General features: G+C 33.3%; 1 protein-coding gene and 1 long non-coding RNA gene across 2 annotated transcripts; one reads left to right on the forward strand and one right to left on the reverse strand.

Annotated features, from left to right (window-relative positions):
- Positions 1 to 711: 711 nt before the first annotated feature.
- On the forward strand, positions 712 to 73,363 carry LOC146993813 (ribosomal protein S6 kinase beta-2-like). Its single transcript, XM_085826548.1, has 13 exons — positions 712 to 809; positions 2,811 to 2,925; positions 3,295 to 3,363; positions 16,593 to 16,664; positions 45,711 to 45,844; positions 50,760 to 50,860; positions 51,088 to 51,178; positions 51,672 to 51,762; positions 56,079 to 56,120; positions 56,753 to 56,818; positions 66,734 to 66,874; positions 72,001 to 72,114; positions 72,200 to 73,363. The coding sequence occupies exons 3-13, from the start codon at positions 3,346 to 3,348 to the stop codon at positions 72,383 to 72,385; spliced, it is 1,056 nt and encodes a 351-aa protein (XP_085682674.1). The 5' UTR covers positions 712 to 809; positions 2,811 to 2,925; positions 3,295 to 3,345; the 3' UTR covers positions 72,386 to 73,363.
- On the reverse strand, positions 17,593 to 20,579 carry LOC146993814 (uncharacterized). Its single transcript, XR_015043902.1, has 2 exons — positions 19,442 to 20,579; positions 17,593 to 17,848 (listed from the first exon to the last, which is right to left on the reverse strand). It is a non-coding gene; the product is annotated as an uncharacterized LOC146993814 (long non-coding RNA).
- Positions 73,364 to 144,179: the final 70,816 nt, after the last annotated feature.

The following is a 144,179-nucleotide window of genomic DNA, read 5'->3' on the forward strand; positions in this document are numbered from 1 at the left end:
ACAACAATTTTTGTAGCAAAATCATGAAGTTTCTCTTTTTTTTTTTTTTTTTTTTTTTTTTTTTTTTAACTCAGTTTTAATATATATGCTGATAAGATTTGCATGCAAAATTTCTGCAGGAATTTCATTGCAAAATCATAAAAGGAAAAATTGCTTTGAATTTTGTCTTAAAGCAATCACCATATCTCATCACAATTAAAAAAAAAAAAAAAAAAAAAAAACTCGTTTGTTGGTTTACTGATCGATTTTTCCTTTAAATATAATGTAGAATATATATGCATGCAATTAATAAAATTTGCAATTATAAATCACCATTCCTTTTCGTTTAATAAAAAATCAAGAAACTTTACCAAGGTGGTTGTGTTATCCCCTTTCGTGTTTGTTCTGTTGTAAATTTTGAGTAACTGGAGATATTAATATATTTTGTAGATTCATGGCCTGGATACTTGTAATAATGTTTGCAGATCAGGCTAAATTTTAGCAGCATCTAAACACTATAGCAAGCAAAATTTTAGCCTATATACTGCAATGCACTTGCCAAAATGATTTTCATGGTTTAAAGAATATGATTTGAGAGAAATGGTGAAATCATAAAAACTTTTTTTTTGAAATTGCCCATGGTGTTCATTAATTGCAGTTGACTTTGCTTAGTAGAAAAATATAGGGGGAATAATATTACTAATCATTTTTAGTTTTAAAAACATAATTTCTTGCAAATTTATCTATTTATTAAGCAAAATGTAACCTTGGTTTTTCTTTTTTTATTTTAAGGGAATTTATAGAAATGTTGAAGAAAGTGAAACTGTAGGGTAAGTAAACATAATATTCTTTTCATATTGAAGTAAATTAATTCTGGATAAACATTGCTATATATATTAATATATAACTTAATTAATATACATAACCAAACTGCAGCTGTCAGTCCTCTTAACTGCAGCCTGTGAACCACATGACGCTCTTTAGCCCTTAATTGCAACATCCTTCATTCACCTCAACTGCAATATAGCAAGCAAAAATTTTATTTTTGAAGTACACTTGTATTTTGAAACAAAAATTGTGTAAGGATATGCTTTTTTTTATTAATTACAAGAATAATTTAATTTTATTAATATAGCTTAAACTATTTTACTAGTAAAAAAAAAAGGGAATATTTTTATGTGAGTTGCAATAGTAGTTATGTTTAGTTTTAAAGCAAATAATGATCACAGAGCCAAATGTGAAAGTCATTTAAAACATAATGCATTTTAATGCTTTCCCCTCTGGGGTATTGTTATCAAGCTATTGGTACAGTAATTAAATCAGCATGTTTCCCAACCAACAATGACACAAAGTTGAAAACTTAAAATAATCTCATAAAAACAGTTGGCTAATCTTTGGAATATGGTAACAGGTAGTTTGATGACATTTTGGTAAGGCGATAAAGGTTACTAGCTAGGACTTTAGCAGTGTACATGGATAAAGCCAAGAGTGTGTGCAATGCCATTTTTGTGCAATTCTGGGATGGCTTTTTAAGTGAAAATAGGTCGACGTGTACATGGATACCATGTATGTGCAATTCTTGAAAACGCGGCAAGCAGTGACTCTGCACTTTCTCCCAATTTCGCACCTTATCTTCGTCATGATTAAGCACTTTTGTTCCATAAAAGTTCTAGCATAAGCATAATTCGGCTAGCAGGTTGGTAAAAAAAAAATGTTGAGTTAAAAAAAAAAAAAAACTTTACTTTGTGAAAACAAAATGGCGTCAAAAAAAAAAAAAAAAACTAGCAGGTTGCTGTAGCAGGGTTGGTTGCCAAAAAATCGCCAAGTTACCATAATCCGAAGATTAACCAAACAGTTTAAGTAATCTGTGTCTTTATCAGTCTAATCCTTATAGGCCGAAAAGTTCATAAAATTTGTTTTCTTTTCAGTTAGACAATTAACCACCATCAAGTAGATAAAAATTTCAATTCGGAATGGACTTTCAAAGCCAAAATCTAGTATTAATCCATTTAAGATTAATTAAATTTATAAACTACAGAGATGATCTTCCCAGAAAATTTAAAGTAAAAACTTATTTTAATTTGAAAACTGTTGTAACATACTAAGTTACTATTCAGATAAAGATACATTATAAAAAAAATTAATTAAATCAATTATTGCTGATTTCATGAAAAAAAAGGCTGACTTTTCAAAGTGTATTAGCTTTTTTTGATAAAATCACCAACAGTTAAGGAAATTTGAATCGTGTTTCGTCTTCCCAATCTAGTTGAGTGTAAATTCGATTTAAGGATCTAAATGAAGCTTTTAGATCAATTTAATTCCCAAGCAGATTAGAAAAATACCTTGACACAATTCTGGTGCCTAAAAAAATACTGTAAAAATATTGGTAAAACATCTGGATTTAAAAGAATATGCAATAAATCAAAAAATAAAAAGTAACTTCAAAATATAAACCTAAATAAACGTATTTATAAAAATGTTTTACAATAAAGGGAAATATAGGAGTTTCATTTTTAGATTGTGACTAGGAAGTTTGGTTTTAAGTTTTTCCTTTAAAAATCTTAACTGTAATGTAGATTAGCTCTCTCTTTACTTTTATTTTTGTCTCATATTATGTATTTTGTCTCATTTATATATTTTGTCATCATTATATTGTATGAAGAGTCATGCACATAATAAAAGAATTATTATATAAAGATATATTTATAAATTTATACTTTGCAGTTACTTTATTTAAAACTGTTGTCTTGGATGTGACGAAAATATATTTTATCAATCGGATGTTACAAATCAAAGCAGACAATAATTATTTTTCTGTTTTCTGTAAATAGAATTGATTCAGTTTCATCAGGTAGTTCTTCTGATGTGGTACATAATGAGCCTAGCCGAACAGGTGTTAAGGATTTCAAAATTCTGTCATTTTTAGGGAAAGGAGGCTTTGATAAAGTAAGTGTTGCTTTTTCAATTTTTATTTTTCATTTAAGAAAGTAACTAAATATTTGTTTACATTTTTGCACTTAAGATATGCAATTCTATATTTTACTCATTTAACCGTAAAGTTATCTGTTCTCTTAATTGATTTTTAATAATTTGATATGCTTTAAAGTAATCAATTAAAAAGAATTTGAGAAGTTTTCTGTAATTTTATTTGTATGTATTGACAATATTTAGTTATTGCAGTTAGTTTGATTTGTGAATTGTATATCGGTTTTTTAATTTGATATTTTAAACGTATACAAATCTGATTTACAAAAGGGCATTTCTGTAGCTATGTATCTGTTTAATATTAATTCTAACTGATATAGGGAATTTCAGGTTTTTCTGGTTCGAAAAATAGCTGGTCAGAACTCCGAAAAAGTATTTGCTATGAAGATTGTGGATAAGGTATACTTGTTTCTGTTTGCTTTACTTAATTTTTTTGTGAATAAGGTATACTTGTTTCTGTTTGCTTTACTTAAATTTTTTGTGAATAAGGTATACCTGTTTCTGTTTGCTTTACTTAATTTTAACATGTTCTCTTCTGTAATCTTTTGTGTAAAGTCGAAGAATATAATTTTTCTATTTATACTAATGTGATACAGTATTATGAAATTGGCAAGGAAAACATTTAAAGAATTTTTTTTATAATGTTTTATTATTATTAAATTCTTTATCTTATTCTTTATCATAATTTTAATCAAGAATATTCTGCAATTTATAATGCCCAATATAATATGTACCCAAAAAATGATGCAAAATATTAAAGTTAATATTTTTAAAATATGAAACTTATTTACATGCAAACATGAAATATTTTCTAATATCAAATTTAGTTAGTATAAGTTTTGTTTATAAAATGGTTATCACAAACTATTGTGAGATACAATAATAATTTTGCTTCCATTGTTCTGTTTTGCATTTCTCAAACTTATTCTCAACACTTTTTATACCAGCATCCTCTGAGTACAACCACATCATTCTTCACAGATTCTGTATATACTTCTCAACAGAAAGAATACTATTGGCAGTAGTACTATTGCTCATATTTGTTGTTTAAAACCTAGTCGTAAAAAATAACTATTTGAAATAATGGTATGAAATCATCTAAGCTCAAATTACTTTCAGCAGACCATGTACCTTTCCTTATCTATTATATCTTTCCTTTCACACAATCTTATTTCATTCTTTTCCTTTCTATGTTGGCCATTCTTACTTATTTGTGATAAATTCCTTAATTTTGCATTATCCAGTAACTATTTTGCATCAGTAGATACATTCTGCAGAAATTTGGAATTAAATTTAGAATGAGCCATGGATTGCAAATTATAAACATATAGCAAAAAAATTCCCATATACCAATTAAAAAATTATGGAAAGGCTAAAGGAACATGTGAACAAACCAAATTCTTGCACAGCACAGCTCATCAACAGCTGGATGGATGAAAGCTGCAAACACTGGTAATCAAATTGGATTCACTGTGTTGGTTTCATAAGCATTTTAAGTTTTCCCTGTGTTTAACATGAATACAAGCAAGTTTGCTTTAAAATTGCTTGCTGATGATTTATTTGAATTGACCATTGAAGATTTACATATTTCTTAGAAATTCATAGATTTTTGCTTCCTAGAAGTTTTGCTCAAGCTTCTTAATTTTGCTCATCTTCTCCCTTACTGCCATTCTCAGAGTACAGCAACATTTTAGGAGAATATGGAATTCAAGTCATAGATCTCACTACAGAATTATCATAAATTTGTGCTGGGAATGATGCAGATCAGTCAATTATCCTAGAATGAAAGTTTCTAGGTGCCTAATTGATTATTTTATAAAACTTTCAAAACATGTTATCATTAAGAATGCTGTATATGTACATTGAAGAAAAGAGCTTTTTGGACTTTATTATTCACCTTATGGTCATGCTTCAACTTACTGTGACTTCATAGGTCATCTTTGAATTGAAAAATTCTTCAAGGATAGGGATAAAAGACATGGATAAGGCACTCAAAAAAATCATAAAAATATTCGCCAATATTAGAACAATCTAAATTTAAGGAAAGTCGCATATGAATGCAAAGCGTTCAGTTGTGCCCAGTACCTCTAGGAATGATAGCAAATGTCTAGAGCATTTCTTTGGAGAAATGAGAAATTAAAAAAATGAAAAGATTGATAATGGTTGAATGTTGAGGCCATTTTTCTGTAGTTCTTGTAGCACAGAAGATTTGCAGACTCATAATTAATGACTTAAATTCCAATAAAATGTATAACAAAATGAAAATATGCTAATGACATCAACACAAATATCTGTGCTTTTAAAGTATCTCTAGAAAAAGAAAACCACGCATGTCAAATCTAGTGATCATAGTAACCAAATAAAAGATCCAGTCTTTCTGATCTACTATGAGCCATAAATAGCATCAAGGTAATATCTGATGTTACTGTTCAATCATGTTGGAACCACATTCATAGGTGAACAGCTGGAGGAATGTAGGAAATAATTTCCTGCAAAAATCATGTAGGAAGTGGATACTGTCATGCAGCTGTTCAGTAAACTAAGTAAAACGTACAGTTCTACTAATTAGTTATGTGCCATACCAGCCAAAACATTAATGGAGAATTTTTCCTGGTAGGCATGGGATCTGATACCATGGGATTATCATGTACCCAAGGATAAGAATTGTGGTTGTTAAACGTGCTTGAACATACAAACATAACCTCATCAGCGACAGTTAAAATTTCCTGTAGGTACCATCAGGCAGAGCTGACTTCCAGAGGATAATCATCCAGTTTCAATGTCTGTATTCTCCAGACACTGGCTGGCTCACATCCAGGACATTTACAACAGCTTTTGTGCTTTTTTTTTCCCTTATTATGTGCTCCGTCCTTAGGCACTATATGAAAAGGTAGGGATGCCCCTTGGAGGTCTTTTTAAGGGAAACTGGCTCATATCCGTGTTACACATGAGGAAAACCACGAAAACACTTATGCAGCCAGCCCGTTCGCCAGGACTTAAACCTTGAACGAACAGATTTTGTGCTTGCAGCAGAATTATCCTCAAAGGTACACTGTCCTCCCCCCGAAAAAAAAAAGAACAGTTCTATGTCTTTTATATCTCCCGTTCTACTGGGCCGATTGACAAAATTCAAATTGCGTTTTTCATGTCTCGAAAGCGCGACTTAGGATATATATTAGATTTATATACAGCATTGTTCTAACATAGGTATTTTGACACAAAAGCGGACTTTTTCTGAAATAACATACCAATTTTTTTTTCCATACTTCGATTCTACGACTCAAATTATGGCTAGATATTAAATTTTGTAAACTTTGGTGAGGAATTTACGGAGAAATTTAAAAATTTATCTTGGTAGATTTTTTTTTCATTTGCGCCAAGAATAATTCACTTGGCAAACTTCTTAACATGTGCAACCAATTTTCCTTTCCCTTCCATTATGCCGGAGCTGGAATTCACTTGGCAAACTTCTTAACATGTGCAACCAATTTTCCTTTCCCTTCCATTATGCCAGAGCTGGAAAAAAGGCACCTCGTGCCTACCTATTTACATTGTGCGTGAGCAGAAAAAAAGTCCATTTCTACTTCCAAATAATTTTGGCAAAGTGTCTAAACTGCATTTGATGTTATGCCAAATTTCAAAATGGGCCAATATATAAATTAACGTATATCTTTGGAAATTTTGGAATAAAAACTGCAATTTTTTTGCAGGTATGCTTAAAAATACGTCTACTTTAAAATGATTGTAAAATTTTTATAGATTATAATTCAAAAATTTTTTTGAAAAATTTATAAAAATTATTTAAACATAAATCATAAAAAATAGGTGAATTTTATTTGGAATGAACCTAAATTTTGAAATGTGGAAGGAGGAATCAAACAAGTTTAATAAAAAAAGAGAGATTAATAAATATATACCAAACTAAATTAACATTGAGGAGCTAAAATTTTGAGAGCTAATTTTTTAAAAACTGCTCATGTATAAAATTATGACGCAGGGTTCGAACGGTTCTTAAAAGTCCTTAGATTTTTTGGAATCGATTTTCGGTCCTTAATTTTGGCCAAAATCAGCAGAAGGTCCTTAATTTTAATCATCTGAAATTTCTGTCTTTTTTTACAATTGCCATTTGGAGTGTGTATTAGCATTTTGGTGGAATATTTTTGGCAATTCACTGGCGCATATATGATTATCTTTTGAATGGGTTTATGGGTTTTAATTTGTGTCTATTTCTAATATAATTGATGGGATACTAGAGTTTCTAAGCAAGAAGTGAGATATAAGCATTTCGAAATTCATTTTTTCCAATAAAGAGCTCTTAAACAACTTTTCGATTTTGAAGATGGGAATTCTTTTATTAAACTGTTCTAAATTTGGCGACTTATGAACATTTTGGCGATTTTAAGATCAGTTTCTATAGAAAATTTTTAATTCCGAGATCTGAGAATTTTTGGACGATTTTTTTTCAAAACGTCCTAACATTGATAAATTTCATTTAATTAAAATATTGTTCATAAAATATTGAAATTATTTTTAAAAAATAACATTAAAATAAAACATTTTTAATTTTTGCTGTCATATTATAAAATTTCATTTTGGCAACTTATTATACAATATTTTGAATAATATAATAAATATAAAGAAGGTATAATGCTATAAAGCACAATTTACGAAATGGCTCTTAGCAAAAGCAAAATTAGCTATGTAATTAGTTAAAAATATCTTCTTTTTAATTTTTTCATAGTAAAAGTTTTTCCCATGTAATTGTCTCAGAATATTCAAAATTCTCAGAATATGTATCAGTTTTCTCTATAAAATTAATTTTACACTTTTTCCCTCCCTTTTTTTCCAAAATTCTGGCTTTTTGATTTTACTGAATTGGTAGGGATAATTTTTCTTTAGTATTTTAGACACTGCAGCTTGGAAAGTTTAGAAGGATTTGAAGGCAATATTTATAGACTCACGATTCTGGAAGATTCGAGAAATATGTGATAAAATGAAAAATGTCTCCAACACGTAATGGATTTATTTTATTGAAAGTTTGCAATGAATTTCTTACTTTTTGGAGAACGTCTGGAAGAACAATGAATATTTGAATGTTTTACTCCTGATACTAGAATCATTTTCTTAACATGTTTATCTTCCCTTTATTTTCTCTAGTTTTCACTAGACACAAGCATGGAAAATATCAAAAATGCTTCTAATCTTGTCACATGGGCAGGCAAATTATAGAAAGGGATTTTTTTTTATTAATAAAGAAATTGAAAACTTGCAATTTAAAAGATTCATCTAATATGTTTTAATGCATCATACACAGAGCTGGCACTAAGCATTTTCCCACTCAATGCAATCTCTGTGGAGCCTAAATTCTGCTTCCAATGCCTGCTCTAAATTCTAAAAATTTTGCCATTTCAAGATTTTGTTGTTCGGTGTGACACTAAATTCTAAAAATTCTGCCACAACAGCTCTGTAACCGGCCTTTACCATATATATTTCTTCTGAATTTTCATATTACTAAAGAAATAAAATTAGCCTTTTTATATACATTCTAAATGCATTTCATGTTTTTTAGAATAACAGAAATCTTTAATTAAATCCAAAAATTCTAAAATGAAAAGGAAATGTGTTGAAGAAAGAAAATAATAAAGACAAAAAAAAAATTATTCTTCAAAGAAAATGTGCAGTTATTATTATGTAAATCACCCAATTGTTTATGATTTCAGCCTTTATTATAATTTCCCATTTCTATTTCCTCATATGATAGAGATACTGAGCCAGATTAAATTAAAATTAAATTGTATAATCTTTGACCACTAGTCCACACTTTTAGTTTGAATTTCACTGTTCTTCTTTAATTACGAGGGCCATCAAGGAAGTAGATTACGTTTCCGTCTGTGTCCGCTAGGGGCGGGGCTAGCGCGGCCATCTTGGGGTCAGAGCGTTGCGCAGCTCAGTCTGCATCTAGCCGTGCTAGTGAGAGGTTCGTGCTGTGCTCCGTTCAGATACTGTGACGGTTTGAAATGTCTGCGTTAATTGAAAATCCCGCGAGGTGCGCTCAGTAATAAGGTTTCTGACTGCAAAAAACTGTAAACCGATAGAAATCTATCGGCAGCTTCGTGAAGTGTATGGGGACAACATTATCACTGAAGGTGGAGTGCGTCAGTGGGTCATAAGATTTCAAAATGGCCGAACCAATGTTCACGACGAAGATCGAAGTGGGAGACCCAGCATAGTGACCGCCGAACTTCTCGAAAAAGTCGATGCTAAAGTCCGTGAAAATCGAAATTTCACAATAACGGAACTTTCTTTGAGTTTTCCACAAATTTCGCGAAGTTTGTTGCACGAAATCATCAGCGAAAAGTTTTGATGACGACGCACAGCTGCAAGAAGAGGTAACGAAGTGGTTGAAGGCGCAGGCGGCCGAATTTTTCGACGAAGGAATTTCCAAGCTCGTACATCGCTACGATAAATGCCTTAATTTGTATGGTGACTATGTAGAAAAGTAGTATTTGAGTGTGGCTTTCATCTGTATATAATAAAATGTTTCCTATACTTTGTTTATTTTTTTATTCCAAAACGTAATCTACTTTCTGGATAGCCCTCGTACATCACCATGAGCTGTAAATGATTTTGTTAGCATCAGAACATGCCTTTGTATTCTAAGTTCTTTTCATATAAGAGGCTTATTTAAACCTTTGTCTGATATTTTAGTTATTTTAAGACATAGCGATAGTTTGCTTCACATCAGTTGGGGGGTTTCGACTATTTAACTTTTACCAAATCAAGTAAACCCTCATAGGTACATTGTGGAGAGGGTGACAAGTTAGGACATAAAGCAGTTAGGTTGACGCAGAAACTAGCTAGAGCATTATTTTGCATTTTTAGACAAATCTCTAATTGTTAGAAAAGATGCTTAAAGAGAAGGAAATCAATATAAACTAGCCAAAATGTTTGGGAAGGCTTCAAATTAAAATGACGGATAAATATTTCGTTGAGTGTTGTTGTTACAAAACATAAATGTTTTGTAGTTTTTAATGTGTAATTATCCTAATATCGTTTAAGAATCAATGTTATAAATTACATGTATTTTAAACTGTGAAATTTGATTAGATTTTGATTTTAATAGGGCTTTTTAACAAATATTGTTAAAAAATAAAATTTTATTGTGGCCATGTAAATCCATAATGACTAAGTTTGTCTAATTACCTAATTTAATTATTTATAACTAACTGCTTACCCTTAAAAATTATCTCTATGTATTAAAGCAAGTTATTGCCTTTCATTAATACTCACTGTAGTCACAAGATAAAACACAAAAACGTAAAAATTCAAGTAAAACTTATTCTTTGCATCTAGTGAGACTTAAAATAATGCAAAACAACTTATCACCTCTGGTGCTTTAATGGCTTATTGGAACCTTAAAGTATATTAACTGGGTTATAACCCCTGAAACTCTACACGAAGCTACAACACTAACTGCATCAAACAGAGCCGAACTAACTTTCAACACTTGTGAACCTACATCAGGCTATTCAGATTTGTTCTAATGAGAAGGTCTCTCTCTAGACAAGCAGCAGCAGTAACAACATTCAGTCTTTTGTTCTGAATCATGCTGATTATGATCTTACTTCTCATTTTAACCTATGCTGTTTGACATAAAATCTACCTGCTATTTACTGAACTTCTAGACTGAAAAAGTACGTGACAAAGTGAGACATTTAAAAAAATCAACATAAAGCTAACTGTGAGTAAAACGTAAATGTCACTTATCTTCTTTCAAGTATGTCCATCTGTTGTAAGTGTAAAATATTTAATGCTACTTGATAAATTGCATAAAGTTTATTTTATTCTCAAACTTATTAATAATTATGTTAATTAATTCATGTTTAGTAATAATGCAGACTACTTAGAGACCTATTTTATTTTTAGGACGGTATTACAAAAGTGAAATTCAGGCATAGATAATATTTTTAATTGAATTTATTCAGTTCCCATTTGCTCATAGGTCCTTAATTTTTTTCATTAATGGTCCTTAAAAGTACTTAATTTTCATGTGCAGAAATGTGTACGAACCCTGTATGAGCTTGTAGTTCTCCGTGACCTGTGGTTGTTCGCAGGAGTTCTGTCCTCATTTATTCGAGGGGCCCGCAGGTGGCACTAGGCATCCTGTGTAGTACGGGCAGGTAACTATTAATGGCCAATAAATTCTCCAGGCCTATAGAGCCACAGCCCAGTTCAAAACTCCAGGCCCAGATCAGCCATGGGCGAGAGAGTTCAAATTAAAGTCTGTTGCCTGTAAGAATGAAACAGGTGGTAGGAGAGTGAATTACCAAATGCTCTTGTTGGAGTTGAAATTTGGCTGACTGGTCCATCTCCTGCCTAATATAGAAGTCTTAAACTGAGGTTGGGTCCAGTTATGCGGCCACCTGAGCTCACGATGCTGGCTATTAATAAAACTATTTTCATTAAAACTAGTGGCAAGGATTCATATGCACCTGTTGTTGGTAGCAGCCTGACTTTAATTCAGTTCCACCCCCAATTTTGAGATAAAGTACCTGTCGGGAAGGGGTACAAGGGTCTCTGACACCTCTTGCTCTATCATCAACCTCTCGAGAGGATTTTCTGCTTACCACATATTTAAAGGGGTACAGACAATATACCATTACAAACATTCATGCCTTCTCCGGGATTCAAACCTGAGCCCTTCAATATGGCAGTCAGAGTCACTAACCACTATTCTGGTTGGGTGGCTAAAGTGACATCATTTTGGTGACTTCGAAATATTTTGATTCTGAAAAATAAACAAGATAATAAATGCTATAAAGCACAGTTTCCAAAATATATTTCAGGAAAAAAAAATGCCTCTGTAATTATTTAAAAATTGATATCTTTTTTTTTTTTTTTTTAAATATTTTACATGCTAAGAGATTTTTCTCTTGTCAGAGGCATAGCTATTTTTTTCAGTGACTTTGCCGCCCTTTCTGTGTGCCAAGAATGAAACATGTTTAATTCTAAAATTTTATAACATCAATTTGGCACCCCTGGATTGCTGCACCCGGGGATAGATGTTCCTCCTTGCTCCACCCTAACTACGCCACTTCTCTGGTAATTGTTTCAGAATATTTAAATGTGTACCAGTTTTCTCTCGAAAATTCTCTTTACTGTTCTCTTTTCTGATTTCTTTTTTTTTTTTTTTTTTTTCAAAAATCTTCTAGTTTTTTTATTTTACAGAGTTGGTAGGGATAATTTTTCTTTTGGATTTTAGACTTGCACCTCAGAAGGTCTAAAGTCAAGATTTGTAGGTTTTAATTTTGAAGGCAAGATTTATAGATGCACAATTTCCAGAAAATTGTGATGAAATGAAAAGTATCTTAATGGTATTAACATATAATGGATGTGTTTTATAGGAAATTTATGATAAATTACATATTTTTAGGAAAATTGTTGGAAGAAAAGTGAAAAGAAAATTATTTGCATTTTCTCGTTTTGATCCCAGAAGGCTTTCTCTTAATATGTTTATCTTCCCTTTATTTTCTTATCTTTACAATTGACACAAAAATCAAAGCAATTAAAGAAAGTAAAGAAATTTAAAAATGACAATTAGTTACAAGATCCATTATTCATCATGTCTCTCAGTGCCTGCCCTAAATTCTAAAAATTTTGCGACTTTGGCTTCGGTGCTAATCTTGGCCTTATATCAGTGTATGTTTGTTTTCCATATTCATATTGTAAAGAAATAAAACTAGCAGTTTTCTCGATACATTCTAAGTACAATCAGTTCTTTAGAATAATAACAATCCTTAAGTTTGAAAATTCTAAAATGAAGAGGAAATTCATTGAAAAAGAAATTGGTTTTATAAAGAAGGAGAAAATTATTTTTCAAAGGTACATTGTTGAAATATTAACAAATTAGGAGATGAAGCAAAGACTACTGGGAACATTGATTTGTTTATTGAAAGAAATAAACTTAGAAAAGATGCTAAAGAGAAGGAAATCTATGTAAATTAGCTAAAATACTGGATTATGGTCAAATTAAAAAGATGCATAAACATTTTGTTGTTTTTCTTGCTAATGTCATTTTAGAATCAGTTTCATAAATTATAACTGCTCTTAAATGCTTAGTGCTTTTCTAATGGACATTTTTTAGAAATAAAAAATATATAATTGTAACAATGTAAATTTTTTATTACTAAGAATATCTAACTACGTAATTTGATTATTTGCAACTAACTGCTCACACTTAGAAATTATATCTACATGCTAAGATGAGTTATCTCCTTTCCTTAATCCTTATTATGTATGCAAAATACAACACAAAAATGTAAAAATTAACACAAAAATTTATTTCTTGCAGCTAATGAGACCTTAAAATAATACAAAACAACCTATCGTCTCTGATACTACAGTGGCTTATTAGAACTTTATATTAAATACTGTATATTAACTGGGTTACAATTTCAGCAAATATACACAAAGCTATGACATTTACTGGGTCAAAGGGCAACTAACTTTCAGCACATATCAATATTAGGCATTCACATCTGTTCTGATCTGCGGCTCTCTGTCTTTAAGCAAGCAAGTGTGGTGGCACCAAGAAACCTGCTGTTTTGAGTCATGCTGATTATTATTTTACTTAACGCTTTAACTTATAATATTTGACATATACCTGTAGATTGAGCAAATATGTGATGACATAAGGCAAAAAAGAAATAATTGATGTTAATCTAACTATTAGAAAACATTAAACAAAGAGCCACTAATTTTCTGTAAAATATGTAGGCTTATTATAAGTGCAAAATGTTAATCTTTCAATAAATTTTTTAATTTAATTCTAATTACTTCAAAAAACATGAAAAATTAATTTTGTTATTGAATTTGTTTTACATTAAACACAATCTAAGTTAAATATTAGATTATTTTTAATAATCTAATATTTAACTTACATTATGTTTAATAATAATGCATCCTACTTACAGATTTATTTTATTCTTACAAATTGCATAAGCAAAGTTCAGGTGTAGGTTATTGCTTTAGTTTATTCAGTTCTTATTTGCTTGATAGGTCCTTGAAATTTTTTTGTTGATGGACCTTAAAATTACTTAATTTCTAGATGTTCCTACGTTCCGCATATCTATGAACTCCATCTGCATTATTTTCCCCTGCACACATGGAATAGCTCACATTCTTGTAGAGCACTCAAATGCACTTATTCACTCAAATGTTTTCTAATTTAGCTGCTGTCAACTCATGACTAGGTTTGTGTCATTGTTTGATTAGCTGTTCTGTTTCCATTTGCAAGCCTATAGATATAGAACTTGTTTTGCAAACTCTGCAATCATGTAGTCAAGCATTCTGCTTGAAATCTGCACTGAGAAGGATGATTTGTGCTGTGACGATTATGTGCATAGAGATGATAGAGGCATGTTGAGAATCTTCTCAACATCCCATCTTCTATCTTTATGTGCCATTTTGGCAACAATGTGAGTTTCCAATCAGCATATTTGCATTGAAACAAATATGCATAAGTAAAGATTATTAGACATTAAGCAAGCTAAGTAAAGTCATTAGCTAAAGATAGTGACTACTTAGAAGAGCCTGATTTCATGTTAAAATGTAAAAATTGTCTAATTAGCTTTAGGCATTCTCCCTGGTTAAGAGTTTTAGAGCATTCTGTGATCATGGTCTGTTTGGTACATTTTTGCAGATGAATTAGTTACGCTTCTTTAATTTTCTTGTAGTTAAGCCCTTTGATTCCTTATGGCTGGAGATAAAATCAGAAATATTAAGGAATTGTTGGTTGATATTACACCTTCCCTGAACTGGAGCTCTTTTGTGAAAGACACATTTGTAATTTACAGAGATCTTCTGTAGCTGGTAATGGAAGTTGCTATTTTTGTAATATCTGGTAATGTTATTGGGTAAATTATTACCTTTATTGGAGAAGTCAAACATGAATGCTGATTCTTGTCATTTGACTTCTCCAATAATCATTATTCGGCATGTTTTTACAAGCTGAGTTATTACCTGCTAATAAGTTCACTTTCTTTGGCATTGAGATTGTTATTTGTGTAGGAAATGCATATGAAAATTCTTATATTTTAATGCATTGCTGTTAAATTAAACTAATGCAACAGACTGAGTATAAATAACATGTTGTGTTTGAGATTTATAAGATTATGGGTGACACTTAACACTGTGTGTTGTAATGTTTACATTCCATATGCTTATAATATAAACAATATTATACATAAAACAATGGCTGATATTTTGTATATTTTGTTTGAATGTCTACTTTCATATATTGTTTCACGAAAATATAGTAAATTTAAATAATTTTCTTGTGCCATTGCTGCAAGGAATGATATTTGAATTTAACAAATATTCTCTATTCGTATAAAACTAATATAAATTAAGAAATTTTAATTGAAAAATAAAAAATTAATTATTGCTGCGAACTAATTTACAATACCATTTAAATTCTAAGAGCATGTGTAAATTAAGTGCACATATTTAAAACCATGAAAAAATATATAATTCCAAATATTAATCTCAAAATTTTTTTTACAGAATTTTTAAGACCAAATTAATTTGCATAAGTGAATAATTGTTCATTTAAAAATTAGGAAGTAAAATGACTAGGAATTAAATTATTAATTAAATGTCAATATAATTAAGAGTAGAAAACCAAATTTTTTAGAAAACCAAAGTAATTTAGAAACTCTTGCCTATTGAAAACTTCTCCTACATGAATATTTTAATTAAATAATTAAATTTAATTAAAATATTAATTAAATATTTAATTATTAATTTAAATTAAAATAATAATTAAATGTCAATATAATTAAGAGTAGAAAACCAAATTCCAGTAGAAACCAAAAATAGTTAAGAGTAGAAAACGAATATTTTAATTAAATAATTAAATTTAATTGACATTTAATTAAAATATTAATTAAATGTCAATATAATTAAGAGTAGAAAACCAAAGTAATTTAGAAACTTGCCTATTGAAAACTTTCCCTACAGGAATATTTTAATTTCTAGTTATTTTACTTGCTAAATTTCTCAAAATTCCTACTAATTTAAATTTGTTTTTTAATAATTGACAACATTTGATATTTTTTTTTTTTTTTTTTTTTAATTTTACTGTACCCTAGCCTATATGGATGACAAAACACAAATTGAGTAATTGAAGAGTTAGGTTTGGAGCCAACTATCCCTAAGTCTGTCTCCTGCCTGCTCAACAATTATTCACTTATGCAAATTAATTTGGTCTTAAAAATTCCTTAAAAAATATTTGAGATTAATTTTTTGGAATTGTCTATTTTTTCATGGTTTTAGATACATGCACTTAATTTACATATGCTCTTAGAATTTAAATGATACTGTAAATTAGTTTGCAGTAATAATACATTTTTTTATTTTTGAAATTAATTTATATTAGCTTTATAGAAATAGAGAATATTTGTTAAATTACTTTCATATATTTATGCATTTTTCACTGCCTGTTTTCTGTTATATGTAGTTGCTAATGTTTAATGTTCTTTATGAATATATTGAATTTTTCACATGAAAAATCATTGAAACTAAAAACCAATGTAAATTTTTTAACATTTTATTCTTTGATTATTTAGGCTAAAATTATGAGAAAGAACACTGATATTGCCCACTCGAGAACTGAGTGCAGTATATTGCGGAGAGTCCATGTAAATACAAAAATTTATAGTTTTCTTTGTATTAAATAGATGTATATGTATATTTTTCTCTTTTAAATTTTTTTACTGAGTTAATTCCTTTGTTTTCATGTTAAAGATTTAATTTTTTACTAATTTAGTTTTCTTTCTTGCTGTGCTATTTTACTTTGTATACATTACCTGACAGAGAAAATGCAATACCAAGTCTGGTTGTACAATTTGCAAACTGCAAAGAATATGCAAATGAATGATTAATGGAAATGTTCTGAAATGCAATTTTATCACATGATAAATTAAGTCAGACTCTTTCATCTTCTTTTCATTTTCAAACGAATAGCCAGTTTTAAAAACAGAAAAAATATAAAGTTGTTCTTTTTGGAAGAAAGAGAGAGAAGACAACTTTGCCTTCATTCAGCTTAAATGTAATTTATTTAATTTTTCCTATCTCATTTTAGCTTGAACAAAAGTCTTTCAACATAGCTAAAATTAAAAGTTAAAATACTGTCTATGATGAATGCATAGTTACTGCCAACTGCAGACACTGCATTGCCTGATATGGTGAGCTTGAATGGAAAATTGAAAACAGTTTTATTCATTTTCATAATAGTAATGAAACTGTGTTTTGTTTAGAACTGGGAAAAAAAAAAATAATATTTACGTCAGAGCTAATGTCTATGCCAAAGATGAGATGTTTATTGAAGCAAAAACCTTTTTTCGAATACTTTTTGATTCTTTACTTCTTTAAACTGTTTCATCAGTTTTTATAAAACAGCAGGAATGCTAGAAATGAAAAATTTTTAAGGTTCAAGGTTCCAATTTTTTTAAATTGGAAAATTTTTATAAAGGGCTTAAATTTTTACTATAAAATTAATTCTCAGGTAAAGATGGATTCTCAGGTAAAGATATGGTAAAGATGCATAGGCAGGCTTAGGAAAAAAGCTCTCTCATCACTTATTTATTTAAATATTGAAAAACAAATATTGTAACACTTTTTTACTTAATGCTACATGTTTCAAATCCATATTTTTTAAATTATTTCAACATATTTGATAAAACATTTTACAGCTCAAAGCATTTCAAAATTTAAAAAAAAAATAATCATCTTCTTTTGTTTCAATCATGTTTCTTAAGCTGTTTGAGTCCAATAGTCAGTAAAATTCTTGTCAAGAAATGCCAAGTAGTCATTTACTTTAATACTGAAATACAGTGAAGTTGCATGATACTATTTGCTTTAATTAAAATACTACCTAACAGATGGGCACTTCTTATGATAACAAAAGCAATAATTAGCATAACAATTGATTTTTTAGCAAAGATTATTGTCTTAATAACAAATTTTCAACATGTTGGCCATCATTCACCAACAATACTTATATAGTCGAGGGAAAGTGTTATGAACAGCACTGTACAGCATATTTGTAGGTATGGTGAGAAATTGCCATCAGTTGTTGTCTTGTAGTATCCCTAATGAGGTCAAACGATCACAGTAGACATGTAATTTCAGGTAACCTCACGATGTGGGCAAGGAATCGTTCACATGCGTAGCAATGTGGGGTGAAGTGCCATCCTGCACAAAAGTCATACCCTCCAACAGGTCTTTATTAGCCAGGCTAGAGATAATGCGATTCTGCAACATATCAGTGTACCTCTCATCCATCGCACTGCCAGTTTGAGTAGCAGAACAATGCATTTTCTTGAAGAAAAAGTGGTCCAATAATAATTGATATGATAAATCTGCAACACACCATGACCAACACCCGTACGCAAGAATAGAAAAGTGACAAAATCATAAAGGGAATGATACTCTCTTTTACTACAACTCATTTTATACACAATTCTCAATGCGGTGTCACTGTCATTTTGCTGCCCAGTGTTGTATGCTAGCTTTTTTTTTTTTTTTTTTGTATTTTTTCTTTCAGTAAAACTCAATGCCAATTCAAGCATGTGTGTCAGTTTTTATGTCTTTACCTTCATTATTTCATAAATTATTGAATTTTCAAATGTTAATAGACCTATTGGCCATCCAATGCATATAAATACATAAAGAAACTTAATAAGAGGCAAAAATAAAAAACAAATTTTTTATACCCGTCCTGCATTATAGCTGCAGGATTGAAGTAAAATAAACTTCTAAGCATCTAAAGTAAAATTTTGCATTTTTTGTTTTTGAATTTGTGTACTACATTGATTCTTTTTTAAATTTTGAATTGTTTAGATTTTGTGTTAAACCTCTTATACAAGGATGCAATGATTAATATTGCTAAAGAATTGCCTTGCTTTGACTCCAGTTTACTTTTACATTAGATGCTTTATAGTATATATATACACATATGTATATATATATATGTTTATAGTATATATATACACATATGTATATACAGAGAGAGAACACATGTTTGGGAAATGACGATAAAAGTAACTAGAACAAATTATATTACTTATATACAGTCTGTAAAATTATGAAAAAAGGAATGAGGAAAAGAATAGGTATCAATAAAATTTAGCTCATAGACTTTGGCACATTCCAAACACACATTCAGTTGTGCTTTGTGATCAAATGTAATGCCGTATTTTAATATAAAATCTGTAATATAATACAGTACAAAGTCCATAATCGGGACTCACGGTGATTCCAGGTTAGGGGTTACTCTAGATTATAGATCATCAATTTAAATCTGGTAAGATGGAATGCAGAAATTATACAATTAAAAATATGAAACCGTAATTTATGAAATAACGAGCAATTATGATCTAAAGGGTATCAAAATTTGCAACAAAAAAAAACTTACTATTTATTTGTTTACTTTAGTAAACATTTCTATCATTTAGTAAACATTTGTAAGTTGTTTAAGTTGCTTCGTTTTTTTGTGCTGGTACTTTCCTCTTCAATTCTATGAATAGATATAATTTCTTGTTCAGTTACAAAGTTCCACTGTTCAAGTCCTGTAAAGGCCCATCCACACTCGAAACGTAGCTGACGAACGCGCTTTTACATTAACAGTCAAGTCGTCATTCTAGTACTTGGTATTTACTGCTAAGAGTATTAACCAATAATTATCCGGCCTCAGATATTAGCATTTAATTTTTTGAATAGAGGTGCGTAAGCACCGTGCCCTCGGGCAAAAGAAACATAGGTGGCAAAGCAGGGTAAATTAAGGTGAGATAACTATTAAAGTATAAATAATAATTTGCATACAGAGTAGCTGCATGGAGCTTAATTCGGTGCAGTAGAGAGCAGAGCTGGAGCAAATCGCATGTATCCGTTACCGAGTAACGGGTACATCGGTTGACTCGAAGTACCTATTCGGTACTCACAAATTCATTTCGTTACTCGCATCTGTTCGTTACTCACATCTGTCGTACGATGCAGTTTGTTCGAGTACAAATGATGCGGTTTCTATGCGAATACGAATGATGCGGTTGCTGTTCTAATACGAATGATACGGTTGCGTATGCGCTCATATTATATTTATTATATTGCGTATGCGCTCACAATGCGCTCATATTTTTCATAGATAATTTTGAATTTTTTTGGGCATCGGGCAAACTCTTGTTTACATTATGTGTTTTAGTTGAAATACTATTTAGTTGTTGATATTTAAGAAAATGAGCACTTTTGATAGCGTGAAGCGTTATTTTGTATTTGCTTTTTACTATTGCTATTTATGTTTGTAATTTGAAAATTTAGATGATTCTTCTTCTTTTTTTTTTTTTTTTTTTCCTTGAGCGTGCCATAGTCAGATTTTATTGATTTGAAATATTTATATACTGCACTTAGGTATTGTTTATATAAGAATATGTAGGTTAATATAGGTTCTTTACTTCCTTGTATCAAATAAAATGGTAGTAATTATTGTAATTGAGAAAACTTTTGGGTATCATATTTAACGGAAATATCCGTTTTTGACGATTACGGAAACCATGTGAATTATTTTTTGGGCTGACGCCTGTACGTACGAACACAATGGAGGACTCTCTCTCTCTCTCTCTTTTTTTTTTTCCAAAAAAACTTATTGTTAAATGTAATCCCATTTACTCTAAGCTGATACTTATGACTAATGATTATGACTCTAAGTTGATACTTGAAAGGGATTTTTTTTTCGTGATGTGTAAGTACGTATGTATGCATTTTACATAACTCAAAAACGGTTAGTTATAGAACGTTGAAATTTTGTATATGGGTCCGTTATAACATCTAGATGTGCACCTCCCTTTTTATTGCAATCGGTAATACTACCAAACGTAAAATGTATATATATATCAAATAAATTATAATTAAATGTAAAATATATACACACACACACACACACACACACATATATATATATATATATATAATAAATGCCAAGTAAGGCGAAAAAAAAAGCTTTGGCTTTTATTTTATTTAATTATCACTAAATAAGTTACTTGACTTTTATTTTCGCAATCATCGGCTGTAGTCAGGAATTTAAATAATTTTTAAAATTAGAAGTGCTGGAGCTCTATGGAAGGCCATCAGGAAAGATGATTAAATAAATAAATAAAAACAAAAAATAAATAAAATAACTATTATAATAATAAAATAATTAACTACTAGAATATTAAATGATTATTATTATAATTCAATAAAAATTTAATTAATTCTTAAATTAATGCTGAATAACTAAGTAATGAGATAAAATACCAGACATCGTCTTGTTTGGGGGCTATGGCTAAAATTGCAATTTAAGAACTAAGCCGAGCATTAGCTAAATTTAGGCTTTTGAAGAGCAAATAATGTACTGTTTACCAGAGTATAGATAGAAATTTGGTTATGTAGCCCATTCTTCTAAAACGACGTTTCGTATCTGCCTTCCACCACCAATTCCTTTTTTTTTTTTTTTATTTTTTATTTTATTTTTTTTTTTTTTTTAGTTTCGGTTTATTCGGTTACAGCAAAGCACACTAGGGCTACTGCCTACGGGGAGGGAGGCCTTCGTGTAGGATTTTTTAAAGGGAACTGACTCATACGCAAGTTACACACGGGAATAACAATGAAAACGCCCATGCAGCTAGCCGTTAGCCTGGAATTGAACCCCGGACCGAACTATCAGTGCTCAGCGACTTTACCGCTCCAGCTCTGGTGGGCTCTTTTTTTTCTTTTCATTCGCTGTTTGAAAAACGGGTGCTCACTTTACGATAAAGTAAGCACCTGTTTACTTCAATTAAATCGGTTAGACGATATGACTCTTCCTACTTTAATCTCACTTAGCTTTTGATTTCTAATCTTGATTCAATGTTTTTTGTAAACAAAGTATTCTGATTAGAATACTAGATTTCAAACATGTTCAAAAGGTGTGTATCTGAATATAATTAGGTTTTTATAACATAGGGCACATTTTATTAGTTTCCCATAGTTCTAAAGCAATTGAACCACAGCATCGCTGTTTTGAAAGAAAGTAAAAATGTGAGAAATGTATAATGAACATTAATATACAGGCTTTATTAAAAGTAGTCAGCCTTTTAAAACGTGACCGTCTATGCTTTTAGAGGATTTTTGGAGCTCTGTGCATTTGCTCTGGCATCTTAAAAAAGTGATGTTCAATATCAACGTATGTTTATGTTCTCAAAAATACAGGTCTCTTTTAGAAAGCGACCTCTTAGAAGTCGTCAATAAATGATTCAGTATAGTTATTTTCTAATAGACCATAGAATAAATTTATTTTAACGTCAATTTAAAAATGGCTGCTTGTACTAAGAGTTAAGAGAAATAAGACTCTAATTTTTCTTTCGCAATTAGCTATCATGCCAGCTGAATTGTTTTCTGCATAACCTTTTTGTGTATAATTGAAATATCTAGCTATCCATTCAACAAATATACAACAAATGTAAGACAAATCACTAAAAAAATTTTAATTTGGAACATTAATGATAATTTTTTGCTATACATAAAATATTATTAATGAATGATGAATTTATATCATATTATATATAAATCAAAATTTAAACTCCTATTCCTTTACAATAAATTGAAGAAAAGCTATAAAGTGAATTAATTTTTAAAACCAAAACGAAAATAAAAAAAAATTTTTTTCATATACGTAGAATCTAAAAATGACGAATACTGAATTTTACGACTCATGTGTGTATGGGTGTATTTAATTATGGCAAGGATCACTATGGCTATCTGCCTAAGGGGTGATGGCTTCGTGGAGGACTTTCTAAGGGAAACTGGCTCGTATACACGTTACAAATGAGGAAAACCACGAAAACACCCATGTAGCCGGACCGTTCGCGGGATTCGGACCTCGGACCGAACTATTAGTGTTCAGCGACTTTACCGCTCGGCCGCTGGTGGGCCGTTTTACGACTCATATAATAATAAATGCATATTCATATTGTAATAGAAATTTTGTTAGAAGTCTAGCACATGTATAGTTATTTGTGATCTTTTAAAACTGTCGTAACATGATGCATATTTATCATTATCGTGAACCAAAACAGTATGCTTTACATCCTTACAAATATACGTGATAGATTTTAATATTTATATCTGCATATACTTACGTTTCCCAAAGACACGAAAGCAAGTCAAACAGATTTTTGTTGTATTAAGCAGACTTAAGTTCTCTGTTAGCTAGTGTAACATAATTTCGGATGTTAGTGTAACATAATTTCGGATTCTATGAGCCTTCCAGAATTATTAGCAAAATAGTGGAAACGTCTTTACAAAGTGTTTTTATAGGCAAGCAGCAGATGTACACTGAGCAGTGATCAACTGATATATTTCTTAAATGATTTGGTTTAGTTGATTATGACAAAACACACTGGGGCTATGTGCCTAAAAGGAAAAATGCCTTCGTAGAGCACTTTCTTAGGAACGCTGGCTCGTATGGTACGTGGTAAGCTGGCTTGTAAGCTAGTACGGGAAAAAAACCACGAAACGCTTATGAAGCCAACCCGTTTGCCTGAGATCGAACTCAAGTCGGAACTACCAGTGTTCAGAGATTTTACAGCTCGACCGCTAGTGGGCCATTTCTTAAATGAATAAAGGTATACTCATAGCATTATGAAATAACACTGATTGAAATATTTAGTGCTTTACTATTATCTCTAATAAAGTAACATAAAACTTTCCTTACCTTTTATAGATTTCTAAATTTCTTTTAAGTTCGTATTCGTACTTAACCTATACATTTGCGAATGTTTTTATCGATTTTATTGTTAAGTGTAAAAAGCAAGTTGACATTTATAATATAGCATTCCTTGTCTCAACAAATAACAGTCTCAACAAGGAGTTTTTGGAGAGAGGATGAATCGGGGAAATTTCACCCTTTCGTCATTAGCGGTTCTGATGAAGGGAATGGGGGAAGCAGCAAACGAAGTAACGAATAACGGACAAATAACGAAAGCTAATCTTTAATGCGGTCTCCCAGTTTCTGTATTTGCATTTGGGAAAGTTTTATGGTCATTATGAAAAAGTGAAAATTTGATATGGATTCCGCATGACTTCCTTCTACGACTAATTAAATTATGCTTATTTTTACTGCACTTCATTTAAACTTATTTCCTCGAATTATTCTAACTCAATTAAGCGATACCCGAAGGCAAGTTACACATGGTATCAAACATTGCAGATCTTGAAACTAAATTTCCCGGTCAATCTTTGCCCTACGGGACTCAAACTTCTTGTATTTTTATTTTTTCCTAACAAGTATAAAACTTTGCCAGATATAAATATAGAAACCAGAAGACGACATTAAAAGTTAGATTTCATAATTTGTCCAAAAATTTTTTTTAATTTGACATATTTTCGTCATTTAAAATACTTCTGTATTTTTGTTGCACCGTATTTAAACTTGCTTCCTCGAGTTATTGACATTAAATTACATTAATTCCATTATCTATCGGAAAATAATTATAGCAAGTCATCTATTTACGACATCTCTAAGAGGTCACCTTTTATGACATCTCTATTTTTGGGAACATAAACAAACATTGGTAATGAACATCATCTTTGTAAGACCACCACATGTAAAATCCTCTAAAAGCATGAATGGTTGCATTTAATGAGGACCCATTACTTTTAATAAGGAATGTAACATTAATCTTAATTATACATGTTTTTGATGTGTGTGCCAAAATAGTGATAACGTACTTCTGTTGCTTTAGAAATGTGTGATATTAAAAAAATGCATACTATACAACAAAAATGTTATTATATTCAGATACGCACCTTTTGAACACGTCTGAAATTCATTATTCTGCTCAACATAATTTGTCTGCATAAAATATTAAATAATATTAAAAAAACAAAAGCTAAGTCGAAGTAGAAACAGTCATCTTTTCTAAACCATTTTAATTGAAGTAAACAGACGTTCGCCTTATCGTAAAGTAAACACATATTTTTCAAACATCGAATGAAACGGGAAAGAGAGAATTGGTGGGTAAAGGCAGCGAACGAAATAACTCTTTTTCGAGCTGGGGATGAAATGAGAAAGGACGAAACGATACTAAGCCAATAAGACAAGATCTGGTATTTTACTTTATTATTTAATTAGTCATCATAAATTTAAAAATTATTTTAATTTTATTTGTTTTTACATTTTTATTAAATTGTACTTATAAGTATTTTATATTTCAGTTGCTAATTATTATGTTACTTTAATTATTCATTATTTTAATCACTATTTTTTATTATTTTAATTATTAAGTTTTTCAATAAGTAATTTTTTTATTATTTTAATTACTAATTCATGTTATTATTGTAATATTTATTTCTTTTCTTTCTTTATTTTTTATTTTATATTTTCCTGTTTTCCTGACTGCCTACCGTACACCCTTCTGACTTTAGAAACTAAGCCCTGACAGCAATAGAAAAATTAATAATGAATCCAGTGTACCAAAAAATAATAGCCAAAATAAAGTGAATTATTTCTACCCAAAAATGCGACGCAAAACTCCCTATCGCAGCACTACCCAGTTCCAGTGGGGTAGAATAGCTCACGTGATTCAATGCAATACGACGTTTCAAGGCCCTTTTTAGGGCCGTAGACCGATAAAAAAGAGTCAGGATACGGATACCGATCGATTTTACCGAAAGTAACGAGTAACGATACGATAGTAATGAGTACTGGTTCACCGAGTAACGAATACATACGGGTACACAATTTCTCGTTACTTCTTTTTCATTCATTCATTACAAATTAAGCCGAAATATTGCATTTGATGCAACGTGTCCGGCTCATGACAAGTACGCCCAAAGGGCACATGACATAAAAGTGTCTGGACCGAGTGATAGGAGGCAATAGGAATTGAAATAAAGAGGGAGTGACCACATGACGCCACAAGCAGAGAATCGAACTTAAAGCCCAAGAACAGGAGAGGCAGCAATGTGTGGAGTGTCAGGGTTAAAGTTCTTCCTGATAGGTATGCTACGAAAAAACATGATATATTAGCAAAATACAATTTTATTACATAAGATAAATACAATAAGAGCATATACAATACAAAATACAAAAGAATACGAGTTATAATACGAAAATTTATGTACAATATATACAAAAAAGATGAAGTTGCATGAAAGACTGTTTAAGTAGGAAAATTAGTGTCCCTGGTAAGGAAAGCCGCTAATGGTCTGACTTTGATATCTTCAGGAAACACGGTGTAGTCGAAAACTTTAAAGTAATTCATGTACGAGCAATTTCTCGCCTTATCAAAAAAATTTCCGATTTGCATTATGGAGGAAATTCTGGATATTCTCTATTTTTAAATCTCTGTGTAGAGTTTCATTGGAAACATAAAAATGAGCATTCGTGATTTGCCTTAAAAATTTGTTTTGAGTGATCTGTAATTTCTTGATTTCATTTTTCGTATAAGTCGCCCAGGCTGGAGACGCGTAAGAAAAGATAGGCCGAATAATGGCAGTATAAATATGTCTTTTTCTTCGTAGGTCAAGTTTTGAATTTTTTCCGATTAATGGAATAAGATCTCTGATAGCCGCAACTGTTTTGCCTCTTACTTTTTGGATGTGGTCTTTCCATGTGAGTTTATTGTTTAATACAACACCAAGGTATGTAGCTTTGTTCACAAGCGGAACTTCGACATTAAAGATTTTAAGTTTGTTTACAAATGGACTTCTAGAGTGCCTTTTTCCTATAATTATAATCTGGGATTTTTGTGCATTGATGGCTATGCGCCATTTCGTGCACCATTGCTCAATTTCTGGAATTTTATCCTGCAATTTATAAATGGCAAGTTCTTGATTGTGAGACTTGTATGCAAGCGCCGTGTCATCGGCGTAACATCCTAAATAAAAATTAGGATGTGTGCATATTTTAGGGAAATCAGTAACATAAAATATAAAAAGAATTGGTCCCAAAATTGATCCTTGAGCTACACCAGCATTGAGTCTTCTGGGATCAGAGTTGTCGTTACCAATATTGACAAAGAATTTTCTGTGTTTAATAAAAGAATAAATGAGTAATATCAGATCTCTGTCAAAATCCAAGGATATAAGCTTGAGAATAAGCCCCTCATGCCAGACGCAGTCGAAAGCTTTCGCCACATCTAGCATGAGTAAGGCGACACTCTGATGTTTGAAAAGTGCAGAACCGATGTATTCACATAGTCGGACAAGCTGCTTGGTCGTAGACAATTTCTTACAAAAGCCAAACTGTTCAGGAGGTATCTTATCCATGTAAGGCTCGATTCTCTTACAGATAACACGTTCGTAGATTTTGCCCAGACCGGGCAGTAAGCTAATTGGTCTGTAACCCTCCGGGGAGGTAGCATTTTTACCAGGCTTGGGTAATAAAATTACTTTAGCAGTTTTCCATTTATCGGGAAAATAATTATTTTCAAGACAGGCATTGAAAATGCTGACATATTTCGTGATAACATTAATAGGCAAGTTTTTGATGGCGACGTTGGTGATGTTATCAAAACCGGGAGCTTTTCTATTCTTCATTCTTTTGATAATCTCCTTAACTTCATTAGGTGAAGTATAATTAGTCTTGTTTTTGGGTCCCGGGCCATTAATCCAGTCTTGAATAAAATATCTAGTGTCATATGAAAATAAAGGGTCGCTTGGATCTTGGTTAGGAACAAATTGTTTTTCTAAAAAGTCAGCCATTACATTGGCTTTGTCTTTGTTAGTGACGGCTATAATATTATCACCGTAAATTGGTTTATTGTTCGGCTTTTTGCCTCGAAGATTCCTTGCAAAAGACCAGAATGCATTATTTGGTTCATTGAATGTTTCAATTTTTGCGTTCCAAGACTCATCTCTGTGTTTATAAATACTTTTCTTTATTTCTCAGTTCAGTTTATTTAACTCTTTTTTGATTCTAGGATCCCAGGCAATATGCCATCTTTTGCGCAGTTTGTTTCTTTGTGAAATCAGGTTTCTAATGTTACTAGGCAATCTAGCACTGTACTTATCAGCAGGAATTTTCTTAGTAGCCCTGTTATATGCACTAAGTATGCTATTATTGAGAACATCAATTGCATAGTCAATATCAAATTTTGTTTTAAGTTGCTTAATAGCCGGAGGGTTTTCAATGAGAAAATTATAATATTTATTCCAGTCCGTAGTGATTTTAAATCTTTCGTCAGTGTTTTTATTTGTACCAAGCGTAGCTAAAACCGGCACATGATCTGAAGTTAATTCAACTTTCACATCAAGATAAATCGGGATTGAAGTGGTGGTAAGAAGAACATCCAGGATGTCTCCTTTTCGAGGGTCATCAGGAAGATAGAAATATTCAGTAGGAGCATAAAAATAAACAGGATAATTATTAATAAATTCTAGTAAAAGTTCTCCATTTCTGTTGGTGCGTCTGCAACCCCACTCTACATTCTTCGCGTTGAGATCGCCAGCTAAGATGATATGTTCTGAATTAGGCAGCAATTGAGCGAGTTTATGCTCATCAATAGGAATGTGTGGAGGGTTATACAATGCAATGAAATAAATTATGCCATAATTTGGTAATAAAACAGAAGCTGTAACAGCTTCGTAGCCGTTTCCTCTATCTTCGCTAATCAGGCATGATTGCAAGGAGTGCTTAACGTACGTTACTTCTACAGCACTAGCAGAGATACATGGGAGTAGTTAAAGTCACGTGATCAGAAGTCTTGATTCTGATTTGTGGGATGTGAATTGCAAAAGCATTCGATAAAGCATTTTTTAAAGATTGTTCAGGAGTCTATGAGGCTAATAAACAGGTACTTCAGATAAAATACATTCATCTTCATAGAAAATTAAATGCAAAGTAAGAAGACACACTATAGAATAACAGGCGAATTTCATTCTTCATAGAGGGGCGTGTCCTCACGTGACACTAAGCTGTAGGATTGAAATGACACACGAACATCGAAAGAGTAGTTTTTAGTGTAAAAAGCACATAATTCAGAATGAAAAATATTATTTAGCAAAGTCCAACGGCTAAGTAAATCAAAGTCCTGGCTTTGAAGAAAGTCCGTCTTTGAAGTAAAAAAACAGAACGCGGCGTGCTAGTGTGGTCACCCTCCCAAGTACTGACCGTCGATGCTGCTGCTTCGAAACAATCATATGATGCAATGCAAAAAATCTTGATTAAAATGAAGAAGAGAAAATTAAAATTTATATACAATATGTACAATCCCGATTTAGAATTATGGTGGATCGTTCGCGGTCTTTTCACCGTATTTTCTTACGTAGGGTCGTAATTTACAAGTGATTTTATGTTTTCATGTTGTGAATTTGCTATACTTTCGAAGAAGTTATGTGCAGATCTCAGGATAGCATCCTGAAATTCTGGTATGTTGAGATCTTCGTAGAGTTGATTATTTCGAATGAACCATGGGGCGTTTGTCATGGCCCGAAGGATTTTGTTTTGGAGAACGCTGAGTTTTTTCCTAGTTGTTTTGTTTGCCGTAGCCCAAGCAGAAGAATCGGTCTAATTAAAGTAAGGAAAAGAGTCCTTTTCGTGTTGAGATTAAGTTTTGATTTCCTTCCAATAATCGGATAGATAGCCATAAAGGCGGCATTGGCTTTATTGCAGATATAGTCTATGTGATCTTTGAAATTTAATTTGCTGTCTATATAGACGCCCAGATACTTGTAGCTATTTGCTTGAGGAATCGGGTTATGAAGGTTCACCGTTTGATATTGTGCCTGCTTCCGATCTGTCTCTGGAGTACGTCCGTTCAACGTGGTTTGCCTGTGCGAACACGTGCATTGCTTATCTGACTGCATCAGCATTTTTTAATGCTATTTATGGTTTGTATGATTTGTGAAATGCTGATACGCTTTCACTAATTTATTATTTTCGATTATTTTTGGCCTTTTGAGTTTTAATTATGAAATTTAATACCGCGTGTCTTGCCAAATAGCCTAATTGCTGGTTACTTGTTTTTTGCCATATTACGATAAATTTCGCTTTACTGCGCGATTTAAATTAATCAGATAAATTTTCTCTGTTCTGCGCGAATTTTTTGGATTTTATAACGCACGTAGTTACCTCCAAGATTTCACTTCAGGTGACTGTCAGGGGCCTCGTGTGTTTTCCGCCTACACATCCTTCTGTGGAGAAGGCTGTCGAGCCAGGGCTCCATTCCGGGGTGTAGGACTACTGCCTTATGGGCGCTGGATTTCTGGATTTCTCTGCGTTTTGCTTTGGCTTAGCGCAACCATGGAGAGGCTCGTAGAAAGTTACAAATTACAAATACATGAGTTGGAACAACTCAAATTGGATAAAGGTGAACTCACAGAAATTGAAACAAAATTCTTAAATTTTTTGTTAAGCTCACTTGAAATTGTCAATGCACTACTTACTCAAAGTAAAACTGACTCAGTTTTAAGTCAAGATAAGACACAACCTCAAACTCCAACCACAAGTAAAAATTAGGAAGAAAATGAGAGGGCACGTAGCCCAATTAGTATTCATGATAACACAATTGTTACTGATGATGAAAAAACATTAGATAAAGATTCTAGCTCTGACGAAGACTATCCACAACGTTTTGGAGACAAAACAGTCCGAACAAGAAATCCCAGACAGGGTTTTAAAAAGATTAAATTAGATAATTTCACGCAAATCATTTCACCAGTTATTACTCAGAAAGATAACAATGGTACGATCGTACCGCAGGAAAATTCAAAGAATACTAGTCAAGAATCAGTCATTGAACAACACACTATCTCTGATAACATTGAAATGGATACTTCTAATGCTGATGATCAGCAAAATTCCACAAATGATAACAACACACAGGTCAAAACACCTAAAAAGAAAAAACTCCCTCCGATAATTCTCAAAGAAACCAAATTCAAATATAAAGCGTTAACAGGATTATTCCATCAACACAAATATAAATTCATCGGACAGAATATTAAGGATGGTGTTAAAATTATTACTTCTGATCCTGACAGTTATAAGGGAATTGTTAGGATCTTAAAAGAGATGAAAGTGGAGCATCATTCGTACATTTTGCCAGAGGATAAAAATTTCAAGGTAGTAATTAATGGACTACTTCTCACGACTGAAATTGAGGAAATTAAGGAAAGTTTAACTGAATTAAATTATCAAATAATTGAAATAAAGCAAATGTCACGACGTAGAGGCAGTGAAGTTCAGAAACTTCCACTTTTCCTTGTTACCCTACCTAAAAATGAAAACTCTAAACAAATATATCATGAACGCTATTTATGCGACCTCAGAGTCAAAATTGTTGAATACAGAGGCCGACAGGGACCATTGCAATGTTTTCGATGCCAGGGTTTTGGCCACACTCAGGCGGGTTGTAACTATGAACCGAAATGTGTCAGGTGTAGTAAAAATCATTATGTAAAAGACTGTCCGGACAAAAATAAGAAAGATGTTCCTTTAGTTTGTGTAAATTGCGGTGGCAACCACACATCTAGTTTCAAAGGATGTGAAAAATTTCCAAAAAATAAAACTGAAAAGCCTAAAACTTTTTCTAACAGAATAGTTGAAGGTAAATCTTTCGCAGCTGCTCTTTCGACTGGTATCTACACAGATACAATTACTGAGGCCAAAAAAGTTTTCACTGATCTCGCTGAACTGGTTTCAGCAATAAAATCCGCTGGTTTTTTCCAGCTCACACAACAAGTTAAGGACTTGAACAGAAATCATCATGAAAGCAATCAACCCAACAATACTGATAATGGGCCCGCGCAGAATTAATAGAGCTCCTATCCAAATCATGATTTGGAATGCTCATAGCATCTTAAATAGAATCCAGGAATTTCATAATTTCTTACTAACCTACGATATTGATGTTGCTCTTGTCACCGAAACGTTTGCGACACCTTGTGTGAATATTAAGATCGCAAATTACAACTGTTACAGGTGTGACAGACTGAGTCATCGCGGTGGAGGGGCCGCTATTTACGTTAAGCACTCCTTACAATCATGCCTGATTAGCGAAGATAGAGGAAACGGCTACGAAGCTGTTACAGCTTCTGTTTTATTACCAAATTATGGCATAATTTATTTCATTGCATTGTATAACCCTCCACACATTCCTATTGATGAGCATAAACTCGCTCAATTGCTGCCTAATTCAGAACATATCATCTTAGCTGGCGATCTCAACGCGAAGAATGTAGAGTGGGGTTGCAGACGCACCAACAGAAATGGAGAACTTTTACTAGAATTTATTAATAATTATCCTGTTTATTTTTATGCTCCTACTGAATATTTCTATCTTCCTGATGACCCTCGAAAAGGAGACATCCTGGATGTTCTTCTTACCACCACTTCAATCCCGATTTATCTTGATGTGAAAGTTGAATTAACTTCAGATCATGTGCCGGTTTTAGCTACGCTTGGTACAAATAAAAACACTGACGAAAGATTTAAAATCACTACGGACTGGAATAAATATTATAATTTTCTCATTGAAAACCCTCCGGCTATTAAGCAACTTAAAACAAAATTTGATATTGACTATGCAATTGATGTTCTCAATAATAGCATACTTAGTGCATATAACAGGGCTACTAAGAAAATTCCTGCTGATAAGTACAGTGCTAGATTGCCTAGTAACATTAGAAACCTGATTTCACAAAGAAACAAACTGCGCAAAAGATGGCATATTGCCTGGGATCCTAGAATCAAAAAAGAGTTAAATAAACTGAACTGAGAAATAAAGAAAAGTATTTATAAACACAGAGATGAGTCTTGGAACGCAAAAATTGAAACATTCAATGAACCGAATAATGCATTCTGGTCTTTTGCAAGGAATCTTCGAGGCAAAAAGCCGAACAATAAACCAATTTACGGTGATAATATTATAGCCGTCACTAACAAAGACAAAGCCAATGTAATGGCTGACTTTTTAGAAAAACAATTTGTTCCTAACCAAGATCCAAGCGACCCTTTATTTTCATATGACACTAGATATTTTATTCAAGACTGGATTAATGGCCCGGGACCCAAAAACAAGACTAATTATACTTCACCTAATGAAGTTAAGGAGATTGTCAAAAGAATGAAAAATAGAAAAGCTCCCGGTTTTGATAACATCACCAACGTCGCCATCAAAAACTTGCCTATTAATGTTATCACGAAATATGTCAGCATTTTAAATGCCTGTCTTGAAAATAATTATTTCCCAGATAAATGGAAAACTGCTAAAGTAATTTTATTACCCAAGCCTGGTAAAAATGCTACCTCCCCGGAGGGTTACAGACCAATTAGCTTACTGCCCGGTCTGGGCAAAATCTACGAACGAGTTATCTATAAGAGAATCGAGCCTTACATGGATAAGATACCTCCTGAACAGTTTGGCTTTTGTAAGAAATTGTCTACGACCAAGCAGCTTGTCCGACTATGTGAATACATCGGTTCTGCACTTTTCAAACATCAGAGTGTCGCCTTACTCATGCTAGATGTGGCGAAAGCTTTCGACTGCGTCTGGCATGAGGGGCTTATTCTCAAGCTTATATCCTTGGATTTTGACAGAGATCTGATATTACTCATTTATTCTTTTATTAAACACAGAAAATTCTTTGTCAATATTGGTAACGACAACTCTGATCCCAGAAGACTCAATGCTGGTGTAGCTCAAGGATCAATTTTGGGACCAATTCTTTTTATATTTTATGTTACTGATTTCCCTAAAATATGCACACATCCTAATTTTTATTTAGGATGTTACGCCGATGACACGGCGCTTGCATACAAGTCTCACAATCAAGAACTTGCCATTTATAAATTGCAGGATAAAATTCCAGAAATTGAGCAATGGTGCACGAAATGGCGCATAGCCATCAATGCACAAAAATCCCAGATTATAATTATAGGAAAAAGGCGCTCTAGAAGTCCATTTGTAAACAAACTTAAAATCTTTAATGTCGAAGTTCCGCTTGTGAACAAAGCTACATACCTTGGTGTTGTATTAAACAATAAACTCACATGGAAAGACCATATCCAAAAAGTAAGAGGCAAAACAGTTGCGGCTATCAGAGATCTTATTCCATTAATCGGAAAAAATTCAAAACTTGACCTACGAAGAAAAAGACATATTTATACTGCCATTATTCGGCCTATCTTTTCTTACGCGTCTCCAGCCTGGGCGACTTATACGAAAAATGAAATCAAGAAATTACAGATCACTCAAAACAAATTTTTAAGGCAAATCACGAATGCTCATTTTTATGTTTCCAATGAAACTCTACACAAAGATTTAAAAATAGAGAATATCCAGAATTTCCTCCATAATGCAAATCGGAAATTTTTTTGATAAGGCGAGAAATTGCTCGTACATGAATTACTTTAAAGTTTTCGACTACACCGTGTTTCCTGAAGATATCAAAGTCAGACCATTAGCGGCCTTCCTTACCAGGGACACTAATTTTCCTACTTAAACAGTCTTTCATGCAACTTCATCTTTTTTGTATATATTGTACATAAATTTTCGTATTATAACTCGTATTCTTTTGTATTTTGTATTGTATATGCTCTTATTGTATTTATCTTATGTAATAAAATTGTATTTTGCTAATATATCATGTTTTTTCGTAGCATACCTATCAGGAAGAACTTTAACCCTGACACTCCACACATTGCTGCCTCTCCTGGTCTTGGGCTTTAAGTTCGATTCTCTGCTTGTGGCGTCATGTAGTCACCCCCTCTTTTTTCATTTCCTATTGCCTTCTATCACTCGGTCCAGACGCTTTTTATGTCATGTGCCCTATGGGCGTACTTGTCATGAGCCGGACACGTTGCATCACATGCAATATTTCGGTATAATTTGTAATGAATGAATGAATGAATGAATCGGGTTATTGTCCATTTTTATATTCAGATTGATGGGATAGTTTTTCTTATAACGGCGGTATAAGACAATGCAGCATTTGGATGGATTAAGGTTAATCTTCCAGAATTTGCACCAGTTGGAGATACATTGAACATGGGAATCAAGTTTGTCTATGGCATATTGTGGGTTTATGGAATTAGAAAGAATGACTGTATCGTCGGCGTATTTGAGAATCTTGGCTGAAATGGGATTAGGCATATCATATGCATAAATATTAAAGTTAGTTGGTGAGAGAACAGATCCTTGTGGAAGTCCCCTGTAGATATTTTTGATATTAGAGAGAGCATCTCCACATCTTACTTGAAACGTTCTGTCATCTAAGTAGGAGATAATGATTTTAATGAGATTTATAGGAACTTGCAGTTTGGAAAGCTTATAGATAAGGCCAGCATGCCACACTCGATCGGAAGCTTTCTCGAAATCAAGGTAGCATGCTGCCACAGTATTTTTCTTTTGAAATTCGACGGCAACATATTCAATTAAGTTGAGAATCTGATGCGAAGTAGAATGACCTTTTTTGAAACCGAATTGCTGGTTGTCTATTTGATTTAAATTATTTGTGTGATCATTAAGTCTTCTCAGGATAATCCTTTCGAAGATTTTGCTTATGGCAGGGAGTAGACTAATTGGCCTATAACTTGTTACTTCTTTTGGATTTTCCCCAGGTTTTAGTAGCATAATTACAAGAGAGTGTTTCCAAATTTTTGGAAAATAGGAGAGTCGAATACAGGCGTTGAAAATATTACAAAGCAAAGTGATGCAGTTAAAAGGAAGAGCTTGAATTGCTTCATTATTAATATTGTCGAAGCCCCGCGCTTTTTTCTTTTTAAGTTTTTTGATGATTCCTATGATTTCATCAATGGAGGTGAAATTAATAAAGATCCTGGTACGTTGAAGTTTAATTTCTTCAGCTTTATTATTAATGGTGTAGTCTTGAGGAGTATCTTCCGTATGTTGTTCAAAGATTTTACTAAGGTTATCTGCCATAACTTCGGCTATTTCTGCTTCCGAATATGCCATATTTCCTTAGTAATTAATGGGATATCTATAATTAGAATTTTTATTACGGAGAGAGTTTGCGATTTTCCAAACTGTATTAGGTTGGATGTCAATATTTTCAAGAAGTGAATCCCATTTTTCAGATCTGTGGTTTTTGATTTCTTGGGAAATCCTGCGGGTAAGATAATTGACTTCTCTTTTATCGCGAGGGTCTCTAGAGAGATGCCAAAATTTCCTTTTTCTATTTCTTAGCTTGATAAGGTATATTATATTTTGTGGAAGGTTGAAATAGCTATTATTTCTTTGAATATAGGCAGCAGAGTTCATTGCATGCTGGATATTGTCAGTCAGGTCTTCGATGCAGTTATCAATTTCTTCTGAGGTATTCATAATATTGCTATTTGAGATATTTATGAGCTTGTTTTTAAAAATATTCCAATTAATATTAAATCTAGGCTTTATGAGAGGTGGGTAAAATCCATAGAAGTCGAAATTAATAGGCAGATGGTCCGAAGAGAGCTCCTCAGTCACTTCAAGATAAGGAGTAGATTGAATATTTTTGAGGATGAGGATATCAAGGATATCCGCACGACCATCAAAGTGATATCTCGTAGGTAAATCAGGAGCTATAATCCGGATGTCATGGTTGAGAGCATAATTTTTAAGCGTAGAACCATTGCGATTATTTACATTACAGTTCCAGCTGCGATCTTTGGAGTTCAGGTCACCCGCTATGAGAGTGGGGTACCTAAAATCTGTCAGTCGGTCCAGATCTGCAGGGAGGAGGTTGTTGCTTGGTGAATTATAAGCCGAGATGAATAGGTATGGTTCGTTAAAGCCAGAATAAACAAGTGCAGCTGTGTTTTCAATATTTTGCATACTGATTTTAAGAGGAGTGAATTTAATATGGTTTTTTATGATGATGGCAGTGCCTCCTAAGATGTTATTAGGGCGATCAGTCCTGATGGTTTTATAGCCTTCCAAATTGAAGCGAGTTTTATTATTTAGGTGCGTTTCATTTATTAGCATGATATCAATTTTATGACTATTAAGGTAAGAGTGGATTTCATCTTTTTGTCTGTTGACACCGTTGGCGTTGAAAATAGCAACTTTTAGAAAACTATTTGTAGTTGATATAAGGTTATGGTTAAACTGATTGGACTTAAAAGTCATAAACTAGGTTCATGAAGTAATCCATAGCGGCCATGCCGACTCTAATTTTTCTATTAGTGATTTTGCTGCTTTGAATTTAGTGAAATAATTTTTTGCTTGTTGCATTTGAATTTTTATCCAAGAAAAGAAACTTGGAGCTTCCTGATTTTCATTGTTGGAGCTATTGTTATTGCTATTGCTTGAACTATTGTTATTATTATTAGGAATGGGTGAGATTTGTGGTTTCTCCGGTAATTTGGGGAATTCATTCTCATTTAGTTGGAATGTATGCAGATTATTCCTTTTTTCTTTTTCGGCCTTTTCGGCAGCTATCTTTTTCTTTATATTGTCTGGATTTTTAACACAACCACGGTAGGAAGAGACATGTTCTTGTCCGCAAAGGACGCAGGTAGGCTTTTCTGTTTCTTTATTTTGTTTGCAGAGGTATGTCTCATGCATTTGTGCGCATTTTAAGCATCTAGGTGTGTAATGACACAGATCCCGTGTGTGTCCGTAGCGTTGGCATTTGTGACATTGCACGGGACCTGGCCGTGCTTTGTATCTCGCCATTTGGATGTTGAGTCCTCTAAGTTTCTGTATATCAAAGATTTTCTTGCCTTCTTCGCATCTTTTCACATCTACGAGGAAAACCGGGAGTTTGACTAACTCTCCGTTTCTAACAGACGTGATTTGTCTTATTTTTTCAATGGGGATATTCATATCAAGAATTTCTTTCTTTAAAATTTCAATATCTGTGTTTGCCGGTAGTCGTTTTATGACTGCTTTTATTGGTCGTTTTGAATTGAGTTTGAAAGTATGAAAAGGAATTGCTTTTTCCTTTAGATATTCAGTTATTATTCTATAATGATCTGGGGTGAAGACACGAATGGTGAGCCTTCCTCCTTTTAGGTCTCCTGTGTAGTTTTTGATAAGAATTCAGATTTTATTCTATCCCAATTTCCAGTGAAATCTGCTAGGACAATTGGTGGGATATGTCCTGCCGTCTTTTTTGGCGCATCATTTGTGTTGTCTTCTTCCATGTTAGTTTCTAGATTGAGAATTTCAAATTTGTTTTCCTGAGGGGGGGGGGGTAAACAACTTCAGGTTTAGTTAGCTTTTGGGTTTTTCTCGGTGACGTGAAACCTTCACTGTCAATTTCCATTTTCTTTTTACGATTTTTTCCGCTAAGGGTGCGTTTATGTCTGTTCACGTCGTCGTCCTTCTTGGATTTTGACGGGGTTTTAAGAAAGTTTGCTTGATTAGATGTTTCGTTTGGTTGTTTAGCAGAGCCGTTCTCTGATTTAGTATTTTTTAACTCATCCATGGGTGTTTCATTTATGTAGGTAAGATATTCTATTTGTTCGTGGAGCTGGTTAATTCGGGGGTCAGCTTTAGGAATATTCGCATTAGTTAAACTTTCATCCTCTAGAACTAAAGAATTGATTCTTAATGTGAGATTGTCATAATCTATTTCACCGCAGTTACTCCCACGTATCTGCTCTAAGTATCTGTGCAGTTTGTTCTCCTCAATATTGCTCATCTCGGGCAGCTATTAATCTAACCAATGGCTCGGTAATGCATGCTCTAGATCAACAAGAGAGAAAAGAAAACTTACCAGACATTCAGCGTGAGCAGGTAATCCAAAAGTAATCCAAAATTGGTAATCCGATACAAGAGCGATCCCGAAAGAAAGCAGAGCGCAGAGAAATCCGACGACTGAATGACTGACATTACCAGCGGAAAAGCGTCCAAACGAGTATGCTTGCGAAGAGTACGTTTAACCAATAGAATTATTTTGTGCAAAAATCACATGGCGCTGTAATATAGCGTCAACGGAGCTGTATCTTGTTACTTCGCTGTGCTTCTATATGTTTGCAGCAAGTTGCCCAAATCAGATGGTTTTTTGATAGCTGAAACTTTACTTCATTAAGCAGAGGCAAAACCACAAAAAAAAAAAAAAAAAAAAAAATAACGAGAATGGTTCCGAAAGATTTATTTAGAGTGACCTGTTCAAAGAGATTTTTTTTATTTTTTTTTCTTTACTGTCTCGTTTGCGAAATGAATATCCAGAATTATTAAATTTCTACTATTAGCTCACACTCTCGGTATATCTTGTTCAAATTTTCAGTCGTTAATAAAATACTTTTTTTCCATCCACTCAAGTTCAAATACAATTTTTTAAACTTGTAGTGGATGACACTTGATGTTATACAGCTTTTTCACATATTAAATTTTTTTAAATTTTTAATTAAAAAAATTCTGTTTGCATTTTTATTTTATTTATTTATTTGTATTTTTTAAATTTTTCTTTGTCGACCTAAGTAGGAATTGACTTTTTTTTTTTTTTTTTTTTTTTTTTGTTGTTGTTTTTTTGTTGTCAAAAGTCGTTAATCCGTACTCGTTGGGACTTCGGCGATTCCTTATTATCGATTTTTCCGATTTATATTTCATCAGTTTAAATCTGGTAAGATGGCATGCAGAAATTATAAAATTAAAAATATGAAACCGTAATTTATGAAATAAAGAACAATTATGATCTAAAGGGTACCAAAATTTACAAAAAAAAGCTTAATATTTATTTGTTTAATTTATTAAACATTTCTTTCAATGTAAGTTGTTTAAGTTGCTTCGTTTTTTATGTGATAATACATTCTCTTTAATTCTAAAAACAGACATAATTTCTTGTTCAGTTACAAAGTTCTGCTGTTCAAGTCCTATAATTGCTGTGTCTACCGACTAATTTGTCAATCGAAATTTTTTTGTTTTCAATAACCTCTGTCACTTTCTTCGCTATCGGAAGTGAATTATAATGATGACGAGTTTGATTTAAATCATATCAAAGACGGAGTACATCGAGATGAAGTACTACATTTAGTAAGGAATTTTTAATTCCTTACTAAATAAAATAAAAATAAGCCAAATAAAATAAAAACATCTTCCCTGAAGATAAAGATAGTGCTGACAGATCAACTTCCAATTCATTGCGTGCCACGGCGTTAAAGATAAACAAATGTTAAAGTTTAGATAAACAAAGGATATGCCTTTATCCATTTTTTGTAGCAATTCCACTTTTTGTTTAATGAACTTCGAAACATACTTTCGCTTTGTAGATCCTTTACATATTAATAAATATATATCAGAAATTCTATTTGACATAATCGAAAGTTCAAGCTTACTTTTATAAAATTGCTCTAACAGTCTGCAAAAAATAATAAGCCGGATCCAATTCGAAGATTAAGGAACTACACAATCTTCATCATTAACTGAAATAGATAATTAGATAATTTTAACTTAGCTTATACCGTCCGTTATACATTAAACGCGCACTCGTAAACGTATTTTGCGCACGCGCACAAGCATATTCGCAGCCGTAAAGGTCTTACGCGCATGCATCAACGCGACGCATGCGCAAAAAGTTTGTAGCTTTAAGGTCCGGATTATAGATCATTCTGAATTATGGGTGTCCGAATTAACAACTTTTGACTGTACTTGTTTTTTAAGTACTTCAGGATGATTATCGACCAGTTTGACAGACTTACAGATTTTATATTGTATGAAAATTAGGATTTATAAAATTGGTTTGGAATACAGCATATAAAGAGAATTAAACTACTTAATTCTCTTTATATACACCATCCACCATATAATAAAACCATCTTCATATTTTTTAAACTCCGCTTCCCTTGGTATTTTGTTTTTCTTTTTATTTATTTTTAAATTTAGAATGAGGTTCAAACTTTGGACAGTTTATGAGAAATTATGTGCATGATAAAATATGCAATAAAGTAAATATAAAGAGATAATTTATAGATGATATATGATAAAGAGATGCAGATATATTATTACATAAGGGTTTCTATTTGTAATGCACATTTTAAAACTAAATTAAAAACAATAATAATAATGAATAAAATAAGAAATGAAAACAATAATAATAATAAGTGAAATAAGAATATAATGATTCATTATTAAATATAAGAAACACGTTTCCAAATGAGAAAAGCTAACTGATTTACATCCTGTCTACGAGTGAGGTTCGAACTCGCCACCTTTCCATTTGCCAAGCAGCACGCTGACCACTCAGCTATCTGTGATAGCAGCGTTTGTGAAAAATAATGTAACAAGTAGAAGTCACTGCAAGGTAATTTAATTAATCTTCAATAAATGATTGCTGTATGACACAAGTTGTAACTTTCCTCCAAAATTTTGTAATTGTATTTTATTGAATACTCTTTCACAGTCAACTGCTTTATTTTAGAAGTTGTTATATTGCTGAAGTTAGTTTTTGGTGTATTTAATATTGGGATATTTATAGAGCTTTTTATTACACATGATATGGCCAATATTTATAATAATTAAGGAGAATTTTGTAAGGCAAAAACTTTGATTTTGTAGAAACTGTAATTTATTTAGGTTCCTATTACTTACGGTGTTATAAACAGGTGAAGCATATGTGTATACTGGTTGGATCATTGCTTTATCAGTATGCAGTTTTTCCCTTTAACGAGAATTTGAAATTTATACCAATATGTATGGTTTGAGAAATCTGAAGATGGTGTGAACAATGCTGGTTATTTTATTGCTGTATACAATTATGATATTTCTAAGCAAAAACACATCTCTGTGTGGTTCTGATGCCATATTCCATCCATCCATCCATGTTGCTATGGCCGGTGTGCAGCTAGTGGATGCCGCTTTACCGGCTCCTGATGAGTGGTGGCACCTGAAATCAGTCGTTCTTACAGTTAGGTGGTGGTAACTAAAGGTCAAGAGAAAAGGGGGTGACCCTGCGTCACAGAATGAGAACCAGACTTATTGGAGAACGCGGTGGTGGGGAAGCATTATCTATTCCTGATAATTTCCTACAAATGTGCAAGATTAAGGAGAAATACATAATATAAAACATTTGACTGAATCAATAAAGTAGTGAATAAACATAAATACTTGCGTAAAGTAATTCTGGGATATACGAGTATAAGTATACTGAGTCTTGCGGTGGGGCTATTGATATAATCCTGAACAAAGTACCTTACATCATATGTGAAGGTAGGGTCTGAAGGAGACTCATTCGGGATAAATTGATTTTCAAAGTGCTCCGCCATAAGAGTAGCTTTGTCTTTGTTAGTAATTGCAATCTTGTCATCTTTTTTGATGGGCTTATTACAGGTGGGAGTAATTCTGAGGCGCTTGGCAAAGCGCCAGAATTCATTTCCGGGTTCATTGAATTTTTGGATTTTATTTTGCCATAGCTCAGTCTTGTAGTTAGTAATATTTTTCTTGATTAATCGGCTAATTTTATTAAGTTCGGATTTAATTTGAGGGTCCCAGGACCGGTTCCAGCGTTTCCTGAGCTTATTTCTTTCTTTAATTAGTGTTCTAATACTATGGGGGAGAATCTCCTGGAATTTGTTGGCTGGAATCTTCTGTGTGGCAGAGTTGTAGGCTTCCTTGATACTGTTAGTGAGCATATCAATGGCAACTTCGATGTCATAAGTAGTTTTGAGGCTATTGAGTTTAGGTGGGTTATTTTCAAGAATTTCATAGAATTGTTTCCAGTCAGTTTTATTGATGGATTTTTCATTAGCAATTTTGTTGGTGCCAAGGGTAGCAATAACAGGAATATGATCAGAGGTGAGGTCTATAGTAGAATCAATAAAGATAGGTATGGAAATATTGGTGAGGAGAATGTCGAGAATATCTCCTTCTCTCACATTCTCAGGGAGGTCTGGAGTGTATAAATAAACAGGATAGTTAGTAATGAAATTTTTGAGCGTATTGCTATTGCTGTTGGTCCGCCGGCAGGCCCATTCAGTATTTTTCGCATTGAGGTCTCCAGCCAGAATATTATTATCATTAGTACAAAGGATGTTCTTCAGAATTTCTTGAGAGGGTTATGTGGTGGATTATAAAGAGAACTGAAGTAGATGATGCCGTATGAAGGCAGTAAAACAGAAACCGTAACTAATTCGGGATTATTAGATCTATCTTTCTTTATGAGGCAGGATTGTATAGAGCTTTTGACAAAAATGGCAGCCCCTCCACCTTTGTGGCTAAGCCTGTCACACCGGTAGTTTGGAATATTTATTCTTTTGCTGGGATTTGCATGCGTTTCAGTAATTAATGCAATATCAATATCTTTAGTTAGAAGAAAATTTTGAAGTTCCGGAATTTTATTGTGGATGTTATTAGCATTCCAGATCATAACTTGTATGGGTGCTTTAATAATAGAGTTAAGACCCATTATTTAGATTGGTATTAGTTTTCTTCTCCTCATTGGTAGTATTTATCTGCTTGATTTGTTGTGTGATTTGCAGGAATCCTGCGCTTTTGATGATGGCAACTAATTCAGCAAGGTCAGAGAAAATCTTTTTTGCTTCGCTGATAGTTTCGTTGTAAGTACCAGAAGCTAGTGTTTGCGCATAAGACTTACCTTCGATGATTCGGCTTTGGTATGTTTTCTGCTTTTCCTGTTTAGGTTTGGGGAACTTTACACACCCTTTGAAACTAGAAGTATGGTTCTGGCCGCAGTTAGCACAGAGCAGGGGTTTATCCTTATTGTTTTTGTCAGGGCAGTCTCTAGATTCGTGCGAGCCTGCACATCTGACGCAACGGGGTTGGTAGTTACATCCAATCTGTGTATGGTTAAAGCCCTGACATTTAAAACATTGTAAGGGACCTTGTCTACCTCTGTACTCCTCAACGTTAATTCTGAGTCTGCATAAGTATTTAGTTTGGTAAATCTCCTTGGAGGCTTCGTCTTTAGGTAGAGTTATTAAAAATAAGGGAAGTTTAGTAACTTCACCATTCCTTCTTTTAGTTAGCTGCTTGATTTCTTCAGGTTTGAAATTTAGTTCCTCGAGTTCTTCCTTGATCTCTTCAGTCTCCGTACTCCTAAGGAGTCCTTTGATTACAACTTTAAGTTTTCTATCCTGGGGGAGAATGTAGGAGTGGTGTTCCACCCCCAGGTCTTTAAGAATTTTAACCATAGCCCTATAGGTGTCAGGGTCTGTGGTAGTAATTTTAATTCCAGCAGGAATACTATTACCTATAAATTTGAAGTGCTTTTGATTAAAAATATTCCTAATTTTACTATATGAGAATTTGTTTTCTCGAAGTATGATTGGAGGGAGTTTATTTGATTTGTCTTCCTGATTTTTGTTGTTAGAATTGGTCGAAGTATTATCAAGATTGATAGTAGCATCTTCCTGATTGGAAGTGTCCATGATCGGATTATCCGCTTGTTCTCTGATGGTTTCAGTAATAGATTGTTTGGCATTGCCGTTAGTATTTTTTGTTCCTTGGTTTTTATTATCAATTTGCTGTGAAGAATTTGTATGCTTCATGCTAAGTTTTAGTTTCTTTGCAGCAAGGTGCGAATTACGAATTCTAACAGTTTGGTCGCCTCTGCGCTTACATGTTATATCTTCGTCCGAAGATATATCTTTGTCTAAAGTTATTTCATCATCGGTGTTATTTGACGAATTATCGTGTAGCTTGATAGGGCTACGGCCTCTATCGTTATCTGAAAGAGAATTATTATCAATATGTGCATCAGGATTATGATGTGTGTTAATGTGCTCTTGGCATTTTTTAAGATTCTCCTCATTGAGAATCTTAATCATGCCCAGTGAGCTAATTAGAAAGGAATGAAATTTCTCCTCAAAATCGATAAAAGATCCATTGAGTTGCTTAGATTTTTCTAATTCTCTGATTTGTATGTTGAAAAACTCTATAAGTTTTTCAATTGTCTGGTTCGCATCCATTTCGACGCCTTGAATCCATAAAATCCTGCGCCCCAGCAAGAAAAAGAGCCTGCGCCCCGGAACCGGACCCGCACGACGGCGTTCCGGCAGACGGATGAGCAGGTGGAAATCTATCAGGCCCCTGACTCACTCCTAACTAAGTGAGCTTGGGGGTAACTAGATAGATTAACAACCAAATCAAATAAAAAACGCGCCGCAGATACGCTGTCAAGGATAAGCAGTGGCATAAAAAGTCACAACAATTATAGGCATAATCCGGCAAGACGCGGTGGCTACTGAGCATTCAGGATGCCATATTGAAATGGGTAAACAAGAAGGTTTTCTGATTATGACACGTGATAAGAACTCAGTCGGCTATTGGCTGTTTGTTCACGTTACGGACGTAAAAGCTGAACAGGAGCGAACTCAGTTTTACGTCTTCTCCGTCACGTGAATTTACATCAGCGTCAAAAAAGTTGCATCAACTACGCTACGAGCGTACTCGTGTGGATGGGCCTTAATTGCTCTGTCGTGAATGCCGACTAACTTGTCAATCGAAATTTTTCCGTTTTCAATAACATTCTCTGTTACTTTCTTCGCTATCGGAAGCGCGCATGGGTGAACGCTTTACTGGCTTTACATGCATGCGTAGCGGAAGTGTGCATCAAACGCGCATGCATAAGTTTGTGGCTTTGAGGTCCGGATTATAGATCATTCAGGATAATGGACGTCCGCATTAGAGACTTTGTACTGTATAAAAATAATATAAAATAATGATGTATATAAAAATAATGATTGCGTTGCATGTTACAACTGGTTAAAATATTCAGTTTGTATGTTTGCATATGTAATTCATGGACTTCCCCCCTTCTCATTACAGCATCCATTTATAGTGGAACTTCATTATGCTTTTCAAACACAGCAGAAATTATATTTGATCTTAGAATTTTTAAATGGTGGAGAACTGTTCTCTCTTCTTGAAAAGGAAAACATTCTTCTTGAGAATCATGCTTGGTAAGCTTAAATGTTATGCTAGTAAATGCTATTTTAGAAGGAAAATGAAGATCTTAAATTTTAAATATTTCTATTTTATTTATAGTTCATCTGCTTGAAATTGGAATTACCATTTATTGGGTTGCTTTGAATGTATCTGAATAGAGGTTTTTAATAAATCACCAATTACATTATGTATATTCTGTGAATTATATTTTTTGAATTCAGAAATATGAATACATGACAGGGACTTAGGCTTGGATAATCAGGAGTTCAATGAAAGTGGCATTTGGATATGTTATATATCTGAAAGACTGATTAATTCCTTACTGTATGCCTATATTTTTTGCTGCTTAATGAAAGCTATGTAAAGCCAAATTTGGTTATATATGTGCTAATTTTTTTTTTTAGAAATTTTTAATTTTCAGAAATAAAATATATGATAATAATAAAAAAAAACTCTTAATGTATTTTTAAAATTTTTGTGTTACAGTAAATATATGCAACAATTATACAGGATAAAAATGTTTAATTTTTCATATAATCATAACATGTTTATATTATATGTTAAATGTTTGGTACTTTTCCATTATGCACCGGCCACGCTTTTTGGCACCTGTGACAGAGGAAGCCGAACGCGCTATTGAGACCCAGTGATAGCACCATCCGAGGACCAAACCATTTATATAAATGCTTAATTTAACACATTTAATTGTGTACAGTACAAAGTCCAATATCCGGACTCGGGACTTCGGTGATTCAGGATTTGGGATTTTTTCGGATATTAGATTATCAATTTAAATCTAGTAATTAACTAGTAACTAACCTGGCATGCAGAAATTATTCAATTAAAAATACGAAATCATGATTTATGAAATAAAGAGTGTTTATGATCCTGAGCAGGTGTTCTCAACTGCTGGTGGTATGCAAGAGAAAAATAGGTGCTACACAAAGAAGCAAAGTATTTTTAACTATTAAATTCAAAAATTAAAACCCCAACATCCTGATTGAGTTGTTTTCTAACACTTCTAAATTTATGCGATCTGAACTTTATACAAGAGTGGTGGCAGTAGTAGTATTTTGTAGTAGTGGTACTAAAGGTTTTCAGTTTTTGTTTAGATGGTATGCATTACTTAAAATATTGAGAACCGCTGATCTAGAGTGTATCCAAATTTAGCAAAAAAAAAAAAAAAAAAAAAAAAAAAAAGGCTTCATATTTATTTGTTTACTTTATTAAACATTTCTTTCAATATAAGTTGTTTAAATTGCTTCGTTTTTTATGCTAATTCTTTTTCTTTAATTCTGTAAACAGACATAATTTCTTGCTGAGTTACAAAGTTCCACTGTTCAAGTCCTGTAATTACTGTGCCAGAATTCCAACTAACTGGTCAATCGATATTTTTTCATTTTCAATAACCTCTCTGTCACTTTCTTCACTATCGATAGAGGTATTTTCTGGATCTAGAACCATATTACAGATTTAATTACATGCAGTCCATTAATTAATTGATGATTGGGGCTTTGTCATCAAACTTCTATTGGCATCAAACTCCTGTTATATCATCTTCATCTATTATCACTTCTCCACATTTCTCTACAAAATCCGTTAATTGGAAAACTTCCTCTTTGGTTTGCGATATCCAAAAACCTTCAAATTCACGACTATCATATTCATCATCTTCACCATGATATATGGTAGCTGGCCATAAATCATGCCACGCATTTTTTAAAAGTATCTGGAGACACATCCTTCCACAATCTTGCGATGCTCCACATAGCAGATTTTATGCTAAAATGTTTCAAAAATTCTTGAATAGTCTTGCCATTGTTCAAGAAATTTAACATGGATTTACAAAATGCTACTTTATATTTGCATTTCAATGCAAGCACTATTCAGATATCCATAGACTGAATGACAGACCTACAGTTTAAAGGAAAGAATAATACAGATACATTATCTTTCACTAAAACTTTTAGTGAAGTGCGAGCCGAACAGTTGTCTACAATCAGGAAAATTTTTGCGTCATCAAGTAAATCAATCAAATTCAAATGTTTCCGAACTTCGGGTATAAAATCATTTTCAAGCCAATCATTCATTTAATGCTTGTGTCATGCATGCTGTTTTATTTGCACGATTTATAAAGGGGAAAGTCGTTGCTCCTTCAAATGCTCGAGGTCACGTATTCTTTTCTGATTACGAAAAGTTTGCACTTGTGCTTTCCTGCAGTATTCTGGAGATAATTTTTCACTAGTAAGGAGTTCAGTGAATTCATCTGCATGTAGCTCAGCAGCTTCAGTATCAGCTGAAGCTTTTTCACCTGAAATTTTTAATTGTCTTATACCACGTTGATTTTTAAATTTGGTTAACCAACCTGTTGAATAAGTGCACTCAGTTTTAAGTTCATTTCTTCATGGAGAATTTGGCTTGAGCCATTAGCATTGGATCCGTCAATGGCAGGCCTTTGCTGTGACGCTGTCTGACCCATTCAATTGTCATGTTGTCATGATCGTAACTTTTAGCATAATGAACAATTTTTCTGTTATTCATTGCGAGTGAGGTGTCGGAATCCACAAAAAATTCAAAAAGTTCTTTCTTCTTAGGTCTTATACAGTTGATTTTCCAGTGCCATACTCCTCGCATAATTTTGAGACGGATATGCCTTTATCCACATTTTGCAGCAATTTCACTTTTTGTTTAATGGACATCGAAACATGCGTTTGCTTTGTAGAACCTTTTGAAGCTCCAGAATTAGAAACTCTTTTTGACATAATCAAAAGTTCGAGCTTTAATTTTCATAAAATTGCTGTAACAATAACAGTCTTCAAAAAATAATAAACTGGATCAAATTAGAAAATTAAGTAGTAGTGCAGTCTGCTACATTAACTGAAATTCTTTAGAATCAGTAAAGATAATTTTAGCCTAGCTTAATAGCATTCGCTGTACGTTATTGGCCATGTATAAGATTGGCAATAAAAGACAAGTTGTTATGCTAAACTTTATCTTGCATCTATAGAGTACTGAATTAAGCCTGAAGAGTATTAGTTTAGTTATTTATTATACCTACGGCTGTTTCTTGCACATGCTTAAGGCTAATCCGAGTCCTGAATAAATAAACTCCCACATATACTTAAGGCTTATGTAGGGCCGCCACTAGATACCAGCGGATGCAGTCTCTGCGGGTCCTAAATTCTGCTACAAATTGCCTCCCTAAGTTCTAAATTTTTACCACCCCTAAACTTTGGATCCCAGTCCTTTGCCTAAATTATAGAAAAATTTTCATCCCTTAATTTTGCCACTCTGTGCTTCTCCAAATCCCCAAAATTTTGTCTTGCCTAAATTCTGCCACCCAGTGTGGCCATATGAGCTCTGATGCTGGCTCTGGATTTGTGTGAATAACATATCAGTTATTCTTAATTCAAATAGCACTAAATGTAATGTTTTGGCCTATGAGTTTCATTAACAAAATCTATTTTTAGCATATGAAAATAAATTTTTCTTGAATTTTTCATCAACATTTCTCAGCACATTTAATTGTAATCTATATATCTTCGTCAAGGGTAATGTCAGCATAAATGGTTGCTATACTCTTATTATTCAATTATTAATATATATATATAAATAAAGTTTAGACATCACTGCATGAGTCATTATTCAAATTATCATGTATTGATAAACATGCGTTGATGAAAGTAAAGTATAATAAATAATGATTCTAAAATACTAATAGGTATAAAAACAAAAATCTATGTAGAATGCTTTTTGGTTTGAGATGTATATCAAGTAAATACACAGCTACATAGCCAAATTATTGATCTCACAAATTTATGCTTAAAGTTGTTCCGCTAATAATGGGGAATTTATTGCCCCATTCAATAATGGGGAAGTTTTTTAGTGCCTAAGTGAAATTAAGAATCAGAACTCTCCATGTTTTATTATAAGAGAAAAAATCAAATGCGCATTGGTTAAAGGATAAGGGGAAAAAAATGTGACTTTGAGCTCTGGATTTTGGATCATTTCAGATAGTGGTTGCCCGGATCTCGGACTTTGTGTTGTATTTACAATTTTAAAAAAACGTCAAAATGTTTGCCTGGTGCATAACAGCAAAGTACCAAATATTGAGTAAATTTTTTTCAGATATAGAAATTCATATTTTAAATTTATGTATGAGTTCTGAATGATGCCAAGAAACCTCATATGTGATAATGGCACGAAATATGTTAGATGAAGATTAAAAATTATATTTAAATTACACTAAATGGTGTGCAGGATTTGTGTATAAGCTACACAAGCTATATCTTAGAACCCCTGCTTTCTTGCCCCCCTCAAAAAAATTTATAGGTATTCGAAAATCATTTTTTACACTGACATATAATATCTGAATTCATAAAGAGCCTCATATCTCAACTAGGTTAGGGCCTTATCAAGTCTAAATCTGGAATTGCTAAAGGTACATTGCTGAAAGAGAAATCAAGTGATCTTGAAATGATCACTGCCTGTATACTTTTTCCCCCCTTCAAAGAAATAACACAGAAAGAATGGGATATGATTTCTGTAAAATAGCTATTCTGATTCTAAGTGCACTTTTTATTGCAAAATTAAAGGAAATATGGGAACTCCATAAAATATTATATGTATGTGGGAAGGATAGTATTGTCATGAATTAAAAAATTCTTAAATTTCTAGCTAGGAATGATTATTTACTTTTTAATTTCTTTTGCTTTTTAACTGTTTTTTATGTGTGTGTGAAATAATGCAATGAAAAATTATACGTTTTTTTTTTTTTTTTTTTGTTTTGAAATTAACATAGATTTCTTCTATATATCTTATAAATTATACTAGAAATGTTATAGCCTGTTAATTACTTAAATGCATTTGACATGTGAATAACAATAAATCATCTTTTTGTGTAATGAAACTTAAAATATATATTTGCAGTTTTTATTTGAGTGAAATATTACTAGCTCTGGGATATTTACATAAGGAAGGTATTATCTATCGTGATTTAAAACCAGAAAATGTGCTGTTAGATGCTAAGGGTAAATATCTTTTCATTCCTGTTAACAAATTTTAAAAGTAACATCAGATACCTTATAATGCATGGAATTATTTTTGTTTGTTAAATAAGTCATTTTTGATTTGCATTAATTTTGCTTTTAATTAATTAATTATTAGTATTATTTTTTTACTACATTAATTTTACTTGAATTTTCTGAACTGATAATGTGAAAAAAAATTGCTTCATAATTTATTTTATATCTCAAAGGTCATGTAAAATTGACTGACTTTAACTTAGCCAAAGAATTTATGGATGCTGGTTCAGTAACTAAGACTTTTTGTGGAACGGTTGATTTTATGTAAGTACTTGGTTCTGGATATATTTTTTTTAAATTCCTATTTTATTGAATGCCTTTTCAGTGTTTCAAAAAAAGTTTTGAAATTGGGAGTTGCTTTGTTAAATAAATGATAAATTAGTTCAGAAGAAGGTTTTTAAATGTTTTAATAAATTTAAAGTTCATCAATATGATAAGTAAATTATCAGACTCATAATGAAAAACTATCATTTTGCTTTACCTGAATAGACTGCCCTTCAATTAAATTAAAATTCATTCTCATAATTTTAACAGAATAAAGCTTTAATATTTAATTAAATCTGGAAATGGTTTTGCCTCATTTTTATTAAAAATCAAAATAACTTATTAAAAAGTTTTGGAGCAGCAAAGTTCTGTTTATGCTTACTGCAAGTACATTATTCTTTACTTCAGCTGTGGTGCTGTTTTTTGTTAATTGTAAAAAAAAAAGCCACATTTACATTTTCCTTTTAACTGACTTGTATTTTCTTCATCCCAGGGCTCCTGAAATATTAACTCGAAGTGGCCATGGATTAGCAGCTGATTGGTGGAGTTTTGGTGCAGTCATGTATAATATGTTGACTGGTTCAGTAAGTTTGAGTCTGAGATATATTGGTTTTAGTGTAATATTAATTTCTGATGCAATAAAACATCATTTATATGAAAAATTTTCATCCAATTATATTTATAAAATTATAGGATAATCTAGAAAGGGCCATTAAGTTATTAGGAAATTTATATCTCAGATTATTTAGTGGGTATTAATGCTGTCATGATAGAAGGCGCAGTTCCTTTTACTATATAATGCAAATTCACTGAAATAAAATTTTTTAAAAGGTTATTGATTTTTGGATTATCCTGTTGTGTACAAGTTTTTATTTTAGCAGTTGTGCTTTTTTTATTGTAACTGATTGACATTCCTTCATTATGTAATTTACATATAACTGATAAATTCCTTAGCAAAACTATTAAGATAATACAGAGTGATTTTAAGTGATTCACTGGGTTTTAAAAATATCTTACCATGAAACAATGAATGATAAATGCAAATAAGCATTAAGGATCCACAATTTTTTTTTTCATATCTTCACAAATTTTCAGTAATTTTCAATGTAACCTTCTCTGGTCACATGACACAGATCTATGTGGCATTTAAGTTTGGTCCATGCCTAAACTACTAATATCCATAAATGTATTGGTCATACAGTGATCAATGAAGTTTCCAGCGGGGGGTATATAAACAGATCTTTAACATACCTCCCAAAGGAAGAAATCACACAGAGTGGGGGTTTATAGAGACCATGGGCAACAGCATTAAATAATCTTCTGCACATTGCCCAGTCCAGCAATGTGGGAGTTCTTCATTGAGGTAGTATGCAGATTGTAAAATTTAGATGTAAATTTGTCTATTTAATGTTTATTTTTGTGTATTATTCACTACTCTATGCGCAAATTTCTTGAAATACAATGTTTTAAAACCTGAGGAATTATTCATTATCACCCTGTAATAATAAATAACATTAGACTGTATGAAAAACTGTGAATTCATTAATGGTATTTTTGATTGCAAATTTTGCAAAATTTTGGTAAAGTCTATGCACAGGATAAATATTGATCACAGTTACAGAATGATTCACGTTTGAGTGACAGAAATCAGTAGGTCTTGAGAAAGAACGCATGGGGGCTGAGTATCAATTCTTCTTTGATTTTAGGGGACTTATATTTTCTTCCATTTTGGTTGATATGCCACAACGAATACTGTTTGCTGCAAGTAGTCAAACATTGAGAAGATTGATATAAAATGCTATCTCAAGGCATTGTTTCTTGCAGGAAAATGCAAAGCTTATACCTTAATTAAAGTCCTTTAATTTAGCCTATCCGTTTTAAGCTGCATTCAACTAGTCCGTTGGGGCGAAAAGTGGCAATACGGGAAGAAACGCTTTCTGCGTATGTCAGTTCACACCAGCGCAGCAACTTTCGCTTTAAAAGTTGCCATATGCTTGTACTAGATAGCGCTTCATATTGAAAACTTGGGGGAAAAGGGGGGAATTTTTGTGTGGTATTTTGACTTTTTACGATTACATTTTAAAATTAAAATGGATTTAATTTCAGCTCAATTAAAATTTATTTTACTTAACTTATTACTTACCTTACATTGTGTAAGAGAAGCAGAATGCAGTGTTTATATTAATATGTAAGAGACGACTGCAGCAAGGAGATGCAAATAATTTAATTGAAGAAATGCGCTTGAATGAAACAAAATTTCTGTTAGTTACTTTCGCATGACACCTCACTGATTTGATGAATTTCTAGCCCTCACTGAACTATTTATCCAAAAGCAGAACACTAATTTTTGTCAAAATATCACAGAAAAGAATCATTTGGAAGATAGGAATAGGATATCCCAGAAAAGGATCGTTGTATATATCAAACGCTGAATATATCTAATTTAATTAATTTATTAATTTTGTTGAATGATAGTTTAAAAAATCTAATTGCATGATTCTATTTTGGAGAGTAAATTTTTCATGGGTAGAATACCATAAATGTTTTTGCATGATGTATGTTTCCTTAAACTTCCCTCAATTGGTTTAAATAATGCAATAAAAAAAGTATATTTTGTTTAAATATATGTAGGATTTACAGCATTACTAAATTAAATATCACACTTAAAAAAAGTGGTTATTTTTAACACCTTGTACAATTTTAAGATCATTTTTGTTATATAATGTTTATTGAATTTTTATGCTGCTTATTTCATTCCTTGTATTTAAATTCTTTTTTTTTTTTTTTTCTTAATAGCATCCACATTTGAAAACATGTTGATTCTTTTCTGTTAATGGGACACCACTTAGCATCAAACATAAATCTTGATGTGAAATATAAGTAATGTAACTAATAATAGCAACCCTAAAAGTACAAAAAACTTTATGAAATGTATAGTTATTTTATTCAATACAAAATCTGAGATCTGGACTCATTGCGACTCTGGCAGTTCCAGATTTTAGATCATCAATTTAAATCTAGTAAGATGATATGTAGATATTTTAAAATTAAAAGTACAAAATGATAAAATATTTAAGAGCTTAAAAAAGTCAAAATTTGTCCCCCCCCCAAAAAAAAGGGCTCTATATTTATTGATTTGCTTTGTTAAACATTTTTTTCAATGTAAGTTGTTTAAGCATCTTCATTTTTTTCTGATACTTTCTCTTTAATTTTATAAATAGACATAAATTCTTGTTCAATTACAACGCTCTATTGATCAAGGTAATCAATAATTCCCACTAAATTGTTAGTTTAAATGTTTCAGAAACCTCTGTCACATTCTTCATTATTGGTAGCAATGTTTCCTAAATTTAGAACCCTATTATGAATTTCGCTGTTCTTTAGTTGATCAATTATTAGAGCATTGTTATCGCAATAGAATAATTTTTTTTGTATCATTTTCATTTGTTGCAAATTTTACACATTTCTTCACATTAAATTGAAAATTTTGCTTTTTGTTTGCGATGTCTTAAAATCGTCAAATTCACAGTTACCATCATAAGGCTCAGCTAGCACTCGCTGTACACTATTGGGAATGTATCACGAGACTGGGGACTAAAGACATGTTGCTCGGCTAAATTTTGTATTGTGTATATCACACGCTGAGCAAGTTAAACCAGAATTATATTAGTTTAGTTATTTATTATACTTATATTTATATTCTGCACATACTTTTAAGGCCAAGTCCTGAATAAATAAATTTCCAGATATATTTAAAGCTTATTGGAACAAAAAAATCAGTTATCATTAATTCAAATAACACTAACTGTAATCTTTTGGTTTTATATAAATATCTTTTAAAAGATCTATTTTTTGCATATGGAGAAAATTTCTGTTGAATTTCTTCTTGTCAGTGTATTCAATGCTTCATAGCACAATTGTCTGAAATGTATAATTATTGCCAAGCATGTCAACATAAATGACTACCATTCTGTTTGGTATTCAATTATTAGTATTTGAGGGGAAAAAATTATTTTAGACTTTGTTGCATGAATCATTTCTCAGGCTGCCATGAGTTTATAGTCATGATGATGAATGCAAAAAATAATTTTAAAAAATTCTCCAGGTTTGTGCCAGGCTTATAAGTTATTCAGTATGTGTAAAATCAGTGATGAGTTTTGGTAGAATGTCTTGATTTGAGATGCATGCCAAGCAAAAGGGCTGCTACAGAGCCAAATTATTGATCTTACAGATTTGCGTTAATAAATGATATTATTTTTTCAACAAGGAGGAGTTTTGTTTAGTGCTAAAGGGAAATTTAGGATTAGAACTCTCCACATGCTTTTTTATGAAAAAAAAAAAAAAAAGTGTTATGCATGCATCAAGCATTAAGCATATGCTAAAATGAGATTATCTCTCAGAACTTAATTCTCACTTTTCCCAACAACAAACAAACAAACAAACAAACACAAATTGCTTAATGTCTGGAGGTTTGGATATTAGACCCTTCCGGAAATTGTGCATCCAGATTTTGGACTTTGCATTGTGTGTAATGAATATAGTTTAATGGGTGCTGTACCATGGCTGTGCATAATTCTTTGACTTTTCTTTTGAGTAAAAACAGATCACTGTATACACAAGGTGAATAAAACTGTTGCTTAAAAAAATATCAGAGAATTGCAGAAATTTGGTGAAGAACGGCTATTTGCATTTTAATACAAAAGCAGCTGAAAATCTAGCATGGAAAAATTACTGGATTGATGTTCATTCTTTCCTCTTGTTTTCAATGACTTTATTGCTAATGTGATGTAAATAGGCTACCAACATTTGGAACATTGACACATATTTGACAACTGGCTTCCCATTAACAGAAAAGCACAGAAATGTTACATTAGCAATAATTGTGCTGATTTTTTTCTAGCCACCCTACACAGCTAAGAATCAGAAGGCAAAAGTTGAGAAGGTAAGATTTTAATTTTAAAATATTTGTTCTGTAAAACATTTACCATGTTCCAGGAATCTCTATGTTTAAATTTCTGAGGGAGAAGAAAAGCATTCTTAGGAGTAGTGAAAAATATAATTTAGGTTTATAAATATGTTTTATGTAATATTGCCTATATTATTACTTTAGAAAGGTCAGTAGAAATCACAAAAATGTAGTACTTTATTTCATATAGAATGTCCATTTCTTTATCTAATGCAAAGTCAGTTTCTTTGCGTCTAATTAGCATTTTAATCTTTCTTTGGAAATAATTTCGAAAATTCCTGTCAGATTAATTATTTCTTTTGTTATATAAATGCTTTACAAAAAACAACAATAACAAAAAAATTGTTTTTGAACATGTATGTACTATTAAAACAACAAAACTTTTAATGCTTATTTTTCAAAAAGGTTTTTAAAAATGTTATTAAATCTAAGATAAATATGGCTAAATTAAATAAAATAGCGGTTTTTAAACTTGGTTTTAATTACACATGAACTAGAAGAATGATAACAAATATGTGTATGATATTTATGTTTCAGTTCTTCATTGTGTAAATGCGTTCATATGTTTCCTCAATATTTTTTAATGAAATACTTTTAAATTTTTGCAGATTTTAAATAAAAAATTGAGGTTTCCACGTTATGTTACAGAAGTTGCTAAAGATTTGATGAGAAAGGTAAAAAGTTTTTGAAATTTTTATAATTTACTTATTATAATGAAAGGTTTCTTTCTTTAACTGTAAGTTTTCTCGTTTTAAGAAGAGATTTGGAGGAAAGCTGTTATCACTTTCATTAGTAAGATACATACACTGACCAGCTGAAACATTATCACTGCCTTAACATTAAAACTGAGTGCACTGTGAGCACACATTTGCCCGAGTAATGTAGTTGACATGTGAAAAAGTGGGAATGTTATTTAATGGATGCTGGAGATATTGATGCATTATTCTGTTAACTACATGCAATGAAAAAGATGCTGATTTAAGTGACTTTGATAAATAGCCCAATTGTGATCACCCAAAAGCTAGAAAAGGTTATCTCTCAAATAGCACTGCTCTTTGATGTTTGCTTGCTGCAATTAATGTCGATGAAAAGTGGAAGGAGTCTGATGAAACATTCGTAAATTTTGATGCTATGGATGTTCATGCCAGATCAGTAAATACAGATGCCAGAGACTGCTATTTTATGATGTAAAATAAATTATTACTGGACTGAATATAATGCAGATCCAAGTACAAGTATATCTGAGCACACAGTTCATTGAACTCTGTTGGATATGGACTTGCACAGTTAATACTGTTCTCCTGTGTCTTTGTTAACCCAATATTACCAACATTTATGATAACAACCAGCCTGTGAACATCATGATTGGACCATTTGACAGTGGAAAAGAGTTGGCTCTCAGATGAATCATGATATTTTTACACCACTTAAATGGTTGTGTCAGGGTATGCAATCTTCCAGGTGAATAGTTGATCAACATGTGTATCACAGGGCATAAACAAGTTGGTGATAGGGATATTATACTTTAGGAGATATTTTGAAGGGTATTCCTAGGCTTGATAGATGTGTAAAACATGCCATGATAACTGTATACTACATGGAGAGATATGCCTCTCATGGCAGCTGTTCTTTTCCCCTAGAAATAAACTTTTTATACCAAAAAATATTTTTTTTTTTGTCACAGGGCTGGAACTGGAGTAATTTAAGGAACATGCTGATGAATTTCAGTTGATGTCCTGACCTCCTAACTTGCCAACTATTAATCTTGTTGAGCACATCCTGCTAGCTTAAAGCTCTCCAACCATCATCTCATAATATACGAGATTTGTGGGAAAAATCAGATTTGCATTTGCAGCTCTTATACAGATTGTTGAACTGTCCTTGGTTACTTCCTTCCAAAAACTTGCTAAGAAATCCATGGCACAATGGGTTGCAGCTGTTTTAAATGTCAAAAATGAAGCAAAACTGTCTTAGCAGGGAGATAATAATGTTTTGGCTGATTAGAATATACTACTACTAGAACATTTTGAATAAAATATCTTATTTTTATCATCATGTTTATGGAACTGTGTTGATGGTAAAAACAAATAGATTCAATTCTAACAATAGTTCTCTTTATTATTATTTATTTGTGTATTATCCCCCTGTTCATCTAAAATTTAAACCTCGTAGAGTTCTTTGTTGAGCAAAATTTTAAGAAGTTGAATCTGACTGACGAATGAGCCACATGCAACTCTTCAGCCTTTTAAATGTGGCTCATGTTGTAACAAGTTCTGGTTTTATTCTTTAAGTATCTTTCCAACTGTATATTCAGTTATATGTATAGTATAATTTTAAATCATTTCAAACTGTATGCCACTTTTGCTACTCACTATCACTATAACGGGGGGGGGGAATCGCAGTCAACCATCTCAAAAACAAGCACCTATTGTTTCAAATGATTTTGGTCTTTTTTTTTAAGGTGATTATCTTAGTAAGGTGATGTTCAAGTGCTAATGTTTGTCTCTGTTTAAAAAAAAAAAAAATAATGGTTACTTTTGAAGGTGGTTACTATAAAAGAGCTTCCATTAATATAGCAATAAAAGCAATATGCTATATGCATAAAAGAGTACATCATTAATATAGCAATATGCTATATTACTGATGTACCTCAGTGTTCACTGAATGGATGAATGAATATATTTAGTTGTAGCATTTGTTATAAGCAAATGTCTTTCATGATTCCTTTTACATTTAGTGAATTAACTAAATGATTCAGGTTAGCTTTTATCTCTTTATGTTGGTTCTCATTTTTGTTATATATATGTAATATTAAAAGCACAAAGGAAAAACGGAACACTGTCGATGCGTGATTAGACCCATATTGAAGAAGAATTTTGATTGCGTAGTATTTAGAGAACTTGGCAGTCGAGGCAGTTTTAATTCCGTTTTTATTTCCAATTGATATTTGTGGACACAATCACTTGGCACTCTAGTCGTGCCTTTCCACAGAAGATTTACATTTTTGATATTGTTGGGATAGAAAGCAAGCCAGCGAAATCACATCTTAGCACAGTAGCGAGCAAAAGCTGAAGTGCGTAGTTATGAAAGATGGAAGCACGCGAAGAGAAAAGTTTTGGTTTACAACGACAGTTTCAGTTCTTAATTATAGAGTGATCTAGAAATGACACAATGCAGAGAAGTTATTACGATTTTAGAATAGAGAGGAAGAATTAATGTTTATAGTTATATTATAATTCTGATTCATATATTTTTATCTTACATATTCCCCCCTTCAAAAAGAAAAAGGCGTAGCGACAGAGAAGCCTTTTTAAAGAGAAAGATTTAAAGCACTAGCAAATGTTTTAAAAAAAAAAAAAAAAAACACATAAGTCATCAAATTTTTGTTCTGTAAAGTATAATTTATCTGTAAAGTATAATTTTTTTAAAATAAATTTTTAACTTTTAGAGTCCTATTGAATTTTTCAGCATTTCAGTCCAAAAGTCTTTTTGTTTGAGAATTCACATAATCATAATTCTTCAGGGAAGGTTCTTGTTATTACAGAATATCACAAAATAAACTTTTACATAATCATTACTTATAATTAAATGTAATGCACATAAATATTCATGATATTAATTTTCATATTGATAAATTACATTTTAATACCATATAATAATAGGAGTAAGCTTCAGAAATTATGGCTTCACCGTTATCATCTTTCATTTACAATTCCCGATTTTACCAAACTGGAAGCCTCGCAATACTTCTAAACAAACATATCCATCAATAGGGCTGTCCTCTTGAGCTAACCAGTGTGTTCTATGCACTGGTGGCCCAGGGTGCCTAGACAGTTACTTGAAAAAGCCTCCGTTCCTTGCATTAAGGTAACTGGCCTTTGAGAACTGCATTAATACATTCCATAATAAAAAATATAATAATAATAATAATATAAAAAATTTACATGCATTCATAAAATGAGACCCTCCAACATTATCTTGCATGAAGAGGGTAAAAGGAACAACTGTACAGAGATAATTACAGGCCTCTGTTGAAGGAACCAGTACACCCTCATCATACTATACTTAACACACAATAACCCATAAATTTTAACATGCATTTACCATAATTTCATATTACTTATCTGTATTAATTTCACTTATTTTTAACATCTTTATTTTTAGAATAATTATAAAATTCGTATTCAAAATTCTCAACAAATTTTCAAAAACATAAAAACTTATCTTAATATACTTCCCTATGAATAATTTAAATAGCTTAAAATTAGTTACTTAATTTGCTCACACATAATTATGAAAAATTAGAAAAATTAATGAACAAGAATTTTAGATTTTCTCAAAACAAATTGCAGAAATTTTAACCAATGTTGAAATGAAAACTATAGAATTTGCAGCACATTAAATAATTTAGTTCCTGAGCTAGGCTCACACGAATGTAATAATTTTTGAGCTGTTGAAAAAGCAGAAGTGCAAATAATTTTCTGTCGCACATACTTGCAAACACTAACTCAGATCGACCTTGAACCCGCTGTAATGCTGAATTCCTAAACGGTAATTCACTGATGATTTAAAGCACTTTTTTTCTAAATATTGTAGAGATCGGCGAAGCAAATTAAATATTCCTTTTTACTAGGCATTCGAACTTCTCAAATTATCGAGAGATCACTTTCAATCTGTAAACACTACGCGTGATTATTTTTTTTTTGAAGCACTTGCACCACAGCAGAAGAATGATCTGTTATTTTTTAAACACTGAAAAAACAAATTCGATGATTCACTTCTTTCACATTATCTTGGATTTATCCCAAAACGATGATTTGAAGAGCTGAATTAAATTTTCCATTGAGGTTTCAGGCTGCAGGAAACTAACCTTACCGGCTTAATTGTCATATTAAAAGCACAAGGAAAGGAAATGACGGAACACTGTAGATGCATGATTAGACCCATATTGAAGAAGAATTTTGATTGCGTAGTATTTAGAGAACTTGGCAGTCAAGGCAGTTTTAATTCCAATTGATATTTGTGGCCACAATCACTCGGCACTCTAGTCGTGCCTTTCCACAGAAGATTTACATTTTTGATATTGTTGGGATAGAAAGCAAGCCAGCGAAATCACATCTTAGCACAGTAGCAAGCAAAAGCTGAAGTGCGTAGTTATGAAAGATGGAAGCACGCGAAGAGAAAAGTTTTGGTTTCCAACGACAGTTTCAGTTCTTAATTATAGAGTGATCTAGAAATGACACAATGCAGAGAAGTTATTATGATTTTAGAATAGAGAGGAAGAATTAATGTTTATAGTTATATTATAATTCTGATTCATATACTTTTATCTTACATATATATATATATATATACACTGAAGTGACAAAAGTGATGGGATAGCAATATGCAAATATACAGATGGCAGTAGTATCGCATAGAAAATGTATAAATGTGAAGTGCTTTGGCAGGGCTTTCATTTGTGTTCAAGTTATTCATGTGAAGAGGCTTTGATGTGATTATGGGCGCATGACGAGAATTAACAGACTTTGAACGCGGAATGGTAGTTGGAGCTAGATGCATGGGTCATTCCATTTCGGATATCGTTAGAGAATTCAACATTCCGAGATCCACAGTGTCAAGAGTGTGCCGAGAGTATCTAATTTCAGGCATAACATCCCACCATGGACAGCACAGTGTCCGACCACCTGCACTTAACGACCGAGACCAGCAACATCTGCGTAGAGTTGTTAATGTTAACAGACAAGCAGCACTGCGTCAAATAACCGCAGAAATCAATGTGGGACGTACGAGGGACGTGTCCGATAGGATACTGCGGCGAAATTTGTCTTCCTTGGGCTATGCCCAAGTGCCTTTACTCGAGTCTTACTCGACTCGAGTGCCTTTACTACTGACAGCACGACATCGCCTGTAGCGACTCTCGTGGGCTTGTGAGCATATCGGTTGGTCCCTAAACGAATGGAAAACCGTGGCTTGGTCAGATGAGTCATGATTTCAGTTGGTAAGAGCTGATGGTAGGGTTCAAGTGTGGCGCAGACTCCACGAAGCCATGGACCCAAGTTGTCAACAAGGCACTGTTCAAGCTGGTGGTAGTTGCATAATGGTCTGGGCTGTTTTTACATGGCATGGACTCGGTCCTCTGGTGCAACTGAACCAATCATTGACTGGAAATGGATACCTTCAGCTACTTGGAGATCACTTACAGCCATTCATGGACTTCACGTACTCAAACAACGATGGGATTTTTATGGATGACAGTTCGCCATGTCACCGGGCTACAATTGTTCGCGATAGGTTAGAAGAACATTCTGGTCAATTCCAGCGAATGATATGGCCACCTAGATCGCCCGACATGAATCCCATCGAACATTTATGGGACATTATCGAGAGGTCAGTTCGTGCCCAAAACCCTGCACCGTCAACACTTTCACAATTATGGGCATCTATATAGGCAGCATGGCTCAATATTCCTGCAGGGGACTTCCAAGGACTTGTTGAGTCCATGCCACATTAAGTTGCTGCACTTCGCTGGGCAAAAGGAGGACCCACAAAATATTAGGAGGTATCCCATGACTTTTGTCACTTCAGTGTATATATATAATGTTGTATGATCTTAAATTCACTTAGTGCGAAATCAAGTTATTCTACTACTTGCGCAATAGCTGCAAAGTAAGTTAATAATAATTTATTTACTAAAGAAATATTGATTATATTATCTCCTAAGATTAATTTTAGTAGAATTATCTAAAAAGAGTGAATCCATAGTTAGTAAGTTTAATTTCAAAAATTGTTTTAAAGTAACTTGAATGTAAATTGTTAAAATCATGTTCATGGTTAGACTAGTTCAACTTTTGCAGTCTGGAATTTACACTAATATTATGGTCGAGGATTTACGTTAATATATTGAGTTTGGACTTTTTCTTTATTCTGCTATTGCCAGCTTCCTTCCTTTTGCTCTGTGGGCCTTCCTGAAATCAAAATTCCTAAATCAAAAGAATTAGCAAATGTTGAGGTCAACAAAGTATCTGTATTTTCAGATGAAATTATCAGCCAGCTTTGGAAAGTGATTAAGTGTTTGCTCAGAGGCATGCTTTTGATAGTTATGTCCACTTGGAGATGATTGAATTTGTCTTTCTGAATGTATTAATTGCCACTCAAATTGCAAATTGCTTAGTGATGCAGATTGCTATATCGACGAGCCTGGGTTCAAATCCTGTGCAAGGCGTGGATATTTGTCAGCGCATATTATATGTGTGGCAATGGAACACTCAAAATACACTACAAGCTCAAAGCCCTCATGAAAGACTGATTTTAGGGAAACAGGGAATGAAGATCCTCGAACTACCCTTAGGAAATTCTCCCTCAAAATTTGGAGACCTGTACCTGTCTCACTTCTACCTGTACCTGGTTGTACTAATCATTTGACAATGTCTGTCGTTATTTCAGGGTTGCTACACTACCTGGAAAAAGTCAGGGAAAAAATCAGGAACTTTAAATATTTTAGTCAAAATCTGGAAATGTCGGGGAATTTCATACTGCGATCCCCAAAAAAGTGATTTTCGTGTCAATCACTTTTTTGGGGACACATCAGGACACGATATCTTTCTTGGCATACCATGTATCACATGTGCATCATTCGGACAGCTGGCGTGTAGCCAATTTTCATAGAGCCAATCAGATTGTCTTTAAGAAAGACAAAGCGAGTTTCCAGTATCTTTGATTTCCAGTAACTTCGAAAATCCAGAGATTCCCATGTGCAGTGCATGTTGAATGTAAAAGTAAATTCACTTCCCCCCAATTCTCGTATATAAAACAAAATCCTTATTTGTCATTTTGCAGAAAAATAAAATAAAAAAATCATCGGTCATCTAGGCTAACCGTTTACTATATACATGTGTGATATTTTGGTAGTCATGAAGCTTGGCATCAGAGTTCAGACATGGCTTTTTAAAGAGTGGTAATGGATATCCAAAGACGACTCAATTGATTTAGCTTCTAATTATCCATTTTTATTTAATCCAATTAGCAAATCATTTTCCTTTTATATGAAACTCTCTAAATTCCATATCTATAGTGATTTTAACTAAGTATGATTGAATTTAAACTTTATGCATCATCACTAATTCTAACAAAGGAAGGAAAGATGGATAGGGCAGTGCAGAGTCTTGTAGCAGCAATATTAGGAAGCAGTCTGTCATACTCAGTATTTATAGTAGTGATTATGTAATAGGCTAGCAAATTCTAGAAGGTACTGGTCTAAAGAAAAGATGCTGAATTGCAGAAAGTTAATTAAAGGTTGCTGGTTCCCAAAGAGCAAAGCCATCATATTTTTTATATTTTACACACATATATATATATTCACTGAAATACCATCGATTTTTGTAACTCAGTTTTTAATCTTTAAGTAATTAACTTTATAATAATGCCCTTTGTACCATTTAATGTGACTTCTTCCCTCTAAATTTATTTATTATTAGTTAGTAATACTTTTAAATTTCGGGCAATTTTCTCTTGCATACTTGTGAAACTAATTTCACCAGTAATATGACATGCCATCACGAAATTTAGTTCACATTTTTACTTCCTTGTACGAAGTAAAAAGGAAGTATTGTAATCGCGAAAAGTTTCAGGCAGCATATTTCAACGAAAATATCCATTTTGACCGCTATCGAATGCAATTTAACGATGTTTTTGCGTCATATCTGTACGTAAGGACAGAATAAAATACTCTTTTCCTTCAAAAAAATTATAAAACTCCTTTAAAATTAATTCTGAAGAGAATTTTTCGTGGCGTCCGTACGAACGTATTTCGCATAACTCAAAAACGAGTAGCCTCAGAACGTTGAAATTTTGTATATAGTACTGCTATAACATGTAGATATGCACCTCGTATTTTGGTTGCAATCAGCAGCACCAAACGTATATAAATATATTTTTATATATATCCACTCTATTACCCGGCTCGGTAATCTCAGTTTCTTTACTCTTATATGTTTGTAAATTGTACATTTTTTGCTTTAAAAATGATTGAATTATGTTGTTCTTATCTTCCGGTTAAGGTTTTTATGCCTTTCGTAATTCTTTAAGCAATATTTGTACAATTATCAACAATTTTAAAGCTGTTTAAGACCGGTTAAGTTTTAAACAACACGGTGGACATATTTGTTTACATTTGAAACAGCAGAATTGTAGATTTGTTGCCAATCTAGAAAGACTAAGCTTCGCAACAACAAAAATAACGCCTTCATTTATTATTGCGAATTAAATCATGCTTAATCTTTTCTGGAATTTTTTCGAGGAAATAAGTGTTTAAGATTTACTTCGTAATTTTTAATACAGATATTTTGAGTTTTTATGTATTTTTCCCTTGTCGCGAAGTGAGAACTAAATTAATTGAATGAGAAATACTAAATCGTCTGTGAAAAACTGTTTTTTTTTTCTCTCTGTTTTGTTTGCTTAATTTCTTTCATACATTGTTCTAGCTTTATTATAGTATTTGAATAGAACACGTGGCAACAATAAGATAATTCTTCAAATGATATAAATTTTGTGCATTCAGAGTGTCGTTATAGTAAACAAATATAGTGAATTTTAAAGAGTGCATTTATTCTATTGTGGTTTATGCGCTGTCGACGAAGTAGATTTAATTCAATCCAATCAATTTAAATGAAATTGAAGAAAAAAATGCGTATAATTTAATATTCCGTACAAGGAAGTCATGTGGTGTACACATCAGATTTTTTTTACTTAAGATGCTGGTAAATAAATATAAAATACTTGAATGTATTTAAAAATAACATTAAATAGATTTTTTTTCCTTTAGCTGCAAAATGTCTGCAGTAAAGACATTTTTAAATCCCGATGGGTAGATTATAATCTCAATCCTCTGAGGATTAGACAACTCCTATTTAGGGATTATGTATATAAGTCTAAAAGTATATATATTAAGTAACTGGCAAATGTTTGCGTTTTCAAGTGGTACCATAAATAATTTGCCCTCAGCACAGCCAATGCATATTACGTGGATAGCCTGGAAAAGTCAAGAAATTTCATTCTTTTGTTTCAGTGGCAACCCTGTTATTTGTATTTGATCAAACAATGTAATTCAGATGCGGATTAATAAAAGAATATTGTACAGTGTGATAAGTTTAGATTTATTAGGAGCCATTTCATTGAAGTCTGAAACTGAAATTAATATTTTTATTGATGATTGAATATTCATGAAGTTTGTTTTGAAAATAAGCAGCTAATGCCACAAAGAACATCATATTTAGAATATATTTTCATTTTATAATCTGCTTTTTTATTAATCATTACTGCCTCAATAAAATTGGTCCTTGTTCAGTCAACATTTATTAATTAATTTGTTTTGCATGACAAATTTTAAAAGGTTCAACTTATATAATAAAACAAGTGTATTATACATGCTGTAATGACTAAATTTTGCTGTTAATTTTACATATGTTGATTAATTATAGTGTCAGATGTATTTACCCAGAAAAAAATATTACAGAATGTTAAAAATATTCCCTTTCATCATAATGATAAAAGTTATTTTAAACTTTTGTATTTCTGTATTATATTTTTAGCTGCTTAAGCATCCATATATGAAGAGACTTGGGAGTGGTCCTGAAGATGCTGAAGAGATCAAACGCCATCAGTTCTTCAGCCATGTAAATTGGGATGATGTTCTTGCCAAAAGAGTGCAACCTCCCTTTGAACGACCAGTGGTAAGCTTTGCTTAAATCTATAAGACCTGCATATTCTAAAATATACAGGCTCTTTTCTAATTAGCCGGACACATATTGGGGTGGGAGAACGACAATGGTGAGAATAAATTTTCACTAGTGTTGCAGTCCTATGAAAATGGTGCAATAGTGTAAACAAACACCAAATAAAATTAGGTTTTCATGATGGCCATTGCTATCTAAAACAACATATACAAATGGCCATAATCATATCATCATAATAATAATCAGTCATAAATAATACCACATTACAAAATAACACTGAGAAACGATAAGTCATCAATTGGCCGAATTTATGTAAAGATGCAATTCCCCCGCTCCCGCCAAAATTCTGGAAAACATAAAAATTGTTTATCTTTTTAAATACAGATTATTTGTTGGTGTTTTGTGCTGGTAAATTATGTTATCAAGGGTCATTTATACAAAAGTAACAGTTACAAAAAGATCTAAAGGATTTATAAATCTGAGTTTGCCAAATTATATGCCAAACTAACCATACCTGGCATTTTATTGTTTGTGACCAGCTAGCAAGAAAATACATATACACAGTGTTACTTTTTGATAATACATCATTACAGTAAAAGCTCGACTATCTGGAAAGCACGGAAAATGCCGAAATTTGGATATGGGAAAATTCCGAATAATTTAGCACACGAAAATTACTATTCGAAGTAGAAAAGCCAAATAAACAGGGGAGAAAAAAGAAGGATTCCTATAAAATTATAAAGAGTCATTTTATTTGTTATCAACTTAAATATCAAATTTCTACATTTAGATTATGTGAGATTTTGAAAGAAAGGGATTTCAGACATAAACATCAAAGTAAAAACATCATATTCAATTACAATACTCCATCAACTGTGAAATTTAGCAGAGATCTCACCAAACTAGTCATTCCAGCAGAAGTTTGAAGGAACAGATAACTCTTTATTTAGTTAATCAACATATGCAAGTTATAGACATAACATATAAAAAGCTTAAATTGCTTGCCATAATTTTTCACCACATTACACAGCCAGTGCTTATCCATTTAAGTCACATTTTTCTTGATGCCAGGATCCCATAAACTTGAAAATACTCAACTACATACTATTCTGTTGAAGAAAAGTCCCAAGTGTTAGTTATTTTTTTCAAAATGCACTTGAAAAACTCATAAATAGCAGTTAGCTTATATCATTTTATACAAAAATTAAACTGACTTATCAAGAATTACTCAGGCTTATGATACAGACAATGCGTTACATCAAATAACATTAACGGTGCTAAATGGCTCTGTTCGGCAACAGTTTTCATTTGATTCAAATCGTTGTCCTATGTGCACTTTATAACAAAGTTACAAGTATCTTTTTTTCTTTGTGCCTAATTTTATGTAGGCATCCAGAAAGTAAGTTTCCCTATTTAAAAAAAAATAGAACTCTCACTTTCAGGAACATATTTATTGGCAACAAGTACAGCAATGTTTCAGCTATTTTCAACAAAGTCACCACCAGAATTTAGACAGTTGTCTTATCATAGGATCAACTTTTGTATCCCTCTGTTGCAGAACTCTGTAGTCTGTGATTGGAACCAGTGTGTGACAGATGTCTGCAGCTCTTCGTTGTTGCCAAAATGCTGACCATAGGACAGGAATTTCTTGAGGTGCAAGAAAATGTGAAAATTGCTGGGAGCAAGATCAGGGCTGTATGGTGGATGATTAAACAACTCCCAGCAAAATTCCATAAAAACAGCTGCTGTGCGTCGAGCTCTGTATGTGGACGAGCAATGTAATGGAGGAGCACAACACCTGCAGTAAGCATTCCACGCCTCTTGTTTTGAATGGCACGTCGCAATTTGCGCAGTGTTTCATAGTAACGGTCAGCATTTACTGTTTCACCATGTGGAAGGAACTCAATGAGCAGAATATCCTACCTGTCCCAGAACACTGTGCACATCACTTTCTGTTCTGACAGCATCTGTTTGAATTTCCTCCTGACTGGAGATCCACTGTGCCGCCAGTGCATTGACTGCTGCTTGGTTTCTGGGGTGAAATGCGAAATTCAAGTCTCATCGCCCGTGACGATCTTGTTGAAATGTCTAGGAACTTGTTGCCGTCATCATGATACCGTTGCAGAAATGTCAGTGCTTCTCCTAAGTGTTCAATTTTGTGTTCAAGTGTCAGGTTTTTTGGCACCCACCTGGCACATAATTGTTTGAACAGCAGGTGCTTAGCTACAATCTCGTGCAACAAGGATCATGATATCTGCAGAAAATGGCTGCTCAGCTCCGTAACCGGGAAGTGACAATTCTCCATCACGCACTGCCGCTCAAGCTCAACAAGATCATCATTGATGAGGGACGGTCGCCCACTGCGTTCTTCATCATAGGCACTTCGACGATTTTCCAAAAACTGTCTACACCAGTTACACACCATCTGCTTACTCATAATGTTCGGCCCATAGACCTCACAGAGCTGGCGATGAATTGTAATTGGTGTAATGCTTTGTGCATTCAAGAACTTTATCACCAACTGAGCCTCTCAGGTGGTGGGAGAAGGAATAAGAGCTTCCATTTCGGACCACTGCTACCATGCTACGGCATGAGGTGGGACCTATCCGACCGACTGGCATTTGATTGATACGTCATAGATCTGTTACGCATGCACAGTTAACACAGCTAATTACGTTTACTTTAAAGGGGAAAACATCAGGAAACTTACTTTCTGGATGTGCCTCATATATTGAAAAGATGTTTATAAAATTCGAAATACAGTACAAAGTCCGTAATCCGGACTCATCAGGACTTCGGCGATTCCGGATTAGGGGTTTTTCCGGATTATAGATCATCAATTTAAATCTGGTAAGGTGGCATGCAGAAATTATACAGTTAAAAATATGAAACCGTAATTTATGAAATAAAGAGCAATTATGATCTAAAGGGTATCAAAATTTACAAAAAAAAAAAAAAAAAAAAGCTTAATATTTATTTGTTTATTTCATTTCTTTCAATGTAAGTTGTTTAAGTTGCTTCATTTTTTTGTGCTAGTACTTTCTCTTTAGTTCTATAAACAGACATAATTTCTTGTTCAGTTACAAAATTCCACTGTTTCAAGTCCTGTAATTGCTGTGTCGAGAATTCTGACTAACTTGTCAATTGAAATTTTTTCATTTTCAGTAACCTCTCTGTCACTTTCTTCACTATCGGAAGCACGCATGCGTAGTGGATGTGCGCATTAAACACGCGTGCGTAAATGCATTACGTAAGTTTGTGGCTTTGAGGTCTGGATTATAGATCATTCCAGATAATGGACGTCTGAATTACGGACTTTATACTGTACAGAGTGCATAATTTTGATATCAGTGTACATTTTCAGTTTCCCAAATTCCTTTATTTATACTTCATTGCAGATTTTCATACATATTGCTGTGTAGAATCATTATATAGGACCTCTTTAGTAGCTGCATTATTAGTCAATGGCGAGAATTAATTATATAGAGTAGACCATTTATTATCTTAAGTCTAGCTATGAAGTTTTCTTATAATGAATATGGAAGTTATATTGTTTCTTTTGTTCAAATTTATTTCTAGAATCAAGAGTAAATATATATTTTCCTTACATGCATTTTGTTATGTAAGTGATAGTGTCTGATCTTTTTTAATTTAAGGCTGTTGATCGCAAAAAAATGACATTACCTCTCATTTTAGTGTAAAAGGAAAAAAATTTAAAAAGGAAAAAAATTTACATTACCTCTCATTTTAGTGTAACTGAAGAGAAGGTGGGTGTTTATTACAATCTGAGTGTACAAGAAAATACTGTTGAGCATCTGGTAATATCACAGTAATGTGACAACATTTGAGAAAATAAGGCCAAAGTAATCACTTGATCACTACTCTCAAAGAAAGTTTAAAAGCTTTAAATTTTAACGTCAAAGATTTATTAGTGTTTTGACATCATTTACTGCATTTTCATGCACCCCTACAAAAAAGATTTAATAAGAAAACTAGATTTTAAATTTTATTAAAACTTAAATAAAAATACTTGAAGCGTATTTGTGTTTAGGAGGCGAAATTAAATTTAAAAAAGGCTTATTTCACTTCTTTATTCAGTTATGGCAAATTCTTGAAATTCGAGAAAAACATTGCTTATGAATGTTATAATTTATCATGAATTTTGCTGTAACTTCTAAACAAGAGCCAAGCTTAGAAATAAAATGCATATTCATACTCAGGCGAGATTATGTACAAAGAATTTATTTCATCTCTGTAGCAGGAAAGAAGGGGATTTGTAGATCAGTGATATTAATCTTTATTTTATTTCATTTTTATTTCTTTAAATGATCTGTTTATTGTGTACTGGTTTATAATCCCATTTAGCTATGCAACATTAATAATTATTTTAGGAAAAAATTTGAGTGATTTCACTCAACTATTTTGTCATCTTATTCTTAGTGCGTAATGAATAGAACAGTAAAACACACCTACAGTCCAAGTCTACAGTTTAACATTCAGTTTGATTAGATTAACATGCCATATTTTTTCTGTTATGTATTTCTTCTTCTTCTGTGATTGACAAGCTCTATAAATTTCATTTTGTGCAATATGAAATAAATGTTCATAATATAAAAGCACGTTTTAAAATTTTTCTAAATTTTTAAAATTTTTTTTAAGTGTTTTGTATTTAAGTGTAACACTTTTTTAAAGTTTTATGCTACTTATTTCATTACTATCTACTTTCTTCAGGCAATTCTTTCTCTGAAAAAAATTTTGTTGGCAATTTTTTCTATATTTTCCCTATATGGGATTTATCATTTAAAGGTGGTTGCCATGATAAAAGTTTGATGAATTTTTTGAATTGCAGATTTATATTCTTTGCTATAGGTGATTTAATTGAAAATGAAATATTAAGTAATAAAATTAGTGTTGACAGTAATCTGCATAATTGATTTGTTTCTATTTTTTACAAAAGTCTTTGGTCATCTAAAAGTATAGGTTTATAAAATGGTTTTGGGTTAATAAAGATGGAATGTTTATCGTATTGAGGTAAATGAATCTTATAATCTTATTGAGAATGACTTTCTTTGAATGTATTTATTATTATTATCATAATTCAGATTTTAATTTTTTCCATTTAGCTGAGTGATGATGATGTGTCACAATTTGATAAATTTACAAACATGGCTGCAGATGTCCCAGACATAGCTACAGATGACTGTTCTCTAACTGACAGTCAAAAACATGTATTTTCTGTAAGTAATTGTTTTACGATTTGCACATAATATTTGTAGGCAATCAAGATTTTTGTAAATTAATTTCAGATTTTTGTATTTTCAGGGTTTTTCCTTTTCACGGCACTCATTTTCAGATGACAGGCAAAATGAACCTAATTTTTCATCATTAGTTTTAGAGAACAAGTACAGTATACTTGATTTATCAGTGGCATCTTCATCTAAGAGAAAACACGAGTCATCTTCAAGGCACTGCAAACTGCCACGATATTGTTCAGTTCAGTGCTTTTAATATTATGTAGCTGTAAATCTCTTATTATCAGAGACTTTTACTGTGTTTACTGTTTTTAAAACTGTAATTAATTCTCTTATCTGTAAATCAACATCAATATATCTGCCTGCCTTAAACTTGTTATCCATGCCATTTTCAACTCTATATTAATTTTTGCAAGGTAAAACAAAAAGGAATTGTGTGAATGAACCAATAATAATAATATATTTGCTAAACCGTTAATATATTAATAACACTTTATATTAGTTACTTTTAATTATTTATTCATAAATACAGTATTGCATAGCTGTCAATTCTCGCAATATTTCAACTCATCTCCCGGTCTCCCAGTACATCACAGAATCTCCTGGTTTTTAACTTTTAGTTTTAGCAATGAAAATATTTTTCAACAACACAATTAAATGGTGCTAATGAAATTAATTTGTGCAAGTAAAATATGCACAGTTTTAAGTTTAATTTTGAAATGATTCGAAATTTTCATAATTTTAGTTTCATTCTCCAGCCTTGGTGATCTACAACAAAATTTTTGCATTAAATTTGATTTGATCCAAACTGTCTTAATTTATTGTAAACATGTGTAGAATCTTATATGAAGATTCAATCAAATGTTTAATCAGTAACTATTTCTGTTTAATTTTGTTTAACATAAATATAAATTATATTAATAAAAATATCTATACAATAGCTTCAACCAAAAAAAAAAAAGCTTTAAATATGACCAATTACAGCCAGACTGGTTACAACAGAGTCTGCTGTATGATAAAGGCAGAGTGTAATGCTCCAAGATGTTTTATATTTTTGTACTATGTAAACAACTCAGGAATTTTTTATACATTTCTGTGATCAATAATATTGCTTATTTCTGTGATAATCCATTTTTGTCCTGTGATAATCTATTTTTGTATATTTCTGTGATCACCTGTCCCTTGAAATATAACAATGTGCTTTTATATTAATAAACTTTTCTTTTCTTTAAAATGTTTCTATTTTTTAAGATTTTAATAAATAAATGTTTTTAATGTAAAGCCATATGTGGTTAAATGAGTTTTAATAATGTAAATTTTGATCTTCAGTGTAAAGGAACAACATGCTGTGAAACACATCTTTCCCATATCTCATTAATAATCATTGATGGATAAAGTAGTTTATAGTCTTAAACACTTGCAGTGAGAGAGCAAGCAAACATCATTAAATTTCAACCTACAACAGTCATCGGATTTTTTACCCCTCTATATGTATTCTGTAGTTTTAAAATAAGCATCTGAAGATCACATTTACCATCCTCACATTCACACATAACATGCTGTCATCATCCATCTGCTGAAATACATTTCCCACTGCATAAAAGAGAATAGTTCAAATTATCCTTTATCCAAAACCTCTCTGAACTGAAATAAAATGTAAAGAGTAAATTAAGAGACTTGAATTCTTTCAGTGCCAAATATTACCTACATTAAGATAAGAGCTAACTAGGTGAAAATATTACCTAATTTTAATGTAACGAAGTGTAATACACTGGTATCCAAAATTAAAATTACAAACACATTTTGGCAATAGTTCAAAATAGGTAGAACTAATAGTTTTAAACGGATATGATATATAATTTGAAGAGCATTAAATGTAATACAAGTACATAATGATTGTTAAAAGGTTAAAAAGTTTTTTAAGAAGTGAAAGTAATCAATTTTTAAGTTTATGAAATTTGTTTACAGAATTGTGTTTGGAAATTAAAATCACAATTTTTAAGATTATGTATTAAGATGAAGAATCACTGGCAGGCTTGATGTTGGTCTGTCTCAATTGAAGGATGCTTGATAGTTATATGTGTCTCAAATTGTTGGCCAACTCTCAAATAGAGGTCACTCAATAGTTATAAGTGTCTTGAATAGTTGGCCAGTCTCAGGCTTCTTGATAGTTAAGAGTGTCTTTACTGATGGTATTCAGGTTATGGTATCAGTTCTAAACTATTCTTACTATCACTAGAGGGCATGTTAAAGAGCCACAACTCCTACAGAGAATTGAATTATAAAGATATAATGGTCACAGAGTTTTCTTAGAAACTTGCGGCTGTGCCTCAAATAATAGTATCCAGAGAGATTGTATTCAAATACCTAGCAGAGCGGTACCTTTAAACATAGTGTCCAGCAGTATGTCTTCCCCTTAAGCGATTGTATAAAACAGCCCATCTTTTCTCATACCATTCTTAGCCACAGCTAGATTGTCCTCTACTGTGAAGGGTCAAGGTTTGATACACAGAGTGATTCTCAATTAATCTTTGTCTAGTGAGAGCTGGGACCTGCAATCAACAAATGAATGTATCCTTTCATTTGGAAACTAGACTCTCCCTTTCTGGACTAAGAGAAGTTATATTATGTGTTTAAATTTGTGATGTAAAAATATTCATTCATGTATTAAGAAAAGCAAAAATAATTTTATTTCTTACATATGTAAGTTTCTTTTGCTTTTGTTTTCTGCACATTTTAAAAGAACCTGAAATTCACTAAGTGGGGATAGAGAGATTAAAAAAAAACTTTTTTCTTTTTAGTGTTTCTGTTTTGGGCAATTAAATGTTAAAAACAAGTATAGCATTGGAAACAAAAACGTAAAATGTAATACATTTGTGTACCTCTCCAGCTGAAGTTAGTTTTTGGAATAAAACGAACATTTTTGGGAATACCTTTTCAGCAATATTGTTGTATTGATAATTTTGGGAAAAAGATATTGCATATTTATTTATTATTATACTTTAAGCTAGTGAGCCAGTGACCAATTAGTGGAGTTGGGAGAAAATATATGATGAAAGCTAAAAGTACTGTCATTTAACTGTATGAATATTTACTACCATATCCACCAAAAAAATTCTATGCTCTAAAAATTTTAGATTGCCTTAAAAAAGATTTTTCATTTAAATTTTTTTTTTAAATTACAGTGTTTGTCTTCATAATCAGATTTCAATTTAAAAACTTGAATTCATTTTAAACCAAGTATTACAAGACCTAATAACTTCAGAATTAAATTTCCAAAAATTCAAGGTGCAAAATAAAATCATTTATTGAAAGCATGCTATTGAAAATTGTTATGACAAATAGTACAAATAAGGTACAATATTACTCTGTCATGGAGACGTGCATTTATTTAATAAAAAAAATTACAGCATAATCATTTAATTGTAGCTGTGCTCTTTTTTTTCTTATTGGATTGCTTGTGTATCATATTTGTAATAAATATTCCTTCCATATGGATGTAGTATAACAATTTCTATATTCCCATTATTCTAGTGAATGTATTGTATGCTTAAGTGATGCAACTAAAAATTAAAAATAAATAAATATTCCCATTATTTGAAACTTATATAGTAAGAATACCTTCAATAATGTCTTTAGATGTTAATTAGCTGTGCAATTTTTCTTTTCTTTCTTTCTTTCTTTCTTTTTTTTTTTTTAACTAGATTAGCTAGTTTACAAGCCTACAATAAATACTTTCCACAAGTGAGGTGATAATATTTTCTGTTTTGCCAGAAATGAAATTTGCATAGAGAAAACAATAACATTTTCTTTTGAATCTTGAAAGAGTAGAATATGTTTAGCAACTAATAAAAGCATGAAATAAGTTTCAATAATAACAGTTTTGTAGATTCTGATTTGGAACTCTTGTCAATGTGAGTGTTTAGTTTCAGAAAAATTTTGCTATATAATAGCAAAAATTTATTTGGAATATACTGAAGAATTATTTATAACTTGTTGAAATCTTTGATGTTTTAAATTTTGGTAGCTTAGGAACTTCCAGATAATTCTTTTAATCTAATGCAAATTTTAATTAATGCTAATCCATCAGTAAATATAGATATTTGAAAGCTAAGATTCAGTTTTTGTCGGAAGTTTAATTGTGCAGTTCATACAATCGTTAAAATGGGGAAGATAAAATTTGTACTAAAATTATTCATTACAGTTACGACTATTTATTGTCCAAATACGTAAAATTTTGGAACTTAGGTATTTGAATGGTGAGCAATTTAAAACTGCGTTGCCGACCCTTGCTAGAGGTATGCCACAAAAGTAAAAATCTTTTAAATTGCCGTATTTGTGTTACAGTCTAGATCTCTAAATGTAGAATTTCATCTTTGTTCCTCTGAAAATTTTACTGAAAGGATGATAGTTTCAATGCAATAGTGATATACAGTGAGCTGTATCAGTTTCTTTTCTTTCCTTCTTTTTTGAATGCAATAGACCGCAGAGAGAGAATTTACGAGAGATGAGTAGTGATAGTGGTGTGAAGTGTGGGACTTGGTAGTTATTATGACATGGGCTCTTAATAGTGCAAGAAAATAAGATAAACTTGGGTAATTACTTTTAGAAAGAATGCATATTTGCTTAAAATTTAAAAGCTATAATTTTAACAACCAAAAACATAAATAAAAATTATCGACCAAAAGACTTATAACTGAGTATATTTCACTACAGAAGTGAATTATGTACACGCACTTTTTTTTTTAAATAATTAGCATGTGAACTTTGCGTATAAGAACTGATAGAGTCAAACGCCTTAATATATTATTAAAAAAAACAAGGCAAAAAGTGAAGTTTATAAGAAAACCAACTGTCTTCCTCCGGCCCTCCTCCTCCTCTCTATGGTACTAATTACTACTAAGATACTTAATTAATTTCATTAGTAAAATAACTCCCTTAGCATCGATGGCAGTTTCTGTGTAGGAGATTATTAGATTTTCCAGCTTTCGAAAGAAGCTTTTTGGGTACTTACGTATTAACGCCACCGCAGCTGCAGATTTGGCGGTTATTAAGTGCCTCCAATCTACATCTAAAATTTTTGCGACACATCATAAATTAAAACACTTTATTTTAAATCAAAACACTTTCAAAGATAAAAACGCTTTATTTAAAATCAAAGTAGTCAATCGGAATTTGGTGGAAAATGGGCCGATATAGAGTTTAACATAGGTTCAAAACAGTCTCTATTTTCTTTGACCTGATGCTATCGCCATATAAACTCTGATAAATAAGATTCTAAATGATGGCTCGCTGTCCCCCTATGTCTTATATTCCTCCATTTAGCACTGCCTCACATTATCTCAACTGTTTGTGTATGAACTCCTGTATCAGGCAGTGGCGTACATGGAGGTAGGAAAGGAAGGAGGGGCCAGTCCGCACTAGAAGTGAAGCACTACTTTGAAGCTTGGGTCACCAGATGGGGTGTTCTTTGTTTACATTCAGAAGCTCGCTTGACACGGTTCTGATAGTATTTCGACACACGACAGTTCCATACAAACCGAAAAAGGGACACTTTCGCATGAAAGAAACATTTATAGTGTGATGGATAATAGCAATTTGTATAGTTTAGTGACATTTACGCAAAAATCACATCTTGGTTATTTTTCGATAACTAACAACAGGGCGATTTTGATTATGAATTTGTTTTATAAAATTCTAAGCTGTTGAACTACAAAAATATAGATTTTAAGAAAAATGTTATGCTTAAAGAATGAAAAATACCTTACGGTACATTTAAAATTGTATACGTCTTTCGATACCCTTGATAGAGTATTCGCTACTTTTATTTTATTTTCCAAACGCCAAAATGTTTTAAATAAAACAAATTTTTTTTCACATCCATATATTATTGCAAAAAGCATGTATCTGCCTTTGACAAAATTCATAAATATTCATTAAATTATTTATAAATGTATTTGAAATGAAGAATTTATTCACTTATAAACAACTGTGAAAGTACTGTGAAGAAATCTAATTATTAAATGTATCTAATTTATAATGATTATAAATGTTATCTAAATATATAATAACCTTAATATTGAATTGTAAACATATATTGAAATCCTGTTGACAAATACGTTATAAAACTATTTAAGCAAGAACTGTTCGTATTGGAAAGCAATCTGTTAAAAGGTATTGTAAAGCAAATGCTATGAGATGCACACGTAAGAAAGTAATAAAGAGTTTTGGAATATGTATTGTTGAAATGAAGGGTAAAAAAAAAATCTGTTAAGTATAATTAAAAGAATTATTCCCCTTACATTTTATAATAACTCAGTTACAAGTTTTAAGTAATACTTAAAAAAAAAAAAAAAAAAAAAAAAAACTTATTTTATTCCCTTTCAGAAATGTTCAGAGAAAGTCAAGTACTATTTAAAGTATTTCGCTAATTCCTAATAATTTTCTAATTTAAAATGAACTGAATAGAGCATTAATTATAAATTGACTTACATTTTTCGATTTAAAAGATGCCTCAGAAGCCAAAAAATCATGTCATATTTAAGAAAGTATTTTAGGAAGAAGCTCTATAAATAGAAAAGAAATAATGCATAATTTTAATATTAATAATACAATAAACTTTGATCTTAATTTTTGTACCTTAACCGAATCAAATCGAATTAATTTTTTTTTCTAATGTAATTAACGAAAACTTGTGAAAATATTTCATTCAAATTAAACCATTCTAAGAAAACTGTCCTGTGAAAAGTATAGCATTTAATTCCGTTCAGAATGAAATGTTGTTTAAAAATATGTTGTTTTCATATACTTAGGACTCTGAAGTGTTGTAGAAAAAGAAAATATATACATTTTATGTATATTTACGACGTAATTACAAAATATTTACATCTGAACGAGTCATATCCCATTGAACTCAATGGTAAATGACCCAATGTTTTGGTCACCACGTAGGGATCGCCGGTGCTTCAGAGCAGGGTACGGGAGAAACTTGTTTAGGGCAACTCCATCTTACTTCCTACCTCCATGGTGGCGTAGCGGGGGGGGGGCAAGGGGGTGCATGATGCCCCGGGCGCCGCTCGTAGACGGGCGTCAAATGGTCTCCAAACAAATTTTCCGGAAAATTTCATTTTTTATTTTAATGGATTATTGGAAAATATATTTAAAATTAATAACTGTTGTAATATAATTAATTATTTATTTTCTTGATTTGTCTGATAAAATATTTGCAGTACATCAACCAAAACGTTCTTTCTGACCACTTTATTTTTCCAAAGTAGAGATATGTTTTTATTTTTTAAACGAAATACACGTATATCTCTCGCTTTTTATTTTAAAATGATAACACGACCTTGTCCGGAATTTCTCAAACATATGCAGTTTTCAAAATTCGATTCCATAATCTGGAAATGACATTTTGGGAAAATCCTAACGTTTTCGCTACAATGGATTGTATTTGATTATCCTGTAAAACTCCTGTAAACTTCCTGGCTACCGATTCAACTAAGTCATCTTCCTGAGACATCATATAGTCACTGCTACGAAGCATTCAACGCATGCCAGTTGTTTTTAATCTATTATTACAAAAAGAATACTGCAGGTCGCTCCTCACTCCTTATATAAAACGCATAGTTTTCGACGTCACAGACTAAATTTGCATATTCCCAACTTTGTAAACGTTATAATTTTGCTTTATAATCTCTTCAATTTCCTTTTGTTCAAAAACGTTATCGATTATATGGTTATTTCATACCGAACCCACAATATCCCCTAATTGTTTTGAGCAGTGAATATGACTGCATGACGTTACTCCGCAGTAGAAAAGAAACGGAACCTAAACCTCCACTACATATCTATAGAGAAAATGTTTTTCCAAACCTAGGAGTCGCACTTCAAATACTATTTCATTATCAAATGCTGCTCAGCAAATTAAAATAAATTTTCACATATTTACAATCAACGATAGGACAAGATCCCCTACGTCTTCTAGCATTTTTAAGTGTGGAAAGAGAAAAATTTGAAAGGATCGACTTCGATGAAGTAAATGATAAATTTGCTTCATCCAAGGTAAGAAAAATGTATACATAGTAATTAATTTATTGATGTATTATATTTTTATTAATAAATATAAGTGCCCGACCAAGTCGAGGTGCACGTGATTGAAGCGAGATGAGGGCAAATTAAAAATTTTTGTTTAAAAATTGGAAGGTCTCTGCAAACAACAATGAACAGATTTTAGAGAACTCCAATTCATACACTTTTTTCTTTGTCACAAAAATATTGACATCAAGTGATTCCTCTTAAAAAAAGCAGAAAATATAGCTCTGAACAGAAGTACATTTTCAGTATTGATCTTTTCTAGAAAACCATTGTGATTAGGAAAGGTATTATCTATCATTTTCTTCTAAATAACGATCAAGGCTGCAGTATGCCATCCTCCCCCAAAAGTTTGCGTAGGTGGTTCGTTAGTGCAAAATTCTGGCGATTTGTTTTATTGCAGCTAAACACTCAAGGGCTATCTGACTAAAGGGAGGGATGCCTTCTTGGAGGGCTCTTTAAAGGAAACTGGCTCGCATATACGTTACACATGGAGAAAATCAAGAAAACACCCATGCAGCTAGCCCACTCTCCGAGATTCGAACCACGGGCCGAACTATCAGTGTTCAGTGATTTTACCGCTTGGCTGCTGATGGGCAAATATAGTAAAAAGCATATTTTAATATATAACGGAACATTATTGAAATTCTGGCTTTTCCAAGTTTTGTTTTTTGGATTTCTCTATGCCAAACATTAAATGCCCTGCTACAACCTCTATTACAAAGAGTAAGAAGGGAAACTAATAAAAGACTGAGTCAACGAATGCTTCAGCATGGAATTGCTAATGTTATGAGACTAAAGTTTGTCTTATATGTCTTAACTAAAGTTCTCTTCATAGGGTTCAGTTATGATTTTAGATATGTATCTAGGAAGTCTGTCTGATGACGTAGGAATACAGATTTGTGGTTTCTGAACGTCTGAGATCAGTAACGGCCTTCACAGTATCATCTATTTTTACACACCTTACTTTTTCATTCGTAAGAAAAGCTAGAGATGGAAACAAGGTCAAGTCTCTCACTCTTAAAGAAACCTTGGAATTCTAAATATGTCCGACACTCGTATTCGTTTAAAAGACGCAAATATTGGGAAATATTCAGTATTAAATGGATCACTCTAGATTCTAAATGTATAAAATGATAGATGTAATGGCATACAGATAACAAAATCAGTGTTGTGAAGTAGCCTTTTAAATTGGTAGATATGGGTTTGCTATCGATCGTTATGGAGGCATACGCAGTCACATACTTAGTAGCTCTGTTTACATATTTAAGTTCTTATCCTTACTTCCTCAAAGAGGATTGTCGTCATTAAAATCATCGGTTAGAACAAATGATGCAGATAAGTGCTATCTTAAGCGTTTTCGGTTGATATGAGTTTATTAGAAGGCAGGTAAAATCGATACCAGATATATAATATCAGTCTGTACAGGTTGAAGACAGTAGTGAGCCAAACACATAGATGTTCCAGAAGGAAAGCATTTTTTCGTCGGGCATCGAAATGCACAATGTACTGGCAGTCAGCCTGTCCAGTTCTGTAGGAATTGATAGGTAGTGTATCTGTGGAGCCTGCCTTAGCAACCATACAGAATATAGTAAATTAAAAAAAATCGGGAATTTACAATGAATAAAATCCATTTATTTTTCAAATAATTCTTATACCTGAGTAGTACCGTCTTCGCGAGATGTCAGAAGACAGAGAGGGACGGTGAGGATGTCGAAAGGATTTGGAGTAGACATCTCATTTCGGAACCTGCACCACTATGAAATGGAAAGCAAAGGCGATGAACATAGGTCAATGAGAAAAAGGGAGTAGGCAAAGAGGTAATTAGGATGCGTGTAAAACGGTACAAAATTCTTAGACTGATCCGTACTACCTTTTGAAAAGGGACTTGCTGTGTCACACAATCACATGTGATGCTGATGCAGTTCAACTACCTGAGCAGTTTAGGGTAGATAAATACAGATTTCGGAAGCTTTTTGTAGGTCTTATGAGATAGTCCATGAGAATCACATGCAAAACCACATTAAAACCTCTATCTTGGATAATTGGCCAGAAATGACTTCTTGCTTCTAAAACTTAAATTATGACTGATTCTAAATTGTTATGGACTAATTTGTCTCTTTATGAAAACAAGAGGCATAAAGTAATAATATCAGACGAAACATGTTACTAAGAATTTCACTAAAACAGAGGGCTAGAAATTCGGATGAGGCGACAAAGGTGCTCAGTTCTTTCCACCTGCACGTTGGAGGTTTTATGAGACTTTCACAGGCTGAATGATTAAGACTACTGAATACTAGTAGTATCACCCAAGTTCGAACCCATGTGAACGATGGTTGCATGATAGGTTTTCGCAGTATTTACATCTGCAACATGAATTTGATCCAGTTTTCTTTAGAAAGTCCTCATTTCCCCTCAGCAGATAGGACTAGTATGCTTTCCCGTATTCAAATAAGCTATCCTATTCGTCAGGAGGTCTGTCATCTCTTTTACATTATATAGATGGATCAGTGAATGCTCATGAATATTTCTGAATACACACAAGTATTTTTCTGTAAGTACATGACCGGACTGACATGTTTATAAGATTACATTTCTGTGGTAAGTAAATAAATATTAATTGTTGCAAATTTCTATAAATATTTAAATTCATTTTATTCTTATATAGATATATTTCTTACATGCAATTGTAGATATTTCAATTCTGAGTTCAAAAATATTTAAACTGTAAAAATAGCTTAAACAGAACCTCCTTGAAAGATATGCTTGAAAGATTCCTATGCGGCCATGTGGTCGTAATTCCTCCCCAAAGCATTAAACCGTGGAAACGGTATATTTCACGGACAAGAGAATGGAAGTTGTGTGTTCCTTTCTCTTTCCAGATCAATACACTTATTAAGTATGAACAAGTACGCTTCTAACGCGTCTTGCTGCTGACTTGCTTGCTTGCTTGCTTTTGAAGCCTTATGACCAATTTTCTTACAGAACTCGTGCTGCACCATATACACTGGTCATCAAAATTAAAGGATAATGAGGAAAAAATATGCTCACGAAGTTAATGTTGCAACTAGTGCCCGATGCTATAATTATTTACGTTAATTAACAGTGGCGTAGCTAAGGTGGGGCAAGGGGGCATTCAGGGGGCGGCAAATTGATGATATACATTTCAGAAAGAAATATTTTCCATTCTTGGAATACAGAAAGGGGCGCAGAATCTTTAGGTGTCCCCGGAAGCTGAAAACCTTAGCTACGCCTCTATTAATTAAATACAATTGAACACAAAATTGCACTTCCGCGCATACGTTAGCGCCAGAAATATGCAAATTCGGTGACTGAGAATGTGGTGCGCAATGGATGCATGTTGGAATTCCGGTCTGTTGTACTGTTTAAATTGAATATGGTTCCTGAGAGTAATCAGTATTCAATAGTTATGGCTCAAAGCATCATTTAAGTGAAGGTCAAAAGTGGCGAAAAATTGCTATAATCGAGAGAAGTCAAATACAAATGGAAGTCGCAAAAGATTTGAATCTGAAGCTGCTTTTTTAAGCAATGAATCGGTTGACAGACAGCCTTGGTCAACGGCGACCAAGAGCAACAAGTGCATCAGAAGAGCGTTTTATATCCTTGTTGGCGCGAAGAAACTGCAAGGGATTTGGTTTTAGAGCTTCATGCTGCCATAGGAACTCGAATTAGCCGTTCTGCTGCTGCACGAAGGCTTAACGAGGTTGGACTGTATGCAAGAAAACCAATGGTTTGTGTCCCATTCACTCCATCTTCCAGATGTGCCCGTTTAAACTGGTACCGTCGTCATGTTTAGTGGAGCCAAAACGACTGATCCCAAGTATTGTTTACTGAGAAGTCCACACATAGTCTAAACAGTGATTCTAGACGTGTGTTGATCTGGAAAGAGAAAGGAACACACAACTTCCCTTCTCTTGTCCGTGAAATATACCGTTTCCACGGTTTAATGCTTTGGGGAGGAATTACGACCATTGGCCGTATAGGAATTTTTCAAGCATATCTTTCAAGGATGTTCTGTAACCGCTCGGAGATATGTTGACGAGCTATTGAAACCCCAAGTTAGACTGTTTAGGAGTGCTATTGGCCCAGAAGTTTTGCTAATGGATGAACATTTTTGGCCTCGTCGAGTATATGTGGTGTAAGAATACTTGTAAACAGAAGATATCACTCAAATGTATTGACCACTTTACTCACCCGACTTGAGCATGTGGGATGCCTTAGCACGCCGAATTCGTCCGCGGACCTTCCAAGAGCTGACAAATCCACTTTTAGATCACTGGCGTGTAATTCTACAAGACTAAAGTGTATGAAATCAAGATGTCAGATATGCCCTAGGTGACCATACACCATATTAAAAAAAAATATTTTCTGCAAGAGGGGCTTAATTTTCCCATCAATTTGGTTTGAATTTAAATATTTTGCGAATAATCAACTGCCAAATATTGTAATTTATGTTAACTAATGCTTTTGTACAAATTTCTATTAATAATTTTTCATTAAGTATCAGCTACTTTTATTTCTGTCATTATCCTTAAATTTTGATGACAATGTAAATACGGCTCTGAAAGACGGGACGAATTAGTTGTTAATCAGCTGTAAGACTTTGAGGTTTAAAATAATGTTAGCGTTTTATAGTTGATTCATGAGTGATTTGGGAATATGTAATATTTCTTATGCACTAAGGGGGATAGCTTAATGTCCACATTCTCCTTCAGCTATTTACTTTCTTGCTGCTCATCTGAAGTTACTGTTTAAAGAGACAACCATATGTATTCATATGTATATGACAAATGAGATTCTCATATGTATTATGGCATATGAGATAGATGAGTATTGCCATATGTATATGACAAAGATCAGTTTCTTACAGAGTTTTACAGACTAGAAGACTGGCCTGACAAGTAGTTAAAGCCACAAACACTTGTAATTTTTCCTGAAGTTTTTTCTGGTAGCTGGAAAAAACTGCTTGCATGCATTTCTGTAGATTTTATCTTGTGTAATGATGTATCAGCTAGTTTTTCTTAGAAAAATCTTCATAAAGCCATTCTGCTTGATAAACAAATAACAGTATATTTTGTCATACTAAAAAAAAAAAAAAAAAAAAAAAAAAAAAAAAACTAGACTAATCAGTTTTTTTCTTTCGGACCCAGAAGTAAAAGCTGGGATCATAGTGTTTCCTACATACAACATGAATATGAGACAGTTTCTTTTAGAAATTCCTCCACGAAGGCATCCCTTCATTTAAGCAGATAGCTGTAATGTAATTTGCTATATTCGAACAAATAAAACAAACAATTTAATGACTTCTGTTTCTACAGCATCTAGTCCCTCCCAATAATTAGAATTTGCTGAATATTTTTTCATGATGCATTCAACAGTGTCTCTAGTTTCCTTACAAAGGTCATTTCAAAAATAAACATGGCGCATAGTGCCTTTCAGCAATTCGCAGAAAACCATTAAGTTTTTTTTTTTTTTTTTTTTTTTTTCATATTAATGATGAATTTTGAGATTTTTAGCACATTTTATGCATTAGTCTGAATGAAGCAGGTGGATAGATAATTTATCGTGACAAATTATATAAAAGTTATGCCTTTATGAGAAATTTTTTAAAGACAGTTAGCTTAAATTTCTATAGGAACAAATGCAGCTTTTTTGAAGTTAAGTAATTTGTATTTTTATGGGAAAGCCATGAAAACCATGTGTTTCCAATCCATTTATCTACTGGTTATTGAATCTGGAACAAACTAATAGCATTCCATGGCTTCAGACAACATTCGACCCATGATGAGCCTTTTTTTTTAATGTAGTAAAACATGGGTAATTTTTATCAATGGGTAATGATAAATGATGACCTTTCAGTAAATTTATGAAAATTAATACATGTATGTGTACAGTTGGTTGAATACAAAATGAAGAGCAAAATATTAATGTAATTTATTGTATATCAGACATATACAAAATGTTACAGCTATTTCACAATAAAAAGGAATGGAAAAATTTATTTGAATAAACATTTTAATTTTAAAAATGCATAAGCCAGGCTATTTTCCATATAAACGTTTATACTATGGTACTGAGCAACTAATTGAACTGGGAAACAAGAGTTCATATCTACTTTGTAACATACTTCTGTCACCAGTCTATTGATTGAACAATAAGTAAGTGACAATCAAAATCATCCATTATCAGTCAATGATGTGTGCTAATTTAATTTTGTATTTATATGAAGCGACACCTGCTTGATTTTTACTCACTAGAAATATTCTTTCATGTGAAATTAAATATCAAATTACGGAAGTTTATGAAGTTGACCTGTTAAAAAATCAAAAATGAGATAGTGACATGGAAAGTTCTTGGGTGAAAGAGATGACATGCATGATTAAGAATGTCCTGGAAAGACATCTATTATTTTGAATGAATTATAACATAGAATAGATAAAGTTGAACTTTGTGACTAGCACTACACCATTCATGAATTCCATACACTATTCTCATATGTGTTATATGACAATAGTGATATGAACATTATGTGTTATATGAGAATCATGAATTCCATACACTATTCTCATATATCCATTATGCATGATATCATTGCCTGTCATCTGCTTTAGTGAAAAAGTGTGTGCTAAGTAATAACAATATATGCTTACCAAAGAATATACCAAATATAAAGTGTGTGTGTGTGGGGGGGAACCTTTCATTTAGAGCTGCACTGATATTGGCACAATAAGCAAATAAAGATGCTTATTTACTTTCTTATATCATGACTGAGAAAAAAAATCGAGTTGTCTGTTACACCCAAATGCAAACAATGATGTGTATCACGTTAGATTAAACAATAACTTATGGCATGGCATCATGCACACTATTAATCAAGCCAAAGTGCAGCTAAGCAGATGACCACTGCATTGTGGTACAATAATTGCTCCACTTCTGCTCGTGAAACATTGAATACACTGAGCAGATTCTTTTGAAATTACAAGAAATGCTTCTTGGCTGACAGCATGAACTTAAGGCTAAATTCATAACAGCTACTTCAGAAATTGTGATTACAAGTTTGGGAGCAATTGGTCAACAACCTCAATCTCATCCTAAATATTTACTGTTTTTTCAACAGTTAAACAAATTTTTGGGCAAAAATTATTTTACAACTACAAAGTATTCCAGAAAAGAGTATCTTCATTTCTAAATGAACTGCTAACAAATGTGTATGATTAGCGTTAACAGAATCTTGTATCCTTGTAAAATAAATATCTCAGTGCCACACATACCTATATGGAATGATGGCCAAATTTACTTTAATATAAGGTGGTGTGGTGTGGTGTATTTAATTATGGCAAAGCACACTAGGGCTATCTGCCCAAGGGTAGGGATGCCTTCGTGGAGGACGTTCTAAGGGAAACTCACTCGTATACACGTTACACATGGGGAAAACCACAAAAACACCCCTGCAGCCAGCCCCTTCGCCTTTAATATAAGGTTTGATACTTTTAATATAAAAACATTTTATTAAACTAACAGTCCTTATGTTTTTCTTTTAAATATTTAAATTCCTAAATGGATACTGCTTTTTGGATTTTTTTCATGTATTCATGAATAAATATTTTTATGCTTCAGTTTTACATGCTTGGATACTGAGCTGTCATTTTTTGAAGTTAATTAACTAAACCATAATTTTTCATCTTTAGGTATCTGATATACCAGGTGATCAAAAAGTCAGTACAAATTTGAAAACTTAATAAATCACTGAATAATGTAGATAGAGAGTTAAAAATTGACACACATACTTAGAATGACATGGGGTTTTATTAGAAAAGCAATAATCTGATCAGAAAAGCAATAATTAGCATAACAAATTAAGACAAAGCAAAGATGATGTTCTTTACAGGAAACGCTCAATATGTTCACCATCATTCCGCAACAATAGCTGTAGTCGAGGAATAATGTTGTGAACAGCACTGTAAAGCATGTCCGGAGTTATGGTGAGGCATTGGCGTCGGATGTTGTCTTTCAGCATCCCTAGAGATGTCGGTCGATCACAATACACTTGCGACTTCAGGTAACCCCAAAGCCAATAATCGCACGGACTGAGGTCTGGGGACCTGGGAGGCCAAGCATGACGAAAGTGGCGGCTGAGCACACGATCATCACCAAACGACGCGCGCAAGAGATCTTTCACGCGTCTAGCAATATGGGGTGGAGCGCCATCCTGCATAAAAATCGTACGTTCCAGCAGGTGTTTATCAGCCAGGCTGGGGAGGATGCGATTCTGTAACATATCGGCATACCTCTCACCCGTCACGGTAGCAGTTACAAAACCAGAATCACGCATTTTTGAACTTTTTTTTTTTTGGTTCTAATAAAACTCCATGTTATTCTAAGTATGTGTGTCAATTTTTCCCTCTCTATCTACATTATTCCGTGATTTATTAAGTTTTCAAATTTATACTGACTTTTTGATCACCCGGTATAAAATTTTAGTAAATTAAAAAAAACAAAAAAAAACAAAAAAAAAAAAAAACACTAATATTATCATAGATTTGTTTAATGCATAAAGTCATGAACAGGTTTAAGAAATAATTATGTCTATACTTCTCATAGTATATAAAAAAGATAAAAATCTATTAATCAGACCTTAATATAGAAAATGCATAATTTTTGTAAACTCACCAAAGGTTCTTCACTAGTTGTTAAAGAAATAAAATCTGTTCATAATTTTAATTCAAAATGCAGAAAGAAAATGAAATTTTGTGTGGTTTCTGCATATATGTGATTCATGCATATTAATGATTCTAACTAAAATTTAACAAAATCCTCCATTAAGAATAATAATGAGGAACTTTATCTCTTACAAGAATCTCAAAGATATATTTTACTATTTTATTACATAAGTGTTACTTTATAACAGCTGCACATTTAAATAACCCCCATGTTCTCAACAATTTTAGTACAGAAATTATCTTTAAAGTAAAAACCCCGAAATTAATCTCTAAGAATTCGTAATTCAATCCAGGTTAGACTATTGGCGCACAATTTGTCTTCATAATTTTTCCTATGTGCACAGTGAATATGAATGTTACATAATCTTTCACGAAGGAAAGATTCCTCTTAAGCAGATAGCCTTCATGCGCTTTACCATAAATTGACTAACGTGCTGGCTGCATGAGCGTTTTCGTGGTTTTCCCCATGTGTAACGTAAATACGAACCAGTTTCCCTTAGAAAGTCTTCCACGAAGGCATCCGTCCCCTTAGGCAGATAGCCCTCGAGGCTTTGCCATAATCACACACTCACCCCTCAAACCCTAAATAAATTCTTGAAAAATTTTTAAATCTACAAATTGTTTTTATTTCAAGTGCTTCGAGTGAAACAAATTTTGTTTCAATTGAAGAATGTGCATCCACGCACAATGTTGAGAATGCATTCCTAGAAAAATGTTTTAGAATTTTCCTTAAATTGCCCTTAATTTGGCATCTACAGTTGACAGAAAATATTTTAAAACAAAACCAAACAATAGAACAAAAAAGTGCAATTTATTTCATAGCCACCGGTCTGCCAAATCAGGGCACGCGGTTTTCAAATTGCTTTTCAATTGTAAAGTACATATAGAATACAAGTTTACGAAAACACTGGTAAGTAAAGAATTGGTTATAGTTCCTTTCATATTTAAATGCAAACAGAGTTTTTAAACATTATTATAACTAATATAATGTAATCTAAACCTGTAAACATAATTTTAAGATTTTCCAAAATGAGTGTTAATACTTTTACACCTCTGGTAATATTCATTCCTGGAGAAATAGAATTTGCTCACTGCGTTTGTACTGCACTAAATTATTATTGAACAATGCCAGCACTAAGAAAAATTTACAATGTATGAGCCAAGAATTTTTTTTATTTATTTCTTTTTCATGTGGCATTGAAAACTACGGTCCCAGAGTTGATCTGCCTTTACTTCAGGGATATAAGATGTTTAATTTATTTAATCGCTTCATAGTTTTTGGTTCAAGAAAGAAATGCAGATGCAAACCCTGGAGATTTAGAAAATAAAATCTTTGTTGACTCTTAATGTATTCAAAAATTTAGTTTTATCACTTAGCTATATAAGATACTACTTTTACCTTAGAATAGAAAGGGAACAGTTGTTTGATGATTTATATTGCTACTCCATTTTATCTTTGAATGCAAAATTGCATATACAGGAAGGCATTGAAATTTCTAAATGTAAACATCTTTGTCGAATGGCGAAATATTTCTTCAGTTTTTTATGATCTACATTTTCAGAATTCTAAAATCGCCTTTGAGCTATCAATCAGTTATGCGAAATTTTCAGATCTCAAGCTATTTACTGTTGCTTTCTATGGAAGTTATGAAGCTGGGAATGAAGATTCGTACTGAGTTAATGAATATTAATGAAGATTCGTACTGAGGATTAAATTCAGGGAACTAAAAAATAGTACACATCTGAATTCCTGTATACATGCTTAGTATTCCAATATCTTGTTTGATTCCCTCGAAAACATGATTCTCACGTAAAATTAATTACTTTTTGAACACTACAAGTTATTAATAGGTTAAGGCCGTTGAATGCTGGTAGTTAGACATAGGTTCGACGTCAGACGATCGAGCTGGACGCATGGTTGGTTTTCGTTGTTTCTCCCATGTAAAACGTGAATACGATCCAATGTCTCCTAAAAATCTCCACGAAGGCATGCTTTCCTTTAGGTAGGCAGCCTTCGTGTGCTTTCCCATATTCAATTAACCTAAACTAACGTATCTAATTTCTGAACAAATTGATACAGACATGACATTATAGACGCAAATGATATAACAAAGGATAAATTATTAACTTTTGAAACTTGTATAAATTTTGAATTAGAAAATGTTCCATAATAACTGCTTTAATAAAAATTCGTATTTCATTCGTCGCACAATTAAAATTAATTTTGTCATTAAAATGATTCATAAAAGGAAGGATTTCTAAACATAGTTATGAAACGCTACTAAGTTTAGCTTTCTTATTTCGAATATATTTTTATTTTTATTTTTCGAATTAAATAAAGTTTTATATACCTAAGCAAAAGGGGCTTCCGTGGAGGGCGCTCAAAGGAAATTGGCTGATATACCCTAATTATATGTTAGAGAACAAGAAAAGGTCATGCAGTCAATCCGTTCATCGGAATTTGAATCCAGGTTAAATTATCAGAGTTAAAGAAATCTTATTCGTTCGACCGCTAGTTATCATTTAGAACATAACAAACCAAAATTTCACTCAAGTAAACGGTAGTCGTGGAATGCATGTCATTTAGAAATAACACTAAAATTAATTTTCATTACCTGAAACATTTATATTACTACACTGCCTTATACTAAAAATTGGAATAATGTAATAAAAACACTTATGAAAAGAATGAAACGAAGACAGTTTCAAATTCGAATTGAAACCGAATTTAAAAATATTTAATTAGAAATACCTGAAAAAATCATGCAATTTTAAATACATTCAAGGTTTTAAAATAATTTCTCAAGAATTTTAGCAGCCGAGCTTCGGAAAATAAAATTTCTTTGATATTTGATCTCCAAGCCGTATTTGTACAGCAAAAAACCTGAAAACGCAAACGCGTGAGAATCGAAGTAACAAACCGTTCCTTTTATTTTCTCCTCTCAACAAAATATTTCCTGGAAGATACCGAATTTGCAAACAAGCCATGTGGGTTTAAAACACGGGAAATTTTCTCCAATCCATTAGCGGAATCCCACAAAAGAACGCACTTTCCAGGGTGTCATAAAATAGTCATCAAGCCTCAAGCGCTAAAATTCCTACCCCTGCCATGAACGGCAAACTGTCCCGAGCCCCCAGTTGCTGCATCCTTAGTTCGGAACACATATGTCCCAGCCCCCGGGAAAAGGTTAAATGAAGAATCCTGAAACACTACTTATCTGCTGCTCCGCCTGCGAGCTTGCACCGCGCACCGTCTCCTGGCGGTGAACCGGTACATTCTTACTACTGGTAATTACCAAATTATGTAATCCATCGTACTAAAAGAATGGAGAAATATGGCCAAAAAAAATTACGAGTGATGATATTTCAAACGAGAACTAGAAATCTCGAGCCACAATATTTGGCGTGTTGTAGCACTGCTTTCTCCTGATTTTTTCTTCATTTTTAAATGACGCCGCTCTAGCGGAATAGTACCCAAAAACGTATATAGGATGAAATTTCCTGAAAATAGCAAAAGAAAAAAAAATTATGACAAAACTAGTTTAATGCGTAACACATTTTAAATAGGTTTTAACATTTGAAACTTTAGCAGAAAGCCTTTACTACTGTTTAAATACTTTAAAAACTTCCTTTAGACATGTCCTGAATGAAATATTATTCAACGCTTAAAGCCTAAGTCAGTATTTTTCAAAAAATTTAAAATCTTCAAACTATTATTTGTTTTTTCTTGAAGAATGTGCATTTTTGTATATATGTGTATTGTATATGTATTTTGTTCATATATAAGGATTTTAGAATTTCTTTTAAATGCTGTCAGTTTTTCATTAAGCGTTGAATCATCGCCACACACGCTGTAATCCAAACTTCCGAAGAACGTTCTCAAAAGTTCTTGCAGTGAACAACAGAAGATAACTAGAATTTTTTCCATAGCCACTGCTCTGCCAACAAACGGCAACGCAGTTTATTTTAAAATAACGACCAACCTTTTAACTAAGCACTGCGAAACTTTCTAATCTAAATTGTACATAGCAAAAGACAATACGAAAAAAGTAGTGATTAATATTTTTTTTTATTTAATAAACATAATCTCAAACAGTAAACGTTATTTTAAATGTCTATAGCATCGTCGAATTAAAACTTGTTTCCATGTCAGATGTATTTCACGAAGAAATCTCAAACTTTTAGAAATTTGAATAACTAAATTTCCGAAGAATTTGATAGTCCGATATGTATAAGCCGCATTCGTTTCTTTACATGCTAGCAAACGGTTATCGCAGATTTTTCTCACAGAGTTAACAAAGATAAAATGCAGTTTGAGAATAGCATGCGTTTGTTTAGAAACCGAAACGAAGGATTTGTGAGATTTACTGCTCGACCAAGTCTCAAATTTAATGTTCTTACATTAATCTGCATAAGTCTGACATAACTTATGTGACTCAACAACGTATGGAAAATCGATTTGATTGCGAAAAAAAATGATCTGCATTTAGTCAAATTTCTTTTTAGTTTATTTTTTTTAATCAGCATGTCTATAATCAATGTGTGCACTGATTTTTTCATGCCCAAAGTTTTCTGAGATTTCAGCCTTCATTATACAAGTTACAATGAAAGAAAACATAATCATTAAAATAAAATATTTTAACGACGATTGTAATGTCACGTGATATTTGTATTCAAATATCTATCTTAAAAATTTGAATAAGCTATATATCACATTTCGTGGATTTTCAGAGGCGTCACTCATATTCCTTAAATGATAATCAATGTAATGTAAAAACTGAGCTCAAAACTATTGAAAACTTAAAATTTCTCCAAATTCTTGCTATAAAAATTAATGTCATAATAATGCTAATTAATTGAAAAGCAGAGTAAGATTGCTTCGACGGCGTCTTATTTCAGACAATTGGAATATGGATTATCACAGTTCGTGGATTTTCAGAGGCGTCACTCATATTCCTTAAATGATAATCAATGTAATGTAAAAACTGAGCTCAAAACTATTGAAAACTTAAAATTTCTCCAAATTCTTGCTATAAAAATTAATGTCATAATAATGCTAATTAATTGAAAAGCAGAGTAAGATTGCTTCGACGGCGTCTTATTTCAGACAATTGGAATATGGATTATTTTTTTGGTATTTGGTACTATAGATTTAAAATGGTAGAATCGGGAACATGTTTTCTACTGCCAGACATATTTATGATGGTGTGCCACAGGGCTCCGGTCTTTCCCCTCGTTTGTATGATATATATATTTAGACCTATGATATTCCAAATGATTTAGAGACGTTGATTGCTCTTTTCGCTGACGGCAAGTGAATTATGACCAAGCATCTATAATTACAATAGTCCTGCTTCTAGGACAGCATTACCTCAATCTCATGGAAAAATGGTTCACGCTCTGGAGGATCGCAGTAAGTATTAAAAAATCCAAATCAATTATTTTTCGAAAAGGTCACTTGAACTTAACTGCACTATTTGATAAAGAAACAAACTGAGTTGAAGAAATTAAAAGTCTAGGCGTTATCCTAGATAAAATAAAAAGTTTCGCAATAACCTAAAGGAAACTGTTCAAAAATCAACATAAAACTTGCAACAATGTGACTGTTTGTGGATATGGAAATTGTATTTCTGTCGTTCAACTGAGGAGCGGCGCAGACGTAAATTTGTTAAGGTTTTAAAGTGCTCGTTTGGAGCTTCAAGGAATTACTGGAGCTCCAACGATGCAGAGCTTCTTAGTTGCGTTTCTGAAGCTAGAGGTTTGCCATATTCTGCGCTGATTCGCAGCCAACTTGATGATTGAAAGCCGATAAAGAGATTCGGTCAAAATTATGAGCCTGAAGTTATTGGAGTGTTACATTGAGGTAAACGCTAGTCACCTCACAGTCCACTACACATGAAGAACAGAATATACAATGATCATTAATTGGAAGAATGAATCGCATGGTAATTCCTAATAAACATATCTTGTATGAATATGTTCTTAGTGCTGCTCTATTTTATGCTAGGCTCGTCTGGGGTCATGCTCTCAAAACTCCTATTCGACAACTCCAAGTTTTGCAAAACAAAGCTCTTAGAGGAATTTTCAAAACTCGCTAGTTCCTCCCGAAATGGTATATCCACAGAGATCTTAAAACAGGCGCTATTCGGCTAAGTATGATTAAGTATATATTTGTTTACTGGTATAATACGCAGCTTATCAAACGTTCACATGAAAAGCAAATTCTGAAGTAAAAACATATGCTTGAATTCCATTCTTCGAAATTAAACTGCCGTTCCAGATTGAAATATCATAAGATATGATCAGCTTAACTGCATTATTGTCCACAAAAACTGAGCAATAGAATTCCGGGCAAAGATAAAGATTAGTCGCATATTGGTGCATCTTGAAATTTCACACCACTAATGAGTACGTCCCTGACAGAGCAAAATAGGATAAAAATATTGCTTTAAAGCTAAAAGTTAGAAACAGAAAGAAAGTGTATATAGCGTTCTAACAGATTAAGAAACTCCTATTTTGATAAAACAACGTGAAACTATGCATAAGAGGGCTCCTTGGCCTCACCTTATGGGGTTATATCAATACTAATCAGGAAAAGAAGTGCTCAGTTTCAGAAGTGTAGCCAGAGCTAGTATCACACATACGGTTTTCCTTTGCGGTCATGCAAGACCTTTTAAAGATCGATGATAGTTGCCGATTAAAAAGATTATTCCACAGGAATATAAATGAAAAATTGATAAACATTTCATTACAGAAATAGCAGCGACAATTACTATATACAGGCGCGCCACTAGGCTATGTGACTATTGGACAAGCGATAGGGATTTTGTTATGAGCCTTTCCTGTTGCGGGTTTCTGTCGGTCGCTTCCAATTCGTTTAATTTCTTCTTATGGGTAACTTCAAAGATTAAATAGTATGCGGTCTAAAACCTATTTTGGATTTGTTAATAATAGATTTGTGTGAATGGATTTGTGGTATAAATACAGTACTTGATGTTTTCTAGCGTTACTTTATTTGAAGCTTGTAATATATTGCGTATCTAGATAATGCCCGAATTTAAAACGCTTACAACGCAAGTTTAGTCATAAACTTTTTAACACGTTTTTATGACAAAAAATGTTAGGAAAGGGAGTACTAATGAATTTCATTTCTGTTTTTGCCTTGTTTAGATAGGAAGCTATTTTGTGAAACATTATCCAAAGTTGTTTATATTTAACATAATTCATTTGGGGTTAATTTATTTAGCTATCTTTGCAGTGCTGACTCATCTATAATTTAATGTTGTACAAAAATCAATGATATCTGATTTTCTTTATTAGACACCTTTAATATACAGGGTGTTTATAAAGTCCCGGACCCAATTTGATGTTTTTGATAACTAATAAAATAATAAAGATAGATTAAAATTAATAACATAAATGGTTAGATAGACTCAAAAAATTCCATGACCCTTTTTCAGTGAACTTTCACGTGTGTCTCCTTCGTCGCACGGAGAATATTAAGTCGATATTGAATTTCACGCCAGGTACCGGCAAGCATGTCGGTATCCACAGAGGCTATTGCGGTTGTAATTCTGGCTTTTAGGTCATAAATGCTCAACACTTTCATCCTGTAAACGTTGTCCCTTACAAATCCCCAAAGGAAAAGGACCAGCGGCGTTATATCAGATGATCTGGGCGGCCAAGGAATTGGACTTCCTCGCCCAATCCATCTTCCTGTAAAATGGTCATTCAAAGAATTACGAACGATGGTACCCCACTGAGGTGGTGCACCATCTTGTTGCAAAACGGCATGTGGCTGAAGCTCTTCTAGTTGTGGAAATACGAAGTTTTCCAACATGTCTATGTATACGACTGATGAGACCGTCTTTTTTGTAAAAACGGAAGGCCCAATGACTCGGTCGTGGATTAGTCCACACCACACATTAACCTTCGGGGAATCCCTTTGTGCCTCACGGTATTCATGGGGGTTTTCAGATCCCCATATGCGCACATTATGGCGATTAACAATGCCAGAAAGATGAATGGATGCTTCGTCGGAGAACATTATGCACTTCAGAAATTCAGCATCATCTTCTATCCTCCTTAGCATATCTGTTGCAAAGGCCATCCTCCTAGGCCTATCGTCCGGTTCCAAAGCTTGAACAATTTGAACTTTGTATGCATGCAGTCTTAATGTTTTATTAATAACCTTGTACACCGTCAAAATTGGCATATCCAAATTCTCTTGCCGCTGATCTCATACATCTTCTAGGATTGTGTAAAAATGTCTCTCTGGCACGCTCAACATCAAAATCACATGCGCAGGGACGTCCGGAACGTTTCTTATCTGCGATACTTCCAGTTTCTAGAAAAATCATTTTCTACTGCAAGATGCTGCCTTTGGATGAAGGATCTTTTTGGTAAATTCTTCTGAAGTTTCTCTGTGTTTGCATTATGGATTTCGTTTCTATGAACCACCACAAAATATGTGCTTTCTCTTGTTGTGTATGCATTCTTCTTAATATCCGGTCGGTTCTAAGCATCACATACAAATGTACTAGAACAAACACATCAAAAGTAAACATAACATTGCAATAGTTGCCAAAAAAAGAGAGAAAAAGGCAATTAATAAGCAGACGATATTTAGAAAAGTACACTTATTTAGACTGGAAAATAAAATTATCTGAAATTAACCACACTCGCAGACAACATTTACAAAACTAAAGATATTCAAACCTGAAAAGGAAAATAAGTAAATGCCATAAGTTTGTTTATATCTTCATTATTTTATGAGTTATTAAACATCAAAATGGGTCCGGGACTTTATAAAAACCCAGTATTTCGAATAAAACATTTATTTCTCTCATTTCTTTAGGAAACGAAAGCATTTTGCTCCCTTTTAGTCGCAAGAAGGAAATTGGAAGAAGCTAAATAAAAGTCAGAAAGCTGCTTCCTAAAAAGTTACCAAGCATTCTTCATAATTCACAGGGCATTTCTTTACTAATGCGAAATGTAAAATGTGCATATAACCCAATATAATAACTGAGAATAATTAGCATAAATAATCCCATAAAAATTTGTTTCTCTTTAAAAATAAAAAATTATTACTGATGTTGCCAAATGATAAAACGAAATATAAAATGCTGAATTAAATTAAATCAACGGGAAAATAATGTTAAATTTATTGTCTAACATTTTTCAATGCAAGTGTTACAAACGATCAAAACTTTTTCAGAAACATTCTTTCGACAGAAATATTTGTAACAAATTTATCAAATGAAGTATATAAACGATTGCAAATGTTAACCACTGAAATGTTTAAATAAACAGTCAAATAATTCTTAAATAATATAGCCAGCCAATATTTTAATGCCTAAGCTTTTCTTCTCCAATTCCTTTTTTAAAGCATCACCAATGCTATCAGAATCAATTTTTTTCCAAATTTAGCACACTAAGCTAAGTATTGTTATTATATAATTATTTTGGTGTGTTCTTTTGTGTGTGACTATACAGCGGAAAGCTAATACCGCAATACACGATTAATATTGATAAATCACGTGATATATTCCCGAGATGTGGGGACTTTAAGTTCTTCCCATGCGCTTATGAACTACGTCATTACAAGCCTCTTGCTAAAACTTTTGTAAATTCGAATATTTTTGAACAAAATCTCAGTAGTATTATCACTGCCAAACCGGCACTCCACACGAATCCTAACATCGAAGACGCAATTACTGACTTGAATCTCAAGATTCGAAGTGCAATAAATACTGCAAATTGCACCGATAAAAAATATGGTATCACTCTCCCACTGCACATAATTTACAAAATAAAAGAGGAGAATTGGATTCGTAAACTTTATCAATGCCTTTAACATCCCAGTACTAAATTTAACCAATTAAATAGTAAAAACTAACGCCTTTGTATGGAGCATAAAAGGCGCAGCTGGAAATCCTTCATAGAAAGTCTATCCCATCTCGATCATTCGGTATGGAAAATTACTAAAACCCTCAAGCAAGACAATCACAAAATCGGCTATATTTTACATTATAATGTAAATTAACATAATAAAATTAGATATCGGTGATGTATTTGAAGATGCTTTCGCCGAGAAATTTACAGATAATTACCTGCGTAATCCCCAACGACTTAAATGACATCAAACGTCTTAATAGCTTCCGTAGTCAAAATTACTTCTCCTGCAGTCCTCCTACCAATCCTAGAGAAATCAAAGATGAAATCAAAACATCCCAAGAAAGCTAAATATCATGTTCTTCGCACTTAAACCATAATTCATTTCAACATCAATATCACAAAATATTTAAAAGAGCATATCTACGGAATTTCCGATACACAGTCGCGCGCGCTGGAGTTAAAAATGTTTCTTTTTTTTCCGTAAAGTGTTGCCATTGCTCGCTTTGAAATCGTTGACTTTATTAATCAAAAACTCATAAATGTTTTGCAAAATATGAAATAGGTAATAAAACAAATTCCCCATTCCAAATTAGGGCTTCCAGTTGCCCATATTTGGTTGAAGATTTACCTTATTCAAACTTTGATGGCTCTAGGTACCGTTGTTTTATCGCAATGGAAGAAACATGCATACATTTGGGTGACTTCTAAGCTGACATTTGGGCGACGTCCGTGACCGATGCAAAAATTACACGATTTTTCTATAGAAGTTTTGAAATACCTTTTCGCTGCCATCTTGTAAATATAGGCTTGAAACGATTTATAAATGCCTGCATAGAAAAGAGCACGTGCTAATTGTTTTCGCTATCTTCCTTACAGACTGTTCTTGTGATTCAGCAATTGAAAACATGGCATGTTTAATAAATTAAATAATAATAAAAATATATGAAAGGTTTCAGTTTTTATATTACGCTCAAATGGGGCGTATGTTTTTCATTTATACACACATGCACGTTTTGAGAGCCGATTCGAGAGCATTTCGGCTAACGCCCATTTGGAATAAAATTATTTGGAAACAGCATATTACTAGAATTTCCGATAGACAGTCCGGCGGGCTTGAGATAAAAATGCTTCATTCTTTTCAGTGTTGCCAATGTTCGGTTTGTCATCGTTGAGTTTCCTAATAAAAAATTCGTTAAAGTTTTGCAGAGTGTGAAATACAGAATAAAATAGATTCAAAATTTAGACTTCCAAATGCCTATATTCGGGTGGAGAACTACGCTATTTAAAATTTAATGGCTTTAGGTATCGTTGTTTTTTCATAATGCGAGAAACACACATACATTTGATGGTAACAATATGGAGAATGATTCAATGCTTAGTGACTGGAAGAAAAATGCCTTTTCGACACTAATAGCCATTCTGGGTTCACGTCCATTTGAGTTAATAATATGGCGCTCAGTTTCATGACCACTGCATTAGAATATGATTGGGGATTTTTTAAAGAAACTCATCTAAAGGTAAACTGTTCTGCAGATTTAAGCGTAGTAGCATATTGAATTCTTGCATTTAATCAGGAGTTTTATGCTTTCATTACATAACTCGATTATTGATCAGCAAATTTCATGATGCTGATCAAATAAATAAGCTTACGAATACTCCATTTACTCAGTTCCGGATATTTCGTTTACTATCCGCAGTTTACAATATGTCATTCACTATATTTCAAAATTATTTATTATAGTAATCTAACAAGAAAACACAACAGTTAATCTCTTATAGATGTAAAAGCTATTGCAAGAGCAACTATTATGCACATGTAGTTCTTTAAATTTGTATGAAAAATATCATCACTCTTGTTTAGTATGTCACAGCATTACTGTAAGGAATTCGGATGTAAAATAAAAGTAAATAGAGAGACGTTATCTAAATTCCGCATAACACTAATTTAAAATTCTTTAGCGTTACGCATCCTACATTAAGATTGTGTAATATTTTCCTTTTCCTCGTTATGTATACGGTACTTTGTAAATTTTATTTTAAGCTTTGGATGTTAAAGCTAACAGCACATCAGAGTAAATGTTATAATTTTAAATCAGAAATCTTTTTTCTTAATTAACGGAGTTGCACTTTTAATACAATCAACTATCGGGAATTTTGATTTTTCTGGCATTCGCCATTTCCCGAGAATTTCGGATAGTCATGCTTTTTCTACGCTAGAGAAGTAATACTTCTTTTATAGCATAGAATGAAACGCTTTCGCCTTGATTTACATGAGTATTTCCCAATAGTTATGTTTTATCCTTCTCATACCAATAAGCATTTTGCACTCTTCACAAGGCTATGTCTGAAATAGTCGAAGCAGTTTATAAAATATTTTCTCCTTCCTTTCTGCATGCGTTTGTGCTGTAACCGGAAGCACGCTGGACGTATAGTTGGGAGGTTCGGAGTTCGAATCCGGGTGAGATCCTTTCACATTTTTCCCCTTCCTGAATCGATATAACCTAATTAAAGCTATATAACGATTATTTGCATTGTTTTAAAAATAATATTGTTGCGTGCGTGCGGGTTCGTAATAAAGTGAATGCACAAGTCCGATGAAAAGTGAATAAAATTTATTATTATCAAAACAAACATGCTCAAATTTCCGCAGATATTAGTAAAATATCGCAAATTCTCACAGTAGTTATCTTTTAAACTACTCAAACGTTCAATAGAACTTAATTCTAAACAGATATAGCTAATCAGATTTCACCACGAATTTGCTGCAGTAAACATCATCGGTTTTCTGAACAAACTGAACTGAGATGTTTTGATTCCTCTTTTATAAGCTTTTTAAATATTCACGAGCATATGCTGGTATTTACTCGATTTTTTCCGAAAATCAAAAGCATATAATTACGTTATATCTATTTGTTAAATGCGTGTGCTTTTCTATTTTTCATTTTTCGGTGTAGTTTCCTCTTCAAATAAGTCTTGTGCTGCATTGCACGGGGATACAAAACAAGTTTAATTAATTCTATTTAGAAATAGCTAATTCAATATAAAAACCGTAACAATATGTAAATGAAGGATATACTAATAATTACTAATTTACGTATTAACATTTCAGACATAATAGAATAAAAATTTACTGTTATCGAAAATCTCATTTTCACGCGTATCTATTAATGGATTCATTTTACAAGAATAGTAAACGAAAGCTACGAATATACCACAGAGAAATCTTGGGGCAAACAACACGCTCAAAAGTATAGCTATGAATATGAATCTAAAGTACGGAAAGCAATGATATACGATATACACGATATCCGACGCTTTACTTAAAATGGATAAAGCAGTTATTTAAAAATAGTTCAAGAACGGAAAGTGTACGGTATCGTTGGTATTTAAATATTTTTTATAACACATTTGCTTATTAAGATACTGGTAGACAAAAATTCAATAATATGTTTTTTAGAATAAACATATTGGATCACTTTATTTTAAGACGCATTCTTCTACAAATCGAATCCTGTTACCAGAATTCCTATGTCTAAATAGAAATTCAAAAAGAAAGGGCAACAGTTGATGTAACACTGCAATTACAGATTTCCCGGTTTTTGCTGTGTGCAACACCTGTAAGCTGTCTTCTGATTTGTTCAGAGTTTCTTATAGTTATCAGATGCAATATATTTTAAAGATACCAGCTATCAATGATTATGTTATAAATGGTGATCATCGGAATGTTATATATTTCTTTAGATAGAAAAGCGAAGTATTTACAAGATTATTCTTTTGTGCAGAAGGAAAAATTCCGCTTTAATATTTTCATGTTAATCTTTGAAGCACACCAACGGCCGAGCGGTAAAGTAGCTGAACGCTGGGAGTTTGGTCCGAGGTTCGAATCCCGCGAATGGGCTGGCTGCATGGGTGTTTTCGCGGATTTCCCCTTGTGTAACGTCTATACGAGACAGTTTCCCTTAGAAAGTCCTCCACGAAGGCATCCCTCCCCTTAGGCAGATAGCCCTCGAGACTTTGCCGTAATAAAATAATAACCTAACCATGTTAATCTTTGTAAGTTGGACTCAATTTACATGTCTCCATATGGTAGGGATAATGAACTGTGATGTGATAAATCGTTATGCAATTTATTGATTCATTTTTGAGAAACATTTACTTCAGTGTCTTGTAGTGTTCTTTTCTGTTATGATGCAAAGGAAAAAGTAGCATTAAATGTAATTTGTAACTTAGTTCCAGAAGTTTATATAAATATTTCATTTCACATCAGAGCTCCTACTCCTGAGTTATTCCAACTAGATCTAGTTTTATTAATTGGCAAAAGAATTGATAGTTTTTTTAATAAAATTATTTCCTTTTCCGTGATTTATTAAATAAATAATGTACAAGATATTTTCCCCGCTTTCCTAGCGTGCCTTCGTGGTGTAGTGGTTCTGCACAATGGGTCGGTATTCCACAGCTCCGTGGTTCGATTCCCGGTGAAGGCGATTGCTAATTTTCCCTATCTCCAGCTTTTCCAATTAACCTAATTTCTCTATAAATGTAACTTTAAATATGAACAGTTTTCATGCGTGCAGTTTAGAGATAACTCGTATTGATGTCTGCAACATATTTTAATGAGCAAAGACATTTCCATCTCCATAGTTGAAAGCTGATAAGAAAATAATCCGACTGACAGAGGAGCATCTGGAGTCCTTGATGAAGTTAATTTCTAGCAATTTCTCTCCAAGGCTACAAATTGTACCTGAATCGAACTGCCATCTTTAAAGTAAGAGATAAATATGTGCACAATTATTTTTGTTCAAGCGTCAAAGGAAACTGTAACAAATAAGAGAAAGAGACTTGGCTGCCGTTATTTAATCTAAAATTTTTTTCTCACATGAAAAGATTCTCGGAAAACTTTGAAAGTTCTCGTAATTTGCTTGTTGCTAGTTTAAATTAAATTATTTCATGACTAGGTAAACATTTTAGAATTACTATTTGAAAGAATCATTCTGAGGATTTAATATTTAGCCGTCAATATACTTAAATTACCGAGTGCAATCAGCAAGGATGCCTTTCAGGTACCAAACTTTACCTTTCAGATGGAAAATAAATATAGAAATCGGAGTTTTCTTCACTTATGATACAAGTATTATTATTATTATTATTTGCATTTCTTTGATAAATAGCTAAATTTAAAAGTTATTGGCCCAAAGGGGCGTTAGCCAACAAGGACTATTAGTCTGGAAATGGCATTTTGCGTCGAATCACTATAAAGGGCTGTATGACTCTTCCAGTTGTTACCACCAACTATTATCGCCCTATATTATATTTAAAGAAATTAAATAATGAAGAATCTGCATGAATGTACGTATGTTTCTCGCATTGTGAAAAAAAAAAAAAAAAAAAAAAAAAAAAAAAAAACGATAACGAGAGCCATCTAATTTTGAATACCATACCTTCCAGTAATTTCAAATAGCAGAATGTACTAGAAATATCTCGGTGGCCGAGTGAGAAGTATACCAAATCGGACAGAACACCGGCTCTCATTTGTTGTTGTGAATTGTTAGTTCCGAGGGACTTCGGTGTATTGAAAGCTTATTAAAAATTCTATATTTAAACAAAACTATATCCCTCCTATTAGTCAGTCCAACTAACTTCACAGTCAGATTTCCAAAATTGCCAAAAAAAATTATTCTTTATAATATCAGTCGAATTATTCCTCAGACCCCTTACATACTTGAAGATGAGTTTGCATTCAAACATCTTCACAGTACAAATCACCAGTTGCTACGCCTCATGTATTACGTCACTAATGGATTCATCTGTTTGAGAAAACTTTTGAAAGGATATTGTACCGGGGACTCATCTATAATTTCATCAAGCTGCGCTTTCTACTTTAAATTAATTGCATTACTGCATCAATTCATTCGATCGCTCATTAAATGAATTGCATCCTACCTCAACAGTGGAAATTTTGCTGTCAATTGGGAATACTGTTTCGACTCCCAGGAATATCATCGCTGGTGTGCCCCACGGCTCAGGACGTTCTTCTTTTCATATTACATATACATATATGCATATACATATATATATACCTATGATATTTTAAAATATCGGCAGATATCATTGCTCATTTCGCTGATGACTCGGCAATTATGAGCCAAACCTCTTCGATTACAACAGTCCGGCTTTTACAATAGCATTATCTCAAACTTCTTGGAAACTAGCTCCTTCTTTGGAGGATCGCGGTCAATACTGATAAATACAAAGCAGTTGTTTTTCGAAAAGAAACTCAAACCTACCTTCAAAAAGACCAATACTGTTTGATAAAGAAATAACATGGGTTGATGAAGTTAAATATCTAGACGTTATCCTAGATAAAAATTAACTTTTCACAAACACCTAAGAGAAACTCTTCAAAAAATCAATATCGCACTTTCAACAATGAGACCAGTACTTCGAAGAAGGAGTTACATGGCCATAATAAACTGATGTTTGATGCATCTATTCTTTGAAAGATTTACGCTGGCCCATAGTAGGGTTATGTTGCCAAAATTCACATTAAACAAATCCAAGTTCTGCGGGACAAAGCGCTTGAAGAAATTGTCAACGCTCCCTGGTTCATCGCATTTCATATATTCACGCAGACCTTAAAATATATGTTACCGGGAATGTATGAAATCCGGTATTTTACAGAATATCTAGGCATTCTGTTGCATGCCGAAAACTGACCGGCAAATGTATGAAACCCTTAAAATATTTTCTCCTTTCTTGCTGCATTCCTTCATGGTGTAACGGTAGCACGCTCGGCGCGTATTCGAGAGGTCGAAGTTCTAGTCTAGGCGAAGGCAGTACACATTTTTCGTATAACCTGCTTGAAATAACTTAGTGAGTCTACATCTTGATCATTATATACTAGTTTGGCTTTAATGGACATAATTCAATTTCTCCTGACACTCAGGGGCTTACTTTTGTGAGCACGGGTGTGGCAATCCCGAGGTACCCTAATCCTTCAGGGGATGATCTTCTTGGTGAGACGGGGGTCACGATACTGGAGCCCTATTGATATTTCCTCTTTTCTTTTTCATCTCCTGTTATGTGTGCTAATTTCTTTTCTTCTGGTCTTATGGTTTTCCTTTTCGGAGGTTTGGGCTGAAAGTGAGATTCTAATACATCTCTTAGTTTCTAGGTTCTCACAGAGAGAAAATCGTCTAAGCATTTGCCGTGCGTTGTGACCCTTAAGGCTGGAAAGGAGGGTCCTGGTATTTGAAAGGCGAGGTTCTGTCCCCAACACACTGCTTCAGATAGAAGCGGGAAGCACTTGGTTGTTTCACTTTCCTTAAGGACAGTGGCTTAGGGATAAGCTTTCGGGAGTTCCTACTTTCGAGAGAGCTGACTGTGGGGGCTTCAGAATGCATATAGGTCTGGCTAGCCCTAACATAGGAATCTGTGTTCCCTTGTTGAGCTCCGTAGTGGGCGGGGCCGTCGGACACGAAAATTTTCTCTTTTTATTTAAAAAAAAAAACCGGATTCGAGTGAAATTACCAACATATCGAAATTATTGACAAATCCATGAGCAAGAAAATACATACCGATGCAAATGCCAAAGAAACTACTGATTGTCCGCGCTTTGTTGTTGTTTTCAGTGCCCGTGGAGAATTGCAAAAGATGTCTCCTTCCCTGGTAAGCAAATACCTTCATTCATGCATAGGTGAGCCAAGAAACATACAGTACTTGATATAGAATGTTTTAGGTTTAAATTCTCTCGAAAGGTGATTTATTTAAAGAGTACTGAATCATTTGAAAGGATAAATACAGAATATATAAAAGATAAATAGACTCCGCCCAGATGATACATTTTACCGTTACTATCGGGATTCAAGGCTTATCTTCAACATGGATGGAAGGGCTATTTGTCGATTCGAATTGCATTGAAATGAAGAAAAAACGTCATGATAAGGCTAGTATTTTAAGTATATTCATTCTATAAAAAATAGAAAAGTTTTTTTTTTTTCAAATAATGAAACAATTTTATTAGAAAATCTTTTCAAAATACATATAATTCACAAAATAAGTATGATTTAATTAAAATATAATTAAACCATGTACACGTCGACTTATTTTTACTTAAAAAAACATCCCAGAATTGCACAAAAATGGCATTGCGCACACTCTTCACTATATCCATGTACACTGCTTTTTTTCTCATAAATTAGAAAAATTTCAGGAAAATGCATGAACATTTTGTGAATTAAACTCGGTAAAAAGCACATATATGAAATTACCTGATCGCGAAAAAGTATATACCCTATCCAAGGATGAACATTTCCACGTATAATATAAATAAAATATCCAAAAACCTTTATCTCTAAATTATCTATTATAAACGTCACCAACGAATTCATAACAAAACATTAAAAATGGTTACAGATACTTAGTGTGAAATATTTAAATTATTTCCATGCACGTATACTTCCACTCAAACGTATACCAAATTGCGACAAACATATAATTCACAAAATAACTATCATTTAATTAAAATATAATTAAACCATGTACACGTCGGACTTATTTTTACTTAAAAAAACATCCCGGAATTGCACAAAAATGGCATTGCGCACACTCTTCACTATATCCATGTATACTGCTTTTTTCTCATAAATTAGAAAAATTTCACGAAAATGCATGAAAATTTTGTGAATCTTTAAATTCGGTAAAAAGGACATATATTAAATTACCTGATCACGAAAAAGTATATACCCTTTCCAAGGATGGACATTTGCACGTATAAAATAAATAAAATATCCAAAAACTTTTACCTCTAAATTATCTATTATAAACGTCACCAACGAATTTAGAACAAAACATTAAAAATGATTACAAATACTTAGTGTCAAATACTTAAATTCTTTCCATGCACATTTCCTTCTACTCAAACGTATTCCAAAATACTACAAACATATAACTCTCATTATCACGATCATTAAATTAAAATATAATTAAATTAAAAACACTACTTAAAATATAAATAAGCACATACATTAAATTAATAAAAATTCGCTTACAATCCTAATTACTTTAAACTAAATCATTGCTAATAACAATTTTCCAATAATACCATATTAATTTATTTACTTCTTGCATTTAGAACAATACATAAAAATAATATCCTCAAATAATTAAAAATACTAACTTACCTAATCTTCTACAGAATCTTGAGTGCAATGGCGGATCACAAAACGTCCATTTCCACAAGGTTTCTTGCACCGCCATTTAAACTATCTGTAATATCCTTCCTTTCACACAATCTCCTTTCATTCCCACATATTTGGACATTCATGCTTATCCGCAATTAAGCAATTCTTTTCAATTACACATAAACACAATAAAATTTCGGATTTACTTTATATACGGCCATGGGATCCAAATATTAAACAACACTGTTTCACAGAACATAGAATAAACTACTGCTAAAAAGTACAGCAGATATTTTTACAAATATCCACCTTTTCCGATTAAAGAACAGTGATTCGTCCATTAATGTCACATGACATATCTCATTACCTCTCATTTCCCTCACACAATAGGCCCACCAGCGGCCGAGCGGTAAAGGCGCTGAACACTGGTAGTTCGGTCTGAGGTTCGAATCCCGCGAACGGGCTGGCTGCATGGGCGTTTTCGTGGTTTTCCCCATGTGTAACGTGTATACGAGCCAGTTTCCCTTAGAAAGTCCTCCACGAAAGGCATCCCTCCCTTTAGGCAGATAGCCCTCGTGTGCTTTGCCATAATTAAATACACCAACACCAACACCAACCCTCACACAATATAATGCGCAATAGGAACTCAGTACTTCTCACATTATTCCCAAAGTCCTAGGTAGTAACCTTTATCGCCTCCAATATGTCGCCAAACTACCTGTTACCATATTCCAAAAATCAGCCGATTAACGAATAAACGCGAATATGAATTAGAAAACGCAGAGCTTCACTTCGAAGATAACAATAGTATGCGAAAGGTATTTGTTTCTCAAGAAGTAGATCAGCCTAAATTTGAATTGAGCACATTCTTTCAAAATTTAACCCAAAGAAATATGCGATAACACTTCATTTGACAATGTTTGAACGTCAAATGAAGTTCGTACTTATACCCAAAACTCATTTGATCCCATACTTAATTAGATCAACAGCATCTGAGATAAATCAATTAGTGTTCGAGAGATCGAAGAAGTTTCTAAAGATTATGCAAAAGCAAAGGACATGCTTTTAAAGCGATATACGCATAGCTGACAGGTTTCGACAACTATATTCTCAAAACAGAAAATCTGCAAAAATTACATGGAAGGACTTTGCATTTAAATTGAAATAATATTTTGAAGGATGGGTTAAAGAATTGAATGTCTGTAGTTTCGAGTAACTACAAGGCTTGATCACTGCAGATCAGCTAACACACCATTAACCAGCTAACACATCTAAAAATACCTTCCGACGTGAAAGAACATCTTGTGTACATTTCATCAGAAATGAATAATTCGTTAGATCTTGTCGAAAAGGTTGACCTTTTTCGAAAATGTGAGATATGGCATGAATAAAAATGCATCACCCATTGAAACCCAGACATACATTAGAAAGAGAATTTAAACCTCCTAATACTAGACGCTTTAACCAGATTTAAAAGTACAAACTTTCACAATTATAAATCTGCTCGATCCAGATAAGAAAGGAAAACTTCTAATCATTGCTATGGTTGTGATATCTTGGTTTTATACAATCAAAGTGCCCTTAGTGTAATAATTTAAAAGAAGAAACTATAAATGTTGTCAACTCTGGTAAAAGTGTATTCAGTTGAAGCGTCTGATCTACTGCCCAGATCCATTTTTTAACTGTCTGTGGGGAAAGAGTAGTTTTTACATATACAGGAGCATCGAGTTCATTGCAGCAGAAAAATTCTATAAATTACTAAATGATAGAGGATTTACATTTTTAAAAGTATATTACGATGCTACTAAGAGATGGAAAGGAAAGAAATTTCCAGGCATTGAGTACGACTATAAATCTTAAAGTTGAAGGCAAAATGGTCCGTATGAAATTTATTGCTTTGCCAGAAACAATATTTACAGGACTTACTTTGAACTGATTTTCTACAACCATCGGGAATACTGCTAAACATGCACAGTGTGGTTTGGTATTTTAGTGGAAACACAGAGAAGCAGTATTCCTTTCAAAAGGTCTATCTGAAACTAAACTCCAAACATAATAACATGTCAGAAAGCAATATCTCTAGAAACAATACAGTCTCCTGACACTCTTGTTCCAAAGCCTGCTGTGATTCCATTAAGTTGAGAGATGATGAAGGAAAACATCTGAATTGAGAAAAATAGGATAAATTAAACTCACTGTTAGAAGAGTATGAAACTAGCTTTCAGCCAGGAACAGATCGCACGCCTTACATTGAGCATTAAATCAATATGAAAAATATTTTATCTGCTACCGAACAACCATATAGAATGACACTTGCTAAGAACGATTTGTTATAAAAGGAGCTAGATTCTTTACTAGCTTAATGTATTGAGGAATGTAAATTACCTTATTCCAGTTCTGTCGTGTTGGTCCCTAAAGCTAATGGTTCCATCAGACTGTGTACAGATTATTAAGTTAAACTCCAAAGCCAATTTAGATACCTACTCAGAATGGGCGATTGACTAACTGAACCCAAATCAACGAAGTTTATGTCTGCGACTGCAGTAAGGATAGTTTATCGTTAAGTTCATGACGCAGAAAAAGAGAAGACAGCTTTTGTTTGTTCATTCGGTACTTTCAAATTTTTGTGACTTTCATTTCGTTTCTCAAATCCACCGCAAATTTTCTACTACATATTCATAAATTTAAATCAAGGTTAAAAGTCGTTTTGCATTGTCATACCTCGACGATATCATAATGTTTTCAGAAACTGTTGATTGATATATATGAGATTTAAGAAATTGTTTTAAAAACATTCTATAACTGAACTGAATTCTAACGGGAGTAAATGCCATTTTGTTTGCGAAAGAGTAAAGCATCAAGGTAAAGTATCGGCTTACAGGAGCAGGTAAAGAAGCAGATTCCTCCAAAGTATCTTTCATTCAGAAAATTACTAAACCAATATGCATAAAGATAGCACAGTCTTTTTTCAGAATTGTTCCTGACTCCGAAGATGTGTCCCTGATTTTTCACACATTTTTAGGCCCCTTAGTGGCATAATAGAGGTGGTACGTTCATTGCCCATTGTAAGTCACATCCTGTCTGAAAAATTTACATTTGGCGGGACTTAATTTTAGATTGTCTTTCTTCAATTTCTGGTGTAACTTCCTAATACTTTAGACCCCCTTCAAAACGCTCCCCAACGATGATCACGTCATCGACGTATAACGGATAGGCTTCGTAAGAAAATCCTGTCAGGACGATCTGCATGAGACTTCCGAATGTTGCCGCCATATTATATAATTCCCCCCCGCAAACGGCATCACCTTAAGTTGAAAGTCCATATCCGGTGGTAAATGCTGTCATTTCTCGTTCATTATCGCTACTTACTATTAAAAACTCTTTAAATCATGCTTCGAAAACCACTTGCTTCCAGAAGAGCGTTAAGAATATCGTAAAATCTAAGAAAAGTGTTGCTGTCTTTCTTCGTGTCCTCGTCCAACCAGTGATAGTGAACTCAAAATCTAGTCGAACATATCTTTCTTTCGAACCAGGATGATGGGAGAGGCCCAAGGACCTTTTTTTGTTAAAGGCACCCATAACATTGCTTTTACATATCCTTCAGATGTTTTCCTACCTTTCAGTGTTAAGCAATCGGTACACATCTTGAGTTTCTTGAGTCGGTGGATGATCTCCTGTATCAATTCTACGCTGTGTCAAACTGGTTTGGGAGATGTCAGAAGATGAGCAGAAGTTGAAATTCTTGAGAGACATTCTGCAGCATTTATCTCTTCATTCCTTAGTTGTGCGTTCTACAAGAACTCCGATGATATGCTCCCTGAAGACACGAATTCTGGAGGGTTAATGTTTAGCTTGATTTTCATTAGTGAAAACTTCCGTTTGCATATATATGCATTACAAATCAAGCGATGATTTTAATGCAAAATTTCGTAATTGAGTTTATTTATTTTTTAGCAGGTGTGTACAAACCTTAATAAAATATGTATTCTCTAGTCTTCGAATAAGATTTATATCAGACTGTAAGTTAATTAGCTCCATTTATATATTTTTAGTGCGTTTTTTATGCCGTTTTGAGTTCACGTTTATTTGAGTGGAACTGAAAATAATATAAACCCGGACTCCAAAAAATGAAATCTTGAAATTTTTGCAATGATTTAAATGCTGTTCGCAAACCGCAGAACATTGTTTTGGGGTCCAAATGCCGCCCTCTGGTCGCCAGTTTGAAATCATTGACCTAGAACACCTACTTCGGAAATTATATCTTATCTTTATTTTTCTTCCAAGCATTGCAATAATGATATTTATTTTACTTATGGATTTAATTCTTTTCCCTAATTATACTTACATCTTATAATTAGTTTACGTTACTGAGAACTGTCTGCGGTACTTTCGAAATCTTCATATTTTGATTTAATTATTACATTCCAATTTTTAATTTTTATTTCTTTACATTTTTATTTTGCTGACATGATTTATACACTAATTTGTTCTCTTATTTTGTGACATTTTCCGTTATTTTATTACCCCTCAGGGGGCTCACTTTTGTGAGTACGGCTGTGGCAATCCCGAGGTACCCTAGCCCTTCAGGGGATCATCTTCTTGATGAGACGGGTGTCACGATCCTGGAGCCCCAGTCTCCTCTCCTCTTGGCTGGAACTTTTTCCCTTCACTTCTCCCTTGTGGTTTCTCTCTACGGAGTTTGGGGCTCATCACAAGAGGCTGGAACAGACCTTGTTTCTAGTTTTCGAGTGGCGAGAAAACTGCCCACGTGTTTGCCGTGCGTGGAGACCCGTGTCGCTGGAAAGGAGGGTCCTGGTAGTTGAGGGGCGAGGTACTGTCCCCAACACACTGCTTTGGCCTCTGCTTCAGCTAAACGGGAGGCACCTTAGTCGTCCTCACGGGTGTCAATCGGCTGGTCACTAGTCCTTGTGTCAGTGGCTTGGGGTCAAGCTCTCGGGAGTACCTGCTTTCGGGAAAGCCGACTGTGGGGCTTCAGTTTGCGTATAGGTCCGGCTAGCCCTAACACAGGAATCTGTGTTCCCTTGTAGGGCTCCGTGGTGGGCGGGGCCGTCGGACCCGAATCTTTCTTCTCTTCAATATGGGTTCTTCACACATATACTCGTATTTAATTAAAGATTTCGAGATCACTCCAGTTACTCAAGTCACTCCAGTCTCTCAACCTAGTTCTGAAACGTCTACTACTAAACCAGTCACTCAACCTAGTTCTGAAACATCTACTAATAAACCAATCATTCAACCTAGTTCTGAAACGTCTACTACTAAACCAGTCACTCAACCTGTCACTCAACCTAGTTCTGAAAATTCTGCAAAAAAATTACGGACAGATGCAAATAAAAAAAATCATCACAATAGTCCCCGTTTCCTAGTCATCTCTAGTCCTTCTGGTGAAATGCATAAGATGTCTCCTTTCGTAATAAATAAATACATCCAGTCTTGTATTGGTGAGCCGAGAAACATAAAGCGTCTCCGCTCCGGAGACTTGCTTATTGATACAAACTCAGCCACCCAGTCTGCTTCTTTACTTCAGATTACTAAACTTGGGCAAGCGAATGTCACTGTAACACCCCATAAGTCACTGAACTATTGTCGTGGTGTAATCTCAGAATTCGACCTTCTGTATGTTTCTGAAGAAGAGATCGCTTCTGAGTTATCCGAACAAAATGTCTGCGGTGTAAGGCGGATCAAGATGCGTAAAGAAGGTAAGTTGATAGACACGAAACACGTGATCCTTACCTTCAACACGCCTGATCTGCCTAAGAATATTAAGGCCGGATATCTAAATATTCCTGTAAGACCTTATATTCCAAACCCTATGCGATGTTTCCAATGCCAGCGTTTCGGCCATTCTAAGACGTCTTGTCGTGGCAGCCTCACATGCGCCCGATGCTCACAGATTGGCCACGATTCTGATAATTGTACCGCTGCGCCTTTGTGTATAAATTGCAAGGGTGACCACCCAGCATTTTCTCGTTTGTGCCCAAAATGGAAATCGGAAAAAGAAATCCAGACTACAAAAGTTACTAGGAACATCTCTTACGCCGAAGCCAGAAGACTAGTCCAGAGCACACAGCTTCGACCAAATTGATTATACGCCAGTGCTGTTAAATCATATCGTACAGTTGCCACCCAAACATCAATAGGCACACAGACCCTACCAAATAAAACCCAACCGTCTACATCCAACAAGAAAAAAAATGCAACCCATATAGTACAAAAGAAAGAAACAGTTATTCAAAGTAAGCCGAAAACTGCCACACAAAAAATATCAAATAAAAATAGAAGTCGCAGCAATAGCTCTCTTGATGACATGATTTCTGAATCTGCGGATTCAGACTTTATGGTAGTGGAAGATGGTCTGGAATTTCCCAGGCATCTACTTCCACGAAAAACAAAAGAACAGCACAGGAAAAACAAAAACCATTCATAATGGCCACCCTCGTGTCATGGAACTGTCGTGGTTTCCACCGAAATTTGCTTGACATCAAATCTATAATAAATGTGTACCATCCTGTGTGCTTAGCAATACAGGAAACAAATCTGAAACCAGAACACCATGCAAAACTTCGGAGGTTTTCTTTCGTCAGGAAGGATAACCTTGCAGGTGAGCGTGCCAGTGGAGGAGTAGGTCTCCTCTCCTCACTGGATTATCCCTCAAATGTACTTCCTTTGACGACATCCCTCCAAGTTGTCGCTATTCAAATAAATTTTGATATTGTTGTTTCATTTGTTTCTTTGTATTTGCCTCCAAATGAGCACATTTATCAGCAAGATTTAAATAATCTAATAGAGCAGCTGCCTGAGCCTTTTATCATAATAGGAGATTTTAACGGCCATAGTCCACTCTGGGGTAGCAAAGATACAAATTGCCGAGGAAGACAAATTGAGCAGATGATCGAAGATCACAGCCTTTGTCTCCTAAATAATGGGCACGATACGTACTTCCATGAGCCTTCAAGGACATTCCACGCTCTCGATCTTGCCATCTGTTCACCATCTCTGTTGCCATTTTTCACTTTTAGTGTCGGAAATGACCTGTACAACAGCGATCATTATCCTATTTTTGTGTCTCTTGCACGAAGAGGAGCAAACCCCGTGTCGAGAGTCCCTCGTTTTATCCTGGACAGAGCAGACTGGGAACTCTTCTCTTCCGTTGCAGAGCTGACAGAGGAAATGGTAGAAGGTGTGCATATCGATGACGCTGTTGAAGCTGTTTCTAATACTATTATTCAGGCAGCTATGCTTTCGATTCCTAGAACATCAGGAAAAACACTAAAATATTCGAAACCGTGGTGGAATCGCGACTGTCATGAAGCGCTGAAAAAACAGAAAAAAGCATGGGGTATTTTTCGTAGATATCCTACTCTGCGAAACATCATAGCTTTTAAAAGAGCCAAAGCAAATGCACGGAAAGTAAGAAGGCAGAGCCAGAGGGATTCCTGGATTTCATATGTGTCCTTAATAACATCCTCTACGCCTAGTAAGCGGGTTTGGGAAAGAGTTCGAAAAGCATGCGGAATGTATAAAGACCATTCACTTTCCTTTCTGGAAAAAGATGGCCGAGTGATTAGCTCCATAGAAGAAATTGCAAATACAATTGGTGAGACATTTGCTGCCGTTTCTTCCAGCCGAAATTACTCACCTGCATTTCTTTCTATCAAGCAACGCTCTGAGAAAAATCCCATCGCTTTCAACTCTTCCAACTTTGAGCCGTACAATAGAGACTTTACTATGGTTGAATTAAAGAGAGCTTTGTTGCAGACACATAGGTCTTGTCCGGGTCTGTATGGCGTGTATTATGAAATGCTAAAGCATCTGTCCTATAAGTCACTGAGTGCCCTTCTCACACTTTACAATAGAGTGTGGAAGGAGCGTACATTTCCCAGTGCATGGAGGAGAGCTGTTGTCATTCCTATTGCGAAGCCAGGGAAAGACCCGAGGAATCCCTCGAACTGTCGGCCAATTGCCCTTACCAGCTGTGTTTGCAAACTGTTTGAAAAGATGGTAAACAGCCGCCTAGTCTACTTCTTGGAAAAGAATAATATTATATCGCCTTATCAAAGTGGTTTTCGAAAAGGGAGAACAACCGTAGATAACATGCTCCTCTTAGAGACATCCATTCGAAAAGCTTTTGTAAGAAGAAATCACCTTGTTTCAATTTTCTTCGATATAGAGAAAGCTTATGATAAGGCATGGAGATACGGTATACTTCGGGATCTTCACGAGAGTGGCTTGCGCGGCATCCTACCAATTTTTATTCAGAATTTCTTGAATACTAGAACATTTCAAGTAAGGATTGGCTCTGTTTTGTCTGATGTTTTTGAACAAGAAGAGGGTGTGCCTCAAGGCTGTGTGCTCAGTGTAACTCGTTTCAGCCTAAAAATAAATTCTGTATTAAAACAACTTCCTCCCACCATTTCAGGTTATTTATATGTTGATGATCTACAAATTAGCTGTAGAGGTGTGGATATGAGACATGTAGAGAGACAGCTCCAGATCGCTTTGAACAGGATCCAGGAATGGGCAAAAAGACAAGGATTTACGTCTTCGAAACAGAAGACTGTGTGCGTGCATTTTTGTAAAAAGCGAGGTCTCCATCCTGAGCCGGAATTATACCTCAATGGGTCTGTAATTCCAGTTGCACCTGAGGTAAAATTTTTAGGGGTGATGTTCGACCGAAAATTGACTTTCCTTCCTCATGTCTTAAACTTGAGAAAAAAGTGTACCAAAGTTCTAAATATCTTAAAAGTCCTGGCGAACACTTCCTGGGGTGCAGAGCGTTGCTCCATGCTTCGCATTTACAGAGCTCTAATTCGCTCTAAACTGGACTACGGCTCAGTTGTTTACGGATCTGCCCGGTCTTCAGTGTTGTTAAAACTAGATCCTGTTCATCATCAGGCTCTGCGGATTTGTTCTGGAGCCTTCAGGACATCTCCTGTGCAGAGCCTTTATGTTGACTGTCACGAGCCATCACTCCGTTTGAGGCGTGAGGAGTTGTCTCTTTTACGGTATTTTAATATATTGTCTCAACCTGACCATCCTTACAAACAGTGTTTATCTGATGATAGCTGTGACCATTTATTTGAAGCACGTCCATCCTGTGTGCCTTATTTTCCTATAAGGCTTCGTTTGCTCATTGAAGAATTCTCCTTATCTGATATGTCCCCACAAGCAGTACAGAATTTTGAGATCCCACCTTGGGAAAATGCACAAATCCAGCTTCTTGACATTTTCCACAATTCCAGAAAAACAACCACAAATGACATCATATACAGACAAATTTTTGCTGAGCACAGGCATAATTACAGCAGTTATTTATCTTCCCGTATATACGGATGGATCAAAGTCAACGTGTCACGCTGGGATGTCCTGTATAATTGGTGACAACTTGGAGGGCAGACGTTTACACGACGCCTCCTCGGTCTTAACCACTGAACTGACTGCTATCTATTATGCGCTTTTGTACATCTCAACGCTCTACTATAAATATTTCATTATATATACAGACTCCTACAGTGCACTAAAAGATTTAGAATCCATTTCAAGCCCCGACAATCCTGTGATAGTGGATGTATTGAAGCTAAATTTTAAATTAAGAAGTCGTGGATATGAAATTCTGTACTGCTGGGTCCCTGGACATGCAGGAATAAAAGGCAATGAGCTGGCAGACATCACAGCAAAATCTGCTGTTGAAACGTCTGGCCGCCTCATCCCTTTTAGAGATATCTGTTGTGTCATCAAAGGGAAGATCAGATATAAATGGCAACAACTTTGCGACATTCAGATACATAATAAGTTGAGAAGGGTGAAGGCTAAAATAGAGCATTGGCACACTACTTGCAATCGTAAGGAACAAGTTCTTTTAACTCGCCTTAGATTTGGTCACACTAGAGTAACACATAACTACCTTTTGAAAGCTGAAAACGAGCCTGTTTTTGCAAACTGTGATGTTTGTCTCTCAGTATATCACATTTTAATTGAATGTCCATATTTTAATAGTCTTCGTGAGAAGTATTTTAATAGCTGCGACTTGCCTCTCGATCGTTTAATCGGAAGAGAGGTCAATACCAATTTGTTTGACTACCTGAAAGAAACAGGTTTCTATTATTTAATTTGATTTTGTCTTGAGATTTTTTGTTAGAATTTTAATGAATCAGATATTTTAAGATTATATATCTACATTGCATATTTCATTATCAGAATCATAATCAACATTTTCATCCCACCATTTCACCATCTTTTTACTTGCCTCCATTTTAAAAGTGTGCTGTTGCTTTAGATTTTTTTCTTTTCTACTTTCTATGCGAAATACGAATCCTGCGTTTGGCGCATATGGCCTATAGAGCTTTGCGCCATAAATCTACTACCACCACCACACCGTTATTTTATTACATATGAAAATCCAGACATTTACTTTAGACTATGGTTCAGTTTAGTGTTTAAATTGTATAGAAGCACTCTTTATTTTATAGAGAAACATTACAATGTTTAATGATATTAAAATTAAAATTCAGTTTTTATTTTTATTTACCTGCTTATTTAGCTAACAGCTTTTCTACGTTTATTTATTTTTTTTTTTTACTTTCGTGACATTTTCTGTTATATTATTGTTTCATTTGACAAATGTATTTATTTCGCAATTTATTTCACATTTCTATCGCGTGCTCATTCTGTTTTTTTTTTTTTTTTTTTTTTTTTTTTTTTTTTTTTTGTCATGTAAGAGTTGTATTTAACGCTTTCCGCTTAATACACAAAATTATACAGTTTAAGTATTTAGAAATTAGTTTCTGTCTTTATTGCGTTGCTTATAACATGTAGAATAAAGTTGTTTAGTTCTAACTTATGGCTAACCAGTTACAGCCCCTTAAAAAGATATTATCAGGCATGTAATGTATCAATTTATATTTATAAAATTGTTTTGGTTATCCTTATTTTATTATACACAACTCCGTACAGCATTCCGGTTAATTAGCGAAACAATATTAAAAACCTCTCACGCTTTAAGCATTTTGTACAATTTATAGATTTTTTTAGCTTATTGCATTTATGAGTAACGTTATGAAATACAGTTAAAATTATTTTTTTTACAAACTTTCCGGATGTGCTATATCAAAGCATAAAAAGGGGAACAAAGAAATATTTTTTTTTAAAAATCTGAAATTTTTCAGATTTTAAATTACATCCAAGGAAGCGTTTTTCTAACGTTTAATGTGTTACCTTTATTTATTAATATGTTCTTTGGACTTATGTTCTTTGCAATTAAACCATAAAATTCAGTTCAAGAGCAATGTCACAAAATAATTTTAAAATGAGTATATCTTTAGAATTTCCGATACACAGTTCTTCGCGCTGGAAATAAGTTTGAGAAACTTCTGGCATTAAATCAGTTCGCACATTGACTACAGATATGTTGTTAATGAAATTTAAATTTTAAAAAAATTCTTAATTTCTTCTTTAAATGCGTCAGACATGAAAATGGGTTTCGATTCCATGACGCAATGGATTTTTAAAATTATATTGACATGTTTAAATTACATTATATATTATTTAAAATAATATTTATACTTATTACGAAAGAAACCATAACCAATTCTTTACTTACCAGTTTTTCCGTAAACTTGTATGCTATATGTACTTTATAATTGGAAAACACTTCAAATGGTTTCACTTGATGTTTTATTTTTCTTTTTTATAAAACCGCGTTGACTGTTTAGGCAGAGTGGTGGCTATGAAATAAATTGTACTTATCTATTCTATTATTTGTTTTTATTTTTAAGTTGTTCCTACCGTTTGCTGTTCACCGGAAAAACGTTTAAGAACGCAATTCAGAAGTGTGATTGAACTGTGGATATACAATTGAATGAAATTTAATGAAAATTCTAAAACCATCTTCTAATGATGTATCTCAACATAGTGTGTGAATGCACATTCTTCACGTGAAGCAAAATTTGCAGTTTGAAGATTTTAATGTTTTCAAAAACAATTTACTTAAATTTTGAAAAGCTGAATTATGTTTACTTTAGAAGCGATTTTGAAAATCCCCACAGGAAGAGTTTGTCATTTGAAGTTCTAAATAACAGTACAAGCTTTCTGAAAGTTTTCTCAGGAAATTTTCTACGTTTTTTTAATTTCACGAATGTCCACTTTATTCCTTTTTTTTATTAGACCTGGTTCAGACTACCAATGTTCAGCAATTTTACCATTTGCCTGAGGGTAGTTCCCGCACTATAAACGAAAAGGACATAACATTTAATTTGCCACGCGCTCCACTAATTCACGAAGCTTCATATTTATCCTGACAAATAATCGAAGAGAAATTTCCCATAATTCGATACTTGCTTGAATACAGTCATTCAGAAGGTGTAGCAGAGAGTCTATCAGTTTGGTGCTTTAATGCAGAAAAGTCCAAACTTTAAGCTTCCCTATATCACACTGGAAGAAGAGGAGATATTTTGGAGTACACAATTAATTTCAAATATCAGTGGCAACTCATGATAGCCCAAATAAGCAAATTACATTATTGCGTAAGTTTAACTGAAAATTCTCGGACTTGCCTAGGTTTGACTGCTTAAAAAGGTTTTTAATTACCTCTCCAAGAGATAAATTTACGGGTTTGGCTGTATTATTTCAAATTTTCTCAATGTGTAATTTATAGTGAAGGAACTGGTAGGATTGAACCGCGGGTTGAGCAAACGTTGTTCTTGTGAAGGAGAAACCTTTTTGGTAATTTCGATATCCTTAATTTTTAGAGAGAGAAGAGATGAAATGTCCCCTATTTCTATGTTATCCCGATATCAAAATGTGTATGTACTTCAGAAAGTGTAATTAACTTCAAAAAACGGTTATTTAAAGTTAAAAGTAGTGCCTTTTTGTAATTTGGTGGGAGAGAACTGTCGTATTAGAAGCGTCATATCTGCATTAAATCTTAAAATGAATGAAAAATTAACGACAGTATTTTCTGATGTGTCAAATATGGAAAATATGTTTATTAATTATAAATGTGTGTACAAGGAACCGATTTCATACGGGCAAATCACATTTTGCAAGCTAGTCATGTAAAATCAATAGAAACTATTTTCTGATGTGCCAAATATTAAAATTATGTTTATTAATTATAAATGTGGTGACGAAGAAAATTAAATGCTTCTGATACTTTAGCTTTCTCGAAAGTCTTCTTTGACGTTACTCAGAAAAAGGCTGTGATTAGGTTAGGAAAATCATTTGTGATAGATGAAAATGAAAAGGATAACACACAGTTTCAGAAATTTTGATAAATGATAACCATAGCTAATGCAAGGATTTATAAGCAATAACAAAAGCACAGCATTTTGTGATGTTTCAAATGTGAAAAATATATAAGAGGTGTTCAAATGGAAAGGTACGAAACGTCGTAACAACCAAACCGATAGAAATTTGAATATGGCTCATTGGCATAAATTAGTGAGACATCTAGGGACGTGAATGCAGTATCTGACATGGTCGTGCGCATGCGCAAGCGCACGCACATGACGCCGGAGTGGAGTAGGCAGTTGAGTATTCCGTCCAATTAATGCGGCAGTGCGTGCGATGACATCTTGGCTTTCACAATGCAGAATTCGACGACTTAGGAGCAGCAAGATATCGGATTTCTCACTGTAAAAGGCTTTAAACCGACGGATATTCATCGCCGGATGGTGACCGGAACAGAGTTGGCACTCCACTTTCTCACTGACTTGTCGGACATACAATCTGCTCCGTATACGGTCACAATCCGGCGATGCAATCGGCCGTCTAGAAGACCGTATATAGTATATATAAGTAATATGATATGATATGAGGGACGCAGCCCGACCCTCCTGGCAGAATTTACGTGGCCCTATGGCTTTATGCGGGCTGCGCCAGAGCAAGGTAGAAACAACACCTTCAACAAACAGACATAAAGAACATAACTAAAAAACAAAGTTAAAATTAAAATGCCTACTGCAAGCTTATCATGATTAATCTTCTCCCTCATTTTCCTGGCAAATGTTTTCACTCTTTTAAAATCATTTAAAATATCATATATATTAAAAACATCATTTTTCTTTTAAACTCGTTCCTGATATCAGTAAAATATTTACATGTTCCGCAGTGCCCGTTTCTTTACAGATATCACAGAGGTCAGACTCTTGTAATTTAAACCTTTTAAAATAGAAAGGAAAACGGCCGTGACCTGTAATGATTTGGTTAACATCAATGTCTCAATAACATAAACTTTTTTTTAGTTTAACAAATTTCATATAACCTTTATTTCGATCTGAACTTTCCCAATCCTCTCTCCATTTATCATAAATATAATTTTTCATAATAATCACAGCTTTCCTTGTTGATCCCCCTACATCAATATCACGAGAATTTACATCGGCAATTGCCTCCTTGGCCAGTGCGTCCGCCCTCTCATTTCCAAAATGTCCAACGTGGACCTTCACCCAATTAAACACAATATTTTGATCTTCTCTCAAGTCTTTATATGTTTCTCTGATATCTACCATTAAAGAGCTGTCTTGATCAGGTCGTGAGAGAGCTTGAATAACTTTCAGACTGTCAGCATAAATACGTATATCATATTTCCCTTTAAGAGTCTTCTTAATCCATTTCAGTGAATAAAAAATAACCACTAATGCCGGAAAAGACAGAAGTTGCAAATGGTAAACAAATATTTTTCTACAAATATTTCTGGCCGTTTTTCTTGGCGCAGGAATCAAAATGAAAGTTCGTTGTTTACTTGATTGAGAAATTTAAAGAGTACATATTCTTATAAATTTATCGAAGAAATTAAATTTGAATATAGTAAAGAAAAAATAAATTTACACACTTTCGATAACCATACTGCAGTGAAAATTACAAGATGTAGGGTTAAATTCCAGTTATGTAACATCTACCATCAAAGTAAATGTTTGTCTTTTGAAGCATCATAGAATCACTAGAAATTCAGAATGCTTTAACAAAAATTCCTAGCACGGAACTGAGTAAACAGGCAGAAACTTTAAATATTAATTTATCTGACTATGAAAATTATGAATGTAATAATCGTAATATTGACATACTAATTGGATCAGATTACTTTTGGAAAATTGTTTCTAGTAAAACCAAACACTTAGGTTTGTCGATAAATGTTAATAGGTACACTGATGGGATAGTAATTCTATGTCGAGTCACGCATTTATCGTTAAACTTCAAACCATCATTAATTGGAGTTTTAAACGTTGTTTTTAAGAAACGTTTTGATAAAAATCAGTTAACTTGGTCTCACTTAAAAGATATATGGGCATTAACATGCCTAGGTATACAACAGGACTCCTTCTTCTGAATCCACTTCTGATGAAGAAGCCTTCGAAATTTCGAATCAGTTTGACTTTTAAGGAAAGCCGCTATGGAGTACAACTTATTCGGAAACACTATTGTGGTAATTTCTAAAATAATTACTATAATGCTAAGAAAATTTTTGTTCCCTTCTTTCAAAAATCTTATAACGATCCATCCTTTTATGCCGACTATAAATCTGTAATAGAATACTGCAAGTTACGTTTCGTGGAGTCAGGAATTGAACAAAATGATACACGTCAGAATCGTGTTTAATTTGAAAAGGTACAACGAAAATAAGGATTATTTTAAATGTTTCTTCGCATCCTCCGCATGCTCTAAGTGTAAACGAATAGTGCATTCTAGAACAAAACTTAAACGCATATTTCTTAAACTTAAATGTCGAATTAATCGAATCGCATTTACTGCTGATATTCAAAATGCATCTCTTCAAATTAGTATAGTACAGACTGATCGTTATGTTGTACGTTTTCTGGGTGCAGACGAATTACGAGATAATGTTTCTGATGCTGAATCCAAAATTCTGTGAATGACCAGACTCCTGTTTTGCATTACTCGCAGTCTTTTTCTTTCAGCTGCTGTATTTAAATTCCGCTTGAACCTTTATTCCACTACGTATCGGGATACTTGTTTTACGTTAAACGAATCGATGTACTTCGACGTTTTCTTGTCAGGAACTTCGAATGAAGAAGAAGCTTTCGGAAGAACTAAAGAAGCAATGAAATTTCGAAAACGGAGGACAAATTCTGAAAACCTGTGGGCTTATTCTGCCTTTGAAACTGGTACATAACACCATACAGATAGTTCTTCAAATGTATTGGGAATGTTATGAGATACTCAAAAGAGCGTTTTAAATTTGACTTAAAAATTCTTAAACTTTGTTTAAAATTCTGTAAACTTACAATAATAGGAAATACGGGAAAAATATGGGACCCAGTGGGTTTCTTTCTCCTTTCACTGTCAGAAATTTTCCAAGAATTGTTGGAACGAGTAATATATTGTAATGAATATTTACCTCAAGCACTAAAGGAAAACTGGAACAGCTATTGCTCCGAAATAGACCACCTGAAAGAATTTTCATTTGCAAGGGAATGCTTTCGGTGAATGTAGAGATGATTGGAGATACATTGCATTTATACATATTTTCAGTGCCAAGTCTAAAGCTTACGCTGACGAAGCGTATCTCAGATTTCGAGAAGGAAACAACATCTGCACTAGTTTTGTGATGGCTAAAACCAGTTTCTCTGAAGAAACTCATTAATTTTAAAGAGATTAGAATTAATGAATGCAATGATTGCAAGCGGAATTCATGATTACCTAGAAGATGTATTCAAGGTGACCAATATTTTCTTTGATCAGGCTCTTTCCTTATATTGCATGGATAAAAGGGAAGACTAGAGTTTCAAAACCATTTGTGTACAACAGGATAACTCTATTAAAGAACTAAACCGATCCTCAGAATTGCAATCTTTGTACGGAAACGGTCAACCCAGTAGATGTACTCACGAAAGGAAAAAAAATGTTTCAAAATTATTAAAAGCTGTTAAATGGTTGCAAGGCACCCCATGGCTAATTTTACCAGACTGTTGATGCCCTTAAAGTGATTAAGGCCCTTAAAGCCCTTAAGTGAAGATAATTCAGAAGACTTGTAAACTGAAAAGAAAATTGCCGTACAATTTTCATTTAATATCACGTCAGTAGTAGAACCATTTCTCAATGTAGAAAAATATAGTGAATTGTCAATATTTTATCGAATTACAACCTAGATAAAACACTTTATGCATGATAGAATAAAAATTGGGAGAAGAAAGAATATGCCGGAGCAGAATTAGAACTATCAGAAGCAGAAATACGGTGAACAGCAAACTGAGGAAACAATTTAAGCACACAACCAAGCAGGCCAATTTAAACAAAAACTATACAGTTTATTCCAAAGCCACCGCTCTGCCTAAAGTCGGCAACGCAGTGTAATTTAAAAATATTCATTTACTGATGAGACAAAAATAAATATTTTTGCAAATTAAAAATCTACCTACCGCAACATTATACGAAAAAACTATTAAATGACAAATTCTTTATAGTATTTTTTGCAATAATTTTAATCTAAAACTGTAAATATAATTTTAAAAATCCATGGCATCATCGAATCGAAACATGTTTTCGTTTCACATGTATTTCCTGAAGAAATCTGAAAAATTAATTTTACTAAGTATTTAATAGTCCAAGCTGCATGCGTTCATATAAAGGTTAGTCAAGGGTTATCAGAGATTTGCTTACAAATCTGTCATAGATAAATCCTAAAATTCAACTATGGTATTGAACGATAATGCCATGTATTTGTTTAGAAACTGAAACGAAGTATTTATGAGATTTACTGCACAATCAAGAATACAACTCCCGACTCTCTCCGGTCTTTCTCGGAACTCTACGTACTCTCGAGACTCTCCACGCTACAACTCTCGATGAACTCGACGATACACTAGAGTACAGCTCCCGAATCTGCTCGGTTCAGTCGCTCCTAGAGCTAATACACACTTTAACATCAAACTCGACGATCCACTAACCCGCGATAGTCTAAGAGACTCTCTCGATGCACTCGACGACCAACTCGGAGCTAGACTAAGCACTCACTAACTGCCTATCAACTCGGACTAGGCACTGACTGTTAATTGACTCACTCTCCACGTACCAGCAGGATTTATATAGCTTTTGGCTTGCGTTGCAGAACATTCTTAGCCAAAGCAGTAAGAATTCGTTCCAGAAGGTTCTTTTCCCGTCTATGGCATATCGCTAATTTTGCCGCCAAAGGGGCGATATCTCGTCAAATGTGGCAACCCTGCCTTTCCTTACCATTTTCTGGCAATCCTAAAACTGCTTTGCGGGGAACCTATATTATCGTGGCCAGACTTTTCATAACAATATTTATAAACTTAAAGTTTAATTCAAAGTTAAATACATGATACGCCTGGACTTAAGCTCTTACGTAGCTTACCAGTAGCACAGCCACTATCTAATGTTAGCCTTCAGATGCATTTGGCAGGAACTACATTTTCATGAGGCAGTGACGAACACTCCTGCAGGCAAGCTGAACTCCTACTTCTAAGCTCTGCCTCGTTGAGTTTAAATTTGTATAACCTTTTGGTCTGAGCTCAAATTGTGGCATGAAGAAAGAAGAATGGAACGCCTGAAAATGTATTAGTTAAGTGAATCTTACGAATAGTTTTTGCAAATTTCCTAAATGTGAAATTCTTTTATACTCGTCCGAAACTCGGGATTTCTTCGCTTTCATTTTTTAACACAAGGTTGCATTTGGAAATGAATGAATATTTTCCGATATTTAAAAACTTGAAAAGCTCCATTTGGCCTGATTAAGACCATAACCAATAAACATAAAAAATATAATGGAATAGATATTTAATGAAATAAATCTAGAGACAAACTTAATCAGATACAAGTTGGTCACTCACGATATGCTTCGAATAAATTTGTGTCTGCATGACAAGAGTTACGCCTTTAATTTGCAAAAAGAATGCTTAATTTTCATTCCTCAAAAACTAAACAGATATATCTTCCATAAGACTTCACTCGCAAGTTATCGGAATAATCGTTCTACTCAGAAACAAGTTCTTCAATGAAGCAATGGCTCACATAATATGAAATAAAAAAGTGTCTAAATGGGTATAAAATTCTGGAGTTCGCTTAATAATTGAGCTTCATTTTAACTGTGGTTCAAGATTAAGTTAACTGTTGATCAGATTTAAGGTTCAGGCTTTGTAGTAGACAATGTGAGAAAAATTTTACCCTCGTAAAATTTTATTAATATGTAAGATTTAAATTTATTTAAATAGGAATCATAAACCAACATGTGTAAGGGAAATATAGCAATTAGAAATAACATATCTGAAGTTTGTGAATTTATGTAATAACCGCTAAATACATTATATTGGAAAAACCTCAGGAATTCTTCTGAAATTTGCGAAACTTCATAAAACTCGTTCAGAGAGAATTTGGAGGTTGTTTCTCGATTAAACTGCTGTATTTTCCGTTACATACTCCTTAAAATAACACGAAGCTAGAGCGTTAACTAAAGCAACGCGATTGGTCAAACACTACACTCTCGTTTAAAACGAGATTAATAATCAACCTAATAAACTATTACACTAATTTTGTTTTCTTAATTTAGTGCTCGATTTGCTCAGTTTAACGGCAAAAGTTTAGAAAGGTGTGAATAACCATAATATTTTCATATGTACTTCCTTTTTTAATGTTCATTTTAAAAAGCTTTTGAAATTAAACGAAGTGAAATGAAATTCATGCAACAGTGATTCAAATAATTGCTTAAGTTCATGCTGCAATGAAGCTGCTATTCAAGTAATCATCTTATGAACGTTCACTTTAACTGGAACAATATCTCGATGAATTTATAATATCTGTTTTCAACAAATTCCATTATCAAACAGAGATTCTTTGATGGACTTCCCTTTTCTTTCCTGTTTTGCAAAATTTCAAAAGATTCTTACTTCAGGAGCCATGCACTTTGCTTCTTAAGCATTAAACGATATGGTCGAACTATATGTCATCTTGTGGTCTTACCGAGAATATTGTCGAAGGAGCACCAGAAGTGGAGAATTACACTCGCAATGAAGGAAGAGTTCTGCTCCAGTTTTGTTAAGGTTATCTTAGTTGACGCATCCAAATCTCTGACAGCCCCTTGACTACTGTTACACTCCCTGTAAGACTTTCGACTCGATAATATTTCGTGTCAGCAAGTGGGCGAGATGTAAAATCATTTAACAAGTTAGTTCCGACCTGTGTTCAATTCCAGGCAACCGGGATGGCCGCATGGGCGTTTTCGGGCCTTTTTCCCATGTGTAACGTGTGTACGAGCCAGTTTCCCGTAGAACGTCCTTCACCTATGGCATCCTTCCCTTTGGCAGATAGTCTTAGTGTGCTTGGACATAATCAAGTAAGCAAAACCAAGCCAAAAGATACAAGTGCCCCACGTCGCAAAGAAACTATACACTTAATGATCGTCCATGCCTTCTTCAGGATTCGTGACAAACGCTTCCTATTTCCAGGCCAGAAAACTGCTGAACAGAAAATATTTGAAAAACCTTTTGTTCTTATACTTAATATGTTTCACAAACAATAATCAATCAACAAATGGACTGCATTCCTACACTTTTATTTTATTACACTTGTCAGCGATGCGAAATAATTGATACAAAATAAGCGAGCCATTCTACATGGCTGTCACAAACACAATTCTATCAATCAATCAATTATCCTGTTGCCACACATAAAGTTCAAAACTAAAAGAAGAAAAACAAAAGGAATTTACGCTGTTTGCAACAATAAAATGAAGCAAACGATACTCACATAAACATACTGGCCCTCATTGAAATCCCAGGGGATTTCAACAGTTGGAGCATTTTGAAACTTCTTAGTCTGTAATAAAGATAAACATAAAAAAAATAATACAAAATATTATATGCGAAGCAGTTTATAGTTTTTTAGTCTGAATAGGAAGAGGACACAATTTCACGACTGGTCGTTTAATGACACCATGACCAGTTTTAATACTAGCAACTCTGACTCTTTGATCTGAGCCCGGATGAACAGCAATTATTCTCCCTAACCTCCATTTAAGAGGCGGAAGGTTGTCTTCTTTGATGAGGACTAAGTCATTGACTTCTAAATTGTTTTGACATTTTTGCCATTTAGGTCTTTGTTGAAGCTGAGACAGGTATTCTCGACTCCATCTTTACCAGAAGTGCTGAAAATAAACTGTCTCACATGCCATCTGTCTGTGTGATTGAAGGAACTATAATTTAGGTCTGGTTCAGGTATGGTAGTTAAAGACGTTCCTATTAGGAAATGACCAGGTGTTAATGCAGTTAAATCATTTGGATCAGCCGAAGTTGGACACAATGGCCTAGAGTTGAGATAAGCCTCAACCTGCGCTATCAAGGTCTGAAATTCCGGATAGGTCAGCACAGTATCACCAACAGTCCTTTTTAGATGTAATTTCATTGACTTTACTGCCGATTCCCATAGTCCACCAAAATGGGGAGATGATGGCGGGTTGAATATCCATTTTATTTCTTCTAAAGACAAAAATTTGTGAATTTCTTGATTTTGCTTACATTGCAAAAAACATTTTCTGATTTCTTTGTCTGCACCTTTAAAGTTAGTACCGCAGTCACTATAAATCTCAAATGGTTCCCTCTTCTTGCAATAAATCGTTTCAATGCACTTAAAAATGCCTTTGTTGACAAATCTTCTACCACTTCAAGGTGTGCTGCCTTGATTACAAAACACACAAATAAGCATACGTAATATTTAAATGATTTTTGTCCACGTCCTGCACGATGTTTAATCATGAACGGTCCAGAAAAATCTATTCCAGTTCGATGAAATGGTAGCGATTGTGTTACTCTAGATTCCGGTAGATCAGCCATTATTTGACTTGCAGTTTTAGCTCTAAGTTTGCAACATGTGATACAAGATCTTACTACTTTTCGGATAGCAGATCTAGCAGCTATGATCCAAAATTGCTGTCTAATTAAAGATAGAAGAAGTTCCGGTGCTGCATGCAGATATTTGACATGAAAGTGTATAATTATGATTTCTGTCAGATTGTGTTTTGAAGGTAATAAGATTGGATATTTTTCATTTTCTGATAGTTGCGAATTTTCCTAGGTATATTCAGTCTTCCTCCTACACGTAACACTTTGTTGTCATCTAAAATTGGACACAAGCTAAGGAGGTTGCTGTTTGTAGGTAAGCCCTTTCCCAACTCCAAACATTGAATTTCTTTAAAAAAGTGAAATCGCTGTATTATTCGGATAATACAGAAAGTTGCAGCTCGAATTTCATTACTAGATAAAAAAGACGTATTTCTTTCTAGATATGCTACTTTAGAATTCGATATGAATCTTAATATCCAAGCAAATATGCGTGGTAACTTTGGAAATGAAGATATATTTGATATAATAGCAAGTTCCTGTACAGGTTCAGAAACTACAAATAAGACTGTTTTACGTGCATCTGGTAATGCCACTTCATCTATAAGAATATTTTTAGACAAGGCAATCTCACTGCACTTTAACCAACAAGGACCATTCCACCACAATTGATGAGATAATAGTTCTCCAGGAAATAATCCACGTAAAGCCCAATCAGCTGGATTTTCTTTTCCATCAACATGACTCCAGTTCTCAGGTGGTAAGATGGATTGTATTTCAGAAACTCTATTGGATACGAATACTTGCCATTTTTTAGGATATGACCTTAGCCATGACAACACGATTTGTGAATCACTCCAAGCTTGCACTAAATCAAAATTTATAACTAATGCAGCTTTTACAGACTGAATCAAGCGTGCCAAATACACTGCTGCACATAATTCCAGTCTTGGAATAATAGATTTTAATGGTGCTACACGAGTTTTAGCTGTTACGAGTTTAACATTAATGTCAGAGTTATTGCAAGTTTTGATATAAATAACTGCTGCATAACCTCTTTCAGACGCATCACAAAATCCGTGAAGTTCACATCGAAAATAATCAGGTAGCAGAATTTTCCTAGGTATATTTATAGAATTCAAAAGTTTAACTTCTCTATATAGATTTCTCCAATTTCGATCAATCTCTTCTGTTACAGAATCATCCCATGATAACTGTAATTTCCACAATTGCTGAAGGATCATTTTAGCGAGAATTACAAAAGGAGCTATCCACCCCAATGGATCGAATAGTTTTGCTACGAATGACAAAATAATTCTTTTAGTCGGAACACTTTGATACTACATTACATTTGAATTCATCATTGTCCGGATGCCATTCCAATCCCAGAACTTTCAATGGTTTGTCTTCTATTACACGATGAATATTGTCACTATCTGTGTTTGTTAAGCCAGAGGTTTTTAACAACGACGGTTCACTTGTCGACCATTTGTGAAGCTCAAAGCCACCACTTTTTAGCAGATGTTGCAATTCGTCTATCAATGCAATACCTTCCGAGCTATCTTTTACACCAGTTAACATATCATCAACATAAAAATCTCTTAAAACTATATTCTTTGCCTTTGGAAAGTTCAATCCTTCATCAATCGCTATCTGACTCAAAACTTTGGTTGCAAGATATGGAGCAGCTGCAGTTCCATATGTAACTGTTTTCAAACGACAAACTTGTATTTGTTTATACGGGCTATCTCTCCATAATATTCTCTGAAAATCTCTATCTTTTTCATGAACCTTTATCTGTCTGTACATCATTTTAATATCAGCGGTTATTGCAATGTTATGAAGTCTAAATCTTAGTAAAATACAAATTAAGTCATCTTGTATATTTTTGGGCCTATCATTAGTTATCATTTAAAGAAACACCTGTGGTTGTTTTAGCGCTCGCATCGAAAACAAATCTCAATTTTGTTGTTAAGCTAGAGTCCTTCAACACGAAGTGATGTGGGATATAATAGTGTTTATTCTCTAATTCATAATCTGTGTCTGGCACTAATTCTACGTGTTCTAGTGAAAAGTACTCTTTCATAAACTGAATATACTGGTTGTAAATTTCTTTCATAGTTAACAGCATCTTCTCCAAGTATTGAAATCTTCTGTACGCCACTTCACGGGAGTCACCTAGAATATCTCTATTATGTTTGAATGGTAATGCAACTGAATAACGACCTGATGTGTCTCTAAAATATGAGTTTTTAAAATGTTCTTCACAAAGTTTTTCTTCATTTGTTAAAGGTTGTACATTTGGAAACTTTTCTAACTCCCAGAAAGAATTTACTAACTCATCTGTGTTTGTATTCAAATGATTTACATATACTGGCTCAAAATTTGTAGATTCAAAATTTGTAGTACCCGAAATTATCCATCCCAACCTCGAATTTAGAGCAAATGGTAGATCAGGACCACGTTTGACAATTTCTCCCGTCATTAAATGCAGAAATACATTTACTCCAAATAAAATGTCAACTGGTTGTGACTTGTAAAATAATGGATCAGCTAATTGTAAATCACTGAAGTTATCGAAGATGATTGATGGCAAAGATACATAGGGAATGTTATCTGTCACCTTGTCCAGTACAAACGCTGATGTTGATACACGAATATCACTTTTAAAATGAGAAGTGAATACTAAATCGACTTCCCCATTACTTATAGTATTAAATTCTCCTAGACATAATACAGAAATGGAATTATCTTTCACTCGTAATCCTAATTTCTTCACACAATCCCTTGAAATAAATGATCTCTGAGATCCAGTGTCACATAAACATCTACACTTCACAAACTGTTGTTCAGAATTTTGAACTTTTATTAAAGCAGTACACAATAAAATGTGACTGGTTTGATTACCTTTTGCATTCGAATCATAATGAGAGGCACAAACTGTGGCTGAAACGTCCTTAGGACTCGTTAATTCATCTCTTTTAATGATAGATTGCGTAGGCGGAGATATACTGTTTAACTGAGTTTTATTCTTTGAATTATTTACAATGTGCAAAATACCGTGATGCTTCTTAAAGCAATGTTAACATGTATTTAAACTCTTGCATTTTTTGAGCAAGTGCCTATTAGATAAACAATTAAAACAGTAACGATTAGATTTTACAAATTCTATCCTTTGCTGAACCGATAAATTTAGAAATTTCGAACATTTGGCTAAACTATGATCTTCTTTACAATAACCACAACCCAAAGTAGCAACCATAACATTATTCTTATTTTGAAACACAGATTTAGGTACCTTATTACTTGTTGATTTCCTATTTTGAAGTGTTCTTGCATAGTTTTTTAGGAATTCAATTAAAGTCGTAAGTTTTGGAATTTCATTAGATTTTAACTGACGTTCCCACCATAATTTTGTAGAAGGGTCTAATTTTTGCAAAATTAAATAAGTCATTAAAGTGTCACCAAAATTATCAATGGTTTGATTCAATACTTCTAAAGAACGAATTACTTCATTAATATTGTCAACTAAATTTAAAATAGCAAATGCTGATTCATTTTGAATAGTTGGTAAACTTAAAAAACGTTTAATATATGCAAAAATTTGTTCTCTCTTATTTGAATATCTTTCGTCTAACAGATTCCATGCTATTTCAAAATTACAATCCGAAATTTGAATGGTTTGAATAATGCGATATGTTTCACCTTTCAACGAAGCCTTCAAATACTGCAATTTTTGAGCATTAGATAAATTTGTATTATTTCTTACACAAGCACTGAAAAGATCTTTAAAAGCTATCCATTCTGTAATATTACCACCAAAAGTCGGTAATGTTAAGTTAGGTAATTTAATATTGTGAAGAACCTGTTCTGAAATTACACTATTAGAATTATTTTTATTATTTTGATTTTTTAATATCTTTTCACCTTTAAATTTCCACAAATAAATTTTATCTGTGAATAATAATAACTTAAAGTTTACCTCAAAATTTCTTTATTTGGTATTATGTCATTGTTTCGTAAGCAAACGAAGTGATTTTTCTTCAAATATATTGAGTTCTTATTAAAAAACGGCTTTTACATTCTTCTTACGTTTCTGGTCTTTATCTAAATATAGCGACAATTTTTTTAGAACAGACTGTAATCTCCTATTACATTAATGAGAAGAAGCTGCGGACTAAACATTAGTTTATCATAGCAAGAAATGCAGGTGCAGTATATTTATGCCTGATTATACAATTGAGAATGATAAGATTTAACATTCAGGTAAAGCAAACCTGCAAAAGCTCAAATGCAAGCAATTATTGCATACTTAAAAATAAACATAGCTAAACCTTCAGCATAACACTGCCATTTAAAAATGGCTAAATTGTTTAATATAATAATATTTTCCTTCTCATTTACGTTAACTGCATAACAATTTACCTATACCTTACTTTTCTTTAATTCTGAAATGCGTTGATTTAACATTCAAACAGATTATGGTATTCAGTACGATATTTTTTGACTGGATATGTGTTGAGTTGCAGGTACCGGGCAGTAGACCTAATCTAATACAGTTAGTTGTACGATTTTCGATCAGATGATGATATGAAAAGAATGAATAAGTAGAGAGGGGATATTTATAGTATTTTGAAGAGAGTTCATATCATAAGCAGCAGTGAAGTAGTATTTCGTGAAGACATCAGTAAGTAGGAGCCGGCAGTAACAATGCAGATATCATTGAAGTCAGTGGAATAACAGAAGCGACATCATCGGAACTCTGAGTAACCTCTGCCTAGGAGCTTGCCGATAGCAGAATGGTTCGTGAAGCAGTCTATGAATTGTAACTGAAGTAAAGTGCTGATGTGGTAAAAACGCGTTATACATGGCAAGTGGCTGGAAAGCAAATGGATGTAGTGAGGTATGCAGTGCAATGCTGAAGTAGTCCTGAACATTATCTATTTCGTTTTCTAATTCTTTAGTATCTGTAATTAAATTTTCGATTTCAGAATCAAGCTTCCTTAACTCAGTTTCTTTTTGTGTCAATAATTCAACACATTCCTCTAGTTCTATTAAATTAATTTCATCTGCAGTTAAAATAGTTTCAATTTTCTTTACATAATTAGTAACACTCCTGCGTAAGACCGCTGTTTTTGTTTTAAAAGTTATAAGTTCACTCATAATTGATCAATTCAAAAACAGAAATTGTTCTTAAATCACTTAACACTATTATTAAAATGAAATCGAATTCTATGCTGTATTACAACATTTTTTTAGGACAGTAGGCGAAATAAATTTATAGCTTATCCCTGGAGTTATATTATAATCAGGATGGGACGATAAAGTTGTAAATGTGACCAATATTTGAAATTATCCTTCAATGTTTTAAACGTCTTTTGCTCTATACAATTGGAAGGCAGCATTGTTGCCGTGAAGAATGCTTTACAATAAGTTAATAAGAACATAATTGTAAATATTTCCTTAGACTGCGCAACTAAGAATAAATTGAAGAAGTCAATTTCTATGATGCTCACTTTTTCTAAAGTCAGTAACTTCGCCAGGATAAAGATTTTCATTTGAGATATGTTGATTTCTTTTATTCAGTAAGTCGCGAATATTCAAAACGTGATCTTCTAATACTACAACAACAATTTATTAAAATGTCGTAGTAGAGAGATTCACAAGAAAGAATTTTGAAGTAAAAATTTTTATTAAAAACTGAGTGATATATTTATATTGTAATGAAATTGCATATTTACATGTGTGTGAAATGAAAAATAGGTAAAATAAAATAAAATCAAGTAAATAAATTTAGCCCTCAAAATAAACCTTTCAGTTTACTACAATAATTTTCTGCACAAAAATAGAGCGTTAGTGACTATATTGCAACTTATTGTAGCAAAGGAAGCCTTGAAATTTAAATCTATAAACATTTCAAAAAAGAATAATTTATATTTAGTATTAGCAAAAAGCTCTAAAAGAAGAACCTAATACGTTTGAAATATTTAATTTGTACAGACACAAATTGTAAAACCAAGGTTTCCAATTACTAAGATGGCTGTCTTGATTACACTAAATGTACATTGCAATAAAATGTTTCCGTGACATATTTGACGGGCTGGAAGTCCAACAGCGGGAATCCGATATTCAGGAGGTGCCTTGAGAATTCGTTCTTCTACTGTCAATGGCAAACAAAGTAGTAAGAGAATAAATCTGCGTAGAGAATACGTTGCGAATTTCAATCAAAACATTAATGAGTTCCCAACTGAAACAATGATTTTTGTAACAGCATTAAAATTAAAACATTAAATATTCACTAAAACCCTCGAACCGTAGTTTGACTCTGAAAATCATAAAGTTTCCAAAAATGCCATCAAAAAAGACGATGATAATAATTCCAAAATGCGGCTTCTGATCCTCTATCTTTCTACCTCGCTATTTTTCTATTTCGCTAACGTTCTCTCCTAATAAATAATCTTGGTTGTTTGGCCGCGTTTTTAAGATTCACGTGCACGATAATATTTAAACGTTTCATTAGAAATGTTCTTGTATTTATGCATACTGCCTAGCCAGGTTGAGGATTTTTAATTTTTTTAACTCGACTAAATTATCTTGCGGCTATTTTATATTAATAATTGTGTGAGATGAAGATATGTAGCAAAGCAACGATGTAATTGTGGAATAGAATAAAAGATAATGTCTTTTTAAAAATTTAATAAATGTGTAACAACTGGTTTTACTGCATTGGCTGATAATCATTTTCACAGTTTTGTGTAGTTGTTTTAGAGCATGGAATAAAGAAAGATGACCGTAATAACAATTCAAAAGATATAATCGCAGTTGAAAAAAACTTTATTTTCCTGGAATGTGTTATTGCAGGTGAGTAATGCAATATAATACTGAATCGAAATGACTGTTTCGAAATCTAAATTATCTGATTCTCGAGAAAAACCTGAACTCACAACAATCAAGAGTCAATGTTTTCTATGAAAGCAAAGGAATCAATTTACTATACAAATGTAGCGACGCGTTTAAAATACGACGGATATTAATCTGTTTACGTGTAATAATTTGATCGAAATAAGATTCCATAGGTTAAGTGAAAACTGTAAACATTTTATTTATTTTAAATAACCACTTTTTTATGTTACGCATCTTTCCTGTGTGTTCTTCATTTCCGTTTTTCTGAAGGAATGTAAATTTTAGCTGAGGCGTATTTAGTGCGGCAGAGAGAAAGTGTATTTATAAATCAGAGCGTGTTCTGATCGCTGAAGACCATGCTATTAGTTTAAATTTTGCATTAGCTGTCTGCTTCAGAGTAGCTGTATTCTTGCCATTAGTGCTTGTCGTACACATATAGGTTTTAACCAACTTCCGCGCTAGTCATTGCTATATAGCCTTCAGAATAACTTAAAGTTTACCTCAAAATTTCTTTATTTGGTATTATGTCATTGTTTCGTAAGCAAACGAAAAGATTTTTCTTCAAATATATTGAGTTCTTATTAAAAAACGGCTTTTACATTCTTCTTACGTTTCTGGTCTTTATCTAAATATAGCGACAATTTTTTTAGAACAGACTGTAATCTCCTATTACATTAATGAGAAGAAGCTGCGGACTAAACATTAGTTTATCATAGCAAGAAATGCAGGTGCAGTATATGTATGCCTGATTATACAATTGAGAATGATAAGATTTAACATTCAGGTAAAGCAAACCTGCAAAAGCTCAAATGCAAGCAATTATTGCATACTTAAAAATAAACATAGCTAAACCTTCAGCATAACACTGCCATTTAAAAATGGCTAAATTGTTTAATATAATAATATTTTCCTTCTCATTTACGTTAACTGCATAACAATTTACCTATACCTTACTTTTCTTTAATTCTGAAATGCGTTGATTTAACATTCAAACAGATTATGGTATTCAGTACGATATTTTTTGACTGGATATGTGTTGAGTTGCAGGTACCGGGCAGTAGACCTAATCTAATACAGTTAGTTGTACGATTTTCGATCAGATGATGATATGAAAAGAATGAATAAGTAGAGAGGGGAAGTTTATAGTATTTTGAAGAGAGTTCATATCATAAGCAGCAGTGAAGTAGTATTTCGTGAAGACATCAGTAAGTAGGAGCCGGCAGTAACAATGCAGATATCATTGAAGTCAGTGGAATAACAGAAGCGACATCATCGGAACTCTGAGTAACCTCTGCCTAGGAGCTTGCCGATAGCAGAATGGTTCGTGAAGCAGTCTATGAATTGTAACTGAAGTAAAGTGCTGATGTGGTAAAAACGCGTTATACATGGCAAGTGGCTGGAAAGCAAATGGATGTAGTGAGGTATGCAGTGCAATGCTGAAGTAGTCTCCGCCCGTCGAAGTTAGCGATTGGTTTGTGCGAATTTAAAGCAAAGGCATTTTTGTTTGCGGAAGTCGTCTTTTGATGTCGATTTATGAATTTAAGAGTTAGTGCCTTAAAAATACATTTAACTAGAATTATACTTCTATCGTACAGAAATTATTGTCACAACGAAACTATCAGACTTTGCGTAGGAAAAACAAGAGAAATAGACACAATGGGGCGTGAGCTACTCCGAATGCATAGATGGAGTTTGCTGCAAGCGAACGGTCAGCGCCCGTCCCTTTCGACATCGTCATTGAGAGCTTGGACAGTAATGATGGAAGATGATTATCACGGTCAGCTTTGGACAGCGTGGATCCTATGGAAGGAAGGGTAATAGGGTAGTGAGATCCATTGCCGCATGGTGTCAGTGTGCGGAAAAAAAGCACCCTTAAAGAGTACCGTATCCCGTTGGTCCGATACAAAGCTCAGCAGTGGAATGGAGATCGCAGCCAAAGGTGTCAGCGCGTGACGACGAGCAACATCACATACGGCATCAAATGTGGCAGCTGTGACCTATTTGATCATGATGAACAGGCACAAAACTTCCAACAATATGCCGGAAGAGTCAGGTCTTGCGTAAGGAACATTGCAGGCGATTGTATACGGTGATTTGGGAATGACAAATGTGGGTGAAAAGTGGGTAGACATCGGAATACGTCTTGCTTGACAACATAATTGACGCTGTCAATCGCCAACGTGTTCAATCTCCTGCCGAATTGCATGCAATTGTTCATATGTGTTGCGCGGACACCTCACAGATTGGTTTACCAAAGCCCCTTCGAAACCTCCCAGCCAGATTGCAAAAGTGTATTGACATGGGCGGGGATTATTTCTAACGGATGTGATATCAGTTCTTCGTTAAATTGTCTTCCACTTTTACGACCTATATATATTCGCTTCAAGTTTCACCGATCACATCCACATCAGAGCAGCGAACAGAAATAGGAAAAAAGACAAGGAATTAACTATTTGTTACATTTCCACCGCTCTGTCTTTTATAAGCAAAGCAGTTTATTTTAAAAGCTTTGAAAAAAAATTCTGAATATGTAATCTCTCCGTGATTTTAAATTACATATAGCGCAGGAGTATACGAAAAATCTAGTGTGTAAGAAATAAAATCAAATTTTTATAACAAGTAGAACTTTAAATACCAAACATAATTTTGAAAATCCATAGCGTCATAGAATCGAAAACTGTTTTCGTGACAGATACAATTCATATATAAATTAAAAATTTTTTAAAATTTGAATGTCAAAATTTCCATTTTGCATTTGACAGTACAATCGCTATACGCTGCATACATTTGCTTAAAAGTTCGTAAAATGTTATGAGAGGTTTACTCTAAAGTTAAGAGTGATAAATACAGATAGATGGGTGCTTGACATATAGTCACCCATTTTCTCTCCATTTTAGATACCATTTGCCACTGGTCTGGACGTTATTATATTATGCACCTATGCGGCAAATGTATCATTGAGCTAGATACATCGAGAGATTATAGATATATTCGGCAATACATGCATGGATGTAGGGATAGGAATGAACGAGAATATCATGCATTTGTTTAGAAACAGTAGCGAAGTATTTGCTGGATTTCCTGCATAACCAAGTCTCAGTTTTATTACTTTTATATTAGTCTCTACAAGATTGACATAATTTAGGGGTACCATACAGTTACCTTTACAGAGTACGGAACTTAATACAGACTGTTAAAAAATTTCATCTGCATTTTGTTTTATGGTTTTCTTTTTAAACTTAGTTTTTAAACAAGTCTCTAATCGATGTGCACACTTTTTTAATGACGGAAGATAGCATAGACTTTAAACATCTTCACACAAACTCTTGTAAAAGAAAATATAATTTTCCAAATAAAATATTCTAACAACTATTGTAATTCCAAATCATATAAATAATTAAATCAGAATCATCAGATCTTTGAATAAGATTTGTATCACAGTTTGCAGATTTTGAGAAGCAATGAATTTAATGGCAATCATAATATTGTGAAACTGGCTTCAAAATCACTAACATCTAAAATAGCTGCAAATTCTTGCCGTAAAAATTAACTTCACAATAATGCTAATTAACGGAATGAAAAATGTATTCGCTGGTTTGCTTATATACCTCTAGATTCAAACAACAGCTTTTAGGATACGTGTTATTTTTCGAAATATAAAATGATAATTCTTAATAGTGTTTCAGGACTACGAGAGGCCGAGCCGTTAAAACGCTGAACACTGGGCTCGAATCCCCACGTACAGTCTAGCAGCATGGGCGTTTTCGTAACCTGTATGAGAGCCAGTTTTTTTTCAGAAAGTGCTCCACCAAGTCGTACCTTCACTTAGGCAGACTTTCCTATGTGCTTCTCACCTTATTAAAATAACCTGACGGAATTACGTTTGAGAAAATAATGGCTTACATAAAATGGACTGATGCAAATGTTCCTAGCATTTCCATCTAACATCGTTGTTTTATTCTCTCTTTTAGAAACTTTTTGCAGCTGACATGAAATGGAATGAAATGAATGGAACAGTGACTAAAATATTTAATTCCTGCTCGAATATAGTGTCTATTCTAATAATTATCTTAGGAAAGTACACTCAAACTAGAAAAGATTTCGGCGCTGAAATATGTTCGCCTTAGGTGCCATATCAATAAGAGCTTACGTATTCTTTGGATTTTAATTTTCATGTCCAGCACAATTACGAAGAAAGCTTACCTCAGCAACTAGGCGCTATGCTATTTAAGCATTCGATGAGTATGATCGACATTATTTAGCTTCTTATCACCGAGAAAATAGTCGAAGAAGCAAAGAAAGGGGCGGATTACACTTGCGGGTAAAGAGGGAATTCCATTTCAGTTTCGCTGATGAAGATCTCGTGGGACGGATCCAAAGGTTTCACAACCCTTTTTCTATCATTGCCCTCTTTATAGGGCTTTTGGCTCGATAGTAGTTCGCAATCACCAGCGGTCGGGCGATAAAATCGCTGAATGCTGGTTATTACGACTTGTCTTCGATTTCATGCAAACGGACTGGCTGCATTGACGTTTTCGGTGATTTCGCAATGTGTAACGTTTATACGAGACTGTTTTCCTTAGAAAGCCTGCCACGAAGCCATCCTTACCCTTAGGCATATAGACGTAATGTGCTTTGCTTTAATCAACTAAACCAAACCAAATGACAGAAGTTCAACCACCTGCATAGCGCAAAGAGACTATACACATATCGAACATTTATACTTTCTTCAGGTTTTGAACTTCATTTGAAGGCTGTGCAACCAGCTTTAGTACCTCCATGCCAGAAAGCGGCTGAACAGAAAATATTTTAAATTTCTTTTGATGTTAGTTGGCGAAAGGAATTTATAGATTTTTCCTGAAGTGTTACGTAATAATCATGATGGGAGTATGATATAATTACATTATAATCATTACGAATATTTGAGATTATCCTTAAAAGTTTTGAACTGCTTTCACCCAGTAAGATTCAGGGTAGAATTGTTGGCATTGAAATATGCTTTACAATCACTTATTTACAACATTTTTATAAATATGTCACAAGACTGCGTCAAATAAGAAGAGTTTGTAGAAGTCAAGTTCCATCATGAGGACTTTTTCTAAACTTGACCAGGTTAGGAATTTACATTTATGATTTGTTCATTTCTTTCATTCAGTAAGTCATGAAAATGCTAAACCTGATCTTCTAATACTAAAAGGAAATTTTGTCGGAAAGCTGAACAAAAGACTTTTCAAATTCAAAATTTTACTAAAAACTAGTTGATGTATTTGCATATATCAAAATTGCATATTTACATGTATGTGAAATGAAACATAGATAAAATATAATGAAAACAAGTAAATAAATTTGTCTTAAAAATAAACCCTTCACTTTCTTATAATAAATGTTACGCAAAAATAGATCTTTGGCGACTTTATAGCAACTTGTTGTAGCAAAAAAGTCTTCGCTTCTAAAAATATGTAACTGTTTTAAAAGAGAATAAATTCTGCTTAGAAATATTAGATAAAGGACACTACTGAGAGCTCTCCAAAAAACGTTATTAAGTTAGAAGTTAATAATTTGTGCAAGAAGAAATTGGAAAGCAATTTCCCCAATAATTAAAATGAGGAAATTGTAAGCTGAAATTAGAAATGACAGGAAAGTAGCTTTAACTAAAATTAACTGTTAGAAACTTAGGATAAACACTACAATAACAATCAGGAATAGTGACAAGATAAAAAAATATTCTATACCATACAAAAACTGCACTTTCAATTAAATGTCACACAAAACCTTTATATTAGAGCGGTGCTTCTCACACTGCGCCATGGAGACAAAGAGTAATTTTTAAAACTAAACACTTTTACGTATATTCAATGCTCCGCATCAATGTGAGAAAAAGTTCGGGAGTTTGTACCTTCTGATCCTTTAAAATATACTAAAATGAAATTATTATTGAAATCATTACTAGTTATTGAAATCAAAGCTGGGGTTTAAAGATGATTTTTAAAACGAACTGAAACAATAGCTACCCTGAACATCTGAAAATGCTAAATCGTAATGGTGTTAAGCAGAATAAAAGTAATTACTTAAAAGGGGCAAGCGTTCCTACTGCTTCGGCGTTAGCTACAGTGACTAAGCTGTATTGTTTCTATTGTAATCAAAATACACATGATGTAGGAAAATATGAGAAAACAAATGAGCAAAAAAGAGCGATAGTAAAATACCATGGACGTTGTTACAAATGTTTTAAGAGAGGCCATGTATCTTCCAGATGTAAAATGAAACTAAAACCTTGTGAGTTGTGTAATGGTTTAAATCATAATAAGATATTTTGTAAAAATATTCTTCCTAAAGTAGAAGCTGTTTCAGATGTTAAACAGAAAGTAGTTACAGTATCAGATTCTAAGCAGAATGTAGTTGCATCCCTGCCGTTTAACTCTGAGACTGTTTCTGAAACTGCTGATAAAGATGTATATTTACAAACTTGCACTGTTTACGTTTCAGATACAGATAATACTAGAAGCCAAATAGTAAAAATCTTAATTGATGGTGGGTCACAGAGGTCATTTATTAGATCTGATTTGGCTAAAGAACTAAAATTAAGGACTTTAAGGAAAGAAAGGTTATATATTTATTCATTTGCGTATAGCCAAGGTAGACTAATAGAATGTAATGTTGTTCAAATTACCCTGAAAAGTATGCATTTCCCTAATGACTCAGTCACTATTGAAGCTCTTGTTACAGATACAATTTCTGGAGTGATCATAAAATTTCCCTCCATAAACATTTTAGAAATATTAAAATCAGAAAATCTAAAATTAGCCGATAGTGGTGAAGCAGCTGAAATAAAAATATTTTTAGGATCTGATTCAAGTTGGGAAGTGCAAACAGGCGAAAAGAAAAGAGTAACTAATAAATTATTTGCGGTGTCTTCTATATTTGGTTGGTCCTTAGTTGGATCTTTAGAAGGTGATCAGTCTAGTGCCTGTATTTTTACAGCTGGTGCTTCTCATTGCTTGAAGGAAGATAATAATTCAGTTAATGACTGTTTGCGAAGGTTTTGCAGTCTAGACCATTTGGGTTTAGAGGATTCTGATGATAAATCAGGCATTGAGAAATTTGAAAAAGAATTGCATTTTACTAATGGTAGATATGTAGCTCGTTTGTTATGGAAATCACATCATGCAAACTTGGGTAATAATTTAGAAAATTTCAAGCGACGTCTAGTATCTTTGGTTAATAAACTAAAAAGTGATGAATGGTTTAGGGCGAATTATGATAGCAAAATAAACGAACAGTTAAAAAATGAAATAATTGAAGAGTGCGAAATTGAAAGTTGTGATAGTAGTAAAATGTATTACATGCCACATTCTCCAGTTGTAAGTAAAAATGTATCAAAAAACTAAAGTCCGTATCGTGTTTGACGC

The sequence above is a fragment of the Stegodyphus dumicola genome, chromosome 11 (genome assembly GCF_044657685.1).
Source record: "Stegodyphus dumicola isolate Sdum_Otavi_A_Nest chromosome 11, ASM4465768v1".
Classification (NCBI taxonomy): Eukaryota; Metazoa; Arthropoda; class Arachnida; order Araneae; family Eresidae; genus Stegodyphus; species Stegodyphus dumicola.

Coding starts and splice junctions, on each gene's coding strand:
- LOC146993813 (XM_085826548.1), top strand. Junction 66,875..72,000: donor CTCCCTTTGAACGACCAGTG/GTAAGCTTTGCT, acceptor TTTTCCATTTAG/CTGAGTGATGATGATGTGTC. Junction 72,115..72,199: donor GTCAAAAACATGTATTTTCT/GTAAGTAATTGT, acceptor TTGTATTTTCAG/GGTTTTTCCTTTTCACGGCA.